Raw genomic sequence first — 144179 nt, 5'->3', positions numbered from 1 at the left:
TATCAGTGTGTCAGACATACTCAATTACGGGCTTCATTTGAAATAGTGCGGTACAAATAAAAGGGCTTAGGCAGCCTGACTGCGTCACCTTATCTGACTTCGTTCTTGCATATGTTAAAAGATATCGGTCATTACTTAGATAATTAATGACTGATATTAATTAACTGCAATCCTTCTTTTATTCATTCATTACAGTAATATTTCCATGTTGAGTTTGAAGGAGCTATTTGTATAGTTTTGTATATTTCTGTTTTGCCACATCATTAGTTTTAGCATTATTTACCATCGCTCCGGACAGGAATTTACCGAAGAATCTGGAGTAAACATGATGAGTTCAGCATCAAAATTAATTCCTTTGCAATGACAACTCACTGCAGCCATTGTATAATTACTTCTCTCAATGGAAACTCACTCCAGGCAAGAAACCACATTTGACAGCAGAAAAAATGCATACTTTGGCCTTTAAGGGTTGCGTTATTTCTGGAAGCTTATCTAACATTAAAATTAAATTAACTTGGCCATTTCTATAGCTCATTTATGGTGCGGATTAGCTTTTTATTGATTTTCCTTTGTCAACCAGTTGAGAAAGGTTGTCATAGATAAAGCTGGATTTCAGCGGTTTTGCCATCTCTCAGTGTGCTGCCTACCCCTGTACTGGCCAAATTGGCTTGGGGATGGGCAAAGCTATGACTTAAGTTGTACTAAACCACAGTGATCCTTTGGTGTCTCACTCTGCCTTCAGCCGCTGCTGAGTCAACTACAAGTATTTCATACAGTTAATGGAGCATTACTATTCTCATGGTCCAATGATGTTTCGCAGGTTTTTCTGCTCTGAACAAATGATGAAGGAGCCACTGAAAATACTTTCTTTTGCTATCAGCAGTTTAAATCCAAAAATATCACTGTTGCCCTTGAAAACCCATAAAGGTCAAACCCTAGCAGAGTTAGATCCTGTAAAATCAGACATGCTGTTCAGCCATGCTGAGAGAGGAAAAGGGGAGCAATGCGAGGGAGGGAAGGAGGGAGGAGGAGGGTTTGGAAGGTGTTATGTTGCACTATGGTGCCAGGGGAACTGTGAGGCTTGGCAAAGAGGTGTGTGTTCACATCCCCAGCTTCCCTACTGCTGCTGGAGAAAGGGGAGGGAAGGAGTGTAAGGGGGAAGGTGCTTGAGATGAATGGAATGACAGTAGGCGGGGAGGCAACGGAGACATACGCCAGGAACAATTTACCCATCCATCACTCTCCAGCAGTAATCAGAAACTAAATGTGCGGTGTGGTTGCAGAAGAATCCCTAGCACTTTCGGTTCTTTGTGTCACGAGTACATCTATGAAATGACAGCCTCTAAAAACATTTTGCTCCCAGGTGTAAATAAACCACACCAATCTGTCCTGGCGGGTACACTGCAGCCGGACAGATACACCTGCAGGATATGAGTGTGTAAGATTTAGTTTTTGAATCTCTGCCCCAAATGGCAGACCTGCATATGCCTGAAAAGACATTAGCTTAGAACTACATGTACATGCACACTCCACTCATACAATAAAAGCACTTAAACCAACCCTGTATTCTCAGGATTGCAATTACACAGGTCATTCAACAGAGCTAATTCTAAATCATCTTGAAACTAGAAGAGCAGCATTAGAGTGCGTACCTCTGACAAGGCTGGGGAACCATATGTGTCCCTCAGAAACAGCTCTATATCTCTCTATCCATCTATATCTGACCCATTTGTACAAATACATCAATGTACACACCATTAATAACAATAAATTGAAATTCAAGGTCTTTAAATGATTTCCTTAGAAACTGTGACTAGTGGCTAAAAATAGAGGAAATGATATTTCGTTATTAGAATTTATAAATTATATTTAGCGTCAATAATAAAATGCCTTTCTTGGCCACTATTAATCGAAACGACACCAACATTTTATGGCAATTTAGTCCAGTTCTTCTTGTGTTGTGTAATGCTGTTGAAAAATAACCCATTTGAACATTATCAGAGAGACCTCAACCAAATTCTAATTCATAGTACATGAATGTCAACATTTAAATGGCCTTTGCCTGACCTATGTCCCATCCACTCATCAACACAAGACAAACACCTGGCAGTAAATATCTCAAAAGAATACATAACAGTGGTGAGATTTCAGATTACACTTCACTGAAGAGCGATGGCATTGTTTGGATCTTCAACAGAGTGCAAGTAAGAATAAAAACATCTTATACTGTCGACTGCTTCAGAATAACTTTCAGTTTCTTTCTTTTCTTTTTTTTTTCAATTATTTTTGGTACTTCACTGGGTCCTACAGCCCCGTTCGTATTCTCAGTTTCCTTGCCCCAGATATTTCTGGTGGTGCCATTTGTCTTTCTACCTGCATCGGTTGAAAATAGCATTTTCAACAAAAAACAGCGATAGAAACAATGCTAGTCTGAGCCTGACTAGACCTGCTTTTTTTTTTTTTTAATTACTGTGACAGTTTCCTCGCAGATTGTCTTTTCTGTATATTTTCACTCTTTAGTGACATTAATACAACATGCTGTCATGGAGGAGCAGTCTGTAATTTAATCGAACACTTTGGAGTGGACCTTGTGGTTGCATCGCTGCAGTTGTGAGTGTACTGTGGGGGCAAAAACACAAAACACGATGACCTCCATCTTTATAGACTACCATTATCAAGTTAAATGTAGATGTTTGCGACTGTCAGCCATTAAATGGACAGACCGGATTGATGAAATTTCCATAGTCTATCACATGCAAGGGCAAAATCAGTATGGTTAATTACATAACCTAAGCGTGAGATGAAATGCATGATTCAAGGTCTCTCTCAAATGGCTCCTTTACGGATGGCATGAAACATTCAATGACCCTGTTACCATTGTTCTTTCTTTATTATTTAGATTTTATAGATACACCAGGTGTCAAAACCTTTGGTTATATTTGATGTTTCCATGCAAATGAAAATGCAACTGAACTGACCTGTTTCTGGGCACAACAGAAGCAAACTGTAAATACAACACCCACATTTCCCATCAAGTCCCATCAAATGCCAAATGACTGGGCCCCTTTGTGCACCTATAGCCCTATTGCTGGTGAAATGATGTGTGGTCAGGCGCATTGCTATCTTGAGTGATTGGAAAGTGATTGCCTGTTTTACCAGCGAAAACTTGGTTGTAACCCAGTAGTCCAGTATTTCATTGGTATTTTAAGGACAAGTTATGAAGACTGTGATATGCATCTACATGGGTGGGTGGGGGGGGGGGGGGGTGTGTTCCTGTTACGCTCAAGTCACTTGTCGTAACACATGAGTGTTATGAAAATGCTCCAGAAATTAGGATAAGTCACTGGGAACATTAGGATACAGTCCGCAGACAATCTTTCGGGGCATTTCTTTTTGTGTGGCACAACACTGAATTACCCTGCTGCGTGCGTGTGCCAGGACTGGGCCCACCGGTCAGTCACAATAACGATACAACGCCGCACAGTCTAATTTTGTGTGAAGCATTGCTCTATTGTAATCTGCCATCCACTAGGGTGCAATTGCAGGCCTGGATTTTCGACAGAATGGGAGCTGATTGGTTTATTGTAACATTCCCACGAGAGGTGACATGTGTCTGCTGTTGCTCCTGCCCCATTAAAACAGCAAAGTGATACGGACCCACGGCGAATCCTTTACCGTTCCGTTTGAAATATTAAATTAAACAGCTTTAAGTTGAAAGGATGAAATTTTTTATTTACTTATTTACAGAGCAGGAAAGCATTCATGTAGAGACATCTTTCCGTCCACTTGCGGAATGTGAGTCCCATATGTAATATTCACTAATTTGAGCTCTGGTCTTAGGTCTTCAACAGCTCCTGTGGGAAATATCTGGCACTATAGTCATGTTCACCTGCCAGCGGCTAACTACGACTTTCTGTTATTTGGTGCTGAGCTGGTAGGGCACCATGGGCTTTTTGGCTGAAAGTAGCAACTGACTAGAGTTGAAAAAAACAAATAAATAAAAACACCATGAGAGAGCAGTGAGAGTGATCCGCAGTATAACCTAAACCATTAGCTTAAAGATGTAAGGCTTCATAAAGCTGAGGGGAAATGCGGTCTGCTCATAATTGTCTGTGGTTTCATCAACAAGTGTCACCTTTCACATTATACACAGCCATGTTATCTATTGTTAATGTGAAAATGCAGCTCTGAGTGCTGTTGTTGTGCCTGCAAGTAAATAGGCTGTTGTATTGCACTTGTGGGTATTGTTATGTTGTCAGTGGATGCTTTCTAACTTTGTAGATTTACTTTAACTTTAAACTCTCTGGTATATTGCTCATGCTTAAATGGACTGCACTTTTTCTTGTCTTATCCACCACTCAAACTGTTTTAAACTACGAGCCACATTCGCCCACTGATTCAACGTGAGCCGTGCTAAGGATATGGTCAGCTACCACACACACCAATAATGCTTTGGGGGCAATTTGGGATTCAGTGTTCTGCTCAGTGACATTTTGACACGCAGGCAGGGTGAGCCAGGAAGCGATTTACAGACCTTCCAATTAGTGGAAGAGCCATATTACCTGCTTAGCCCCAGTAGCTCACAGTCACCCCACTACGGATGTCCTCATATAACTGCAGTGCTAGCAAGTAATATTCAGCCAATACTCAATACAGATTCTGAAGCCTTACAAGTCTCAAGGTAACATGATGAGAAATGACAACAGATAAAATGTAATCCTTGTTTTGGAAGGGCATGTGGAAGCTTGTTTTTCTGAATCTACCATCACAACTGCCCCCCCCCCACCCCCCCAAAAAAAAAAAAAAAGAAAAAACGTTCAGCCTGACAAAGTGTGATACTACCAGGCATATGCTGTTGATTTGATGTGTGAAATGGTGGAGAATGTGTCACCTTCACCGCACTGGCTCTGGGTGAACTTGTTTTATCGGCACTGTCAAACAGGCGCAACCAAACAAGGTGACAAACATTTTGGCTTTTGTGTTTAAGATTATGACACTATACATATGAATAAATTAACTTTATGTAATAAACATGGACTTATTATGAGAACAGATGTCAGGAAAACAAGGCACGCAAGTTTATTTATATGGCACATTTCATAGACATAGGCAATTCAACGTGCTTTACATACAGTAGATACAGAGAAAAGTAAGAAGAATGACATGCATAAAATCATATTCAGTCCATGGAAGTAAGAGTCCTGCTAGGCTTATATTCTCTAAACATATCAAAGATGTATTCTGGTCCCAAACCGTTCTGTGATTTGTGAACTAGTAGCAGGGTTTTAAAATCAAAATCAAAACAGGTGTAATGTGCTCTGATCTCTTTGCTCTGGTTAAAATTCTAGCAGCAGCATTCTGAATGAGCAGCAGCTGTTTAATGCTCCTTTTGGGGAGTCCGGTCAGAAGATTGTTACAGTAATTGAGTCTACTGGAGATGAATCTGTGGATGAGCTCTTCCTGGTCTTTATGGGTGACAAAATTTAATTCTATTGATGTTTTTGAGTTGGTTACAAGCTGTCTTGATGACAGTTTTTGATGTGGCTGTTAAAAGTCAGATCTGAGTCTATCAATATAACAAGGTTACAAACTTGGTCTGTGATTTTTAAAAATCTGTCCGTCTTCTCTTTGTTGCCAAATAGAATAATATTGGTTTGATCCCTATTTAATTGAAGAAAATCCTGCCTCATCCGGTTGTTCATTAGCTCCAGACAGTGACAGAGTGAGTTTAACTGTGATAATTGATATTAAATTTCTATAACATCTGACCCAGAGGGAAAATATACAGATTGGACAGAAGGGGTCCGAGAACTGAGCCCTGGGGGATTCCACAATACATAGCCACCAATAGCCACTCATGGCTTCTGTTAACCGTACTGTATTTCTGTCAGAAAACGAAAATTGAAAGTGTGGGAAATCACTAAGTCATGAACTAGTAGAGATTTGTTGGAGAGAGATCTAAAATGAAATAAAGCTAGCTTTGTAGAGATAACAGAAGCTTCTGTGGCATTCTGAGCTTTACATGGTACAGTTAACAGATTAAACAAGGCAGAGCAATACAGCAGAGACAAAAAATCCTTCTGTTGCAATAGAAAATGATGAATGAAAATGATTTTTGGAACAGTGGTGAGATGAATATTTGTTACAGTACTTTTCTATATGAACGCTTGCAGTATTCTGCAAACAAAGAGTGAAGCATAAGATAAACCTGATACCCAGAGACTCCTGCTACTGCAGTGTGAAGTCAGTTGAGGCCATTAGGATGATTTTATGAATACAAACTATTTCAGATGAAGTATTCATGACAAGAGACCACAGTTTGAACAGTGATTCGTCCAAGATCTCTTCTTTGGAAAGCTTAATTGGTCTTCCACCCAGCATGAGCACCTAATGCTGCTTTACAACACAAAAGAAGTAAAAAGCATTGATCATGACTGATCAATAGAATCTCACCCCAGAAATCTTGGCAGTTGAACATCCACGAACATTTGAACTATGTTGTTGTGAAGTGCAGCTCTTCCTGAACACTCGTCTTGCCCCCCCCAACCCACCTACCCTACACACACACACACACACACATCCCACACCCCCTCTTCTCATGTGCTTTGTGCCAGAGTTGGGAGGGTATAGTGCAAGAGAGGGCGAGGGGTGAGTTTAGGTGAGGCTGGGAGGGGAAAGCAGGGTGATGACACCACAGTGAAACTGAAGGTGTTGCTGAGAGGACTGGTGCGCTGTGGTTTGGGATTGCTGCTGAAAAGTGTGATCTTTCTGTCACTTTGCATCACTGTCAACAGTCTTTGCCCCCATTAGATGCCACACCTGCTGCTGAAATCTGGCCTGTAGTGTGGTAAGAAGAGGCACAGACAGTTTGGTGCCACGCTGTCCGGGGGCTCGCCTTATTGGCTCTCAGCAGCACGGGCATGGAAACTGTTAGATCCATGCTGGAAACGCTGGAATGACTCTACTGGTTGCCAGTAGGTGTGCGTGCACATTGCATTTATCCCCCCTCATTCTGTGCTGCCCAGCTGGCCTGGTGCAAATGAAGGCATGTTGTCCAATTTAAATGCTAATTTCCTCATGGCAGGAGTCAGTATCCGGCCAAGCTTTACAATGTAGATTAATATACAGTTGGTTCAATAACACACTTTGATATAGAAGATGTTGTTTTTAGTGGATGACATAACACAAGAATTAGACTTCTACAGAGCCTGAATATATCAGGCTTGTTTTCTTTGGTGCACAGATTTCTAATTCAACTTAAAACAATTTATGCATTTATTCTCCATCTCGCGACATGACTTTTTTTTTTTTTTTTAACCAGACTTGTCCTAAATATCTCTCTTAAACAATAACTGACTGATATTAAAACCAAGTGTCTCATTTATAATCCTTTGTCAGTGGGGGAAGCTCTGCAGGAATAATTTTAAAAAGAAGGAACCAGGGTGTAACTTTAGTTCCTCATTCACAGTCCCTGGCCTTCTGCCCTGGCATAGTACTTTCTGATAACCCAGGAACATTTAGAAAACATCTGCTGATTTATATTGTCATTGAACTAACTCCCGTAACATTATTAGATTAGCAGTCGAAAAATATCTGCAGTATGAAATCTCTGTAAATTGACATTATTAATGCTGGACTAGTACGCTGCATAAATAGTTTAGGTAAATTATGTAACAACAGCATAAGTTGTTGTGAAGTGTTACGGCCTTACTTACAAAGTGCAGATTGCACATCCAGCAATAGGACTTTTCTCGGCAAGCGTTGGCAGGCATCTTGAGCTCGAACGTAACTTTCCAGTTTAACACCTGTCTTTCAGCAAAATTTGACTTCCGTTCACCTCAGTAAATATTTATCTGATGTCTGCTTGTAAAAGAAATATTGCCAGCAACTGGCTACTTCCTGAAGATATGATTAACACAAAAAGTAAATACATAAATACAAAAATAAATAAATAAATAAATAAGAGAGTGACCTAGTTATGATGAAATAGTTTTCTGCATCTGCTATAGTTACTTTCTATCTGTATTCAGCTAAATGAAAGACCCCTGGAGTCTTGGTTGCCTGGTTTCTTATGTCTGTATCTATGTTTCTGGCTCAAATTAGCTCAGTGTCTCCCATTATATATATCCATCTTCATCAGGGAGCCCCAGACTTTTCTTTTCCTCAACCACATCCACCAGCTCTGACTGGGGGATCCCGAGGCATTCCCAGGCCAGAGTGGAGATACAATCTCTCCACGTGGTCGTCCGCCTGCCCGGGGCCTCCTCCCAGCTGGACATGCCTAGAACACCTCCCAAGGGAGGCGCCCAGGAGTCATCCTCACCAGATACCCGAACCACCTCAACTGGCTCCTCTTGGATGACCGAGCTCCTCACCCTGTTTCTAAGGAGAAAGCCAGCCACCCTTCGGAGGAAGCTCATTTTGGTTGTACCCATGATCGTGTTTTTTGTTCCTGACCCTTTTCTCATGACCATAGGTGAGGGTGGGAACGAAGATTGACCTGAAGATCAGCTCTCTTTTTGTTACAGCGGTGTGATACAGCGACTGCAGTACCGCTCCTACTGCTCTGATTCTCTGGCTAATCTCACACTCCATAGTCCCCCCACTCGTGAACAAGACCCCGAGGTACTTAAACTCCTTCACTTGGGGCAACCCAGAGCAGACAGGCTGTTTCCTGCTGACAACCATGGCCTCTGATTTAGAGGTGCCGATCCTCATCCCAGCCACTTCACACTCAGCTGTGAACCTGTGCAGTGAGAGCTGAAGGTCACAGACCGATGGTGACCACAGCACCACGTCATCCGCAAAAAATATCTGATACATCCCCTTTTTGTAATTATCTGTGGAAAAGGGAAAGAGTATAATGAAAAGAAGAAGGATCTTGTTGCTTTAATGAATTTAATGAATCTGTTCATTTGCAGTATACTTCTTCTGTAACTTCTCTATTCAAAATTAAATTATAGCCATTCAGACACCACAGTTGTGCAACAAAATATACAAATACAAAAAACTCAGCAAAGGCAGCACAGTGGCATAGCTGTTCTCCCACAATAAGAAGGTCGTGGGTTCGGTTCCCGGGTCTGGGGCCTTTCTGTGTTGAGTTAAATGTTCTCCCCATGCCTTCGTGGGTTTCCTCCCTCCGTCCAAAGACATCATGTTTGGGTTAACTGCTGACTCTAAACTGTATGTAGGGCTGAGTGTGAGTGTGAGTGGTTGTTGGTCTCTGTCTGTCTCTGTGTGTTGGTACCAGTGATGGACTGGTGACCTGTCCAGGGTGTACCCCGCCATCAGAGTGAGCTGGGATTGGCTCCAGCTCTCCCCACAACCAAGAATAAGCAATTAAAGATGAACCAATGAATGAATGAATGAACTCAGCAGAACTTAAAAGTGGAAACAAAAGGGACATTTTACGTTTTGTTTTAGTTTGGTTTTGTTCATTCTTGGAAGTAACAAATTACCTTTGTGATGGTCATTGACATCTTTCTATCTTATTTTCCATTTCTCCAGGCTTCACAGTGGCAGACAGTGAGTGTGTGCAGCTCTTTGGCAGCAGCCCAACCTGGTCAGTCTTGTTGCAGCAATGTTCAAAGTAGCATCAGAGCTATAAAAAGAGAGCACTGAGGAAACAAGGAATGATATAAAGATATATATTGTGATAGCCCGACACATCAGCATGAAAATGGTCCTGAGGCTCAGATAATGTACCTCAGTATGCAAGTTGGTTGAAGTAAACACTTTGGGATCAAGATTATTACATTTATTTTCTGAGCTTGGTGAATTTTTACAAAAATATCACAGCTGAACTCTGACCGCTGTCTCCTTCCTGCATGGAAAGCATCCAAAGAGGGGGGAGCCAAGTGCAGTCCAGGTGCTGGCTGTGCTCAGCTGCTGCTTTAGTAAATAAGTTAGATAAACCCACACACACTGTGGCTACAACTTCTACAAAAACCACAGCTCACACTTCCCGCTATATCATTTGCAGCCTTTTAACCTAGTGCAGCAGTAGTGTAGTGACTTGTCATTAATATGTGCAAAAAAATAATGAATCTAACCGTGCAGATTACAAATTTATGAGCGAGGGTTAAAAAAAGAAATGAGTCCCGCTCCCTGCTGAGTCCGAGGCCCTCCTGACTGAAGTTTTTTCTTGTTCTCTGCTGCTGATTTGGCTGATTTTGATTTCCTAATGATGATGTTTTACAGTTTGCACTGAAAACTGTGTGAATGTTTTCCCTCGTCTTGGCAACTATTCCTCCTTGGCAAAGCACACTATGTTTAGAGGGAGCCCTTGGCCAAATCAACATTTTTGATAGACTATCCCAGATGGGATCTTACAGATGGTCGCATGATCGGGACTCTACTGGGACAGTTTCAGGCACACCCAAACAGTGTGAAATATAAGTTGTGAAAAATATGAATCTGTCCCTGCAATAATGTGTTTTATATTGTTTTAACCGTCTCTGCAATCAGAAGAATCAATATGAGTTTCTTAACAAGTTTAGACATTTTCTTGAGAAAAAAGTCCTTAAACATCCTCTGACACTTCCTCTCTGCATCATCTTCATGCAACATAATCACACACACACACACAAACACACACAGACAAAATCATTCATATCCGTTCAGACGTTTACTGCAGCTGTTATGTTTGTGGCGCAGCCTAACTGCAGCGTTAATCATTTCTGCATGGTGAAGAAATCCGCCCATCTCTCTCACCCATCTCACAATTAATCCACATCCTCCACGCTTGGAAGGGTTAACACCGCGAGACGAAAAATTATTCCCTGCCGTCCAGGAACCCGTGTAAGTGCCTCTCCAGCTACACGTGGATTGATCGATTGCTTTGTTTATCAGTCATAAAACTATTAACAATCAATCTCTTACCCCCACGTTTTTTATTCCTCTCCCTTCCTAGAGCAGTTTTGTATATGGATGATTATACATTCATTAATGCATGGGTAGTTGTGCGTTAGTCAAATGATCCATGTGCGACTGAAATGCAGAGAACACAGATTACTGCACAGATGCCCACTGAGGAATCTTTTAATTAACAGCATGGTTTACGTCTCAGGGAAGACCTCTTTATGTTGGGGGGAGGCTGAAGTGAAGGATGAGGAAGAAGATGGAGAGGAGGAAAGAGAGGGAGGGTAGGACCCACATCTCAAGGTAACTGACTGAACATGACAGCAGTAAAAACCAAATGTTGTTGGGACCTTATGCGTGAGCTGCAACAGGATCTGTTGAGCAGAACTTCAGTGTGACCCTTGAGGGGTCAGACACAATTTTTCACAATTGTTCTTTCAGCTTCAGGACATGGTTGCAGATTGACTCCAGTTTTGAATCTGTTGCGTAATGTCTCAACACGTTGAGGAAGCAACAATGCACAGTTGCTGTTTTTGTCCATGTGCATCTTTGAAGGACAGTACTGGCCTGTTTGTCTGTGATTCTAAGTCCATCCTCCTGCTGGCATTGAATTATACATCCAGACATGTTGTCAGAGAACGGCTGACCCTGAAACTATTGGATTTCACATTAAAAGCCCCAACGTGCTGCAGATAAGTGCAGAGTTCTGCAGACAGTTTTGCTAATCTATGCTCAGACCTTGCCTGAGGGTTCACAGCGGTGAGGTAAACGTGGCTTGAGTTATGGTGCATATGTTCATCCAATTAACTTCAGTGTTTTGACCGTGCAAATGAAAGATGAGCGAGCCTAGCAAAAAAACAAAAAAACAAAAACAACAACAACAACAACACACGCAAAAAAAAAACCAACAGCACACAGTCACTGCTCAAGGGCAGCTTTTTGTAAACTTCTTCTTCTTCTTCTCTATCTTAAAGATGAAGCCAATGGATCGCAACAGACGAGCTCTAATGCGAGGCTGGCCTTTCGCGCTGGGTTTACAGTTTACATTTACAATTTTGTAACTCAAGCATCAGCCGACACAGTGTGCACAAGCAGCTGATCACTTTAAGCTGGGTAACCCCCTCTGTCCCGGCTGGAAGCCCTAACAGTCACAGCCATGTTGGAGACTGTGTTTCCCTGGATAACATCAATTATTGACACTAATTCTTGAGTCTTCGCCTCAGCCGGATTGTCATAATCACTGGGTGCTGATAGAAATAAAAGATTCATTAGTATAGTGTTGTACCGGTGGAGAGTGTTCTTACTCACGGTACCTTTCCAAGGCTGCGTTCAGCGTAAGACAGAGGGATGGAGAGCGAGACAGTGCTAATGTGTGTGTATTCCGGTAGGTATTAGATAACATGAGTTCATCAGGTTTACTGTTATATTTTCTCCCTAAGGCGGATGTGCTGGCGTTACTGTCTGCAAAGGACTCTCTCTCTCTCTCCCTGTCACATGCAAACACACAAACACACACTCCCTCACTTCTCTTAACTATCTTCTCCCTCTCTCTTTCGCTGTCTTCTTGATGGTAGAGGCACAACAAATAACATTTAGGGTCATATATGATCTATCCGCCTTCTTTAACGCTGCCTCTTCCTCTTCTTTGTAAGTTGAGGCAAATATAATCTGGAAGCTCATGTGCTGCTGCTGCTGCTGATGCTACTGTTGTGGGTTGTTGATGTTGTTACTCATGAAACAATCTTTGTTTGCCGCACACTCAGACTGCCTTCACAGCTTTTTTTTGTTTGCTTGTTTTTTAACAATTTTTGGCAATTTGTGCCATCACCTCAAGAAGAACGACAAAAGGAGGCTGACATAAATGATAATGATGAAAAAATAATAAAAATAAATAAATAAATAAGGAAAAATAAGTTTGGGAGGCAAAGGTCTGCAGCAACTGAGAATTTGCAGGGAATCAGAAAGCATGTGTCATGTCTTGACAGTGAAAGCCAGAGTAGCGCGGGTGCAATGCTCATCTGGCTGAAAAGCTGGTGATTAAAGCTGTGAGAAACCTTTGTGAGACATACGTGCAAAGATGAATTCAGAAACAAGGATCTACAAATGTTATTGGACCATATGCATTATGTACCTTGCACTGGTGCTTCTTCTTCTTCTTCTTCTTCTTCTTCTTCTTTTTTTTCACTTTCACTCTTCTAATTTTTGAGACTTTGTGATTTATCTGAAGCTAATGGCTGAAGGTGATACCGCTTTTTGTTCTTTTTATTCCCTTTCCTTTTGAGAAAAAAAAAAAAAAAGACCTTAAAAGATCACACAAGCCCTTTCCTCCCCTCACACTTAACTCTGAAACTGTCATTTGGCCATCCCAACTCCTGACTTGCGTGCGGCTGACGTGTGCCTGAATAAGGGAATGCTGCAGTGAATGGTGGTGTCTAAAGAGGCACAGGGCTTAGCCGGTGAGAAAGACACAAACTCCTCACACCAGCGAGATTTCAGCCCCAGCTTAAAGGCTTCGGGGGAATGGATTTGGACAAACATCACATGAAATTGCTTCTTCAAAGTCTCCTTATCTAGGCATGGGGAAAATCTCAAAATGGTTTTGCAAGTGGTTTTACTGTAAAAAAACATGCAATCACGTTTCACACTTTTAAATTACATACTTAGCTATTTTCTTTAGCAGGGCAGAGGGTCAAGTGCTTAAAGATTTGTCCCCCTTTCAGCCTCTTTCAAAAAGGTGCAATATTTTTGTTATCTTACTTTTACAGCCAGACGACTGCCCATTCTAAAAATGCATATTTCTAGCAGATGAATACTGATGAGCATTATAGACGTACGTGAACACACACACACAGAGGCAAACACGCATATATGATACTAGAGTTCCTGGTATGATTGGACACCAAAACAAACCCTGAAAGGGATGATTGGACTCAGTTCCCATCTGAGAGACTTAAACTTGACTAATCTGATAAGTACTGAGCTGAAACCAGCACTTTAAGCTGACTGTTGTTTGTTCACCTGAAATATGGGACATCAGCAGTATTTATAGTTGAAGCCATGATTTCTGCATGCCTGACAGTCCCATTTCCCAAATGATGCTGAACATGCTCAGATGTTGAGAAATGTGAAGTCACACAGACACAGACACACACACACACACACACGCACACACGCACACACAAACACGGTTCAAGTGATAAAATTCAGAAATGAAGTCATGCATCATTATTACAGCGAGAACCACAAGGGATTTCTTTACTCTGATTACAGGTGTGATGGTGATCTGGCTCCATATGTAGTGCTGGCATCATCACATTCACTATAGTTATGATGTGTTTGGTCTCTTGGGCAACAGTGACTTTTAAATATACACATCCCAACAAGTGAGCACTTTGAACAGTGAACCTGTTAGAATGGCTAAAAGATTCGATTTGTTGAGCAAAAAGAATATAATAAGCAGCTTTCCACATTACTTTCACGCTTTCATAGCTGTCCTGTGACCTTCATGACACACATCCAAACTGTCGTCTGACAAGGAATGGCCCATGATCTTGATCCATGGTTCGAACTCAATCTTTCACTCCGCATTCAGTCCTATCAGCATTAAACGCACAGGTTTGAAGAAATGTGTATAACAATATACGATGTACAACCACATATATTGCCATTTTTATTACAGACATTCTTCATCTCTCTCAGCCCTTTGTGGTGTTACCCACAGTAAAACTCGACTGTAACGTCCAGCTGCTCTCTGTCTGAACGCATGCATAGAACAGTGAGGAGCGTGGAAGTGGTAAACTGTTAATCAAAGTGTCCCTTTGAGCTCTTAGTACATGTATAGTATACTGCGTTCTGCATATATGTGATTTATAAGCTCAGGGCCCTCTTACGCAGCAGGCTTTGAATGCAGGTGTAACGTTGCAGTACTTGGCAGGCGATGATGCCTGGTCATTTGGACTCATACTTGCATATTCCCAAGCTCTCATATTGATCCAGGCTAACAGGGCCAATGCCAGTGGACCTCTGAGTCAATAGAGTCTACAGCTGTTGGTTTTCACAGACACTGGATACACAGGCAGAGAGTCCAGTCGTCTGGATAGTCTGTGCTGGGGAAGAAATCAGGCAGCTGATCCAAGTTAGGCCATAACTACAGGGCACCCTGATTAGCTCCCCTTCATTTCCTTCCTAATCAAGTATGTTTTAAAATACTTACTCCCTCCTAGTCTGAATTCTTTCTGGTTTTGCTCTTTAATTTTTCTGTTGCTGCTTGGGCTCAGTAATAACTTCCAGGCCACCAAAATACGCTCTTTCTCCTTTAGGACACTTGACTTTTCCACAGAAAAGACCCACTAGATGCAGAGTTCACACTTTAGCAAATGGACACGCTTTAAAGATGAGATGAAACCCGATCTAAAAAGGAGATGTAATCTGAATATGATGAGGTTGTAAAATTCTTGCATCATGTCTCGGATACAATTTCGTCTGAGCTTTGGTCTGACTGGGCAGAGCGCTGAAGTTATTATGGAGAGAAAGAGGCTATAATCCACAGAGGATCTGGTTACTATCACATCACTCTTTCAGTCTAACAGCAGGACTCGCTCTCTCTCTCTCTGTTTCAGTGGTTATATATGTATCACAGATTTAGATGTAGTACATGACTCACCACTCCTCCGCTGTCCTCAGCTTTTGATCCCGAACCGGAAACATTTAAATGATTCTTAAAAAGAGAACAGCGACACAGGGAAGAGTGCTTTTACATTTTTATGAACATACATGACTAATGAAAAAAACACACACACACACACACACACACTGTAGGGTGTGACCCTCTTCATTGGCCTAGCATGTTGAATAACCTGTGTTGCATAACTGAGGTCAGATATAAAAAGAAGCATCATCCCCTAAGACAGACAGACAGACACACACACACACACACGCACGCACATATTCATGCTCTATCTGGGTCACAGAGTACAAGAGAAATAATAACACAGAAGCCATTTCAGATTACATAGCTGAGATCAATAGCCCTCACTGTTTGAGCATGAAAGCTTCAGTTTGCCATAGTGGTCCCGTGAAAAGGGCTGATTGTAGCTGGGATTGGCAGATTTATGGCATGATGATGGTGATGATGTGTGTGCGTGTGTATATGTGTGTGTGTGTGTGTGGGGGGGGGTACATAGACAATGAATCACGCAGTCTACCTTATATAGAGACAATGTCATCAAATTGTACTAAGAAGAACCGAAGATGTGAACACTGTTTTATATGATGCAGACACACTTCACTAAGACAATCATACAGACACATTGAAAATGTATTTACACTGACATGACTGTGGCGTTATCAGAGTTATCCGATAATATGTTTTGTTGGATCATTTGAGAAAGATTTTTACAGCTATAACAATCTTAAAAAGCCAGTCCTGCAAAGTGATAAAGGGTAACTTTTTTGGGAAGCAGAGCTGTTTTCTTTCTTCTCCCCAATGAGATGAGCAGTCAAACCACCACAAGTGCCAGCCTTTATGACTTCTCAGACCCTTTTAGCAATTAAAAAAAAGCACCTACCACCTTTTTGGACACCCTTCGAGCTAGTTGCTTTAGCAGTGTTGAGCTGCAGGTTGGAAATGGCTTGGAGGTAGCTGCTGGTTAAATTAATCAGCACATAATCTTGAAAGGGCCGGATATCTGTCGCTTAGTCCGGCTAAGAAACCGACAAACATGTAAAAAGGAGAAAAGATTTATTGGCAAGTCCAGCTGTATTAAAATATTGTGTACATGTAGGCAAAGAGATTAGTAGCGAAGCAAACAAATGACAGGCTGAAACTGGGTGGGCACCAGATGATGTTATGAATATGTCAACTATTACATTATGTCATCTGTCAACACTTTTTAAGGACTGGTTACTAAATGTCACTTTTGTACTCTTCATGGAGGTCTGAGTTATTTCCATTTAAAGTAGCTGACCTTGACAACAGATTGTTTTCACTCTCTGGTTTTTGTGTGATTGTACACAAGAGATGTTTGTCATATTGCGTGCTGGTTACACTTATTGTCTTGCTTCATGTAAGAGGGGTGGCCATCTCATCATCTCATTCTCAGCAAGAAACCTGTTGAATGAGTTATTATTATAATTATTTTGCCACTTGAAATCACTCGATAAAGCAGATGGCTAATGTTGGCTCATTGGTTATTAACTGAAACATTTAGTAGACATAGAAACCCCCATCTTAGCTGTTGCACGCAAGCATTTCAAATTCAAGGTGCTCAGAAACTCCATATAGCTGAGCATCTACTGAATCTGAGATTCTGAAATTATCATAATGTTCTTATTTTCTTCACTCTCTCAGGATTTAGTCTGTACCAATGTTGTTCTGTTTTCAATCTGTTGTTTAGTTTGAGTTTGTTTTTTTGTTTTTTTTTTTATTTTAATTTTATTTTGTTTTATTAGATTTGACCACATTTTGAGGCCAGACAGTTAGAATTTGAGCCAACGAACAAGTGATTCAATTTAAGAGATTTCCACTATTAGTCAAATCTGGTCTTTGTAACCATAACCATCAAACAAATAGAGATGGATGTATGTCACAAAAATCACAAGATTAGAATTGCCATGAACACAAATTGCAAGCAAAAAGAAGGATGCCTTTGAGTCTAAAAACTAGTTTAGATGTGAGGGACTCTTTCCATTTCCAGGTTAGAAAACCGCTGGCAGTCCTCATACCCTCACGTCATCACCTCTCATCTAATGCCTCTATGCCAGCAAGCAGACACACATACACACGCAAACATTCCTGCTTTGATACAAATCCCTACGGTGAGCTTCTATCATCTCCAGCAATAACGAGCTGTCATTGGTCCTCAGTGATCTATCTGTCTGAATGTGTCAGCGAGCAGGCAGACTGACTGAAACATTGGGCTAAAGCAGTTCTCCACTTCCAAGGCCTGCCAGTCAGTGCTGGGGGCACCTGAGACAGCCCCCGTATCGGTTAGGGATCATTTCTGAAGGCTGACACTGGATAACAGACAGGGGGAAGAAAAAAAAGAAATACAGCCACGTCCACGTTTGACCTCACCCTCACATGCAGAAAATAAAAAGACGTCGGGGGGGGGCAATAGAGTAAGGTGATGAGGTACTGATAGCTAAATGCCAAATAGGTTGTCACAGGAGGATTTGATATCTGACCAGCTCCCATTTTACAGATAAGAGTGAGGCATCAGAATTATTAAAGTTTTAGTGCTGGTATATAAGCATATGCATTTACGTGTTGAAATGAGTTTAAATAAGTCAGCGGGCACCTTGGATATCCACAATTTCAATGTCACTGTGATACAAGACCAAGACCTGAACCTAAATAACCCCCCGAGATAACAAAAAGATGTAGCCATCACAACACAACCATGTAATATATTCCCTCCCCATTACATGAGATATATTATCTAGCCTTCCTTATTGTGTCGGTGATAAATGCAGCACACATTAACTTCACCAAATGTGTTTCTCCTATTTCCACAATAAAGAGGCCGTACTTTCCTCTGACCTTCAGTGGGCTGCAAAGCCAGCACAAAATATGCATTTAGAAGAAGCAGCAGGAGTAGCTGTGAGGGCTGCAGGAGATTGCTTTCTTTTGTACGGCATCATGCAGGAACATGCATCACTGTCCGCCTCCAACAAACAGCCAGTAATATGCAGAAATATTAAGTAGAATCAGCAAATAAATATATGGAGTGGAGCTGGTGCTGTGACAGATGTTGGCTATTTGCATGGAGCTCCTCTGTCATGTCATTAACCAACTCTCTCAGCCAAGCAGGCAAAATGAATGAACTGGCTGTTCGGAGCGGTCGGGGAGAGTTGAGGTGCTTTGTGCGATCTGGGAGCTTGTGGCTGAATCAGACCTGTGAAGTATCTACTGCCTACTGCAGCCAGGTGTTTGCCATCGTGTCAGCGTATCGCAGTGAAAGTGTGTGTGTGTGTGTTTCTGTAATTCTCCTGTCTTGGCTGCTTTAAGTTAAACTTTCTTTGGTGCGTTGAGGAGGATGGGTCACGTTCAATCTGCTATTAAAAATAACCCATCGTTTAACATTTATTTGAAATGTGTGTTGTACAAGCACACGTTCTCACATGTGGGCACTCACACACACACACTGTACATGCATGTGCCACATGGTCAAACAGTTTTTGCATTTCTTAGAAGGCAGCAGCACGCTGTATTACAGATTGATTTGCTCAGTGAAGCAGAGAATGTGTATTCACAATGCTCTCTGTGTTTCCTGGTCAAGGCCACTCAGTTTCATCCTGCTGAAAACATACATGGCTTCAGGGACAGTACATCTGACCTGCACCTAGCCGAACATAAATGAGTAAAGAGAAAATACAACACAGAACAATCGCCTTTATTAACCCCCCCAGGAGCCTACCGGCTCTTACAATCAGCCCAAGCATTGTTCATGCCACTCAGCGTGTTGAGCACGTTGCCGACGCGCCTCCCAGTCTGCTCTAATGGCGTGGGTCATCAAGCACTGCTCAAGATGGAAAAAAAAAAAAGGAGAAACAAGTATTGATTTGAAAAACGTCTTGTTCTGTTATTTTCAAAAAGCTTTCATCTGTATTTTTTTCTCTGAGCCGGCGTAGCGCCTCAGGTCACGGTTGTAGAGATTTTATAGAATGTTCTGTGATCAGTATTTTTTACCTGTGTGTGCTTGTGTGTGTGTGTGTGTGTGTGTTTGTGTGTGCTCATGTATGTATCAAATGTTGTCAGCTGCAGAATACATTCGAGGAGGCAGGAGAGTCATATATCTGACGAAGTGCAGCCAATAAAGTATAATTCATGACTGTTACAGTGCCCATGGATAGTAGTCATTACTCTTGTGTTGGTGTGCGTGTAGTATATCACGCCTCAAAACAACAGCCCTCATCACTATATTGATTGCCTGACACCTTTTGAAACATGTTTTTTTTTTTTTTCTTTTTCTTGAAAGTGCAACAGAGTGCAAGATAGAGAGAAAAGAGGGAAAGAAAAGAAAGTGAGGTGGAACAACAACTGTCTGTCTTAATAGTGCTGCAGCTCTGCTGTTGGCTGTGCCTGTGTGGGTGGTCTCGTGCCATCAGTAACGATACTGCTGCATACACACTCATTGCATCACAGGCTAATTCCAGGCCTGCTCCCATCAACTGAGATACGCACTGTGGGTTGTCCAGTGTCAGTTTTTTTTTTTTGTTTGTTTGTTTTTTTTTTGTTTAGAGAGCACAATTTGTTCAGTTAACATGTGACAACGTTTTCCGACAGCAAGAATTTCCTGTTCGGGCCACATTTGCTTCTTCTGTGGATTGTGATGCTATTGTGCTAATGTGAACATTTCCATGTGCTCATCATCTATCTCTCCCTGTTCCGACGCTGGACCCCATAAATAAAAAACAAAAAAATCAAAGTTGCATTCTTGTTAAGTGATCACAGCGTTAGCCTGACGTGTTTGTGCTGGTGCTGGTGAAGACCAGCCTCTTGGCCATAGGTTTTATTTGTTATGGAAGTTCAGCTATAGCTCCGGTGACCATAACATATTCAGTTTAGAGACATGCTGCTGCTAAGAATCGATATTAACGTGCCAGTTCATGCAAATGAATAGAAAAAAAACAGAAAAGTCTGGAAGTCTGTAGTCATGAAAACATCCTGGGGAGGGATGATAGTGTTTCTGGACAGATTAAGTTAAGGATGTAGATTTATGTAGTTAGCACCTCAAACATAATTCCATTAGTCTCTGTGATATTGGAAGAGGTGTAAAGGCTTAGTAATGACTTCCTCTTTTGATTCTTCTGTATGATTTATCTGGATGTGGTGTGATTTCATATGAAAAATATATTAAACTTGGCTGGCAGTTAAGAGGAAAATCACTGCCTGACAAAAAGAGGAAATACGAACCTCTTCCTGTCTGTCTGAAAGGTCTAACTGCAATAACTGGGAGAAATGTTCCAGGCTGTGTGAGGATAATGAGACCAAAGTACAATTAAATACTAAAATGGAGTTTACAGGCAGAATATTTTTTGTGTTCCTCTGAAAGAAAAGGTGATGAATGAAAGAGAATTGGACACAGCATTTAGAGACAGCATCTCATTCAGTGGCCTGAAAGCTGCTCGGTGGGTTTGGTGCTTTTAAACCTACAGAGCAAGTAAGAGCTAGACTGAGCTTCTGTTTTTTTCCTTGCAGACAAATAATATGATTGAATGAATAATATGGATTTTTTTTTTTTTTTATCGGAGATAATGGATCTGATTGGATTTTGACTCTGATTGCATGAAAACATTTCATGGCTATTTCACCGTATTGTTACCTTTTTATTTCCAGCGACAGTATCCAGTCCGCTACGATTCTCATGCGAACTTAATTTCTTCCAATCTCAGTCCTGGACTGGGATATAGAGAGCATGTATATTTAATCATCTGGGTGAACTGACTTAAGTGCCATATTCCCATCCTGATCTTATGAAATTACACTCACACCGCTATGGATCGTAGCTGATGTCATCCATTTTGGCTCCACATTTCACAGAGACACTTTTCCAGGTATATTTCTTTCAGTAAAGGCTGTCATATCAATTTGTTTTCACTGTCACAATATTTGCTGGGCGTTCGACCACGTTCAGTCTCTGATCAATGGCGTATTTTCATTTTTATCTCATTCTGTCTTTCTTCATTTAATCAACCCCTTCGTGGACTGCTCATGGACTTGATGGAACCTCGGATTTTTATGCGGCCGCTGATATACGGCCGTATTAAAGACGGGTGCTTTCTATTTGACGAGCATGGTTTAATCTAAATCAAGATACGGGTCCCTGGAGGCTGGTGTTGTAATCATGTCAAACTGGCGATACCCTTCACTGTCACTCTCTCTCCATCTCACTTGATCATCATCTGCATTGCAATTATTGAGCAGATTTAGATGTTATCTCGTTCTTAGGTAATCAGGAGGAAAATGGGATTAGATATAATGTTATATGGTTCTGTTGTTAATCTCAGTGAGGTTGCATCACAGAGTTCATCTGCCTGTGGGACATATGACATCTGGATTTGGGGTTTTGTGTGTGGTTCAAGGTTAAACTGTGGATCATCGAAAACATTTGTGCGTTCGAAAAGGCGTGACTGAAGTGGATGTGGTGGCTTGGTGGTTGCGGTGAAGGTAATCACTCACACAATGAATGAGCTTTAATGTGAGAGGATACACACACGCATGCACAGAGATATTATTAAATCTCTTTATATTACTTAATCAAGCAGTCATGTTAATTGTGTAATAGGCTTGTATATTTCCATGCTGTCTCATCTCATTTTCATATATATGCCTGTGTTAATGAGGAAGGCAAGATTAAAGTGAGGGAGGAGGGGCACGCAAGAGGCTCCTCCCTTAATATCACTGATTTATTTATACTCATTAAGCTGCAATGCATAGATCTAAATGCCTTTCTGCGTTGAGGACAGGACTGCTTTAGGTTTCATAAACAAATTACTTTAAAATTACTTTAAACTGTTGCTCTACAAGTGGAGTGAGTCAGCTTTTGCGCGTTTTTTAAAATGAATAAGCTGTCAAGATGGATGCAAAATCCTGATGCGATAACATTGTGATGTGTGATGGAGGACTACTTTATCAGGACATCGCTGCCGCAGGGACACAAGCAGTAGTGAGCCTGTTCGCTCTGGGCTGCATCAACGATGCAGAATAATGAAAATAAGTGTGTCTATTAGACCAGTTAATCTTATTTGGCCTCGAACATTGGTCTATGTTTTTATCCCAGACTAAAGGTCCCTTGTTCTCTGCTCTTTTTATACGCACATGTACTGTAGAGGGTCACACACCACGCACGCATGCACACACATACGCACGAAGCACAATCCCAGCCTTCACGCAGACACAGAGATTTAGCGGTCACACAGACAGTGGCTTCACTCCTCTGTTCTCATGCGTCTTCACTCCTCCCTTCTCCTCCTCTTCCCTTTCACAAAACAACACAGGGCCCTTCTGAGCCCTGAGGAGAAAGAGCAAAATTTACAAGAGGAGCACAGGGGATCAGTGGTTCTGTTGTGTGCTGGTGAACAGCACCCCTTTCACTGGGAACCAGAGGTCAAGGCATGGCTCCCAAAGCCTGCTGGGTTCTTTGGTGCCTGTGTGTGAGTGTGTGCGCGTGTGCAAGTGTTTGTGCATGCATGCATTTGTGTTCTTTGAATGTGTGTGTTGGCATTTGTATGTGTGTTAGCCTTGGGGTGCATGACACCCTGCCTCCTAATGTTACGGGAAAGTCACAAACTGTTTTTTGTGGCAAACTAAAGTCACATGACAGCACAGCATGTGCAAAATCTTTTTATACACGCTGTAAACTATAGCATTTGGTTTGTGCTGGTGTGTGGTGTGCTCGCATGGCATGGGGTGGGGGGTAAGTTTCCTTTCACGGTGAGTGACATTGGGAGATACTCTCACAATTCAGTTTCACTTTATTCCCCACCATTCCTTAAGTAGCTTAACACCAGTAAATAGAGGCAACACTCAGAGTTTAATAAGATTAGACGCATAATTTTCACCAAAGTGCCCCCTGAAGACAGGCTATTTTTGGGTCTTTTTTTTTTTCACCATCCCAAACAATTATTTTCACACTAAGGATTAGTCTTTTTTTTTTTTTTTTGGAGAACATCTGCAGCCTTGAGTGGTACAATGCGTGATGACGGCCATGTGCAATCAAAGACTTCTGCGTCTGGTCTTTGGTTCCAAAAAACTGCAGTTTTCCTTTGTTTGGTGACAGTTGCAACATGTAGAGCAAAAGATGTAGAGCGCACGGTATTTCTGTTACAGCTGTTGGCGCTGACTCAGGAATGTGATGTAGACCAGGAAGGTCCTGACAATGGATAACTACATACAGATAGTGGGAATGGGAGTCTGCAACATGCACAGAGCCAAAGGAACCGCACTGACACTTAAACAAACGATCTGGCCGCTGCCTGGGTAAACAGGGCTGGAATAAATATGAAGGAACGAGCGAGGGAAATGAGGAACGGGTGTGTAGTTGGGTGGGGGATGTCCCTGTGACTGGAAAATGAATAACAGGTGAGCAGGTGGACATGGCAACAGGAAGTCAGTCTGGGGACATCTAGTGGCCAACAAGAGTATGACGAGGCTCAGTCAGAAATCAAGACACTGGATGAGCGCTGTCAGGTAGTGGAATGTAGGACGTTGCACAGCAAAGTATTATATACAGACAGTTTGGGGATAGAGAATGAAATGAGCAGTGGAGACATGAGACATCTGATGCAGGATTTAGGACACAGACCTGTCCAGGATGTTCCCTGGTGCTGGCTGCTATTAGCTCCAGTGACTGCAGACCTGCAAGGATAAGCAGTATGGATAATGGATGGATGGATGAATGGGTTTACAACACAGGGTGTACAAAGCTGAATGCAGGATGTGAGCTGATAAAGAGGTGGATTATAACATGATATCATGTAGGTTGCGCTGGATGGAGAGCACAGATGCTGGTATAAACGTGAGATACACACGGTATCTGAGGAAAGAGACAGACCAAAAAGGTGCGATATACAAAGACAAACACAGGATGGTCATAACAGCACAGAGCACAATACACTGATTTTAGATGTAGAGTGAGGGGATGAGATGCGGGATGAAATAGTCTTATTTTGTAGGGTTTCAGTGGATCTGTCAATGTCCATATAAAATGATAAGCATAGAGCAGCATTCGTTTATGTTTCAATTTTTGGAATCTATATAAGGAACAGCGCAGAAAACAAGACTTCAGAAGAATTCATGATATAAGGTACAGGAGACCTCCTGGAGAAGAGAAGGATTTAGAGGGTAGGGCTCAACTGGTGTTGTTGGAGTTGGGATTTAGAAGCAAACAATCTAGAGTTTCTAATACTTTTATTCATACATTTTATTCTTGTGTACTGACCTGTGCTGTAGCTTCACTGTACACTCTGCATACAACAACCTTGATGGCCGTGTTCGTCCCTCATTCCTCCATCATTATGTCCCAATAAGTTCTTTAAAGGCAGCATGTTTCCAAATAGACATTTTAACGCAGCCAATATAAACATGAATATTCCTGTGCAGGTTTTTATGCCTTCGTATGTTTCTGGGTTGGCTGCCTGTACGTCCATTGACCCATTCTCCTGGACACGATATCTCAGTGATGCCTTGAGGAAAGTTCTCCACATTTGGCATAAATATTCACTTGGTTTCAAGTATGGTCTCAGTAGATTTTTGTGGTCAAAGGTCAAGGCCATGGTGACCTCACAAAAGGCTCTTTTGGCTCAGTGAATGGGATGTCTTAAGAATTGCTCAAGGGAATCTCTTCCAATTTGGTCCAAATGATGCCCATTTGCACTCAAGGATCAACTGATTAGTTTCTTATGGCCAAAGGTCAAGAGTCAAGGTCACTGTGACCTCACAAAAATTGTTTTGGCTTCTTGAATGCGATACCTCATGACTGCCTTGAGGGAATTCAGTAAGGGTAGATTGTGTCTTTATATCCTGCAACTTGGCTGGTCTGAGGAAGCAGTCAATCAGTCAACATTATTATATAATATTACATATTGTATGTATTGTAGGTATAGTGGTTTGGAGTTGGAAAGGTAAGTTCTGTAATGTAGATGACGGCCAGAGACTGTGGAACTGAAAATATGTTTTATAATGATAAAGTCTATAGACGCTGTGTGATGATTGCTTCCCATATTGGATTTTTGCTTCAAAATCAGTCAAGAAATACCGCTGGCCAATGGGTTTATTTAATTTAAAGCATGACATTGAGACTGACAACAAATACATATCCTTATTCACCACAAAGATCGGTGGAGACCGCTCAATATGGGGTACCGAAGCAACATGAAAACATCATTTACAGCGGGAGGGGGCGCATTCATAATGGCTGAGTGGATGAACATATGAATGGAGCGAGTAGCTGCAGGGCAAGGAAGTGTTTCATCTTAGCTCTGTACTCCAAAAGGTGTAAGTAAGTAATGGGTGCTAGCTGTCTTCTAACATCGCCATCATCATTGCAGTCAACACCTGCACTTGAGATTGCACAACATACACACTCATATCTGCACAAACACAACCTGAGAGCGCTTTAACAACACAAGGAAGCAAAGTGTTAAAGGCGAGAGCCTTCAGGGTCAGAAGTCATCAGCTAAGGGGCTGGAAATCGTGTCAGAAAGCACTTATCTCATCCTGAGCCTTTCACATCACATATCTCAAACAGATGTGAAGTCTCTTTTTGTTGTTGTTGTTGTTGTTGTTGTTGTTGTTTTTGACTGCTGGATCGCTCTAAAAAATTTAATTCAGGGAACTCTCAATAATATTTCCCAGTGGCAAGGTGGTAGTCCCTGTCCCTCCCTAATTCAGTCCCTCCCTCCATCCAGGCTGCCTGAGTGCTACCAGTGGAACAGTGATAGATGATGCAAGCCTCATTAGGATAAGACAACAAAATCAATAGACCGAGTGTGGAGGTGTCAGTGCCTCAGACAACACCAGTAAAAACCACACTGATAGTCTATTTGCTGGCAGCGAGGTGTGTCTGAGCTTGTGTGCGACTGTGGATGGGGAGCAGTTATGGGGTGAGTGATTGATGCTGATGGATGTGGATAATGGATAAACTCAAATATAAGAGCTTTCAACAGCGGGTTTCTGTCTCAGTGTTTGTGTATAAGATGAAAAGGTAGACAGTGTTACATTTTGTGAGGGGGGGGGGGTACTGTTGGCCACACAGACAATATCTTCTCCTCTTTCTTCTTCTTTTTTTTTTAAACCATGATATTAAAAAGTTAGTGAAGTGATTGTTTCTCTTCTGAACACAGCACCATAAACAGCCCATCGTCTCTGATCTACATCAGCTCTTATCTGTGACAGAAAATGTATGCTCCCCTGTCTGGGAACTTCCTGTATGCTCCACGGTGTATTACCATACTGCATACTGCAAAACATACCCACCAAAATAAATCACTGAGTCCATGCATTACTCTTTATTCCTCATTTTCCACACTAAATGGGATAACCTTTCACTTTCTTCTACCTGATTCTACTTTCTTTCAAAACAACTGACACTTGAAATATGAAATTGAATGGCAAACGATTTCCCCCATGGAGATAAGTTCTGTCTTTTTCTTTCTTTCTTTTTTTTTTTTTTTCCTTTTGGTTACACACGCTCTAATAATTTCTATGTATGAAGTTTTTATATAATTTGCTAGTAATTGCAAATCAAATGTAATCAGTTCATTCATTTCCAATTAACTGATTCCATTTAATTTCCAGTGTAACCCAGAAAGTTGGTGCGCTCGCAAATGTGAAATTTGCATGTTTCCAATAATACGTGAAGAATTAGTGGGTGTTTACTTGGATGAAGTTCTGTGTGGGCAAATCTCTGGAAATCATCAATGGCTGACGCTCTCATGTCTTTCTTTGTTTCCCTTTAATTGATACGAAATTCGAACGTTTTTTAAAGTAATAATGAGGAAATTATTCATACAGTAACTACTAGTTTCATCTATTTACAATTATATAAAAGCAAAAACTGTTTGTTCTGTTTTTTTTTTTTTTTTTTTTAAGCATCCACATTTTTTCAGCGGGGGTTTCAGCGATTCAGCCTCTTATCTTCAGGAGGTAGTAATTTATAGTTGCAGGCACTGCCACTGAGATGTGTGAGTGCATATCTCTTGTTCTTGCAGTCAGAGTGCTGCACAAACATGTACAGATCTGCACACACACACCGAGGAAGGTTGGTGGGGTGTGTGTGTATGGGGCGGGGGTGATTGTTGTTGACAGTTTGCTGTTTGTGGTCTCACATGTAGCAGATGTCTTCCTGTGTGAGGCTCTGCAGTTTTCTGTTTAACCAGAGCCTCAATGATTTCCCTGTTTGACAAGAAGCACCACAGTGGCAGACTGCAGACCGTAATCAGTTACTGCTCCACTTCATTCCAAGGGGAAATCGTAAGGGTTAATATCAGCCCTTCTCCCCTCAACTACCCTCTTCTCATCCAGATTATGGACTCGAATGACTTTTTCAGTAGTAATGGAATTCCCAAGTAAAGTTCATTCAGCGGATCTTCACTCCGCTCCCCTAACAGTCCAGTAATTGAACTGAAATCAAACCTAATTGGATTGCTGCAGGAATGTCACTGAACAGTGTGTCTCTTCCTGGGAAGGAAGGGACATACAGCACAAGACACTTTGTGTTCCTGTGTGTGTGTGTGTGTGTGTGTGTGCATGAATGAGGATGGAGATGGAGCTGGAGATGAGGCGACACTTAGCGATGAATTAGATTAGACTAATCATTTCACTGTGAGAGCTCAGATTTTGCGGTGTGGTTGGGAGGCTGGTTCCCAGCGTGCTGGTAACATGCTGACAGTCAGCAGAAGCCAGAGCTCACTCCACCCTGCCGTCACTTCGCACAGACAAATGAACTGAACATCCTGTACGAGTACGAGACACAGTGTGTACAGCAGCCTGCACACAGCATGTTTACACGGAGCAGTGTGAAAGCACAGACGCTGCTGAACGACACCTTACTGTAATATACATCTCCATACTCTGTCTTCTCTGCCCTACAATACTCTGCTCCCCCTCCTCCCCGCTCTTTAGCACGACTTACTCTACTCCTTTGTACCTGTCTATGTCCCCTTCAGTCTATTGCACTTCCCTGCTTTGATTGTGTTTTGTGCTTTTCTTTACTATATTTAACTGATATTCTTCTGATTTCTGCTTCTTTCTACTCTGCTCCATTTGACCCAACTGCTTTCATCTGTACTCAATAGTTTCCATATTGTGTTTTGCACATGATTTTAATTTGCCCCGCTCCGTATTTCTGTGCCTGCTCCACTGCTCTGTCTTCTACCCCTCTCAGTGACTTTGCACTCACTTCTACGATACTCCTCCCTATTTTAATCAATTCAAATCTTTCTTCCACACACTCCTTCTGCTCAGCAAAACTCTCCCCTACTTCTTCTGACCTCTTTGTTTCTAACTTTACTTGAATATTCCTGCCTCTCCTTCACACAGTCTCCTTGTTTATGTGACTGCGCTTGTTTTTCTTGTTCAGCACAGTTTCCTTTAATTTGTGGTCTGGGTTTTTGGTTTTAATCACAGCCATAATGAAAGACAAAGACTTCATGCACTGATGCCATTATAACCAGAGTCGCCTGTGATGCCACATTTGTTATGACTGGGACGTTGGGGTGGTGCTCTGACATGAATTCAGGGAAATCGAATTAACCCAGAATGCTTTTTTGGTTTGCTTTACCTTTATCTTGTAAATCCCACTGCAAGGATTCATCTTGAATCGCAATACAGACTGTGGACAAATCCTCTAAGGAAGGTCAAAGTGTCGGATGCAGAACAACGCAGAAACTGCATAATTTTCTTGCTTAAGGACACTTCAGCCCAGTTGAAGCAGCAAGTAAGTATTTGAGAAAAAGAAAGTATGTTAAATAGAATTTTCCCTGCTGAAGTGTGCAACCTTTATTTTCTGCTCAGAGACCTTCGCTGAAAATCACAGTGCGATGGTAAATTTCTGACGTAAATATCTTCGCAATCTCTGCTTCGCTACATCAGTTTGTCAGACTGCAAAGTTCAGGTATTCAGCTAGTCTCATTAATTCTGAATGAATACCGTACAATTTTAATCAGGGTCCGACCGAGAGACTTGGGGACATCCCAAGGGTTTGTATTGTACATGAAGTCCCGATTTCGCCCCAAGGTTGTTCCCTAGATATGACTACCTCCAACTTTTTCCCCGTTGCGTCTTTCTTTTTTTTTTCTCATTAGAACTCGTTTCGGACTTCATTTTAGCTGTAGGGTCCAACAAGGCTCCAATTAGATGGACGACAGAATTAATGAAGTCTGTCTCTCTTTCACTCTTTTCCTCTCTCTCCTCCTCCTCCTCTTCTTCCCTTGCTCTATTTATCCCAGTGCTCAGGGGGACACTCGGTCTGGATTCAGTCAGCGTGGCAGCGTTTCTTCTCTTACTAAATTAAATATGTGTAATTGATGGTTTCATAAACAGAGCTAACCTTGCCAGCAGCAATCGAGAGCTACCACTGAGGAGGTCCATGTGAATATGTATTGTGTTAGTGAAGAGTCCACAACTACATCCACAAGTCCTCAGGTTCCTCACCTACAGTGAGAGCTCGAGAAAGAGAGCAAGATGTACGCGCCAAGATATTGACTACAACAGTTTCTCGCCTTTACAGGCACAATACATGACATAATGTCTGTTGCAGACAGCCTCAACTGAAAGCAGACAGCATTGTTCTTGAGTAAACTCTCACTTACAGGATGTTCTCTCTCTTGCTCTCTTTTTTTTTTTTTTTCCACAGTGTCTGTCTCTCGCTCATTGTTCTTTCTTTATCTTTCCTTTTTGCCATTATGAAACTGGAGCGATGAAAGCAGTCTGAACTATACAGACAGAGAGATAAAGGCTGTTCAACATAAATGTCAGGTACAGCGAAGCGCTGTGAACAGCCTGCATTTACAGGAGTCATGTGGGAAAACAAACAGTCTGATAACAGGAACAAGAAGAAATCTTTCACTGAAATGCTTATTACTTTCAGACCCAGCTTCTGCCTTGAACAGTAAACACATTGCTTTAATATAGTTTTCTTACCATTTTGCCATGTGAAGTCAGGAAAGCAAATTTAATCCCATTGCCCAACAAATTATAAAACAGAAAAACACCTATGTTTTCTAAAAGTTTGCCTTCTGGGTCTGACGAAACAGCACATAAATATAACACAGTTCTGGAAGTCCAAAGAAATGTGACCATCCACCAGGACAGAAACACGACACAAGAGCTGTAGATTTCTGATAAATGTTTATGCAGTGGAGTTTCCCAACAAGGACTTAAACACACCAAAGGGCCTGTAGATTTCTGCTAAATGTTTATGTCATTTGATCCAAACTGCAAAACTGTTGTCGCTGCCTTTGCATGGGCATAATTAAATCTGACTTTGGTAAACCTGAACGCACATTCATTGGTTTTTAACAGCCACATTTAGGCACCACATCAGTCTACAAACACACCATTGATCCGAGCAAGCCGATGTAGCTGACACATTCGCTAACTGTTGTTAATCAGACATCTAGCATTGAGCAGCGTTAGCTTTCACCTGGAGAGCGGAGAGAGCGGCGGGACATGACAGGCTGAAATGAGCTGTTATAAATATCAGCTGACGAAAACTTTAAATCAGCCTTTTTTAGTGACTGTTTGGGTTCGCACATAGAAACTGATGCTCTGATACCTGGCAAGCAATTTCCTGCATGTGTGCTTGAACACTGAAAATACAGCTTTGTCTTAAAAGGGGGTGTGAAACTCTACAGTTATGTAGCTCTCCTTTCTGTTTGAGGCTGGTTTAATGGGTTCACTTTTCAAAAATATCTAACTTACGGCTCCAATACAAAGATCTCACCCACAAGGGCAATGAGACGTCACCCCACATGGATACAATATAATGAATGCATAAAAAAGCTTATACACATCTTTTCCTGCAGTCCCACTATCAATAACACAGACATATCCATTAGTGCGAGAGGGGCTAGTATGGGGCAAACACTCCCTCTAGCATTTAAACAAACCTCCACTGGGACTCATTCTCCCAGACTCCCCTGGGGCGGGGACACACCAGTGCCAGACCATACTGTACTGCTGGGATCTGTCTCCTTCACGCCTGCAGTGTTTATGGCAGCAGAGAATGGAGGGAGACTCACAAAGACAGAGGAGAAAAGAAGGAAACAACACACATCAGGGAGCACGCTCGTTTCCGCCGCCACTATAGTGTTTGCCAAGAACCGCTCAGTTGGGGCTGGGATATTCAAATTAATGAATGAGAGTGAGGAAAGTGAAAGATGAAAAATGTCCTAGGAGAGGCTCTGACTTTGAGTAATGCTGGTAATTGGAGGGAAACATATAGAAATGCAGTGGGCTTGTATTAGCAAATGAATGTGCAGGGGGAAAAAGAAAGGAGAAACCCTTCCTTGTGCAGGTTTTATTACTTATTGAATCTTTGTAATCCAGATAGAAAAAGTTGCAATGCAAACACAAAATTCTACTCACAATTCAATGTTTCGGAATTGGGAAAGGAGCCAGCTTCTTATAGCTCGTTGCTGTATTGTCAATTTATCAAGTGTGTTAAAGCTGCAGTGCAGCTGATATCTTCTGTTAGTGTGTTACGATCTTATAGCCTGGTCTGATTTATCTGCTGTCTGGCTTCAGCACTCTCCTGTGTGTTTAGGTACTAATTAGAGAACAACACACTACACACACACACACACAGGCCCTCTCAGTTGCACACATACTCAGAGAGAGACCACAGGCTCATGAGTGATATAGACTGTGTTTTATCACAAGAGAAAAGTGGGTGTTGCACCAAAAGAGGGCCTTAAATTACTGATGACATCTCAAATAAGGCTCACCCACACGCACACACGTAACCACACACAAAGGGGTGTCTATACACTGTACACTGACACGCACACATACACATATGTTCACTATTCTCGATGTAACAAATAAAATGTTACAATTTTCTCCCAAATCAATCTGGACTCTTCTCTTGTCGTTTTTCTCTCCTTTCTTTGGAAACCACTCCACCCCACGCATCATATCCTCAATTTGTCTTTTCATCCCTGCCTTTTAGATACCCTTTTCCCTCTCTCCAACCAACCAACCAGCCCACCCCCCCCGCCCCTCACGCCCTCCACACCCCAAAACCCCTCTGCTCACCACAGCTCAGTACGTGCAGTAACCCTGGATGCCTTGGAGGGTGAGCTGCACCAAATCACTCCATAAATGTATGAGTGTCCAAAATGAAAAGGAGCTGAGAAATGTGTGGGCAGAGGGCTAGGAAGCATGTCCAAGCTTACTAACAGGATGGGAGAAGTGTGTGTGTCGGGGGTGGGGGGGGCACGGCGTAGGCGAGGTCGAGCTGTAAGTGTGTGAGTGGGTGGTTGGGGGTGTTTTAGGGAGAAAGAGGAGGAAGGGAGGCTCATGTGATATGTCTGCCTTGACAGAGGGGAAGGCTTTATCTTTTATTATTTTTTTTTTTTTTTTTTTGCAGGATTTATTTTGAGATGTGATTAAAATTTTGGCCTTCGTCTGTGTTTTTTTAATTTCATTTAATTTGATTTTATTTTATTAATCCATTCGCAGCACCATATTGTCTCAAGTACGTCAGTCAGTGCAGCAGTTAAGGCAACCTCCTCATATTTAAAGGTCCCTCTTTGTGTTTTGTTTATTGTTACTTCCCTTGGATGTTTGACCTTTGCTGTGCAGAGTGATGTGCCATATGTGAAGAGTTTGACACTAGAGGGCTGTTTTCATATTCATCTGCTCAAGAGAGAAACTTTCTCTGCACTCAACTTGAATTTGACATGTATTGCAGCAAGCTTTTGTTACATCACATGGGACAATTGTGATCCAGTGTGTGACTTACACATGTGTGATGTTGAAACCTGAAACCTCCAGCCCACCAACGCTGAAAAGGTGACCAACCAGCAGCAAAACTAGCAACTTGATTGAATTGATTACAAGTTCATTGATTCTTTGAAACACTACCTCCGGCATTCATTCAAACACATATTCTAAGTAGAATTAAACGGAATCTTTTGTTTATTTATTTATTTTTTTTTATTTCAACTTAGTGCAGTCAACTTCAAGTTGCACCCATCCACTTCTTGACATATCTTAAATAAATTCATAATTTACAGTATTTAATGATGATGTCTCGCAAAACAGTTTTGGTCTCTTCAGTGTGACATGTAAGACCACCCCGATAATTCTCCCATCAACACTCACTTGAATACGCAGTCATGGGAATCTGCTGGTCAAAGGTCAAAGTTGCTGTGAATTGATAAATTGTGTTATTAGCCATAATTTACAAATTCATACACTAATTACAATACACACTCCAAATCTAACATGATTGTCCATAACAATGAAATGATCAAATTATAATTACACATTTTATAATTAAGCAGTAATGGGTCAATTTCATTGTGACCCCATAACCTTTCCTTAAAAAGCTGCAAGAGGAAATTCAACAACTATGGCATACACCTGTGAGGAAGTAATTCAAGTTTTTGTCTTTCTATATTTCTATTATTATCCTTTTAGCTTATTGCAACATTGTTCTCGTTTTGTCTGTTGGTAAGGGAACTGGAAAAGCAACAACACTGTCAAAGAGTTCAATTTAATCAGGTAACCAAGAACATGTCTCCCAGTTAGAAAGACCTCTATGGAAAAGAATCCATCCAAATCACCACAAATACTATCCAACAGTTGGCCTCAGTGATAGCTTGATTTAACTTTAATCTACAGCACTTTCTGGGGGAGCACGCAAATGTTGACTAGAAATTTGCTTCATGTCGAAGTTTTTAAAATTCTTGTAAAATAAATGATGAGACCATGGGAAATATGTTCTAATTAAGATAGTAAAACATTATTGTGGCAATTAAACTTTAGCGAACATAAAATTATGGTTAGGCAACCGAAATACTTGGTTAGGGTTAGGGAAAGATCATGGTGAAATTTGTTTCCAACTTCAGCTGGGTGCAACATCGATCTGAAAACCAGCAGCTTTCACATCGTTACCATCTTGCTTCAGAGACACCAGATTTCTTAGTGCATTGGTAATGAAGCTCAGCTTTAGGCAGAATTGATTGTGAAGATAATTCTTATCAACTCTACGCTCACTAATATCCATCTGTTTCAAATCCCATTGATTACTTTAGTGAGTCCAAAGTTGTAAAAACAGAGAGTATTGGTAGCCAACTCTCTCGCTCTGCCAATTATGTTGATAGACGGCTTGATTTATTTACGTCCAACAACAACCCCTTCCCCTACCTGTCCAGGGATTTGATCTTGACAACCTTTCAGCCCGAACCCGAATTTCTTTCTTGCCTCCCTCCAATTTCTTCCTTCATTTTCTTCTTAAGACAGATAGTTAAGGGTCACAGGTGAAGTCATTTACTTGTGTTCAATTATTCATATTGAATTGGCCTAAATCAATACATATTAATAATAACAGTGCAAGAGGGAAATCATATGAGCGCATGTAGAAATTCATGAGTTAGATAGCAGAGATCGATATAGTAGAGTATATGCGGTGGAGAAGTGGAGACTTGTTAAGTTGCACTTTAATGCCAAAGTCTTGAATTACAGAAGGCCAGCCGGGCTAGAAAGAGAGCCTGAGGAGTATTTTATGGAAGACTTGTCTACTTCTTCCTCCCTTGGCATCCCTTTCTCTCTCTTATATTTCCTTACCTCGTTCTCGTCTTCTGCTCGTCCTAACCTATGTCCCTAAGTCCTTTTGGAATGATGCACATTCATTCACCTTGTCACTTCTTCTCCACTCTTCCCTCATCTATTCTCTGAGTTGTCTCCCTTTCTCAGCCCCCCGAACTCCCTCCCTCTCACGTCTTCCCACTCCCTGGATGACTTTAAATGACTACAGGGAAAGTTATTTGGAGTTCAGGTAGAGTTCAGGCACAGACCTGGTAGCCTCTCTCTATTCTCTCCACCTAAGCCGACACGGGAAAGTCTCCCATGGCGTCTTCTTGACATGGGATCAGCCTGCAAGCTCAAAGCCCCCGGAATGGCAATCGTAATTCAGTCCCCTGTGGCTCGGACTGTTTGATCAAATGCACTGCAGCATCTGCCTTTGACATCGGGCACACTTTTGTTTAATGCCATTTTCTTTCGCTTTTTATAAGACCATAGGTCCCTGTGCAACATGTGTGCAACACAACTACACAGTCATATCGTATCTGTCTTTGTAGCCACTTTGTCTCTTTGTACATGCTTTTAATCTCTCAGTGGTCACTTTGAATCTCTTTGTAATAACGTGTCTATGTGGTCATCTGCAAGTAATCGTTTTTTTGGCTCTTTTTATCTGTCTTGCTTCTCTTTTTTGTATTTTGTATTCATGTATTTTTGTACTTCTCTTTGTAGTTGTTTTGTGACTCTGCTTGTGGTCACCTCAAATGAATTTGAGATGATTTTGTGTATCTTTGTAGTCCTTTTGCGCTTGTCAGTGGCACTCTGCAGGTGGAGCAGTAGTCTCAGGTGCTGCTGATGTTTGAAGATTTGCAGCTGCACTTCATTATTTAGTTCACACTGGAGACCAAGAGTCCCATCCAAAGCTTGCTGCTTCAGCATATTCCCACTGCCACCCTATCAGTACAGATAACATCATAAGCACTACAGAAAACTATATGTACTATCATAGAACAGCATCAAAAGCCTTCCATGAAAGTTCTGCGTTCAATAAAGTGTCAAGAACAGCTCTGTTCTTCATTAAAACACTGATCGGGCTCACTGGCAAAACAAATCCACAATCAGCACTCCCTTGTTGTTGACTGAGCTCTGGGACTTTCTAACAAGGCCTGTTTATAGTCACTTTAAACAGCAGCTCCAGCCCAGGAACCTCCTGACCCCTTTAGCTCCTGGTCCTGATGTAGACCATGTTTAGTAAACCATCCTTCTAAAGGACAGAACATAATCAGGAATTCGCATTAACAAGTCAGTAATGAATCTTTATTTGAGCAATGTAGGGCTAATATACAGTAAGTATGCATAACGTGATCTGTTGCTCAGTAGAACAACATGGCAATGGGAGAAGTCATGTGTGTAATTGAAGATCCCGCATTTCAGCTTGTTATGAAGAGCATCAGTGACTTTTTGTCTCTCCGTTTGGCAAAGCTCACCCTTGCCTCCTAGTGGTCAGGGAGGTAGTTGCATCTCTTGAAGCAGGCTTCACCAGAGGGCGAGTGTTTAGTGTGTTTGCATGTGACAGAGCGGGTGTCCCTCCGTCAAGGGCCCGTCCATCTAGTCCACAGGCTTCCTATAATCTGCCTGACACGTGCAAGGCCCCCAGTGACTCGGTTACTAGGCCCATTAGACATCCTGGATGAGGCAGAATTTTCATTAGCTCAAGCAAACGCATGCGCATGCATGTGCACTTGGACGCATGTGTTTGATGAGTGTGTAATCTGTTTGACACCAGAGGGCTCAGAGGGAAACACAATTGAGGGGTGACGAATAATAAGTCGGCATTCGTGGGACAGGTAGAACAACTACGAGTGATTAGACGGCAGCGGAGCTTAATTCATTTCACTCTTTCTTGTTGGTAAATTGCAGAAGTGATGGTTAATGTGTGGCTTTCAGATATCCGTTTGATCTCTGAGGTACCTGAAGAAATTCAATACCGAAGGTGCAAGTCAACTTTATTTGGCACATTTCCTATTCGTGTCAGGCCTCTAATTCCACGGCATTCTTTTCTCTCTCAGCCATATCGTCCCATTCCATACTCATTTGTTGCCCCTCTATCATATCACAGTGCATTTCCCAACCAATAAACGGAGGCACTCTTCTGTAGAAATGTATTTATCTTTCACATAAACTCCATTCCAGCTCCACTGGTCTCTCTCCAGTAGCTCTCGCTGGCACTTAATTTCTATTAATGGTTTTGCAACTGGCGCTCGAATCCAATCCACTGCTAGTCAGGGAGAGCAGGGAGCACACATGAGGAAATATGCATAGGCAATTATCCTCTGTAATGTGCATGGCCCCAGCCACTAAAGCATCTGTGCTCATTGTGTGTTGCAGGAAACATTGTGAATCAGTGGCTGCGTACGTGCATATATTAACTGTAATGCAGAAGCTGAAGTGGAGGGTGAGAAGTATCTACATGAGTATGATATTAGTCAGGTCACATTATTGGTACCAGTGTAGTAGCTCTCTGGACAAGCAAACAAGACAGATTGGTTGCGCACTAGCGCAGACACACACACACACACACACACACACACACACACCTGGTATCTATCAGCGCAGCGCAGCAGCAAACCGACTCGTGATAATAATCATCATCAGCATTGTCCGCTGAGTAGCTTATAAAGCCCTGTCTTTTTTCCAAGTGATAGCAACAGTGTTTCTCTCGCTGCACCATTGTTCCTGAAGAGTCCTCCAATATCTGCTCAGCTGTCAGCTGGTTATAGATTTAACACAGCTCACTGGGACAGTGACAGGAGGCCAATAACAGGCTCCTGGGCTTGTAAAGCCTCCATCTGCAGAGGAAACACATAGCAAATAAACCCAGAGGAGCCAACAACACACACAACCCTATTAGAGCTTCTGTAATGACACTGTGGAGTGTGTTCACGCACACCAAGGTGTGTTAAAGTTTTATAGTGTGAGGTCAGTGATGAGGTGGGCTCAGATATGATGGGATGAGGCCTAATAGGGTGTTTTATAGATGCCGTGTGCGTGATTGTGTCTGTATATGTGTGTGTGTGTGTGTCCTGAGCAGTACAGTTATATTTTGCCATGCCATGCTGTCATGCTTATCATCCACCTTCAGATCTATGCAGTTCACTTAAATGTTAAATGTTATGGATGTGAACCAACCCTCCGCATTCCACCCTCTTTCTTCTTAATATGCTGAGATATGACACAACAACCACACACACACACACGCACTCGCATACACATGTACCAAACGTCCTGACCCTGCCTGATATGTGGATTTACCAGCCGTCTCTCTCTCCGGTGGAACTCATCTACCTTGAAACTGCTCTGCTTTCTCCCCTGACCGTCTTCACTTCTTTTTACTAGACATCCATCGAGCCCTGTAAAAACGTCTGAACACTTATCTCTTGTTTGTTTGTTTGTTTGTTTTTTTATTATTATTACTATTTTCTTTGGTTTGCTCGCAAGAAAGCTGGATGGAGTTGCAACTGTCAGCTGCAGCAGAGGCAGCAGAGGCAGCACAGGCGGGTGGCCTTCGCCACAGCAAACACAAGGGACGCCAACAATGGGCCTATCAGTCAGACTCTGACAGGCAGAGGAGAAGGAAAGAGGCGCCTTTGCTTTGTTTGAGTGCAACAATAACCAATAAGAAGTGTAAATAAACGTGTGACCAAAGAGATGGCTCGGTCGAACAAGCCTTGAGAAGATAAGTGTAAAACAAATAGTAAATGATTTCCAATATTTAGCTTTTGCAATGTATGTACAGTATCCTGCACTTTGTGGGGATCTGTGTTAAACGCAGGCCGAAGGGGAATGAAATTCTAGCCAGTGAACTCCATCTCAGAGCTAAATTACACAAGCCAGCCATGATTTCATGCTTCACTACATTACTGCTCCTTTTTCCTCTGCTCTTTGCACTCGCTCGCCTCCCCTCTCTGTCTCATTTACCTCTGCTTTAACCCAGCGTGGATCTTATTTGGTTAAAGAGCAGAAAGAGGTCAACCACATAGCTGTGCTGCATGAATATTTCATCTGTGTTTGGATTACCATTTTCTCCAAAGATTCACTGTTCTAGCTATTATACATGCGGCGTTACACCTTGGCACCTAGATCATAACCCCTGCCCTCGTAATCACAGGTGAGGCACGTCTTCACCTAGGCATCGCTGCCAACGTGTGTGTGTGTTTCATGTGTATGTAAAAACATGTCCATATGTGAACCAGGAGGATGTTTTGTGTAGGTGGATGCCAAGTGCACATCTCCTTACAAACCTGTATTTGTATTTTTTATATGTGTGCACTTTTGAGTGTGTGTGTAGGGAGTAAGGGGTTAGAGCGAGGCTAAGACCGGCTCATCTTTCACACACACTCCTCTACCCGCAGGCCGGATTAGATGATGAGGTGGGAGAGTGAGTGAGATTGGAGAGGAAAGAAAAAAATGTGTTGGTAGGAGGGAGGAAGAGAGTGAGTAACAGATTAAGAGTGAAATTCAAGTCTTTTCGCTGCTGGCTAGGCTCCAGATTAAAGTTGCAGCTGTGATATTCTTTCAAATGATCTATTTTGGATTTTGCCGGCCCACACCATTTGAGTGTGTTATGACTCGCTTTTCCCTTCATCTCCTCCCAATCTTTCTATCACTAAATGAGCGCTGAATAGAGAAAGCAGGCGAGGCTGTATAGATTTGAATGGCTCACTCAGTGGGTGTTTGATGGAGAAAATGGGTGCACGAGCCACTCTGACCTAAACCGCCCGTATCTCTTCACAGCCATAGAAATAGGCTCTTTTAAATGTATAGTTTCTCCAAAATTACCATACAAGTAATTCAAAATGCCGAGCCACAGGCAGGCAGTGAATACATCGAGAGCATTTGACCTGAATGTATCAGAAAAAAATCCCACTGCATTTACATTTGGCATGTGTGTGTGCTTGTGCGTATGTATGTGTGTGCGCGCCCAACAATTATGTCATCTTACTATCTTGCAGACGCCTGACAGACTTAGGTAAAAGCTCATCAAATAGAAAATTATTCTCATTTACTCCATATCCGGGAATAATCAGAGTTGTCGTAGTGCTAAAGTCACACGCACGCACACGCACACACACACAGACTCAAACACTTTCTCTCTCTTGGGTGCGATGAGAGTTGTTATCCCACATCTCATATTCGCATAGCTCTATCACATTTCTATGAATTCTGCAGAGATTCTGAGATATCCATACTTGATTGCACGTATCAGTCACACATATGGATTTAAACGCAATGTCTCTCATGTGTTTCGCTGTATCTTGTCACACATATCAAGCTGCAGCCTCTGAGACATCACATTTCAATTCATCAAGCAGAACTTTTTTAGTTTTTTAAAACAAATTGCAAGTTTTTTTCCACCCATCCTCAATTAGTACAATTTATCCCTTATGTCAAAGCAGACAAAAAAAAAAAAAGTCATTGTTAAACAGAGAACTTTTCTGGCATTAAAACCAAAGCGTTTACCTTCTTTCTCATCAGAAGCTCATAAAGCTGCCTGAAGAAAGTTAATATCTTGTTTTTACTTTGAATAAGACTCCTTCTTTGAACCGATCCTTGTTTGTTTGTGATGGTGAGGCGCTTTTGCAGAATTTGTAATCAAACCCCTCGGGACTGCCTGTCTGTGTTTGGCTCTTCAAACTGCTGTATGCATCTCATTGTCGTTCTACTTTGTTCTTCTTCTTTCCTTTGTACACATCACGAAGCATCTCGGGCTGGGCTTTGACTCCTGTGTTCAATATCCTCTTGGTGTGTGCGAATAAAATGCACTTTTTTCTTTTTCTTTTTCTTTATTTCTTTATTTTTTTTTTTAACCTGCTCCACGCTGTGAGCTGTAGTTGTGCAGTTGAAACTAAGTCATAAAAGACAAGCAATCCACATGGGAAATATCCATTTAAAGCGGAAGAGTTGTGGTCCTCTGGTGGCCTTGAGCACACCTTCAAGTTTTGTTGATCTTCTTCTCTCTTTGCTGCAGTCATCTCAAATGTCAGCGCTGTGGAATCAATAAAAAGAAAGGGACATTTATGAGGGAAAATATCCTTTATTTGGATTGTTCACACAGCACAGAGAAGGATTATTATTTTTAACTACATCATACAAAACTCATGGTTTGAAGTGGCAGCACTGGCAGTAAAACAGCCATGAAAATCCCTGTGAGCGATCGCAGAGGCTAAGTCCTCTTTCTGTCTCCATCGTCTTCGTATCAGACCGAAAAGTTCCTATTTTTCCTCTCCAGTTGCATTTGGACGGGCTCGTGCTCCAGGTGCTTGTGCTTCCTTTTCTTTTTCTTCTTCTTCTTCTTCTTCTTCTTTTTTTGTCCAAGCATAACAGCCTAAGAGTCTTTGTTCTCATCCTTCATCCTGTGCTTTGTTTTTGATGTGGAGGTCTTCCTAGCTCTGCTCTTTTTCCCTGAACCCATTTGATTGTCTGCTGTGTGAATCTGAACACGGCTCAGCTGTTAAGAAATTGAGTCAAGACTAATATTCAATGTAAGACGAAAAGGACTTCAAGGAGAATATAAACGGTGTGTGTTTTTTGGCTGGTCAAAGATCACAACCAACATTAAAACCATGGCAACATCTGCTCTTGGTTTTCCTCTGCCACACAACAAGAGGTTCAAAGATGGCTGTCAGTCTTGTGCTCAAAAAACGCGCTGGGATAAAATTCTTACATGTGATTGTAAGAGTAATCAGCCGGTAGGAAACAGCGTGGAATCATACAGTAGGTACATATATTTATGTATCCTCAGGCCGACTTACTTCCAGCTCCAGGGTTCGTTTTATACTTACATTTATTGCGCTCTGATCGGCACACTCATGACAATTTGTTATTATGTGTTGATTTGCGTGGCAGACTGATTCACTCAATCAGTCTGCATTGATGCTGCGGTCGTTCCTGCCGCATCATTATATGGCAAGTTACTTTGCAACACCAACTTTCCAAACAAATACTTAGATCGTATACACACCAATTATCGCGATATCTTGATAACGCCGCCTAAAGATTTCACTGAGGGTCTGCGTGGGAAAGCATTTACTCCAAACACATCCCTAATTAGGCTCTGTGTGATGTATCACTTCACTCCGGGGTGCCCAAAAATAGCAGGTTGTAGTAAGATAATGACAGAGGTAATATCACGGCTGCGACTGAGGAGCTACTCTGTGCTCTATAAGCCAAAAAATGCTGGATGTTGGTGAGGCAATCACAAAAAGACATATAAAATAAAATGTTAAAATTTCAACCTAAATCATTAGTAACTGTGTGACCTTTTACAATGAAGGAAACCATACATACAAGCTCATTATCATCGTGTCTTATTTAATATTCCAGAGAAAGAATTCTCAGTCTCAGAGAGATCGTGTATCTCTCTGACATAGAGCACAGCCTGACCTGTTTCTCACCACCCAACACACTCAGTCTGGCTTGCAAGCTGACTTTAAATGACGGCCGGAATATTTCATATCCAGGGATCATTACATCGTCTATCATTTCAAACAGATACCACCTTTGTTGAAGTGGTAGATCTCAATGTGGACTGTCGCTTTTTAATCAAAACTTCGTTTGAATGTTCGAAGTCTGGATCAGGAATCAGATTGACCTCTTGCAATCCTGATTCATCGCTCAGTAAATTCAGCTAAAAGGAAGAGGAAAATAGTCCATTGGGGGGGGGGGCGGGGTTGTGTTTCACTATGGGCTGCATTCAAATTGATACAAAGACGTCACATCTCTCCATCAAATCTGACAGTTGAGTGACTTAAAGTGTTCCCAGTTTACTTGGTTGTCTTGTTTTATTTTTGTCATGTTGCAGCCTCACCGAACGCCAAAAACATTTAAAACAGCCTCATCTCATATGGGTATCTTATTCTGACGTATGCAGAAAGGAACGGATGAAGCTTCAGGGTAAAAGTAAAGGTCTCCTCTAATGGGTTTTACTCTAAGCCTGTTTTGAACCCGGTCTTATATGATCTATTCACAACTAAGAGATCACTCTCTAGCACAGTCAGCCGTATATCCACTTATGCCATTAGACACATGGAAGGATTAGATGCTAATTACAATTTTATATACATACCTTCATTATTCGACTAAGTGAACAGTATGGGCTGCTTTACATTCATCATTCAGCCTAAGCTTGCATCATAAAGTGATTTACCTCCCTGATAATTGATGTACTGTAATACACATCCACCCTGCCATTACACACACACACACACACACACACACACTCGTGCGCACATTCCTGTGCACAGCTTCAAACACTCAATGGTTCACCCTGTCTGCCACAACTGGTGCTGTCTATCAATCAGGGTAAGCTGACAGCTATGGCTAATGCTCTCCTTTTATTTAGCGCTGTTTCATCATGTACCATTAGATTACTGGGTTTAGATCACACAGTGCATATTTGGGCTATTTGCAGTGCTCCTTGATTCTGAGCCACACTAACTGTCATTTTATGGCATTCTGGGGCATTTACACACAACAACTATGTTGTGCATGTTTGACATATACAGTGTCTAGATTATATGCCGGTCCATGAAAATGCGCAATGAGGGATCTAATTATGTAGCTGTTTTTAAAGGTTGTGATGTAAAGCTAAATGTTACATGAAAGCCAAATGAAATAGTCGTTTAGATTTACTCCATATCAATATAAGTGATTTGCCACAACATCTGCGTATAGACGTTTTAACAACTTTGACAATCACGCTACATAATTGGCAGGCCAGAGCTTGCTTAGTTATTCAGCGATAATGAGAATAGCTGCCTCTCTCTTTTTTCCCTCTCTTACTTACAGACACACACACACACACACTTCTAGAGAAACAGTGATGTGAGCCCTGCGTGCCAACTGGATGTGAGCCCTTCAGTGCGACTTGAGTAAACATCAGAGGAGTCGTCTTCGTTGTCATTAGCAGAATGTCTGACTTGAGGGAAAGCAAAACACAAGTTTTTAACTCTGGAGCCATGAACTTGAAGTGACCTCTTTGTGAGCTTGGATCTATCATCTTAACTGAAGAGCTCTGGCAATGACAGCCCTGCATATCCATCAAGAGAACTGCTCGAGCCTGACACACATAAAACCAGAAACAGCACAGAGTCAGACTCAATAGAACAGCAAAGGAATTCAAATTCGATAAGTCTAACTTTTCCAGTCTTTCAGGACATCAGTCGAACCTTTATGACTTTGCTTCGACTTTCATCGTCACACGCATTTAAAACATATGTATGGAAATATGCCTCTCCTTTGAATGGCCCTCTCTTAGACTTCTTTAGACTTTCCATTTTCGTACTCTCCATTCTATCAGGTTTATTTCTTTGTTAAATCCCCTCTGCTCTGCCTGCTGTATCCCTCCATATAGAAAGGTTAAACACACCTAAGCAGAGGCAGTGTGACTGATGCCGGGGCTGTTTCTAAATGTTAATGACACCCCGCGGGCAGAGTGCTGTACACCGCAGTATCCTACTGTAGAGTTATAGCGCGGCGGTTATGCTATAGTGGCTTCACCGGCACACGCACGTCACAATGCGTGTGCTACCGGAGACCCACACACATGCACACACACTAGGGACAACCCACTGTACAGCTGGCACGCAGCCTGGAGTCCTTCCACTGAGTGGTCAGGGAGAGAAATCAATCAAACGTGGCTTGTCAAACCTCTGAATCCATTATGGCAGAGAGAGTGTTGAGGCTTGAGTAAACAGGGATGACAAGGAGAGACAATTAGCAAAAATTCAGGCTGTTGTTAGAGGCAAGCTCTGGGATTTGGGAGTCCTGCATGGCCTAGTTTGGCCCATCCCGGCTTAGTTCTGTCAACAGGCTTGGCTCGCTGCTTTATTGCTGGTAATTCACTAGCCCTCAGTGTTTTATGCCCTCTCTCTTTACAGCCTAAGCAGGCCAAATCCATTTAAATAAACACCAGCGCTGGAGAATGATGGCTGAGGTGTTTAAAAGCACTGATGCAGGACTAGCACATACACTGCATCACAGCTGGGGCCATTACTGCATTTCAAGCCAATATAGTGTACAAGTATTAGATCGGACACTGGAGATCTCACTGAAACTGAGAGGCTCATTGAATTTATATACCGCAGAGTAGTGGCGTACATGACTGCACCACATTAATTGTATGGATGGAAGGCATAGATTCCATCTGTGGGACACACTAATTTTCATGCAGAAGTTGTTTGCTCAAAATTATTCTCCCAACCTGCAAAATTAGTCGCAAGATTTGCTTTACTGGGATCAGGAGAGGAACTGATTTAGAAACAATGTGCAAAAAGCTCTCGGTGTGAGTAAGTGTGCAGCCATTACTCATATGTAAACTCATTACACTGGTCTAATAGCGCTGTCTCATGACTCTGCCTGTGCCTGCCTATATGGAAAGAACATTAGTGCACCCTATGTATGGAACAGAGCACTGGAGTTCATTCATTCTTCTCTATGGTATGGATCAGACAGATAATTAACTGCAGAGACATGAAGTCATTGTTCAGTTAGAGATATGGACTTGGTCTAATGAGAGCTCACGCTGCGGAGTGGCGAGGAGAGAAAGAACGAAATAACAAGGAAGGGTCTGCTAATGTCTCGTGAATGACCTCAGCTGTCTCAGCATGCCATGTACCTACAGTCTCACTGTGCACTCAAGCTGATTTTTAAAGCACTTCTCCACTCAAAAATGTGTTTTTCCAATGCCTGACTTTTACTGTGCAGAATGATGAATGAGCAGTTTGGATTTTTTATTTGTGCTCAAGGCACAGGTGTAAATTGTAAAGTTTGGATGAGATAATAGAACTATTTTGCTAGAATAGCCAATCAACTTTTCTTTTTGTTTTTTTTAATGCCTTCACAATATGTGAATATCACTTTTAATTTTCATTTTTTTTATTTTATGTATTACTCAGTAGTCAGGACTCCATTGAAATAAAACTTAATAATTCACAACTCTTTTTTTTCCTGTGGTGAAATCAGCACAATTTATTATATATGGAGAGGTACATTAAAAAACACTGATTTAGATACACATCCTGACTTGAAGAGAGATGATGTGAGTGGTAAAACAAGTGAGTCAAAGAGAAGTATAAAAAAGAGGAATTAAAATGGGATCTCACCATGTTCTGCCTTAAATGGATATTTGGGTTTTTAGGGGCTGAGTGAGTTCCCCTCGTAAAGTCAAATTTATGTCCTCTGCTCGGGTGTTGTCTGGGACTCCCACACAAGGCCAGTCTGTATTTGGCCTGACTTATAAATCCCAACTCTTGAATCTTTGAATGGACCTCTGTGATGGTCCTGAGAGCACCCGTCTGCAGAGCCATGTAGGAGGCACCCAAATTAAAGAGGCTCCACAAGTGGTCCAGGAGGAAAACCACTGTGAAGTTTATCACGTAATTCCAAGGACTGGAGGGAATCCCTCGTATTATAGGACCATAGAGGAGCGGCCACTGGGTTTATTTATGAGATATTTATACGTATTTGGTAGATACGAAGCTGTGTAAAATCCACAGAACTTGCATGTCTCAGAGTGCATGCCTGCTGCATTTGATCTGTCCCTGTGGGATAGCATGCATGTGTGTGGGTCACGCTGGAATAGATAATGCATTGTGTATGTACATGTCTGTGTGTGTGTGCTGGAATATTTATCAAAGGACAACTGCCTGGACTAAAAGCATCAAAAAAGAAAAGCCTGCACACTTGCACACACATAGTGTACTTACATTGGTCCCACTGACTCTTCTCCGCGCTGGAGGCCAACGCAGAATACAGAGCCAGCACCAAGTGGGACATTATTCGAAATGACATGAATTTAGTTCTCTGTGGGAGTCCAAAGTAAATGAGTGACAGGATGAGAGCAAACTGTGATGAAATTGTGGCATCATCACCTCTATACTTGGTATCCTCCCCTCTCACATGTATGATTCATATAGATGCATACAGGATTTCTCCAAAGCTTTCACATGTTTATAAGTCCATAACATCTGACGCATTCGTGTTTACGCTCCCTAGCCACATTTGACATTTTCTGGATATGATGAATCATTAATGATGACCTCAATAGGCTTTCACATCTTTGGCCCACAGATCAATAAAGTGGTTAGGGGAGTAGGTCAGCAGCTCTCCAGAAGTGTCTGTCTGTCTGTCTGTGTGTGTGTGGGTGTGCATGCATGTGTGTGGCTATTTGAGCTTGCCTCAAAACAGTCACGCCCAGCGAACGACCGTAAAATGTTGGTGCTAATTGGCGGCCAAGTGTGGCCCAGTCTCAGCACAATGCTCCGGGACTGACAGAATTGCGGCTGGTTTTCCAAGTTTTTTTCTTTTTTTTTCCCAAGCAATCCCTGCCTGCAAGGCTGTGGGAGTTCCATCCATTATTGATCAGATCCAGGGATGAAAGCAGGAACTCTCAGTGGGGACCGAGCATCTTTGGCCCCATGCAGGAAAAAAAAAAAAAAAAAAAAAAAACAGCCTTGACTGCCAACTCTGTGTGAAAAGACACAAGGAAATATCTTTTTTAAATTCACACCAAACTCAGCCTGTGAATATTGGGAAAGAAAAAATAAATACAGTGAATTTATGTAAACTTGAATAAAACACGTCATCTCGTGCAAATCTTCATTCACCCCTGACAGTTACAAGCACAGTCCTCACCGAGATTTTTTTGTACCCAGATGATGACATAGTGTTATGCGCTGTGTTGCCAGGCTTGGCAGCAGCTCAGCACAGTGCTGTTCAATGATTCAGCTGTGTAGAATTGACCTCCACCTCACCTTGGCAATGCTCCCCAACCAAATGGACGTTTGGCAGCCGGAACACACACTGGATATACAAGCATGTGTGCGCACCAGTGATAACGTGCACACACACACACACACACCACGACTTGCGGAAACGCACGGACACACGCACTCTGGGAAAGGTTACAATGCTGCTTGAAACAAAGGGGCAGATGGTTGACAATGATACACTGCCAACACTGGCAAGGTAGCTAAAATATGCATTTGTGTTTGTGCTAATGCGCATCAGTATGCCACTATACGTCTCTCTCAGGTTGTTTTTACTGCGGTAATATTCTCTGAACATCAGTCTTCAACTTCTCCCGACAGAATGCAGCTGTGTGTTTGTTTCTGCTGGTTTGGGGTCTCTCCAGCCCCACAGCAAAGGAAGATGCTGTGCCAGTGTATGCTTTGAAATTTTATATCAAGCTATAAACTTGGCCACCAATGGTTTCAAATCAGCATTTAAGAAAATAAGAGCTAATTTGCTCATTTGAAATGGTGTAAGGGAAAAGAGAACACAAATAGACATTCTCTGTTGTATTTCAGTATAACTACTTCCTGTTGAGACATCACTTTGGATACTAAGCCCAAAATAAATAAATAAATAAATAAATAAATAAATAAATAAATAAATAAATAGCGTGTCAATAATGGGGCCTTGCCCATTTCCTGCCATGAACTGGACTCATCTGAGATTTATAACAGCTCACTGAAGCTCCTCTGTCTTCTCCAATCGCTCCCTCATTACAACTCGAACTGATCCACAAGAAAAACATTCAGAATGACTCTGCTCTGTTGTGCAAATGCATTTTCGATTAACAATCAGCATCCGGTCCAACAGCAGTGACAAATACACAAAATGTCCTGCGAAGAAACATAAATGCTTAAAGTGAAGCCACAACAGCAGCAGCGGTAAAGTGTGTTAGGTTAGTGTGAGCAGGGAATACAGCTGTTTTTGTGTTCCAAGAGGAAATAACTCATCGTGGCCGGGATCTCACTGTGGTCTGTTATAGGAAAATCAACAAAACGCAATCATGAATGATCAGTGTTGTTCCAGAGTGTTGTAAGACTTGACTAGGCTTTGCTTTCCCCTCTTGCAATATTCTATGCAAATGCAGCTGGCTTGATACAAATTGTGAAATGTAAATTACTGTGAATAATGGTAGATATGTATTTGGGTAAAGGTGCATCTCGCCAAATTACAATATCATGGAAAATTGCGGGAAATCTTTTTTTTTTTTTGTTTAGATACATGACCTTCTGTCATGGCTTAACGAATTCACAAAAAGTGGACTGGAAGGGAAAAGGTTAGTAGGAAAAGCAAGATGATGAAGACTGTCAAGCGAAGCTGTATAAACAAGTAGGGAGAGCTTGACGAGGAGTGAACAGGAGTCTGAGTCAGCGCAGAAGAGTCATCACACACAGATGTTGTCAAGAACGCATGTCAACTGTCATAGTCCGGGTACCAAGACACTCCTGAACCAGAGACAACATCAATTGGAAATCAAGCTCCCTGAGTCTGGAGGAAGGAATCCAAACTGCTTGTATTCCAGTGTGACGTTTCCTCAGTCTGGCATGACTATCTTCTACACAAGCATATCTGTTTCCGAGTCACGGCGGTGGGGGGGTGCTGGAGCCAAGCAGCCAAGTAATAGCACTAACCACAACGCTCCCAACTTCTGCCAAAACATTTTAGAGGATATCATGCTTTCAACCCATGATAGATGCCCATTTCCTTTTCTAGCAGGTCCGCAGTGCCCCAACTATTACTAAGTGTTCTGACCGTGATATTACTGCTCTTGATTTGACAACCGGCTCGCCTGACCTGAACCCTGGAGGGAATCCGTCGGATATTGTCAGGAGGGAGATAAGAATCGCTCAACCCAACAATAAAGAAGAGTCGAATGCTGCTATCAAAGCAAACTGCACTTCAATAAGGTCTCAGCAGAGCCTCAGGCTAATCACCTCCATGCCATAATGATGCAACAATTTCCACCAAAAACACCCCAAACCAAGTATTAAGTCCACAAATGAAGATACTCTTCAGAACCTGAACATTTCTCTGTTGATTGGTCCTCTTAAATATTCTAATATTGTGAGATACAGGATTTTTGATTTTTATGAACTACAAACCGTCCAAACAACAAACATAAAAGCCTTGAAATATTTCACTCCACTAATGAATGTAGAATATTTTAAAATGTCACTTTTTGAATTAATAAAAAAAAGAACTATGTTGATTTTTACCTGGATTTGCGCAGCATGTGAATGCCGGATATTTAGGACGTTTCAAGAGGAAATAGCTGAATCTAAAGAGAAAAGAAAATAAAAACTCAATTAATGGAATGAAATAGAGGGTTAGGGTTAGGATGAAAATCTAGTCTAACTTTTAACGTTTCATTTTCATGCTCAAGGCCTTTATCCAGCCTCCACGTCTGATTTTCTTTTTTTCCCTTTACATGAATGAAACTCTCCACTTCATGTCATCCACAGATTCGTTGGCCATCCACTCTAATCCATCACAGGTCATTAGGCCCGTCTGCGAGGCTAATCATCATCTCCTTTGGCTCAAGTTAGCCAAAGAGAGAGCTTCACCAGAATGAGACAGTTAAATATTCATGTCTCACCGCAGTGTAATATCCTCCTCAATGATGTTTGAACCTTTTGACCTGAGGTAATCAGCGGCAATCACACAGTCACGCCAAATAGTGATAAATTTGATCTGTAGATGGTTGACTCTGATGAGCGTCTGACACTTCTGAGCACCGCGCATCAGGGGCAGGGATCAAACTACAATTGCCACTTCCAGCACACACGCCCAACACACAAGCTCACAGGCATCGTTTCTCGTGACAGACAGTTCATTTCACCCGCAGGCATGTAGGTATGACATCACTCCATTAATAATGGAGCAATTAATTATGACCTATTAGACTGATGAATTAGATTAGATAGAGAAGAGGAATGCTGCCATGTGATAATATTACACTAGGATACATTAATGACTTCTTGGAGAGCGATCTGTGAGGGAGGGGGAAATTTATATGTGTCGGTTTGGAATGACATACAGTAGCTATCTAATTATATCAATGAAAAATGGTGTCATTGATATGATAAGGATTCCTAACCCCAGCATCATAATATTCTACTGCTATGATGTGATTACACTGAAACTTGTGGATCTGTGTTGTGAGATTTCGATGTTCTGCAGTGTGACAGCAGACACCATCTGAAAATGAAAGTTTCATATTGATGGCACACTTTGCCTTATGGAATCCACTGGTGCGTGGAAGGTGTGTTTGCAGCAGCTGTATGGGGGGCATCTGATGCATAAAGACATTAAATGAATATGTGTGCAGGAGCGGTATGGCAACACGCAAACAAAGTTGTCACATGTAATCATCTGATTTGCTGAACCTTTGACCATTTTCAAATTGCAGCGCAATTCCCTTTAAAATATTACAGACTAAATATGAAATTGCATGCAAAAAATGTGGACTCATCTGTCAACACAATCCTCAGGCGCTTGTTTGGTTTTCTGGCATTAGAGCTAACCTCATCACTGGCACGCTCAAGTTGTAAGTGAAGCAGCTGCATGGAAGGTTTGTAGAAGATAAACACATTATGTGCCTTCAAATATGTATGCTGTTGTGTGAAGACTGAGGAGACAAAGGAAGTTGAATTAATAAACTCCAGCACCCGCAGCGCATTGCTGCATTCCACTGACATCTAGTGTTAGATTCAGGAACTGAGATAACAAACTGTGTCTGACCCTGTGCAGGTGTGTGTCTGTGTAACCCCGACCACTCAAACCCCCTTAGATACACACACATACACACACACACACGTTATCCATTTCCTCATACATCACTGTAGTCTTATTGATCTGCTCTGTATGACCTTGAATGATCAGACAAGTGGAAGCACCGCATTGGAATGAAAGCCATCCATTCCCTCTGTCTGCTATCTGCCGCTGTAATGACTTGAGGGAAGACGGGGAGGCAAAAGGAGCCCATTGAGATGAACCCCTGAACCAGTCAGCTCTGCAGTGGCCTTATGTCGTGGCCAGCTCCCCCTCCAGGCACAGTCTGTTCCAGGGTAAAGGAAGACAAGTGGGTCAGTCTGTCTGAGGTGAGACTAGATGAGACGTGAGCTGAGTAATATTATAGACAGAGACAGAGGCAGAGACAGACAGACAGATAGAACTCAGTCTTTAGTCTGGATTATATAAGTGGATTTGTTCCCATGATAGCATAACATCTGCATATGGAATATAGTACATTAAAATGATAATCAGTAGAAAAATGATGAAATTTTTCCTCTTGAGGGCGAAAGATGAGGAGGAATATTGCTTCAGGGTCTGTGAAAGGGGGTCTTTGTTGGGTGTGTTTCATCCTCAAACATGCAGAATCTTACAGGATATGTAAAACATTTTTCCTTGCAGCTGATACAGGAGTCGAACAGTTAATAATGAAGATTTGGCCCCAGTTTCAGATCATTAATTCTTCATTCATCCTCTACCACTTTAGAGTCACAAATTAACCCAAACATGATGTCTTTGCATCGTAGGAGGAGAACATGCAAACTCACCCCTTCACAGAAGGGTCCCAGGCCGGGAATCGAACCACTGTGCTGCCATGCTGTCCCAGTTTCCGATCATTTTGATGGAATCAGTATAAAGTGTAGAAAATGTCAATTTTAACCAACTCTCTGGTTTTAAAGAGTTGTAAAGAGTTGAAAAGTAATATGCTATTTATAGTGACTGAACTATAACAAAATACATCGTTTACATCCATTTAAAAAACTTTAGTTCATTTTGAAGTTTGAGATTCCGCAGCAAAAACTTGAGTCAACTTCGATAAAACAATGTACTGTGGTAGTCAAGCATTGCATCATATATAAAACTTATCCCTCTGTGTCTCATGAGCCTAATTGTCAGACTTAAATCTCTCTCATCATGAAGGATGGACAGAGAATAAAATCCCTAAATGTGTATTAATGCACAGCTGAAAATAGGCCTGAAATATTGACTATTTGTTTGTGTGTCAGTGAAAAATAAAAAATGTGTCTGCAGCAGTGACAACTGGATTTATGACTGAGTGCTATGGAAAAGGTACAGAAGGCAGGAAGTAGTGTGAAATAGCCAGACATCATCAATAATATCTCTCCGACATTATAATAAACGAGCATTCCGCTTAAAACGATAACTCTGTGAAGGACTCAAGTTTCATCGGGAGAGTCTGAGCAGCATATAATAAAGTAAAGTTTAACCGGGGCCTCAGTCACCGCAATGTCCAGACCCCAGCCATGACGGAAACCGACTGTGTTTGTGGAGGGCTCAGCCTCCTTCAGGATGAAACACACAGCGGAAGCTTCCGTAACATCAGGCTTTGAGGGCAACACAAGCAGCACGCGCTGCAGTGTGATCCAGAGGTAGCCCACTTTCTCTGAAACCAAAGAAGTTCCCACCTAGCGTGCACAGCTTCGACACCTGATGAGAGGAAACTTCAGTCAGGTCAAAACAACTGTCAGCTAACTCATGCCTCAAAGATTTCAGGAGCTCACGGGTCTTCTGGGGAAATTTCAGACGAAGGCAGCTGTGCTGCCTGGCAAGGGGCAGCCACAACCAACAACAAGAACAGCCAAGCAAAGATGTGTATGTCTATGTCTAGACATATGGAACTGCTACATTCAAAGACTGCAAGACACTGGGCTGTTTTTTTTTTTTTTGTTTGTTTGTTGGTTTGTTTGTTTTTTCCTTAACTGAAATTATCTTTTATGGTTGCCATTGAGCAGTTTTTCTATTAAAGACCCAATAAAAACCAAGTGTTTCATTTTGGTAAAACTTCCATATAATGTAATAGGAACCATTCCTTTGGTGAACCGATAAATATACTTCAGATGTTTGGATAAGTCAGGTGGAACGTTAGACTACAGCTCATTAGAGGTCGGAGCTTAGATATGAGCAACACAACATTCAGAGACATTAATGACACGTGAGGCTCAGGAGAAAATCATTCGATGCCAAATCTACCACAGTTTCCCACTCATTGCTAACATTTATCATCAGCCACCGCCAGTTGTGAGACATCAATATAAGTGAAATATACTGTCTATGCTGGCTGTGCCTCCTCATTTCTGTTCAGGTGAAGAGTCATCCTTCACTTTCCTCACTCTGCTCCTCAGATGCTGTCAAAGTTTGGGGTCAGGTTTCTGTTGCTTTCTGAATTCAGCCTGCTTTGCCTTTTTTTTTTTTTTTTTAATTAATGCCATTTAATAATTCATATTGTCAGTGAGTCAAATATCACTCATCACTCATCTTCTACCGCTAATCTGTTTCCAGGTCATTGGACTGAGTCAAATATTCATATTTATTTCCATCTGTCTGCAGGGGGAGCTGACACAGGTGCGGCAATGGCTAGCTGATGTTTGGATGCCGACATCAACTTCAGTGGGCTGCTGTTAGAAATCGGGCCTGCTGCAAAGGGAAATCATCATTCACGGCGCCGATCGGTCGGCTTCTGAAGAGAGGTGACCAGGAGTTTTTCCGGAGCGCACGATTCATCACACCATCGACAGGCAACAGCTGCAGGTGCTGATATGCAAGATGCAACTTCCACGAGCTGGTTGAGTTTCTCAAGAAGAGAAAGGCTTTATCCAGAATCTGGTGGAGGATACAAGAAGCTGTTGGTGCTCCGCAGGAGATGGTGTCAGGGAGCAGCGGGGTAGTCTTCTGCTAAATCTGAGGGTCCTGACTATGTGGATGAACCTGCTGCACTGAACGCACTGAAGCAACAAATCACTGAATTGCTCGGAGAGCGAAAGTCATGACGGTAACAATGCCCCCTCAGCTCCTGCTGCTCAACCTACAACTGAGGAGGAAACAACATGTAGCCTATCCTGCAGTACCTGAATGGTCTCCAGGTCCCAGGGTTTCAGAGGATAACAAGGCAGATCTTACTTAAATTTGTTTGCAGCCGACAGAAATAATGACCCCATGATAGAGGAGGGAGGCGTCGCCATGAAGGAGGTCTTCGGCTTTGTGAAGACCCTTTAACCTTGCGAGATGTCCTGTTGGCAAACACCATAAGCTTCTCTGGCCTGCTGACCATGCCAACTGGGAAAATTAAACAAAAAAACAAAAATTAAGAACACGGTAATTGTTCTCCAGAACAGTGTACAGATTTTTACTTTTATTAAAATGGCCCTGGTGGGAGTAAAAGCCCAAATAAGTCCTCGACCACTAACCACTGTAAACAGATGATGTGTGGAAAGACTCTGACAGTTTTGTTTTTGGCTTACAGTGCAGATTTCCACCGGCTGAAAATGCAATCAGTGAATACTGTATATGCACTTTACGTTTACAGTATTTTCATATATTTCCCTTCTGACAAGCACACACGAGGAGCACAAAGCCCAGAGTGAGAATACATTTAAAAAAGGGTTTTGTTTATTTATTTCTTTTTTGAAAAAAGGTTTTATAGCTCATATTGCACAATAACGAGCAGGCAGACTGCCACACATCCACACAAACAGACATTTACACACATTAGTGTACCTCTTCATCACAACATGTGACACCTGACGGCCCATTACTTCCCAAAGTGCTATTCTATTCTATGAATTCTTCTCCTTATAGAATATTTAGACTGTGTGTGTTACCCTACACTTGTCAACATGGGATGCATTATTCATGTTACCGTGCCATTATCTGACGCGCTCTGCGTGATGTAACGCAGCCATTCCCCGACCCAGCACCCACGAACACATCAAGTGACCTTCTGAACTGTGCTCTGCCGCCTGCAGCGCTGCAGCCGCTCTGGCTCATGCAAAACACTGAGGGAGAGCAAGTTTGTGCTTAACAGAGGCTTTGCTGTGCAATTAAAATGTGTGCTTGCTACAAGCACTGGCGATAATAAAATATTTGAGGTTTTAACACAGCTTGAGTGCATCTGTAACGGTGTGCTTCCAATAGCTGCATTTGAGGACAGCGATAGAGTGGAAGAGTGAGTTTAACCAACATTTAACTATGCAATTATGAAGGTATGCCTGTATTTGAGATTAAGTGAGATGTATGCTGACTGTCTGCTTGAATTTAAGAGAGATATGACACAAGGGAGAAAAGAGAGCAAATTTGCGTTAACAAGCCTTTCGTGCAATTAAAAGATAAGTCAAAGCCTGCTTTCATCTTACATAGAATGAGAGAGTGATTTGGAGTTTTAGCATGCCTTTTGTGAATCCATAAGGTATGCCAGTGTTTCGGAAAGGGAGAAAAAAGGAAAACAGGACACTTCAACAACGTGTAAAACTGTAAGCTTGAAAGAAAAACTATGTTTAAAATGGGGAGATTGAAAGAGACAGTGGCAGACCACAGATGTTTAATCTTCTGACACCAGCAATGTGCTATTTTACATTAGCCTAGTTTAGCTTAGCATAATTTAATGTAAGATGGAGCTGTGCAGGGCAGCACAACGCTGTTGCCCCACAATAAGAAGGTTCGGTTCTCGGCCTGGGGCCTTTCTGTGTGGAGTTTGTATGTTCTCACCGTGCCTGCATGGGTTTCCTCCGGGTACTCCGGTTTCCTCCCACCGTCCAAAGACATCATGTTTTGGTTAACTGTCCGTAGGTCTGAGTGTGAGTTTGAGTGGTTGTTGGTCTCTGTCTGTCTCTGCGTGTTGGCCCTGTGATGGACGGGTAACCTGTCCAGGGCGTACGCTGCCCCTCACCCAGTGTGAGCTGGGATTGGGTGCAGCACCAGCACCCCCACAACCCTGAAATGAAAAAAGCGGTAAAGGATGGGTGGATGGCTGGAGCTGTGCACGTTCACACTGAGCTATTGTTGGAAATTCCCTTCACGTAGATTTAAATGAGCTAGTTCACTTCCAAACTTTACAATTTTGAATACTAACATAACTTCACGGGACTTCTCAAAAGTGAGCCAGTGCACATCCACGTCTTTCATTGTTTTCATTTGCTCCAAGCTTTTCCTTTTAAGTCAAACCCCCTCAATCATAGACAGAGACAAAAGTGGAGAATGGTGTTATGCTGTTGTGCAATTATGGTGAGTGCTTGCATCAGACATAATGCATGAATCAATGCATTGCCTATGCTGTTCCCAGGCTGCACCGCAATTAAAGATGTTCAAATCCAGTTGATAAAGTTGTTACAGAAGTAAGTTTAAGTAAGTTAAGTAAGTTAGTAAGTTGCCAAGTTGAAAAAAAAAACAAAAAATAAAACCTGAAAATGAAGAACAGGTGAAGTTAATGCCGATGATTCCAACAGGTGCACCAACTTTTTGCTGAGAACTAACAAAGGCAGAGTTGGAGCAGACTGTCTTACAGCATTATTAGAGCCGATCCGTACTGCAGGATGTAGTACATTTTTATCAGAAGGGGGGGGGGCGCAGTGAAACAAAGAGACAGGCTGGTTGTACAGCGGTTCACCCTACAGCAAAATAATGATCCGAAACATTAGAAGAAAAGAACCAGACAGTAGCCTCAAATGATGGAAGACCCACACAGATTTATGATGAATGGTAGAGAAGGTGAGATCAAAGCAACCTGCAAGTTGCGGGAATTTCTGTTTTGAAAACTTTTTATCACAAATTTTATCACTATTTCTGTCATTCCAGAGAGACATTGAACCACATAGGTTTAACCCATGGAAAAACCTTTTGCACCCTGGCCGCCGAGCAAATGCAACAAAATGTGACACTCACTAATGAAGTGCTGCAGTGCTAACACTACAAAGCCTGAGGAACAGCTGTTAACTTCCCAGCTGAGAAGATACCTCACGAGCTCAATATCAATATGAATTCCCTTCCATGACTTGATATCACGTCCTATTCTGGATGCACCAGCTGGTTAGCGTGTTCACTTCTTCAGACATAACAAAACGTATTTTTTCACATCTTGGTGACGGTTAGAGTTCATTCTTTAAACTGAAATATTTACATATGGCAGCTTTAATCATTGCAGAAAGTATAAAAACAACAATTAGCTAACAATAAAGCAGGTATGTGCCAAGTTATGTATGGTGGCAGTTAACATTAAACATATTAAACATTTGGTGTCAATTATACAGCCTTGAAGATGTTAGTAGGCAGATTTCTCTAAACCTTTGGAGTGAGATAGGCTAACTTTATGCTAACATGAGCTAACTGCCAGCAATGAGGGTGCTCTTGTAATATTTGGGAAGCTAAACACATTTGCCAAAAAACTAAGTTATTACTTTAAGTTATAGCAGTAGCAATAGCAGCCATTTTGCACATTCAATATGAAATAAAAAGAGAAGCAGAGGTATGAAAGCATGAGGCAGTCTAGAAACTCTCATAAGTGTGAACATCTCCATTTGTCACTTATCACTTGACTGAATTACCAACTTGTCAAATATTAAATTCATTCTGGGAAATCTGCCACCATCTCCACCAGGCTGAAAAGGATTACACAGGTGGAGCAGATGAAAGTCTTCCCAGTCAACAAACCTAAATATTGTAGCTTTGGAAAATTCTTTACCATTTCTGTTTGATGAGACAATAAATGAAGGGCTTTTCGCAAGTAATTACCACGATGGCACGGCTGTTCCACCACACCGTGAGTGGATTTTCGGGTTTCAGGGCTGGTGCGGGTTGATTCACAGGTTATTTTTGAGGTATCAGACAAGCACAATGCATAATTTATCACACCAAAGGATAAATCTCCCAAGCTGGTGAAAAAGGAAGCAATAAGGGCAGCAAGGCATGCAGCTGAAATGACTGATAATGCTTTACAACAGCTTCTAAACAGAGTACATGAAAAAAAAAAAAAAACCCTGCTTGCACATCATCTTTAAGGGAAGTGTAATTATCTATCAGCCAATCAACACCTAGCGCTTACTTCCTGAGTCTGACCTTGTTGGACTCGTCACCATGGAAATATTTTCTCTTCCTGGTATAATGTCACTTGGTTATACAAAAAACTCTGTGTGTGTGTGTGTGTGTGTGTGTGTGTGTGTTTGAGAGAGAGAGAGTCTTTTATGGTTTATAAAACACTTCTCACAGAGGCAAAAATACGAAGCTCAAAGGTAATATCAGTCACTGTCAGACAAAAGGACTCAATTGTGAAACTGTAAGAAATTTGCAAATGTACCTTACAAATGAAATCTTACTTTCTGCAATATCCCTTGAACATGTTTTTTTCTTTTCTTCTTAATAACACCCGGCGCAAAGGTTGTTAAAATAACACTGTGTTAGGCTGGTTTATCATTACCTTGCATGGAAAACTAAACTTCTCTGCTCAAAAAAACATTTTCACATCTGTTCCCCAAAGAGGCAGAGTTTCTCTGTACTCACCTTTAATCTCAGTTTAACACGTGTCTACAGAAATATGATGTTGGGACATCACAACTATTTTGGAGGCCAAAAATGGTCCAATAAGCAGCTTACACAAATGTGTAATCAGAGAGCTTGAAATAAATAAAAACGTGTGATGAAATACGGGCTTCTGAATTTATGTCAACATCTGAACATTATACCAACGTGTGATTTCTGAACATTTCAAGCCGGGGCACTTCCATGAAGCCACAGGCCCTCACAAGAGACCTTGTGTCATAATTAAAGGAATGCAATGTTTAAAATTCAACCTTTTAATTTTCAGCCCCCAAAACACTGACTGTGCCTGCCCGTAACCCTGGTGACATCATCGGAAACACTGTCTCGTGGATGGATTTGCACTTTGATAGCTTCTGTTTTGTTTTTTTTTTTCGTTTTTTTTGTGTGTGTGTGCGTGCGTGTGAAAGGGCCTTCACGACTTTACAGCCATGCTAAGCTAAACAGCTAATTGACTTTGGACTGATATTGGCTGTAACTCAGTGGCACCGTTCAGGACACAGGCTCAAATATGAGGTCACTTCATAAAAGCTTTGGTCAACTTCAACAACCAAGCATCTCTGGCCAAATACTGCAAACCCTTTCAGACTAATTCATATCTAGACAGGTGCAGAATGTGCCGGGGGGGGGGGGGTTTCAAAAGGCTCATCGCTTCTGAATAACTGAAAGCAGCGCTGCACACAGACTATATGAATAAATATATAGGGATTCTTAATCTGGCTTTCATATAATACCACTAAACATTCCTTTAGGCAGCTCGTGAATCCATTGTACCCAATAGTGAGTTGAGAGTGGCTGATTCCGTAATCTGTTGCAGCATATAGACACACATTTCAGGTTTTATAGCTTCTCCTTTTCCCTGTAGGTTTTTAAGTTTTTCATGTGGCTTCTATATTTTGTAGAGGGTAAAAGATAATGAAGTAAGGAATATGTTTCCAGTACTTTGGACCTGACAGATGCAACGCTTATGAGGATGCTGTTATTTTTTGTTTGGCAACAAAAAGTTCAAGAGAAACTTCTTAGTAACAATTTATGACTGTTTTGATTGAGTCTGTTTTTTTTTTTTTTTTTGAGGGGGGGTTGCTATTTTGTTTGTTGTTGTTGTTGTTTGTTATTTTTTTTTTAACCGCTATCCACGCGCATGCTCAGTGTCTCCTATCAGCTGATTCTCATCAGCAGCAGCGGCTGAGGACATCCACTGGTCCGACAGCACATGGATGCCCAGTGAGAAGAGCGCACACTCCGGCCTCAGAGGGGTAAGACTGACCGCTCGTCCCGTCGTGAAGTCTGTTAGTGAGGAGAGAGGACAGAAAGTGAGAAACCCGGCGGCTTGCAAAGGGCTGAAACAAAGTGTGAGACGGACAGAGAGGCTTGTGTGGCCGCGATGACTCACTCACTTCATGTGTGTGCCGGGCTGAGACGGTATGACCACCACTGTCTGTCTGTCCGTTTCAAAAAGACCTTTCAACCAGTCCAGTTCAAGTCCGACCTTTTTGCGTCCAGTTTTGGGGGGCTTTAGCATAAGAAGGGAAAAGCAGAAATCTTGAACATTGGCGTTACAGGAAATAGAGCCTGTTGCATTTTCGGACTGTTCCAAGATCCCGCCAGACAAATCCGTGCTGAACAGCCCATTAACCCGGGTTAAACCTGGACTGAGGAAAGTAGGTGGGAACTTCTCAGCACCACGGACAGCGCTCTGGCTAATGTCTGGATATGTCTCAGACTACTTTGATGCGTTGACATTACAGAGATGTTACCCTCATGAACAAAATATCACATTGGCAGCAGCAATTTTTTACAGCTGAATGTTGTGATGATCCATTTCGCGTTCAGACAGGTCGAAATGCAGCTAGTTTTATTTCGAGTTAGGGATGTTTGAGATGGGCCCTTTCAAAAAAAAACTAAAGGCTCAGATAATAAGCCGGTGGGTTCATGAGGAAAAAACAGAGGGCTCAACTACTCTGTCTTTGGTTTTTGGACCCTCTTTGTAGATAATTGTACATCTTTAGGTCTCCAACAGCTATTTACTGAAACCTCTTTGATGGAACCACAGGCAACTTGTGCAAAGCAAGTCAAGGAGCCACGACTTGAAAGTTCATTTGTAAAAGGTTGTTGGTTTAATCCTTGAAAACACAAATAGAGAGAAATCAAAGGTGTCTTACTTAAGTGTTGTTGAATTGTGTTTTTTTATGATCATATTGTAGCAACCAAATGATCATCAATATAATCTTGTTCATCAATCTTATTTCAAAAGATTGTAACAAGAGAAAACATTTTGGTGACAAGAAAAATGCTCTTTTTTTTTATTATTATTATTCACATCATGTACCAATATAATAATGTTATTTAAATAGCCAGTGTCCAATAATTACATTTTAGCACTCATACAGTCTGACCCCTTATTGATCATTTCATTTAATGCAGTTATTTCTAACATGATTGCATGGTAGTAATGCAGTATATGGTAAATAAGAGGTAGCAGTAAAATACACTGTAGTATGTTATATCCACAATTGTAATGTTAGATATAAATACTCGATTCATGTACAAAGTTTCAGTGATAATCGGATTTTGTACTCCATATATATACTTTTCTATAAAATCAATACAACGTTTTCCTTTGTTATGGACCTTCATACCTCATTTTCTTTCGAATTCAAACTTCCAACTGTGCAAACATTTGCCAAAGAGGTCAGATCATTCTCTTTACGAGGAAAATAAATGGGCTGTTAATACAATAAAATGAGTTTCTTTTAGTTGATGAAGTCATGGCTATATTCAGTTCTTCATTCGCAGAGCGATGCAATCGTTTTGAAATGCTCTTTCTAAAAGCTTCCCCCAGGAAGGTAAATGCACAAACAGCAGCTGCTAATTTCAAACAGGCAATTATAACAGCAGAGTTTAGATGTTCTGTTTATTTTTTCGACTAGTCTTTTCTCAACGTTCTCTTTTTTAATTGACGTCACAAGTTTAATTTCTTGTGTTTTCCTGATTTCACCTTCAGCCAGAATTCTGTCTGAAGCTGTGCTGTGAGTCCTCTTCCGCTGATTACTGATCTGGTTTTCACTATTATGTTGTTTCAGCTGTATTCGGGTCGATCTTACTGTACAGCGCAGACGAACATCAGGCAAGTGTGCCCGCTCAGAGAAAACAGTTTGAAGGCGAAGAATGGAAGAAATCAATCTGACTGCCTCGGGAGAATAACAACAGAGGGACATTTGTGCATATGAGGAGGAATAGAGTGTGCATGTACTTGCTTACGTGTGATTCATCCGTGGGTGGTAATAGAGCCACCTCAGGGCCACAACAGCCGTCAATTGTTCACATTGAGCGCAGTAACAATAACTGGGCCAACCTGACGACATAGGCCAAGATTTATGACGGGTCTCTGAAGGGAGGGAGGCTTTTATTGGATGAAATCCATATTCAGTAGACAAACTGTGTTTTTGTTACAACGGCCAAGCAGCCGACATGAATACATATCAATCACCTCAAGATTCTGAAGTATCTGCATCTGGGTCTTTACCACAGGTCCAAAAGGTGCGTGAGGTGTGATGGTGCTGTGCTCCGAGGCCTGTGCCTCTGTCTCAGGAGGAGAATCCTCTGGGAGTGAGGTGAGCTTTGAATTCAGGGTTTTGTTTGATTTTAATCTTACGATAAGCAGCAGGAACATTTAATATAGTGTGGTAGGGCTGTAGATAAGTGCTCACACATCACAGTGTAAGTGGAAACAGCACTGTACTCTGGCTGCTGTTTTCTGCAGCCTCTTAATGTGCCCAATAATGAGGCAGCTTTCACATATAATTGCCCACATAATAAAGTTATATTATTGTCAATTCAGTATCAAAATATATCAATATAATATTCATTAAAGCACATTTTATCAAATACTCAAGTTTATTAAAAAGCCCGTAGCTTGGAGGTTGTGTACTTTCTTCGAACAATACTGTAAAGTCGTCCATTTTTCTGCACCAGGCAGGCTCTAGCTGTCTTCAGTTTGGGGTTCGTTCCTATCTGCACCACTTCTATGAGGAGTGCTCATCCTCCATGTGGGAAAGAGACCCAGAGGACCAGGGGTTCGTCCAGAGCCAGAGGTCAGCCTTGTGGTGGAACTCAGCCGTCTGGAAGGTAAATGCCACAAAACATCTCATCTCTGCTCCTGCATGTAAAACTTCACCAACAGCCTTTGTCAGTTTCATATATATATACATATAATGGAAATACAACAATAAAGAACTTATTACAACTCTATGAAATGTGTCGAGGAAATTGACAGCAGACTCATTCTGTCATTCTCAATCAGCACTACTCTGACATTTCATTTACATAAATATAAATTACTGATTTATGTGAGTAAATGGTAAGTGATTCAACCCACAAATGGCGTCAGTGTCACACAGGAAATAATGTATCCAACATGTAATGACTCTTTAGGGAGACACGGGGTCATACCCTGACTGGTCAGAGCATTATAGTCAGTAGCTAATGTCCCATAACTGTACCATGTTGGGTATCATCCTGTTTTGTAGTTCTCACATTTGCAATTTATCAAATTCCTCAACAGAGGTCAACAAGTCTCTTAAAAACATCTTATAAACCTTTGTCTGAGTTCAGGATATTTCAGCTTTTTCCATAGTTTTTCTTTCCAAAAAGAATTCTCATCTAAATCCGAGTGGTGGGACAGGCTGCTGGGACTGATCTCCTTTTGTGTGTGCTTCATTGTGTGTTTTATTTAGACTGGATCTGCAGCTCAGGGTTTGAAAATGGTCTCATTGAACATACGCAGAATTTGTTCACTCATAAATTTGAGACAAGGTTTTCACATGAGTGTCTCCTTGTACACACTAGCCTTGTAAAACTGGCCTTTATTTTATCTTTAGTAATTTGTTCAGTAACGTTACAATGACTTACTCGCATGAACTGGATCCATTATTAGTCCTCCTTTTGGTGACTGCATCCATTAACTTAGTGAAGCCCTCTTTTCAGGCTTACTGTCAATGCAAATCCTTGGGCGGTGCCACTTCAAGCAATTCATGGCCACTGAGCTGTAGCAAAGGTGTATTTTTATTCTTTTTTTCTCTCAAGGTTGTTGATTTTTTTTTTCTTCTTCTCTCCCTATTTTTCCTTAATTTGGACTCCCAAAATTCCCCGTTCTTTGTGGTACTTGTCACAGCCGACCCCAGTGTTGGCCTGGGGAAGGAATCAGCCTGATGATTGCTTTCCTTGGCCCGCGACGAGCATCAGCACTGAAAAGAGCATAAAAAATCTCCCACTGATATATTTGTGTATTATGGTGCACAAAGTTCATTTTAAACCATGATGAACTGCAGGCAGTGCTGTAGTGGTATTTGTAAAGGTGAAGCATTACATGCAAACTCCGTGCCCGTTTGGCAATTTGGATATTTCTGCATCACAAACAACAAAATGACCTTTCCTAACAAGGAGAGTAGAACAGTGAGGAAGGATCCCAGTGGACCGCACAAATTACAGCATCTGGTTTCGCTCTCCTCCCTCCAGGTGTTCTTGGCTCTGGGTCTCCTGATCCTGACCGCAGGCATTGCCAGCCTGTCAGTCGGTTACTCCACTCCCCAGAAAATTGAATCTTTTGGGGAGGGGGACCTGTTCTTTGTGGACACCCAGGCCGTCAGCTACAACAGAGGGCTGCACATGAGCGCTGCGGCCGGGATCGGGCTCTCCTGCATGGGCTCGGCCCTGGCAGTGATGGGGTTTGTCATGTGGATCCTTCCCAGGGCCAACCTGAAGGAGAGGCTGTTCCGCAGCGCAGGAGAGTGGGAGCAGGGAGCAGAGTTGCCGTCAAAGGGCTGGAGGGGATTTAGGGATCTGGGAGATGTGGTCACTAAGTCACCAGGTATCGAAGAGGGGAAGGTACCTGTCACTCTGGCAAAAGTGGAAAATGCGCAGCTCAGTTCTTAAAAAGATCCCAGCTGTGCTACATGATGGAAAGGCTTTTGTTGTGGTCCAGGGGCCTCATCTACAAGGTCAGACCTTTGTTTGAAAATGAAAAATGTTTCATTTGAGCATGCAAATTGGAGTTCATTTCATGAACTGGATATTTCAGTAAAAAAAGATGTAGACGGAGATTTTAAACTCCTTTCAGGTCAGAGATTTTTTACTTTTTTGAAAAATACAATCAAATTAAAATATATGAAGGCCCCAGGACTTCAAACAAAAACCTCAGAGAACACCTTGTAGTATAAAACAGGGATATAACTGTTGACCATAGACTGTGTTTGTGCAAGTCTTATATTTTAAACATATAGACAATAATTTCTCCCCTGACACTCAGAGCTGAATCCCAATGAGTAATGGTAGAAAATTATATTTTTACCCAGCACTTGAATAGTTGTTTTTTTTTTTTTTTACTCAGTGCTTTTGTTATTTTTTTAATTGGTAATTGTATCATCTATGTGTCGCATAAAAAGCTTGTATTTCCCTCCCAGCACATGTCCTCAAAGGACATTTAGAGATGTGCTCACGTAAAAAGAATCATTAACAGTTCAGTGTCTACATGTTCGTATATCCACACATACACATGTTCAGCCGGCTTTGTTCGGTACATATACAGTCACCTGCTCACCCACACGCCCACTCACACGCACGCAAATTTGTGCTTCATTGACAACATCGCCTATTTTCTCCCCACCATAATCTGGCTCTGTAATTGCCTGCAATCTGTGTCTCCAGGCAACAGTTGGGATTCAAGTGCTCTATTTTCAACTCTGAACAAAGACTCATTTCTGATTGGTCCCTCGTATCACCTCTCTCCATTTTCGCACCAATCAGATTTTTTGTTTACATGCATACACAGTAGCAGTGAGTAAATGGTGAACTGCTGAGGTGAGGGGATTTCGCACCGGCACCTTAGAGGCCATCTGTTTGATTGGGTCCTCCAGTTTAGTTAAATTGGTTTGAATAAAAGAGTAGACATTAAGAAAAAGAGAAACGTAACGACCTGTTTTATCTGCACTAATTCCACTGGATGCTGTTTTGCATTTTTGTACTGAGTTATTGGCTATAATGAAGACTATGGTCTGAAATGTGGGTGTCTGGGCCAAATCAAAATAAACTTGTGATCTGACTGACTGAACTGAAGGCCGTGGTTCCCTTTGTTGCAGTGTAATAAATATGTAATAAATATTAATATATGTGTATATATATATATCTATATATGCTGCTTCAGATGCCAATCCTGACACTCCTAACGTTGTTTTCATCTGCCATTTTCAGGCACTGTGGCAGGCTCCTTCAATTGCAAACCACAACTGGTTCAACAAGTGTGACATGACAATGGCATGTGAACATGGTAGCATTCATCAGGCTACTTCCCATGAAGGTGTGATAAGTGCAAAAAAAGGGAGAAAGGCAAGAATAAGCTGACAATAAGCTGACAAAGCGCAGCAACAGGCACAAAGAACCTGATTGAGTCTCACAATTTACAGCCCCATTATATAAAACTACAGTCATTCAGCACTTGTAAGCCAAAAGGCACAGACAAGTTGAGGGTATGACTTCAACCCAAACTGGGAAGAGGCACTTTAGGGGAGTTGGTTATGTGTAATGTTTCTAAAAGCTAAAATATTTTTTCTCACTACTTGCTAGATAAAAACAGTCTCAAAGTGAGACATTTTATACATTTGCATATATAATATTATATGGAGCCAAAGCAACACTAAACATAAACTGTTATTAAAACACCAGAAACTTAGCAGGGAACACTGAGGTGTCTGCAGTCTCTGGGCTGTTTAAAAATGCCAGGTTTGTTCAGAACATCCTATCTCACAAAAATGACCAATACCGTGCATCTTGTCACCTACTTGTGCCACCATTGCTACTACCAATCGTACCGAGATCCAGTTCGGATCAACAACTTTTGCCCGACAGAAAAACAAAGGTGAGTAGAGTTGTGTCGACTTGCTAGTCAAGAGTTTGTGAAATCTGTAGTATGACCCGTGTTCAAGTCAGAGTCGTCAAATGAGAGCTCAGTTCATATTACCCGAGTCAAAGTCCAAGTCCAAGATGAGGTGAGTCAAGTTCCAAGATCAACTTGGCACAGTCACCATCTTCAGTAAACAGCCACAGAGTGGCCATTGATTTAAAGATTAGTAAGGAATTTAAAGACCTCGTTGTATTGTATGTTTTACCACACCAATGAGCATGTTGTTTTGAATTAGTGAGTACATTGTGGAAAGTTGTGGAAAGCCAATCCATGTCCAAGTTTTGTTAAAAGTCCCAACAACCAGACAAACACTTCTCTGACTAGAAAAACTGAACATAGCCTATAGGATATGTGCAGAATGGTTAGTAACACACAACAAATTCAATAATAATTTACAAAAAATGTCAAATGTCACTGAGGAAGAATAACAAGACGCAGAATAGTAAATAATAGCAGCATATGCTTGCAAGAGTGAGTACTAGTATGTATAGTTTTGTATACATGTATGGTTGAAAATATATTCATAGAATTTGTTTGTGAAATGTAGAGTGTTAGCTGTGGGCATGTGTACAAGCGTGTGTGTGTGTGTATCTTTGTGTGAGAGAGAAAGAAGTATTAATGTGTGAATGAGTACATCTTGTTGCTTTAGTGAGATGAGTCACAGCTACAAGTGTGACTCATATTTTCTTCCATCTCACACGCTAACAGGAGGGATACCTAACTCTGGCCAATCGAAACAGTACATGTAAAACCACAATCGCATATATTCCAGGTCCCAGCTTGTGCTCAGAAAAATATTTTGTTTTGCTTTAGTTAAGGGTAAATATCTAACTGCCGGACTGATGCTGTCCTTTTTCAATGTGATTAAGAGCTTTTATAAAATATGCCCTGTTACGATTACCATCAAATCACAGCTGTACCAAAAAATTCACAATTAATATCATAATTTTATTCATTTTCAACCATATATATATATATTATTACATCATGTTGAGATCCTTCCTTCTTTATTCCTGGGCCAAAATTATCAGCACATTATATCTGTGGCATCATGGGAATTTCCTTGTTGTCAACTTGGCCCCTCCACACTCTGAGTGCATGTTTGCCCATCTGATTTGGCCATGCTCGGTTTATTAGCAAGTGTATGTAAGTGCATAATGAGATAGAAAAGTGGAATCGGTGGAAGTGTTTCCTGTGAAGATGGAGGCTGATACGCTCCGCTGCGCTGAGTGAAAAAGCTCCAAGTGTGAGTCACCCTGTTGTGGGAGAGAACCGCACAGCCGTGGATTGGACTGGAGTCTGCTCATCTGATTGGCAGACCCATCCATCCCAGTGTGTGTTTCGGTGTGTGTGTGTGTGCTTGTGTGCGCGCGTTGTATCTCTGGTCGCCTGCTGCAGTGATATGATACTGTAACTTCTCATCTGCTGTGGAAAACAGAAAGCGGTAGTGTTTCTCAGCTTGTGTGTGCTATCGGGTACCAAAGTATGTCTTTAGACAGTCATCTGCAAAAAAAAAAAAATTGCCAGTTACAGGGTTCACAATCTGAAGCGTTTGGATCAATGATTATTTCAGCTGGAAAGCTTGATTAAGATATTTGTTGGCAGGATTTTGCTGCAGGACTTCTATGCCTAGAAAATACAAAGTAAGCATCAGGGTGGGGGAGCAATAGCTTATGTGTATTTAAAGTAAGTAGCTGACAGTAAAGGTCATAGAGAAAATGTGCTAAGTGGAGTTTTCAAAGGTAAACAAAAGCTGTAAATGCTGTGTAAACAACATCTGTATCGGCTTCATTTGATTATGGATGAGTTCATATTTCAACAAATGTAATACAAAGCAGAACATGTGACAGCACAATGACATATTTACTGCTTTGGAAGTTGAAAACAGAAGACCTGGTGACGGTGGGGGTAATATGCCGGACCATGAATCTAAACTTCATTATTCTTTGAGCACTGGAGGGAAAGTTAATAGTTTGTGAGTTTGTCATTTTCCAAATTGTGTTTCTTGCTGGAAGCAGATGGCGGTGATTGTCGCTTAGCAAGAGCATCAGTCATTGTTTTTTGCTTCGTTTTTAAATTATTTTTTGGCAGTTTATATGCTTTTATTTGATAGGATGGGAGACGGGACACAGAGAGAGACTCAGGCGGAGACATGTAGTCAAACGTTGCTGTTGCTGAATAAGGGAATAAAGTTTGATGCTGAACTTGCAATTGCTTCTTCAATTCACAGCTGTTTGCTTACCAGTCCGGGTAAGCAAACAGCTGTGAATTGAAATCAAGTAGCGATAGTGAAACTTATAAAAACTGATGATATAGGACTATGATAAGAAGCTACGGTGGGGGACACAGTATCACCAGACAATGTCAATGAAAACATATATATGTATATATATATAAAAAATAAAAAAAAAAAGTAAAAATTATAAGACTGAATAAGATGAGAGAGAGTCTGGGTTAAAACAAGCTGTGTATTCTTCCCCAGAATTGAATTTGGCGAGAAAGACTTGCTGTAAAGCGATCACAAAGTCATTACTATACACCCTGAGGGGAGAGTGAATGTCTGTATCAGATATCATGGAAAGAATTTTGCCATCTTCACTGCCACATTGCCAGCAGGTCAAGTCATTCGCAAAGTGGAGGAATGTTATTTTATCTGACAGATATATTGGTAACACAAAGGGTTGGAAACGGTGGGTTTCCTCCGGGTACTCCGGTTTCCTCCCGCCGTCCAAAGACATCATGTTTGGGTTAACTGCTGACTCTAAAGTGTCCGTAGGTCTGAGTGTGAGTGTGAGTGGTTGTTGGTCTCTGTCTGTCTCAGTGTGTTGGCCCTGTGATGGGCTGGTGACCTGTCCAGGGAGACCCCGCCCCTCACCCAGTGTGAGCTGGGATTGGCTCCAGCACTACCTGTGACCCGGAAACAGATGGATGGAATGGAATTTCGTAGATTTGCCCATTCTAGAATCATACACTGAAATAGTGAAGAAAATAATAGACAATACTGGGTTTAGTTTCTTTATTACCAGTCACAACTTCTCCGTCTCTAAGTGACATATCACACATAGCATTTTTGGAAATCGCTGTTGCTGTGCAAACGAAGCATAAATGTAATTAATTGCAGATTGAAACAATCACCAATCACATTCCAGTCAGCGAGGTAATGTTTATCATCTGGCAGTCATTCATACCGCTGCTGCTGTTTCTGTTTCTACCAGCTCCGCTCCTGCTCCCCCCCTTTCTGCTGACTTCTCACCCCATCGCCCACCGTCCTCCTCCCCCTTTTCTAGTTTCTTATTGCCATACTTTGAATGGCATCTGTTGCCTTGTGAATTTATGTGCTTCCAGTATCTCAGTCATCTGTATCTGCTCAAGTGTGTTCATCGCACCTCTTGGGAGGATTTAATCTGCTTTCTTCAGATTTTTGCACAGCTTGGATTCATTTGGGGAACTGCCAAGGAGTTATTATCCACATTTGGTCCAATAAATGGTCTTAAACCCTTTGACTTTAAGTGTGACAGAAAAAAAAAAAATGCATAGAATATTGAGATGTCTCTGGATTCAGGAAAGATGGAGGATTTTCTTTTTTTCTTTAGATGCCATTGTCAAACATATGTGACCATTGTGAAGTCTCATGCTGCAGGAAGAGAAGCCAGCCAAAGAGACTCACTCTGTCACTTCCATTTGTCATTGGATGCCTTCACGCTGAAATTAACATTTTCTTTTACACAAACTAAAAGTGAGCATAGCTCCATTACAAGTGAAGCAGCAGCAGGTGTTCACATTGCCTCATCAAAATGCGAGAAATGGTTATGGCTGACCACGCTGATGTTTCACACATCTTAACATGAAGTAATGCTATTTGCCTCCACAACCACAGCTCAATCTAAGCATTTGCAACGGGCAAATTCTTATCTGAGCAGCATAATGCACTATACCGTCCATCACCAGGAAATACTCAGCTGCAGGCCACATGCTGTACAGTGTATGTGCAGGGAGTTAATAGTATATACGGCAATATGGAGAAAGTCATGTCAGTTAGTGAATATCATAAAAATAAATCAGCTTTTATTTTACTGTAAAAGTCCTGTTTGGTTCTCTAGCATTAAAGCACAACAGATTATGTGAGGCAGAAAGTCTTATTATGAGCGCAAGTTGACGCCTTGGAAATGAGAAGAAAAGCAGTTTTTCACAAATGTAGAGTAAAAAGTTAATTTGAAATGAATTGAGAAAAGGATGGCAACCATAAAATGACTGTTATTGACCTTGTTAAATCGACTAAATTAGCATTAAGCTCCCTTAATTAAGAAACCTGACCAAATCAATGAAAAAAGTATTCCCTTAATTTAGTCTAAATTAATTTTGATTACTTCTGAGCCTATTTTCTGTTACTCTGAGCACTGGTGTGCTTTTTTAAGTGATGCTAATCCAGTTGCAGGACGCGTTCCGACGCGAATGGTCATTTTGAAAATGTTTCATGGATGTGTTGTAAGTGATCGGCACGCTAACAGTCTAGACAAATATGATTCATATAGGAAACATTTTATATGCAAAATGTCAACTTTGTATTGGTGCAACAAATCCTGAAAAGACAAACATACAGTCCTCCTAAAGCTTAGCTTTACTGATGTGTTTGCCTAACTCATGCTCAGCCAATCAATCAGTTAATCGTTCAATCTACAGTGACAGTCTCTCCATTTCAAAAGACTTTCTGTTTTTGTATATTTCAGAATAACGATGCTGCCTGTCATTGATAAGCATTGCAGGATATTCTGTTTTGTTTTGTAGCAATATAATCATTCATTTTAAAATACCTCTAAGGTTTTCACTGATGTGCTCAAAGCCCGACAGCCCACTGGGTTTATTTTGAGATTCTGGCCCCTGGGCCTGACTACTGGAGAATTTGAGGTGGCTTAAAATCTCCAAAATTCACCAGTAATAAAAGGTTAGAATCCTTTTAATGGATGAAATGCAGTGAAAGTCGTGTCGTCTGCAACACTCAGTCCTAATGGTCATCAGACAAACCCTGACGAATTCACGTCGCAAGACATCCATACAGGTTTTTCTGGCCCTGTCGGTGTGTCTCAAACAGTGTTGCGCCGCAGGAAGAGCCCCTGACATGGGGAGGGAAGGGAAAATTCCAGCAATGGCGGAATAGCATTGCATATGCCACAACATAATCCTGATGCGAAGCGGGAGAGGGGGCAGAGCAGTAGCCAAAGAAGAGAGGGCCAGAACAAGCAAAAGCGCAATGATCAAGGAAGTGTCATTAACGTGACTGAGGACTTCCGATGGTGGAAACTGCATGATGTGGATATGGAAAAGAAAGTAGCACAAAATGATTGCACCTATCAGCATAACATATCACAGAGCTGGCTGCATATTTGCCAGGCAATGTTAACTTACACAGTGCTCTCTTCTGTTACTTTTGTAAGCAAACATCTAAGTTACTAACTCTCTCATTCTGTGCACTTGGATGCTGTGTTTGTGTTATTTGATGGAGATGACTCTGGGCATCCATGAATTTTGGGGGAAACTGACATTTGAGTAGCCTACTAACAACAGGGCTAGTTGTTTTGCTGTTTAAATATCGATGGTATCACTCTGGAATGGATCATTTTCATCTTAAAAGAGACATTCACTGCAGGGGCTTCCCAGATGGTGCTGTGTAGCAAACCATCTGGGAAGGCTTTTGTAGGAAAATGTTTAGAAGAAGGCAGTTGCTTTCAAAAAAATTTGGCAGGTAATTGGATGAATCATCTATCTATCACTGTCTGCTACGGGCTAACTTCAACCATTTGGATTCTGAATCACTCTGACTTATTTGTTCACTACCAGTGAATCCAGTAAATCAAACCCAGAACCAGTCATGTGAAGAGCAAAAATATCTCCCCACCTGGCAAAGCCTTTGTGTTTTTTCTTTTTCTTTTTTGCTCTTCCAAATATAGAAACGCTCCTAAGCAGCATCCATGTTACTTCTTGTTGTCCTCACATCAAAGAAACACCCATTGCTGCCAAGTGTCCCTTCATCAGAGGAAACCGATAGGTCCAAACTACTGTGTCTCAGCCCCAAGCCAGAAGAAGAGCTTGATAAGCGAGTGGGATTCTCACTCACAAGAAAAAGAGCTCATTTCCAATGTCATTCTCCGCTGCTGGAATCTTAAATCATATTGCATGCTGCAGACTGCTAGTCTCAACAGAGGTGGAGGAGCTTTACCTTGAAAGGAACGTGGAAAAACTTTCATCAAGATGCTAAAAAGTCAAACTTTCCCGACAAAATGTACCAATGGGCTGATTGTTTACCCCACAATACTGAACCCACTGAGGGTCACAACCACATCACATATGCAACCCCAAATGATAAGTAAATGCTGGCAAGGCCCCAAACAAATGGTGCAGTGTTGGGGTGTAAGAACAAAAGGCTCTCTGTGAAGAACACTTCAGCGGATATTGTGTAGTGATGGAGGAGAGGCTGCGACAACAGCAGGTCATCTTGGCAGCTGAAGTGGGAAACACTGGAGATGAGAGTCTGCTGAGTTTTGACTATATCACAGAGGACCTGACCGTGCTGGTCTGTCTGTGTGACCCGAGGAGCCACGAAGCGATGGAGACAGCCTGTGTCTGTTGATGATGAACTAATGAACAGATAAGTCTGCTCCAGCCGCATTGTTTCTGGACTAAGACAGCATGGTGGTAGAGAAAAGCAGATTTATTGAAGGATAAAGGGTAATCGTCACAGTGGTGAAGACGGGAGGGAGGTGAAGGCAGACGTTACACAGATAAGTGAGGAAGCAGACAGGAAAACTGAAGCAACACGGGCTGACAGGGAGACACAACGGGGAAGAGGACGCAGCTAATCCCGAGCACAGCATCTAGTAAAGGAAACAAACACGGGAAATAACTCAGGTATGCTAGATTTGCAGAGCAGCTGAGAGAGGGACTGCCATGGAGTTTGGCAGATCAACTACGATTGAAGACGCGTGGAAGTGAAGAAACGCACACACACAATTCTGGAGTCATGGCTGGAGCCAGTAGCTGGATGAAAGCTTAATTTTACAGTCTTGTGATATAATTATGACCACACACCCACTGTGATTGAAACAACAACTCAACCGCTTTTCCACTGGTTGTCAAAAGTCATCCACACAAGAGCAGGAAATAAGAAAACTGCTGTAGATGAGTTAGGTCTAATAGAAATAATAGGGAAAAAAAGGAAATTAAAACACTCCATCACAAAATAACTTCAGTAATACATTAAACATGAGATATTGATGATATATAACAATGTAGACGATCTAAGGTGGATTTTAATTCCTGTTTTAATAACTTAATTTTAATAACTAGCCTTTTTTTTTCTGTCTGCCTTTTTTATCCTCAGCAGTTTTATCCACTGTGTTGATCCATCTTTTTTAAGTATTTATGAGAGGAAGATAATAATAAGGTAGCTAAATTCAAGGCTGCAGGTACGCAAAGGCAGATCTTAATAAAGTGCTAAGTAGTGTTTTGAGTTATTGCTTTGAATTAGAAAAATGTGATGTACGTAGTAAATGGAGGATCTAAACATCAATTTCAGTTGCATTAAGCTAATGTTTTTCTTTTTATTTAGACTTTGAGGTCATAAAAGTGTATCTGCATGATCAGTATTTTCCTAGCGCTAATTTACAGACAATGAATGTAAATGTATGTGATATTAAAGTGTGTAGTGTATAAGATTAGCCCACTTAGTGTGACAACAGCAGGCATCCCTGTCATCCCCGATAAGAGTGATGAATGTAAAATAAGGATTTTTGTGTTTATATGGAGTATTAGCAGTTTGACAGTGTTTCCTCTCCTGCAATATATTTAAAGATTATCATTTTCTCTGCAATGTCAATTTAAAGTCAACTGATGGGAGAGCCCAAACGCAGCACTCACCTAATCAAAAGTTTGCATTGTGCAAGTTATTTTTCCTTCTCCTTTGTCTGAAACCCATCAGGAGATTTGGCACAGTCAAACACCTCTGCATATTTGCAGTCACCATTGGTTTGTTGAGCATTAAAAATGTTAATTGGAATTTTTAAAAAGGAAAGAAAATATCGCATTACCATCCCACCTCCTCCAGTCACAGGCTGTCAAAATGCAATATTCCAAATTAGATTGTATTTGGATAATCTTTTGAACTGTAATAGGTTTCCAGCCAGCAGGCATATTACTATTGGCACATCATTATTAAACAAAAGTGACACCGAACCATCACTTTGCAGGCAGCGCCAGATAAACGTTCAACACCGTGCAAATAATATTAGTTCTGCTTCCAGAGTCACTGGCTTATCTCTGGGATGCTATATTGGGTTCATATCCCTGTCGGCTGGCGAGGGCCTTCTGACGGAAGTGTCTAAATTTATGAGTAGCCCATATGTGTGAGGTGCATGTATGAATAGACTGCTGTGTGTGTGTACTATGTAATGTCTGTATAGTACATTAACGCTTTTATATGTAAATACTGTGTTTGTGTGTGTGTGTGTGCGTGTGGGCGGGTGGATAGATGAGTGTGTGCCTGCTTGTGGGCGTCTGTGCAAAACTGGATACATTCATATGTAAATAAGCAGTGTATGTGTGCCTGTATATACAGACGCGACCCATATCATGGCATAATGAGATCCGCCACTGTTGGTTACCCTCAGACAGTGGTAATTATGGCTGCAGTGAAAAGGACTGATGATGAAGGCAGGATGGACGCTCACACACTAACATATTCAACCACACACAGGCCTCACTCCCACTGACAGGCTGCTGCAGGCAAAATGACGTCCTGTCCATTCAGAAACGGGATGGGAATGCGAATCCGGTAACTGGATATGATAAATTAGGCCCGCATCTGCTTTCTAATCAGCTTTACAAAACCGGCATACTTGTTATAATATTTCATACCACAAAGGTACAAGACATTCACAGTGATGTCATGTCATTAAAAACGAGGGGTAAAGCACCTTCCTATAGGAAAGCATGATGCAAGGAGCGGCCAATAAAACATGAAATATGAAGGAAAGAAGAGATTTTTGTCACTTGAATCACCCGTTTCATGTTACTCAGTGGGTCTGTTCCTGCGTCATGCATGATCGAAAGGTGCACTTTGTTCACAACTAAGAGTCTATGGGTTGTGTGACATGGACCAAAAGGCTTGTTCAGTGTATTATAAAGGAGACATTTTAGATTGTGTGATGTATTTTCCCAACACCAGCATCTCAGCTCATGTGGATGAATGGAGATCTGAACTCTAGTCAAATACAATTAAACAAACAGGCCTTTTAATTTCATATTGGATCTATTTCCAATAAAGCCCTTGGAAAGACCAAAACCAATTATGAACCAATTATGATTGTCTTTGGAGGCTGAGACTTTGACTTTGCTTATATGGAACTCCATTGTGGTCCAAATAGTGTTTGACACATCAGCATACACTGCCTGGAACATTTTCCTTTGTTGTCTTTGTTGTCCATAAGCATTCGAGGTGATCTTGTCTCAGCCCCTCACACTGTTCTGCTGCTGTAAACACTCAAGAAAGCACCAAAGGTTCATTAGTTCACAACTGAGAATAATCCCCCACAAATGCCACATTTGGGCCTTAACTTCAACTCCTAGCAGTTTTTGTTTAATTATTATTATTATTATTATTATTTTATATATATAAATTGATGTAACCCTTTATTTTCTGAGAAGTGATCCTAAAGCTTGGAGTGGGTGTCGCCATCTCTGCGATACCTAGCTCTGTCAGACTCCCAGCTAATCCGTAAATGGGCAAAGAGCTGAGATTTTGATGCTTGCCGGTTTGTGGCACTATACACTCACACACCTCCCACGTCTGCAGAATCTTAAGTCCAGTTGAGGAAAAATTCACCTGCCATATAGAGACGTCAAGAACTCGGGGGACTGACTCTCTTTTAGAATCAGGCACCATTCAAGAAACTTTAAGCACTTCCTGCTTAATTTTTCATCCACAGAGGCTGCCAACTTGTCACTTGGTTTATACCGTCATTCAAAAAGTTATAATAGCATTGGTTGTTTACTGAAAAATGAGACAACCCAGGAGGAAAAAAAAAATCTATAACACGAGAGCCTGATTTTCAACATTGTCAGCAGCAGATGAAAAAGATTTATGATTTGTTGGAAATGGGGTGAAAGAGTAAAAATCACTGGAATTATGTTTTATCAACCTCCCACAAAATGTTTTTACATGGGCCTATAGCGCTCTTTCCATTTTTAACATTTGTCATCGCTGTGATTGTCCTTGTCTTGCTATTTGCTGACAGGCTGATCTACCTGGTAGACTCCGCATCCTCTACGAACACCAACAATCGCATCAGCCGGGTACTGATTTATTTCCTTGGCACTCGCCTTGAACCTTTCAGCCACAATCTCACTCTTTATCATCTCTCCATCACTGAGTGCAAGTGTTGCCTCTCTGCTTGTCTCAGTGGCTAATGGACTCCATTCAGCACAGTTCGTCTTTTATAGTGAGGGTCCCTTGATTGAGTATATGTTTCTCCACTACATATATGCAACATAGTGGAAAACATAAAGGATGAATTATACTTATATGGTGTTCTATGAGCTCAACCTATTGACCAGCAATATGCAGCACTCAGAGAGCAGGCACCTGCGCGTATTCATTTTCAACAGCTTCTTCTTTGGACCTCCTTTTTACATCGCTGTGAGTTAAAAGGGTTTACAGCTGCTCGTCAAAGCAGACCTTCTTTTAAAATTCCAAGCCCACTCATGTCAGCATGTCAGTACTTGTAATGCTAGCTTAGTGTGTTCTGAATCAACATCATATTTGAGCGCCATAACATAAATGGGAACGAACAACAGCGGCTCTCTAAAAGCAGCATTGCCTTTGGTGTGATTTTGATATTGGAGAATCATTGTGGCTCAAACAGCAGTGCCTGTCCCTTTTTTCATATAAATTACTGTTTAGTGCCTTGCTTGATATTAAAAAGGAGGGGAGAGATGTTCAGAAGTGAGTGAGGTGGACCATAAAAACATGGGAAGTGATTCAGATTGGAAACATTTATTCCCCTGTCAACACCTACATTGCTGTGTTTTTTTGAGGAGGAAGTGTACAAAGCCCGCGCGAGGGAAAAGAGGAGTGCTGTCTGTGGTGTGAGGGCAATATCCCAAACAAAATTATAGTGAGAGAACAAAACCTCCACAGGCAGCCCACAGATGTCATGTTGCTTTTTCCGCCCAACCAGAACGAAGTGGGCTGAACCGACAGCCAATCAAAGGAAAGCTGTAATGTTGATGTTGATTAAATGTACAGCATACCAGAGATGGAGGCAAATATAAACAGATGAGGAGTGGCATCCTTCCTCTTAAATAACAGCTATAGACAGCTCCGATTCTGAGTGAAAGGCTCAGCGGAAGTTGAGAACAGGAAACAGTTTTCCCAGTGAATCAAAGAAAATAAAATGAACACATCAAAAAACTCTTCAGAAGTGTCTAAGCTGCGGGCATGCGCTTTTTTCCTTGACTGACTTAACAGGCTGTCAATTGTAGGTGCTGTCATCTGGGGGGGGGGGCGGGGGGGGGGGGGGGGAGAGAGACTCAGACTGGTGGTGATTTGATGTACTATTTTTATCAATGAAGTCAGATGATGAAACCACAAAGTTGAGGTTGAGTGGTAGGAGAAGCTGACATGCTTCCTTAGATGTGGCATCAATCACTCCCACAGAAATATATTTCACAGTAGCAATGAATAGTAATGGATAATCAGGTCACAACTAAAACTGAGACAGTGTAATTAAATAATGGTAGCTGAACAGGAACTCAACGGTGAAATCAAAGCCCAAACATACCTACAGTTAAGGTGGAAAAGATGGATTCCTGAGAGCAAAGATGAGATTATCTCATAATTGGACCTGGAGAATAATTTTTCAGATACATTAGATCAATAGTTTCCTACTTTTCTGTCTGATATACTCCCACAACTCGAATAAACTCCAGAACTCAATTACGCCTTTCTTCTACTTATATAAAAATGTATATAAATGATGTTAAATGATGTTAAATGCAGTCATTGACAGGTAGTAAAAATTAACTAAAAATTTTTGGTCCAGCGTCTTCTGGCTATGCACACGCCTGGTTTAAAAGCCCTGATCTTAACCTTTTAGAGAGTAAATTTGTCTGATGCTACCTTCACCTCTGGACGTATTCAGGCAGTGGGCAGAAAAAAATTGCTGCTGTCAGTATACAGGAGAATAACAGCTGGAATTTGTCTGGATAAGGAAATATACGGGCCAGGTGTAGGCAATGGATTTTTATTTTGCTACCTGGGAAACTGTGTGAAGACAAGAGAGGGTAAGTATAGTTAATATACTTTCAGCTAAAGAACATATATAAACATATAGGTTAATACACAGCCCTGGTGTACATAACTGCATCAATACCCAGGAGTAAATGACAAAATGGTCCCCAATGGAAAACCATTTAATTCCAATATCCTGTATTATATATAACTTTGATTCAAAATATTGTAACTGTAAGTGCAGACATCCTGGTCAGGGATAAACAAACGGCATCAGTTCTCGGTATAGGCCGTCAAGAGGCTCATCCACTTGACCTGTGCAAGAAAAAAAAACAAAAAACTGTTGAGCTGGATCTTTGACCCCGCACTGCAGTTGTAGCTGGGATTAGATCCAGGTTTGTGTTTACTGCAGGAGGGATTTTGCTTGGCCAGGATGATGGCTGAATATGGATCCCTGAAACAGTGTGAAGAGATTCCTGCCTGCGTGGTGGGCTGTGGGCTGCTGCTGCTGCTGCTGTCTTTCATTGCAAATTCCTTTGAGGCAGAGGTATCTGAGGAAGACTGTATAGAAGCATTGCCCAATGAGCAATTTATATGTTCTCAACAAAGCTTCTTCTTTAGACCCCAAAGGCAGGTCTTAATTGTTAGACGTGATATCTCCACTCGCCCCTCTCCCCTTTCTTTGACTGTTTTCTTCTCCCTCCTCCCACCCACCCTCCCTCCAGCTATTAGGAATTGGATTTGGAGCAGAACGATCCATTTAGTCTCTCTCCTCCATCTCGATCCCTCTCTCTCTGCTTCCACACCTCCTCTGTAGGTTTCTCTCATCAAAGCCCAGGCTTAATCTGTCTATTTTTACCTGAAGGAATGAAAGGAGGGGATGAGGTAATGCTTTTCCTGTCCATCAGGTGGGCAGTGGTGCATGGGGTCTCTGGCGTGTATAGTTTAGGGAGCTGGCACCACCATGTGGACTCAGAAGAGATGAACCAATATGAAAGCAATAGCAGGTATGTAGTGTAAGAGGAGATGGGATCCAAGAAAAACGAGAGAGAGAGAGAGAGAGAAGAACGTGAGCATAAACAGGACCAAAATGTACAGATGAGTAAGTAAACAAAACAGACAATAGTCCAACAAGAAAATATGAGCTTTGCCGATTTGTTTTGTATACAGTGAGTCAGTTTAAGGCAGTCATATCAGTCAGTCTGACACCATGAGGTGAAAGTGTGACAGAAGAGCGCCACCTAGTGGGGCAAAAACATTATGTGACAACAACACAAAAGTGGAAGCACTTTATTTGTAAAATAAAAGCAAAGAACTTTGATTTCTGGATTTAAGAGTCATATAATATATAATGTTACAAGGACAATGTAGTCATATGGTACAAAATGTGTCAGTCTGTGTAAACCGTCAGAGGCCAATGTTTCAACCAGCAGAGAAATGCACAGTAGTTCGGAAAAAAATGAAGGCATGTGTGGATTATTTGTTGATCCAGGAATAATCAAAATAACTATTTTCTAAAATGCCCCTGAAAATGTGGCTGGAACTGCGCGATGAATAGCCATAAATGATAACAAACAAGTTATCGTTGGTTCTATTGTTAACACTAAAAACATTTCAATAATGATATCAACTTTGGAGATGACTCGATTCCACTGAGCCAATATTCATGATGGCTCCTCAGGTGGGTTTACTCCCCAAAAAAGCAGCAATCAAATGGCAGCTTCGACAGAGAAATGAAATTTTTAAATTAAGCAATCTAATGCAAATAGAATGTTGCGAAACATACTCAATATTTTATGATTTAAGCATTTTATTTATCATTATATGTTAACACCATAGTTTTTTCTCTACTATTTACCCATATATATTCAAATATTATCTAATATATTTTTATTATCTAATAACTACAGCTGAGTGGCAAACCAACCGTGTCACATTTGCTTTTTATTTCCCCTTGTTGACTGTCAGCATGGGAAGATTGATAAATAACTCTAGGCTTCTGACGCAGAGGTGACTTTACTTCTAGGTTAACTTCCCGGCAACTCCTGGGAGACATTCTGAGATGCTTGAGAAACAGAGGGCATGATCCTCATCAATTGTCTTTGTCAGAACTTATTCCTTCTCAAGGTTTCTTGAGATGTATTTCTATGGCAGTGGAACAGCAGCTTAAAGTAAGCTTCTCTGGGTTCAGTGGCCAATTTTGCCTCCAGATTTAACGAGCTCCAAACGTTATCACTGAATGGCTGAATTTCGTTTTGTATATCCTTTATACATGCAAAACTTCCCATGTTTTTGTGTGCCTAGTGAGGCGCAGCAGAAAAGGGAAATATGTGCCATTTGACAATATTCATTTTCCTGAGAACAGAGCTAACCTTCAACACAAAGTCAAGATCAGGGCTAAAATCGACCCCCAGTTTCATTTACTTATTTCTTAAATATCTGCACTTCATCATAAGGAAAGCCAATAAAAATAAATAACATATTGACAAAAAATAAAAAATATTTTCTTTGTGTGATAATAGAGACAGACGAAATAATGCATGAAAAAATTCAGTGGAGAAATTAAATAAGTGATGGTGATTCGGGCCACATCGTATGTGTTACACGGATTTACATTTAACACTTGTGTTACTCTCCTTCTATTCTTTCACTACCTGCACATGAAGGCACAGAGGCGGGAGGCAGGCTGCAGCATTTGCAGATGCTGTTAGTCACACAGAGAGGGTAAAATGGTGTGATGTCTCAAGTCCATCATTCAGTCATCTTTGCTGTGGCTCTGGCCGTTGGAGCTTTTAAGTTGGCTGTCGCAGAAATTTCGAGGATGGTCTTTAAAGTTGAGGGATTGCTGGACAAAGTATGGATGTTTGTCAATGAAGTTACTAAGTTCATCTGGAAAAAAAGGGGAAAACAACAAAAAGTTATTGCTGTTATGAAGCATCGCCAAAAGGAGACTGGAAATTTTATGTGATTCAAGGAACATTTCAATATCATTGTCCTATTAGTTTTTTCATATTTTATATTAAGAGGAGTTAGTATAATTACCATGAGGATCCCACAGTATTACAGAGAGGATAAACAACTACCATTCATCTAAATAATCTATTCCACACATTATGTGCAGATGGGCAATCTGCTGGATTGTTTCATGGTAAAAGTAGAAATCCCTTTAAAGGAGAATATAAAAAGATAAAGTACACAGACAAGCTTTGACAATATCTAGAAAAGACAGATGGTGGATGTAAAAGGGAAAAAAAAAACAAAACAAATCAACAACAGACGGTACTTATCCTCTTCAGTAAAGCCAAGGAGAAATCAAATGTGATAGTGACAGCACACAGGAAATGGGAACACAGACAGATGCTGTCAGTCATCTGCACAATAGGCTCATATGTTCCATTGTGCTGCAATTAATCTGACGATTTTTGTACTGACGTTATCGTAAGAATTCTTTATTTCCAAACTATGGGTCTTACCATATGTGATCTTTGCTTTGCCAGGTACGCCAAGAACTAAAAACAGGGATGAAAGCTCCACCTCTTTCACACCAAGCATTATTTCGAGGATCCTGGTGAGGTCCTCCTCTAAGACTTCCCCTGTCTCCTCGCTCTCATACATCTGTACAGCAAAATACACTGTCAGAGTGATCATTTAAAAATCTACATCAAATGTGCAGGTAAATGCACTCACCTTGAAGGCCAGTCTGAGGGTCTCCATAGATTGTGATGGCCGAAGAACAGTCGACAACGCAATGACATAGTGTCGTACGTCTATCAAGCCATCTCCATGCTGGGAACCAAACAGACAGAAGTAGTAAAGAAACAAACCTGATCCCATGTGAAAATGCCATTTTCTGCAAATGTGTAATCATCTCCAGTTGAGATGGAATTATCTGAGCTCAAAATGCGGTAGAAAAAAGACCACACAAAAGAATCATGACCACTGAACCGCAATTCACTTTCAAGAGTTTTATTTTCTCAACTGGTTTTACTGCTGATGGTCTGATTTTGGAACTGGTCAATGTTCTCACAATTTCAAATTTGAAGGAGCTACATTAAAGGTTCGGCATCTCAAAAAAGTCACTCTTGTGCATATTTATTGTATAAGCTTGGGATTTAGAATTTCTAAAAACTGTTATTTTTATTCTCACTTGTAAGAAACAGTTCTAACCATTGTCCACTGACCTAATTGAAAAATTAAAACTAAACAAAACTTAAACTTTGAATCACTCAGTGTTTACCTGGTCAAAGAGGCTGTGGACTTGTGTGAGCATGTCAGTTATTGGCAGATTGAGGAATTGGGCGAAATCCTCTAAAGCCAGCCTGTCTTCATGCAGCTTCCTGGCTCTCTTGGCCTGCTCCTTGAGCACCTGGTCTGTGGTTCCCGCTTTCAGTCTGGGATGGCCAAGCAGAAAAGCAAACCAACGACAACAACAAAAAAAAGATGATTTCATAAAAACATAAAAATAAAAACATATGGGATTACCTCTTTATTTACTGTAACTGTCTCTAATTAACCAAATAATCAGATGATATGATCACAGGTATGATAATTTGATGCATTTCCTAAACATAAATCCCGACTGTAGAGGACTAATATCTGTGGCAGTTCTTTTAACACATATTCAGTCTTGGCAGAACAGTGCTGCTGTTTAATGCCAAACCTTTTCAGCTTTAATTTCATGTGACTGATTAAAAGCGCTGAAACACAACTCCATGTCTGTGATTCTACACTCTCACCATTGGGTGCCAGTGTTTCTTTATCTTAAATTCCCTGAAGTCTTGAATGACAAGTGGCCCCGTACCCCGTCAGACCAGTCCATCAAGATTGTCCCACTCACCCTAAGCGGCACACCAGCCGGTTAAACTCCAGCAGGCTGCTGCAATCATAAATGCTCAGCGGGCCCTGTGACAGGCTGATGTCACGGTCATCAAAGGACAGGTCTGTGAGTGGCAGCTCCAACGCCCTGTCAAGAGTGAGAGGGTGGTTGGTGAAGACCCCAATAACATGTGCAATGCTGATAAGACACTTATGTAAAAACACTAACTCACACTTACTTGGCCATGACTTTTCTGACATTACTGGCAAACAGGGCAGGGTTTTCCTTTTCCTCTTCTGATGGTGTGTAAATAGGCAAGTACTGAGACAGAAAAAAAAATACAAATTGAAGTCTGTCAGTAAGTTGTGAACAGGTCCACGGTATAATATGTGTAACTGAGAGTCATATTTAATCACAATAATTCTCTAAATCTAGGAAGAAGTAAAAAAAAAAAAAAAAAAAAAGTTTTCCTGATGTCTCTCACCCACCTCAATCTCCATTGGATTATGAGGCTGGCAGAGGGTGAGCCATAGGATCTTAAACCTGGAAGACAGGAGAGTTGACTTTGTCTTCATATGATGGGAAATGATAAGGAGGACACCATAAATATGATGGATGGAAACTGAAGACTGAACAGATGGTACTAAAGATAATGGAGCTTCCCCTACAGCATCATAGTGTGTTCCTCTTTAATGGAAAACAGGTCACTGGTACTGTTCACCATATACTTTGAGCAGTTGGCAGTGGAAATTGTATGTTTGTGCGTATGTGCGGAAATGTGTGTGGAATATGGTGTATTTAAGTGTGTAGGTATATGAACAAACAACAAAAGCACTCACGCTCTAGGTCCTCGCCACGTCCACGTAACAGTATCCTATGGAGAGGAAGGAGGAGGAGGAAATGGCTTAAGGCAAACACACAAATGCCTCTATTGTCAGTTTAACACAGCTCCACTAACTCTCTGGCCTCATGTTTGTGTCTGTGTGAACTTACAGCCACATCATCTATGTACTAATTACTGCTGACAAAGGTCTAAATACTGTGAATCTGATACTTTTATAGCCTGGTTACTCTGAGCAGCTACCTACATCTTAGAATAGATCTTTATTGTCATTGTAACATGTACAACGAAATTAAAATGCAAACCCGTCAGTGCATCATTCATACAGTAGCTCTATCAGGAGCATATAGAAGTAAAACAACAGCGAAAATAAATAACACACCAAAACACACCATGCTGTTGGATAGAAACTGTTTTTGAATCTGTTTGTCCTTGTCATAATTAACCTGGACTGTCTGCCTGACAGCAGCAGTTCAAACGGGGTCTGTTTAGGTTGGGAAGTGTCCTTTATAATGTTCTGGGCTTTTTTTAAGGTCCTCCAATGTGGAGAGAGGGAGAGAGCCAAGAAAGCCAGAAAGCTGCACGAGATGAAAATTCATAGCGAAACATTACTGCAATTAAAGCTTCCTAACTAACTAAAAGAATGGGTTAAGTTGAAGTATAGAGCATAGATATTCAAAAATGCTGATGAGTTTCTTGAAAACCATTTGCTGTTAAATTTCGGATTTACCACAGTAGGTGCATGACAAAAGCGAGCAAACCTATGTGCCTTTGTACATACTTTTATCTATTTGTTCAAATGTAATAAGGTAAAGCAATGGGATCATTAGATTGCCCTAAGATTATATCCAACGATGTATCTCTGGTCTGCTCTGGACTGAGGAAACCACACAACATGTGTGAACACAGCTCAGATGTGATCCAAGTAGGATACAGATGAATCCAAAAAAATGCAGGTAACATCACATTTACAGCAGGTCCATGCAAGACATGTGGGCGCTGCTAAATGATGCTATCAGCTTCTCTTGTTCACTAGCCCTGTACTAGTCCATTCTCGCAGCTCTCTGGCTTTGTGTAAAAAGATGGAATAGCAGCAGAAAAGAAAAGTACAAAATGAGGACACATCACACTGTTGTCTGATGTTGTTTGAAGTTTATTCCTTTTTTCTTAGCCTGACTTAGCTGCCTTGTAGTGCCACGTTGTCACTAAAGTCATCCCAGTGACTAAATTTGGGACAGGGGGAAACAGACAAAGCTTTCTCGGGAAACAAAGAAAAACTAGGTAACAAGAACTGCATAATTCATGAAAATGCAAGGATAGGTGCTGAGAGAGATACACGACACCTTTATGTGTGTGTGCGTGCGAGGGGGAGACAGAAAGAGGGGAATGAAATATCATCCCACTAGAACATAGAGTCATTCAACACAAGAGACACACATATCAACAAGAGGGAGGGAAACCATTACATCACAGATGTGCGTCAGGGAGTATAGGTGTGTGCACAGTGAATGTGTATGTGGAGTCAGGATAAAGTTGAACTGTGGTCAAGGTCATTGGTGTCAAAAGAATGAAAGGGGTGTACAATAGAAAGAGAAGGGCTGAATGCAGGCTGTTTACCAGTTTGTTTGGGTAGCGCAGCACCACTGGTTGTACTGGGAGTCCTGGGATGAAAGCACCTGAGAAAGACAAGAGAGGAGGGAGGTGGTGAGAAGACAGTATCATAGGGGACAAAAACAATTCAGACAATTGAGACAAAAAAAAAAAAAAAAAAAAGAGGAGCAAATTAAAGCGCAAATTTACTGACTACTTACTAATACTATTATCATTGTATGTATGTTAATAGCATGAATAATTAACTAAAAGACTCCACTATCTACCACAAGCCGCAGAAGTTTATACAGATTTTAACTGACTTGAATGTAGCAGAAAAAAAAAAAAAGGAAAAAAAAACGCTGATCAGAGCTGAGTTGTGTGTACCTCATAAGTGAAAAGCCCCACAACCTCAGGATAACCTGTAGCCCCAGCAGACAGCATCTCTGCTCAAAGTCTATAATGTACTTATGGTGACAGACAGGCCAACTGAAGTTACATACACTATTTATGACTGGACAAAGACCTATTCAAGCTACTGTGTGAGTGCTGAATAGATTAAAATAGGATATGTTGATATCACTCATGAGAAAAAGGTTTACCGCTTAAAGGTTTAATAGATTTCTTGGCAATTGGCATTTCTTGGTGGAAGCGAGAGCTTTATATGCAAAGGTATTAATGTGCTTGTAGATAATTGCCTCTCTACACATCCAGAAGACACAAAACCATTTTAGCTTTGACTGACAACTCTGAAAAGTCTTGGTTGTTTTGGGCATGAAAGTCAAATATTTACACTTCTTCTATCTTTGTTTGTCTCAGCCAACTCCTGAGCAAAGCATGAGGCTCTTTAGATGCTGAGTTTTCCACTTTGCTCATGAGTGGGTTTCTCAGTGTGTCTGTCTACCTTTTTTTTTTTTTTTTTTTCCTGGGAAGAGTGTACAAAGGGTTTATCAATGCTTATTTGTTGAGGGTGACTGCCTGTAGCTGCTGGAGACAGGGCTGATGAAAGCAGTGAACAAAAACAGTGAAGCTGTGGACCGCAAGACCAGAACAATGAGCTGAAAGATGCTATGATATTCAATAGAGTAGAGGGGAACTGCAGGGGCGGGTAATAATATCTGCAGTTTTTTTAGTAGAAAGCATTCCTTTCTGCTCGACTCATCTTGATAAAAATATTCTTTCAGGTCATCTTAAATTTTTAATACACTGTATTTTAACTATTTATTTATTTATATAGATGTAATCTACTCAAGTGCATTGGCCAATTAAAGCTAAATTAAGTGATAGGCTGTATACAATTTTAAAACATAAAAAAAAAAAAAAAAAACACCAGAAAACTGCTCAAAATAGAGCTCAATATTCAACACACTGCTTATACAAGTATAAATATATAAATTTGTATAATTAAGGAAGAGGGTTTAATTACTTTATTCCGCTTTATGGCACCAATAAAGGTGGTGAAAAAAAAAAGTTAAAAAGTTAAAAGTTCCAACAAGTTCCAAACTTCCGTTTGTTAAATTAGAACAAAATTAAGCAATGTAAAATAGAGCATGTCTATCAAATCTGACCTTCATTCAACAAGGAGCCAGGGGAGAAAATAGGACTGGCTGCACTTAGTGGTCACTAACACTACAGAAGAAATATGAGTAAGCATTTAAAAAGCCTTTTCAAAAGAGAAACAGACTGGAGGCATCTGTAGAGCATGACATACAAAGGTGGCACAACCGATTTTGCACGCACATACGCTGTTGTGCTGGCAGGCAGAGAAAAAACAGAACTAGAGGAGACACATCCAGAGAGCACTGGCACCACATAACAGACCGAATAAGATGGACAGACATATAAACATGTAAGCAAAGCAGTCCCATGTGTGACCAACAGGGCTTACTGGGAATGACAGAATTACAGACTGGAAGAAAGGGGATTAGACAGGCCAGGCAGGGAACAATGCCAGGCAACGCACACACACAGTGGGCAGAAAAACAAGCCAAAAAAAAAAGGGGGGGGTCAACACCAAGGTGTTGTGTTGTGTTGAGATGTCCTTTAGCAAGATACTGAACCTCCAAACCTGTTGGGCCAAGTTTGAAACGAATTTGCCCTGACATCTACACTTTCAGTTGGCAACTATGCAGCCAACTTCATGCATTAATAATCATTTACAAGTCTGGGCACACTAAATGAAATGAATACTGAACACAGTGATCACACAGACACACCCCTGGCCAAAAACCACACAATGCCATTGTGAGCTATGGCTTGCTCTGAAGGGTAATAGCTCTCATTGGGATTTTAGGCAGCTGATACAGTTTGAACTTCACCAGCAGCAGTAGCAACACATTATTATGGTGCTACAGCCTAAAGAGCATGAGACGTAGACTAAAGGTTTCACAAATAGTATCATGTAGTAATGGAATACCACAATTATGTGATAATCTACATAAGAAACAACTCAAATGTAGTATCAGTCAACATAGGTTGAATCACACTAACATCATACCTGCACACGAGCCATCATGAGCAACAGCAGCAATAGCTTCATTGCTACAAAGTTTGTCTCTCAATGTGATGAACTCTGAGATAGCATGCACAGCACTTCAAGCTCTAAATACAGTGGCTATAGTTTTGAAGGGCTGTGCAGCTTGTTTAGATGCTATTGATAAGCTTATGTTGAGCAGATAAGAGGTTCATGATGCTTACCACCTTATTTTAGCATGTTAGATTGCTAAAATGACAAGCGCTACACACAGAGCAGTTGAGGTCTGGTCTGGCCACAAACAGAAGCATTGGGTGCATTAGTGTGAGATTAGAAGTCAAGGGACTGTTGCATTGGATCACTGTGTTGAAGACAGAGCTGAAGTGTAAAAAGTTTTCCCAACTTAGATTTGGGTGCTGACTGAAAAGATGAAATCACAAATATTAGCAGGTTCATTCATAAGGATGGCCGGGTTTGTTTTTATTGAAAGGGTACAGACCCCAAGAGCTGGGTGAATGTTTTTGTCTGAAGTACTCAAGACAATATATACAGGGACTGTGTCATGATAAATCTATATGGATAAGTGTAGAGAAAATCATTCATTTCTGGCAGCAACTAGAACTCAAATAAAAGTGGTGAGTTGTTCAACACTTGATCAATATTTTCACAATAGCAAAGTATCTTTTGAAAGAACCAATACATCATAGGTTTCTTGTTGGGATTCACCTCCCCTAAAACTGAAGGACTTTACAGCAAACTGCAGCTCATTATCAGCTGTCAACCCCACAACCCCAGATAAAAGCTGATGATGCTCCCTAACAGCTGGATTTATATATAAGTGATACGATGTCAACTTTGTGTGGACAACTTATTTCCACTGTTCCCCAGTGACCAAATATCAAAGCAATTTTTCTATCATTTCTAAAATCATGATCATGTTAGCGCACGAGTGCTTGAGAGGATCTGAAAAAGATTTCACTCCACTAAGGCCACTGAAAATGTGCAAGGACACACACACTATCACTCCTTTCAACCTGGTTTGAAGATCAGCCTAAAGGAGGAAGGGGGCTGAACACATACCAGCCTTGAATAAGATGAGACCCGACCTGTTGGTGCATGTCCCCTCTGGAAATATCATGATCTGAAAAAAACAAAACAAAACAAATCTCCCCATTAAAATCCAATTGACTTTAATCCATGTAAACTGTGACTCGCAGCATTTGTGCTGCCACCTTTAAATTCTTGTGTCGTGTGAACTGAGCTTGTGTCCTTGTGTCTGTATATTTAGCTGTACGCACTGCGTATGTGTAGGTCCATATTCACATACCTGAGGCCACTCTCCTCCAGATTGTGCTCTTCGCTTTATTTCCTCTACAGTTTTTCTTCTGGAGTCCTGGTCCGACCGAAACACAAACACTGGCCGGATATAGCTTATCAGAGCTAAGAGGAGGATGAGGAGGCCAATTTGGGATATATGCCAAATAAAAAAAAAAGAAAATAGTCAATAGTTATGGTCATCTTCAGAACAACAACAAAGGAAAAAAAATTAATTAAAATTGAATTAGAGGAATAGAAACGCACATGAAGTAGTCAGGAAGTGAGAGAGGTAAAATTTTGAATGAAAGCTCGCTCTCTCCAATAATTTTTACCAATATAAGCCCATATTTATGTGCCCCAGTGGATCCGTCAGCAGTGTTTACTGTAAACAACTGCTCAAATGATTTCAGTGATAGTAACAGTAAGGTAGCATTTAATTGATTTCATTATCAATTTAATGGTGATTTTTCTGTTGTATGTTGTAAATTTCCTAACATTCAAAATAATATCTCACTTACAACTCACTTATTATTCGCAGTAATCTCTCATTACTATAATACTGCATCAAAATTAGAGGGACAACACTGACTTTTTATGCAGAATATCATACAATGATCATTTCTGACACTGTCCTGCAATCATAGCCACAGCTTTACCGTAATCCTTACTGTCACAGTGAGTTCAAAATATGTATTTGAATATGAACGATGGGATTTGATGATGGACAATTCAGCATTTAATTAGATAGAAAAAAATTCTAAATATTTTAAGCCAAGCCAAATATTGAGTAAAACTTGAATATCTGAATAAATTCACTTTACATTGTAGAGTAATTGAGGTTCAATATGATCATGAAAATGTCACTACAACGCTCATGTTGGTCAGTCATGTTTTTGACTCACTGCCCCAAATGGGAATGCTCCGGCTCTCCAATTTTGTGACTATGGAGCACATGGTCATGGTGACTGGGATGGCATCAAAGTAGGAGGAGTGTGGAGCCACAGTGAGGATGGGAACTTCAGAGGGTGCTGCCTGCTCTCCTTTCACCTTGATCCAGTGGAAACCTCCGCAAAACCACATGGCTCTCATGATCACTCGTAAACACAGGTCTATAAACCTGGGACACGCACACAAGTGATGGCATAGCTCAGCAGCAGAATAACTGAATTTAAAAAAAATTATAATAATAAAATGGTGCACACTAACAAAAGCAGATAAATTGGCAAAGGGATTGCTGGTTATAATAGTATCTACAGGATGCAGTAGTTTTCTGAATTTTCTGTCTATAATTCTTAGTACCACACACACACACACCTCCTCCCCCATGACTGTGGCTCAATGACACACTCAGAACGTCCCAGGGAGGCTGTGAAGGCGAAGGGCCAGGCCAGCAGCATGAAAAAGGACACCAGTAGCAGCCGCACGGGAAACACTGTCACTGACATTAGTCCTATCTGAAAAAGAGAAAGTTAGAAAGAAAAAGGCAAAAAAATTAGGCATACAGTCATACTGTGACCATTTTGATACATTTCCATAAGCCTTTATTCACTGTACAACTGTTAAACATTCCTGCTTATGACCCAAGTGTCAAACAACATGCTGTTCATTCCAATACAGCAAGAAGACGCTCACACATCCTTCAGGGTCAGGAGGACGAGGCACACATTCCAACAGTTCCCACTGGAAGGAACAAACATCCATCTATCAATTACACACAAACGTGTAAACACACACACACACTCTGCCTCATCACTCTTCATTTTATCCAGGAGGTTATAATCTCTGGAACTGAGAAGCTTAAACATCCAATATCTGCTTGTTTATATAATCAATACTCGTTTCATACACTAGAAAATATTTCTTTCACCAAAAACTACTCGCTCTTGTTTGTTAAGTATAATATTACAACAGCTTTTGTCTCCTATGTATCCTATTTTGTTGTTCGGTGTAAGTGTTTGTATGCACGAAAATCTGTCTACACTGTCGCACATTTAAAGCAGAAGTATATCTGATCAGAGTCTTGCTTTTGCATTCCACCATTGAAAGTTTACTGTGTCAATAGTTGTGTAGGAAATAAGTTGATTCTAAAAACAGATTGTGAAGCAGAGTTCTACCACACTGCAAGAGAGTTTATTGAAGCAAGAGTTTAAAATGAGAAGTCAGCTGACTGGAACGATCACACCTTTTCACTTACTGTGTAATCAGAGAGATGTGGTGTGTGTGCGCATGTGTGTGGACAAACAGGGTCAAAATGTCACCACCCACAGTGTAAATTCAGATTGTGTGACATTTTAAGATCCTTCCTCATCTTGTCTGACCCCACCCTCCCATTTATCTCTTCACTCTAACCCCCCACATTTTTCTATCTCCTGTCCTATCAGCCTCCCAGTGTACTTTACCATACTCTCCAATCCCAGAGGAACTCCTCTCCTCAGCTTTCCATCCATCAATCTCTCACTTCCTACGTCGATTTGCTCAGCTTCATTTATCATGCCAACTGCTTTCCTCCTACTTTGCATTGATGGGCTTTTTGTTGTTACTCTAGGGAATCATGTCTAACCTCTTCCCTTCATGTCCAATTCCAAATCCCCTTTCTTCTCTGTGAATTTCTCTCCCTGGATGAGCCCAGGTGCACACTGCAGGACTGTATTAATAAATAAACAGTAATGGGGATTTATGATGCTCTAACGCCTCTCCGCCCCTCCCCGCCCTCACGCCAGACGCACAGTGCACTCATCATCAGAGCTTAACGAATCCATCTGGGAGGATCTTCTGACATTTTCTCAGGAGGTGGCATGAGAATGAGATGAGGTAGGATAGAGCGGGGTGATTCATAGTATTTTATGTACAACCATAAAACACTGCTGGCCATTTGAAATTTGCAATAAAAATACTCTTGTTCTTTGTATGCTTGTACTTTGGCATCACATTCATTTGAAAGCAATTTAGATATTTTGCTCTCCTTTGTTTCTGCTACATATCGAAGTATAGCAAAAGGCACACACGAAGACCATTGTAACTCAGTCCAGAGCGTCATTTCAGGTATTTATACTTTTGATCAATGAAGCTCTAATGGACCTCATAGGCATTTAGTTTGGTGCTGGCTATATTTCCATGCTGTTAACAGCCATATTAAATCACATTTTTAAAGGCCTATGTTTTTAAAAATTATAAATATATATATATATTACTAAGAGTTCTTTTTAATGTTAGTGCAATTGCATAACCCTAACCCTGTTAGAATGGTCTTAATCTGAAACTGCTGAATGTCATGATCCATTCATCATGAGTCTCTATGTCTGGAGAATCAGATTTGTGGGCCAAGATATCTCTGTGGCATTACAATGCTTCATTTATGTTGTGACACAGTTTGTGCAATTTTTATTATATTCCAATTCATTGTTAGCACCAATTTCTATTTATTTTTAATCACTCATTTTCATGCACTTATCCATCAGGGTTGCAGGGAATAATGGAACCAGGCCCAGCTAACGACCTGTTCTAAGGGGTAAACCCTGGACAGGTCATCCCAGCCTATCGCAGGGTGAACATACAGGGACACATGGTGGCAAACAAACATTCACACTCACACCAATTTAGGATTCCCAATCAGCCCAGACATGCATGCATGAAAGCGAAAGAGGCGGCAGTATGTAACATTAACGATAGAGGCCCTGGAAAGAATCAACACAGCCACAGGGAGAGCCTGCTACCTACACGCATATTCAAACCAAGTGCTAAACACTGACACACTTCAGAGTGGTCATTTTCTAATTCATCAATTATATGATGCTGAAGATGATACTAAAAAGTCACCTAACTTTCACCTGATATGAGTAATCACTGTATTTATTACAGTGAGATTTTGACCGCACTGCTACATAATATCAGAAAAAGCTTAAGGGCAAAAATAAATGTCCGAATGTCTGCTGCTGATGGTATTGTGTAGAATAGAGGGGCAAATGTGTTTTGACCTGAGGGCAAAGACTTAATGACTTAGCCATTCGCTTGTTTGTTAAATATTCAGAAGTCTCTGGGAAACAATAATGGTACTATTATCTCCTAACACTAAGGAGCACAAACCTTCTGTTTGTATGTATGGCACCATTAAAGCTGTCAGGGGGCATTAAGTCATGAAGCTATTTAGCTCATCCTACAACATTTTTGCTTTCTCAACACATACAAACACAGCAGACATGTCAGTCAAGTGACCTCAAATGCAAACACAGACATAAGCACGCATAACATGAACAGACAAACATGTGACACGTCACATTAAATATACACACAGACACACAATGGTGGTGGGAATATCGAGGAGAGGCAGGAAGAACTTAGTCTCATTTCAGTTATTAGGATGCTATGAAAAGCAAAAATGAGCTGGTTTCCGTGGTCTGATATGAAAGCCAATTCAACAAATTGTGGTTTTGGACACTTTGTGGAAACCCACAAGAGCTTTACTTATGTCACCATGGATTCTGGGATATTGTGGACATTTTTCACAATTTCTTTATGCCTTATACAAAACTATTAAATTAGAGATTGTATAAATGTATTAAAAAAAATCTTAATGCCAACCCTACATGATCAAAATAAATATTTTTTCAGCAAATATTACCAGATGAACACTGACACAGTACTTCCCACTTTTCTACAGTCATGCCACATAACAGTCACCTCCCCAGAGCAATGTGGCCCAGCACACTTTTAACTGCTCTATATAGTGTAGTGAGGTCTAATTGCTCTTGGCTAATTGTTTTCAATGAGCCAAGGGGCAGAGTGCTCTGATTTCAACCTGGAGTCAAAAGAATGAAAAACTCAACATGTCGCTGGTGTGTGGACCAAGGTCAAAGCCTAGGCAGCAGAACCCGATAACTTGTAGCAGTTAATTACAAATTTGTCTCGCCTCTTAAAGTAAAATGTGTACAAGAATGTTTGAAAGTAAGGCCCTCTAATGGACTGGCAACCTGTCCAGGATAAGCCCCACCATTGCTTGGAACATTGGTTGGGATTTGCTCCAGCACTCCCCACAACCCAGACAGTGGTAGAAAATGAGTGAGTGAGAGTGCAAATTTTTGAAAAGGCTGTGGTAGAAATTAACTGTCAACACCAAAATAGCCCAATATTTCAACTCCCTGATTAAGTCATTGATATTTTTAGCAGTTCAGCCAATCAGTTTGGGGAAAGTGCACCTCTCTGCTTGATTTTTGTCTGCGTGCTGATAAGTTGGCAGCCATGTCTGTATGATGTTCACTGTTCAGCAATGTGTGACTCAGCTGGAATTGGTGCCATTGTCTGTCTGTCTGTCTGTTTCACTTGCTGGACTAATTGGTCTATAGTGCTGTTGATGCTGTTAAATGCAAAACAAAACGTACATACAGATAAACAGACACGCACACATACTTTTCCAGTAAAACCAAGAGCCAGGAGGAGTGATGCACTTGCAACCAGCAGCAATTCTCATCTCTGCATCACAAACAGATTCAAAAGCAAGCACATGCCTGTCACTCAGTCATCAGATCATATGTGTTTGTTCACATGTGACTGCTTGCATGTCTGCAACTGAGTCCATGCACATTAGAATAGGAACAGGCAGTGGGAAGTGTGAAACACACACAGACACACACATGTCCTGGCTACAGTTCACTTGACCGCTGCCATCAACTGACAGACACACTCGTGTTTACAAACTACTATTAACTACTATGGAAAAACTGACAGACTACTAATAAAAGTGCGCAACAACAATAACTACACAATGCAGAAAGCCAAACTGGAATAGTTGGAAGGTCTTCAGAAAGCCAAACTTTTAGAGCATGGTAAGAGGAAAGGCAAAGAGTCTGGCTTTACCACTTGTCTCTGACTGACTGAACAGTATAAAGGCCTTCCTGTGCCTTGTGCATTGTATGTTTTGCTGTGAATGAAAGCACACATCTCTCAGCCCTGGGGCTATGGGGAAACAGATAAACTTGATGGCTGCAGAACCAAGGGAGTGCTCTTCCTTCTCCTGTCTGAAAACACACACACACACACAAAAAACAACAACCCCAAAACAATAGGCTTTGACAGAGTAGAAATGAATTGCTATCTGCTTCCACTGCAGTTTACCTAGTAGTGTAGCTTAATAAACAAATTTCTCTAGGAAAAAATAAAGAACCCAGCTGAATGATATTATCTCATTACCCAGACTACATGAGCTATGTATATCAAGGGCATCCATGCTGTCAGCAGACCCCACCAATCACTAAGGATGAGACCCCATTGATCCAGCTGATTGATGAAGAGGCATTTCAGTCTGATTCTTGGCCTGCAGCAGTGATTCCATCGATCGTGATGGTTGATTTAGTATGTAGCCACAGCTGTCCAATTGTAGCAGTTTCTCACCTTCTTCCTGCATGTTCATGTTTGGTCTACTGACTTTGACTTTGGAAACATATGCATTCTAGTGAGAACTACTTTGAGAACTGCCAGTAATTATTTAAGTGTAATGACTACAAATGAAAGTCGGCAAGCTGTCAGCTAGTGCTAACCACATGAAAACACAGCGTGCTGTATGTTTCACATATGTGCACACTCAGCTGGGTTACAAGAAGCAGCTAGAAATGTGAGAATGCGGGCAGAAGTCAAGCGCTTTTCACCACAGACTAGCAGGAGTCAGTACAACAATGCACCCAAATTAAGAATAGAGCTTGCGTTTGTTTGGATTATACTTAGTAAAACTACTTCCTATTGTCGACAGGAGTTTGGGTCAAAATCTGATGCAAATGTGCAACATGCAAATCTGGTCAATCAAGATTTAACTCTGGCTTGAGACATCCATCCAGGAAAATATGGGCTAGTGGTCAGTCGCGTAATAACGCCACAGGGATTTACATGGCAGTTAAATGAAATAGGTGGCCATGTTGCACAGATGCTGCACTGCTTTTACTTCGGTAAAACGCATTTTCCAGTAGAGCTGCCTTATGCCAAAGACACGACTTAAGCTATTTACCTTGCATCTATGAAGTAGTTTATTCTTGTCAATGCAGACTAAAAAGGAGACTTAACTCCTGCCAAGTCTGAGAGAAAGACTGAGGGACATCGAACATCGAACTTACCTGAATTAGGGAGGCCTAATAAATAGTTTGTAAAAGTGTTCAGGAGGAGTTTGCTTTGTCTGTTTTGGCTGTTTGTTGTCATATGTTCCACTTCAGGTGAATCTTGCGCTCACCTTGTGAGTGACAGCTCTGCTCTTCACTTTAAATGCGTTTCCCCCAGTGTTGCGTCTTTCTTTCTAATTATTCATGACATGGCAACACATGTTACATCTCATTGTGTAAACTGGGCCACAACAAAGCCAGTCTCGGCTCTGACAAAGCGCTTAACGGGCAAAAGTGTTGGATGCACAACATAGATAAAGTACTTCAGAGGGGCTTAGTGTGGCAAAATGGTGTCGAAGTGCAGAAAACTATCTTTCCATCGCGCTTGTCTTACCTTTATCTTCTCCGCCGTGGTGAACTTCAGCTTGTGGACGAAGGGGTTTCGACCCAGCCTGAGGGGACGACTGCTTGACCGCTTCATAGCTCACGACCGGACAGCCACAGAGGAAAAGGAAAACGCGTCTGTCCCCGGTCCTCCGCGTACCTTCCGCCGGCTGCTGACGGACTGACTGCTGAGCTCACTGCAAGCCGCAAGCTGGCCGGGACACACCAGGTGACATCCGCCCAGGAGGCGCCAAAATAAGACCCGGCCTCAAGCACCGTTCAATGGGTTCGACCAAGCAAACAAACATACAAATAAATAAGTGCGCCCTCCACTTGGGTATGCCTCAAGTCTACACTATGCGTGTTGGGATAAAAAAAAAAAAAAAAAAAAAAAGTCGAATCTTTATGTGTAGCTTCTTCGTTTTTTAATCTTATGTTCCCTAAATCTCCGATGGGAAGCGACACAGCATGCAGTGTGTGAAAAACATTTCCTTATCCCAGCTTTTATTTTGAAGGTGAATAAACACGTTTTTGAACCAATGAAGTGCACTTACAAGCATGTGCACGTCAAGGATAGTCAGAATATTAGGTGCACAGCTGGAGACTGCGCCGGCTCTGCAAACACCGAACACTCTGCGATGTTTTGTCAGCCTCGCTTGTGCCTCTCAGCGTAGTGCAAATAGTTAAAAACACTGTCTTAACATGAGAGGAAATGTCCAATCTTGTGATATCAACAACGCGAGCTACTATATGAATACAAGTATACACATATTGGCAGACTTTGCATGGTAGATGTAAGAAAGGTGTCTGTGTAAGTCCTGCACAGAGAGGCTTTATTAAGAAAGTGCTACAGTGTATTACTTAATGAGCAATCCTGAAATCAGTCTTTTGTAGACAAGTGCGCGCGCGCGCGCACACACACACACACACACACATACACTAACAGGCAGCTGGTAAGATGGATGTCTGTGGAATTTGGGCTTGAGATGTTTGGAGTGATTGACCTTTGGCATCCAGTTTGTATTTGAAGCTGAGCTTCCTCCTGCATTTGATCCACCCATCAATTTCTTTTATTTTCTAGATGGTAGTAACTGCTGCTTTAAACAGACTTTGATGTGACTCAAAACCATAGATAACTGATGTATCTGTAAATTATACCCTGCAGCTTGGATTATCTCTTCCACATCAAAAATTTATGTTTTTATTGTAAACTACCACACTGCACACTGTGCCACAGATGTAATTGCTTGTTATTATCGCAGGGTCTTCCTCTTTCCTGTGGACAAACTTCTTAGTATTCCACTCTAGTTTACAATATTTCAATACCTACAATTGGACGCTTTATGTGTTTGTGTATAGCCATGTGATTCTGTGAGATGTTGTGCCCCGAAACCTAACTGTACAAACACATAGTTGAATAAATGAACACAAGAGTTTATTGTTACTTGTACCTCCATCGGTAAATATTAACTTAAACTCTAAAGGCGGAGTGGCATTTGAAGCTCAGTATTTGTTGTCAAACACATTTCAAACCAGACAGGTTGCCTTGTCTGCCAAGTATACATATTGCAGTCCGTCAGTGTCGTTGTGTTCACTGTGCTTATTCTGTGCTTCAGTAGTAATACAATGATACAAATGATAGCCATAGACTTTTAAGATCAACAGTTAGTTTCTCACGTTTGAAATAAATGACAGGCAACACAACAGTCTCCGCAGTCTTTTGGGACTAAATTGATGAACACTGACATGTAGGAATCAAACGATGATAAGGACAGTTTGTACTGGAACACTGCTTAGAAAAAGGGTCTCAAAGAGACCATGTGTAAAGCAGGCTGGAATATGTATGTCTGTAGCAAAGACTTTGGCTCCCCCATGTGGACAAATCATGGAAATTAAAGTAGGCTGAGAGTCTCACTTTTATGTGATCAAATATTAGACCTGAGAAAACAACTTTTATCCAATGGGGGAGTAAAAGAAAGTTTCTCGTTTAATACGTTTAGGTAAATGAAGACCTAATTTAAGTAACATTTTTTTTCATCCTATAACGTGTATGTGCTTTGCGGAGACAGCTCTATTTTTATGTAAACTGCCTTCATAAAAATGTAAAATACTATGACTGGTAACAGTGCTGTGCAATAAATTTTGTCTTAATAATTCACATTTTTTTAAAGGGCTCCTGACCTTACAGTCCCTTATAGTGCTTTAGTTTAAATTATATGTGGTTTTATACATGTCATAATTCCTTTAGGAGAAACAAAACAGCTGTTGATGTAAAATCTGAGGACTGTTGTGTAAAGGTCACTGTGAATGAAAAGAAAGGTCATCTCAAATTAATAGATAAAATATTTGCATTTACACCTGTAATTTATAATTCCAGAGCATTGATAAAAATCAGTCTTGAGTTACTTACTAAAGGAAAATTAATTTGCTATTCCTTGAAATTAATTTCCCAGTAATGGGAAATTTATTTTTATTCACTGCAATAAATCTGTGCATTTTTGTACACTGCTGTTGAAATGGAAACAGGAGGAGTGAAAAGGGCTGTAAAAGCTCTTTACCAAACAATTTATTTTTGCAGCACAGTTCTTGTCAATATTCATTATAACAAAGCCATTTTCTCTAAACCAACATGCACCATTTTAACCTTGCCTCTGTTTGTGTCTTGGATTTGTCTTGCAGTACACAAACAGACGTCCCCTCCGGCGAACAAAGAAACAGTCTTTGCAGCGCCTCTTCAATGCACTTCTGGTCTTCATCCCTGCACAGGGCTGGATGCAGCGAAGATGCTGGCACTGTCCCAACAGAGATGGTCCACATTGAGAAGAGGAGCCAGACAAGGAGGGTTGTATGGGTCTGACTGTGGCTGATGACAGGATCAATGTGCAGGGAGCTGTGCTCAGCATGTATAGGCATCTGTAAGCACTCGCTGCCGATGAGGACAATGTCAGATTTAATCGGCTCATCTGGGCCAGTTGGTGAGTCAGGGAGGCAGCCAGGTGTTTTAACAGGAGGGGTGCCATGGTGTCAGAAACTGCAAAGAGAAGTCAACATATAATTCACATTCAACTCCAAGAAAATTACTCAAAAAAAAAAAAAAGAAAACAAATTCCAAAATCTTTCTTCATTACATAGAAGGCATTGAGAACATAAGTGATCAATGTAAATCAAAATTGTCCCATGGAGGTGTGATTTGGAATCATAATCAAAATAACATTTACAGGATGATTCAACTTCAGTGGAAATTCCTCAAGACAAGTCAAACATGAGGCTCCATAGTGTGTGTGGCCTCCACATGCCTGTATGACTGTATGACCTCCCTACAACACCTGATTCCCTCCCCTCACAGACCTGGATTAAAGGAACAGTCAACCCCTGGACAGTCTGTGGTGCAACATGGCATTGGTTGATGGAACAAGATATGATGTCCCAGATGTGCTTGATTGGATTCAGGTCCGGGGAACGGGCAGGCCAGACACACGCTGCAGCCACATGAGGCCTAGCATTGTCATGGATAAAGAACCCAGGGCCCACTGCACCATCATATGGTCTCACAATGGGTCTGAGGATCTCATCCCAGTATCTAATGGCAGTCAGGGTACCTCTGGCCGGCACATAGAAGGCTGTGCAGCCCTAAAAAAAAAAAAAAAAAAAAAAACCCTCCCCACATAATGAAACCAGTTATGCTGGAGACATTGCAGACATTAGAATGTTCTCCACGGCGTCTCCAGACTCTGTCCCATCCATCAAATGTTCTCAGTGTGAACCTGCTCTCATCCATGAAGAGCACAGGGCGCCAATCTTGGTTTTATCTGGCACATGCCAATTGCCCTGCACAGTGTTGGGCCATCCACAAGCCCCACTTGAGGACGTCGGGCCTTCATACCACCACTCATGGAGCCGGTTTCTGACAGTTTGAGCAGAAACATGCATATTAGTGGCCTGCTGGAGGTCCTTTTGCAGGGCTCTAGCAGTGCTCCTCATGTTTCTCCTTACACAAAGGAGGAGGTAGCGGCCCTGCTGCTGGGTTGTTGCCCTCCTACGGCCCCCCTCCACGTCTCCTGGCATCTCTTTCATGCTCTGGACACTGTGGTGAGAGACACAGCAAACCTCCTTGCCACAGCTCGCATTGATGTGCCATCCTGGAGGAGCTGCACTACCTGAGCAACTTCTATGGGTTGCAGACACCACCTCATGCTACCTCTAGGGGTGTGAGCACTGACAAAATGCAAATGTGACCAAAACACCAGCCAGAACCACTCCTTTATAGGGGTTGTCTTGCTAATTGCGTCTCATTTCCACCTCCTGCCTGCCCATTTGCACAACAGCAGGTGAAATGGATCTGTTAATGAAATTTCATTGACTGACCACTCCATTAATCAGCCCCACTGTGATGTAACTTGAGTCTGAGTTTCCTTAACTGCTTTCCAACAATGCTCTCTCTTGCTGTCAAAAGCATTGTGCAGTATTAGTTGTGCAGCATTACTAACACAAATATACATTAATGCCCTCGGTGTGCAAAATGCATTGGCCACCCAGGTACACCGCGAACCACTATGAAAATGTCAGTCATACGAACCATTTAACTAACCCCATATTACAAAGTAAGATTGATCCTTCGAGATGTAATTTAGAACATGTGATATGCCCAATTGATTTTATCCCGTAGCGAAATAAACACACACAAATACTGTCATATTGTCAACTCCCTGAAAAATAAGTAAGAGACCGGCCGGTGTGTCAACCGATTTGGTTCCCCCCAAATTCCGGTTCCCCTTTACGCTGATTTACTGCTGAGTCGTGCGTAGTTGCTAAGTTACCGTGCGTACTTAAAGAAGAAACCCAAATAGAAACACAGCTGGATGTACGGAAAGCGACATGGAACAAGCCAATGTGTAGGTTACTGGTATGGTATTTATTATCTAACAAAATAAATTGAGAATGCATTTGTTCGGCCATTCTTTGTCAATCTTTGTGTAAATGGATGCCAGCTAGCATATCTGTGCGAGAGTAGCCTACGTTAAGTAAACCTCACTGCCGGATCACTGACACTAGTTAGTCGCTTCGAAATGGACTGCTAGCTAACTGGTTAGCTAACTGGTTAGGATGCTTGGCTGACGAACTGATGACATTATTTTTGACGTATAACGTAACTATAGCTTACCATTTATTTGGAAACGGACAGAGCGCCTCCGAATGACATATTTCTGCTCCTCGGAAACACCCACCGGATAGTGTCCGTATGTTTCAGAATTCACGAACTGTTGAACACGAGTTTACCATTTTAAGAACACTCACATGACAAACGCTCATCCTGGCCGCGCTTTGGGAAACTGGGTTGGGAATTAGTTTATGTCCTGGGTTAGTTCCAAGTAAGTGCATGATTTATAGGAAAGTCAATGATCCATTCACTGAACACTTCAAACATTTTTACACATTATCTGTTATCTCTTGCACGACATGCCCATAAAATAGGCTATAGGTCTACATAATTATCATTGATCGATCAACCTCGATTCCTGGCTAGGGTAGGTGATGTAGATGTACAATATAATGTTCTTCTGTATAATGTAATGTAAGCCGTACTCTGTACGTCCCGGTCCCGGTGCGCCCCTTCTAAGTTCAATGCGGGACGATTCCGTTTTTCAAATGTCGATTAGCGACCCTACAGCCCGGTGTTGGTGTGTGATGGCTGCGCAGCACGCCGATGAGACCTGCTTGTCACAGCTGACCTGCTAGCGCCAAAGCGGGACGTTTAAAAGCCCAATGCATTGCTCTCTGACATGAGGGATTTTTTTCCTAAAAAAACAATGGATGTAAACAAACCTGTCAATGCTGCGGCGCGGGTTTAAAACAGGGAGTATGCCCTTGAATGTTATCTTTCAGACGCCACCGCACGACTGCGGTGCGAGTTTAGCTGTCGATGACACAACTGCTTCCGGTTCGCGTTGGTCCCTTTAATATTAATCCCGCGGTAGGGACTGTCAGACAGTTTCCTTGTTTTACTTTGGGCGAACCGAGCCTTTACCGCCACTAGCAGAGCCCAGATCCAACATTACCCGTAGCCTAACCTATTTTATTCTAAAAAATGTTAGCTTAATGCAATGACTTAAGTACTGTGAGGAAAGATACACAGTTTTCAACTACTTAAAACCTGGAAGACAAAACTGGGGGTCAAAATCCATCTTACAACTCAGGATGCAGCTTGGGAAGTAAAGACTGTTTTCAACATGGCGGCCGCTGTGGGCAGAGCTCTGTCCTTCAGTAAAAATGCTAAGGTGCTCGTTTCACCTTTGAGGCTTTCTGCTGTCCCTGCTCACCGCTACAGTGTGGGGGTCTCCAGCACCGGGGAGCCCATTACGCACACTGGTCAGGTAAGTTTAAAGCTTTCTGTTACTGGGTGACCCGACGCTACAGCTACAGCTAACTTTAGCCACCGTGAGGCTAATAAGTCCATTACCGGACAGCCATCTATTCTACTTAAACAGCTATACATTCATTACAACGACATCAATATGAAAAAAACAACAATATACTTTCGGTTTAAAGTACAATGCATGTATGTGGTGCTTGTCACTATTAGTTTCCATCTCCTGGAGAACGGGCTCTAAGTAGCTAAGTGGGTTTCATGCGCAGCTGTAACCTTTTTCCTCAAGCTCACGAATTCAATGTTTTTCTTGCAGGTGTTTGATGAGCAGGATCACAGAAGAGCTAGATTCGTTGGCAGACAGAAAGAGGTAAGAAGTAGCCGCCAACTAAACTTAGTAACGACCAGGTGGCAGCTAGATTAACAGGACTGTTAGAACAAATGACGCGACTGCCGTTGTGCAGCACTGGTGTTGCACACATGCTGTTAGTCCTGTGCATTCCAATATAGTAGAATACATGGTGTAAAACTCTGATTACGGTTTTCTGTTCCTCATTCACAGCATAAACAAACTAAAAACGTGTATCTCTCATAATTGTCACAAAGGAAAAAGCACTTAGTGAGGGCAAACATCAGGATCAATACTGTTATGTTCTCAGTTTGTCTGCTGTCTCTGTTGCTTACTGACTTCTCATAAAAATCAAGCTTTACTAAACAGATAATGATAGAAATTTGGTTTTATGATAGGTGAATAAGAACTTTGCCATCAAGTTGGTGGCAGAGGAGCCAGTGACTGACATCGAGGCCAGAATTGTGTCCTGTGATGGAGGCGGAGGAGCTCTGGGCCACCCCAAAGTCTACATCAACCTGGTGAGTCTGCACACACTCGTCAAATAAATGGTCTGAATGTCTATATTGACCATTCCTGGAGGTAAGTTGCTTCTTTGCTTCTTTTTAGTTAGCAGGCCAACCAGCAACATGACTAATTCAATATTCACAATAATACTACAGGGAGAGCCAACTGTTACTATCCAAATAAATACTGTCTAAGCAAAAGGTGTGGGGAAAAAGAAGGAAGGGCTTTATTGGTGGAAAATAATAGCCAACGACAAATATCCATAAGAAACCACAGATTCCAACTTGAGGTCCGGAGTTGCAGAGTAAAATCAGAGATTTGCATGCAACCGCATACACAATTAGTCATGCAATCAGAAGTTCAAATAAATTTGCAGGGGGATGAGTGGTTATTGCGCATGTCACATTATCACAGCATCATGGGTTCAACTCTGACTTTCTGACCTATGCTGCATGTCATACCCACTCTCTCTGCCACTTACTGTCCGAAGGCTTGAAAAGCTTGAAAACTGAATGGGGGGAGCCACAATTTGGATTGTGATTGTATGCAACATCTATAAATTGTTTGGGAAGAGGCCAGGATCTGCACACAACTCTTATTGGAACCTGAGACAGCTGTTTGAACAACATTATATTCCTGCTGGATATGACTTGGTGAGGGACAGTGGATATCCCTAATTATATCTTAGTTTGGTGGCTCATGCAAGGTGAGTTTTTATTTTTTTTTTGTTTTGTTTTGTTTATTTTCAATGCATGCATTTGTTGCCAGTTTTTAATGTAAAATTGTAGAAAATGTATGCATTTTGACGAAAACAGTACTTTTGTAAACAGAACCTAATTGGGTCTTATATTGAATATGTTAATTTCCCTGTATTTTATTTATTTCCGTGGGATGTTGTACGAATGGTTTCACTGATATGCACCGGTCTTTCATCAACTAATCTGTGGTGGTGAGATTTAAAGTCAGCCGTAGCAACAGAGTCGTACTCTTGGTTTAGGAGATTTCATCTGTTGGTGTTAGAAGCTCTGTGAATCAGATTTAGAGACCTTCTAATTAAACGATTTAAGCGTGACCAAGTTACTGCAGAAAATGTCTTTGTAATCTATTTTCTGATGATCCACTGTTTACATGGGGAAATGGAACGAGAAATGTTTTTGCTGTAACTGTTCTATTTGTATTGGAAAGGCCCCGCATCGTAAATACTAACTTTTTTTTTTTTTTTTAGGATAAAGACACAAAAGTGGGCACATGTGGCTACTGTGGGCTACAGTTCAAGCAGAAGCATCATCACTGAAACTTTTCCTCTGTCATTGCTTCTCTGTATAAATTGCCATATTGGTTAATAAATTATATCTGAACTGTACAAGTGCATTCCTCTTTACAGTGCTTGTTAAAATCAGTGTTAGAATATTAAGATCTGCAATATTGTTCTATAATGTACAAAATTACCCATAATTACATACAAAAATACTTATAATAAGGATTCTTTGTGTGATAAAAGTTAACAGCAAAAAATAAATTTTTCACTAATTAGTTGGGAGTTTAATTCTTGGAACGCTGTGTTGTGTCAGTTATCCAGCATGACTGGTTAGATGCAGTCCCCACAGTAACAGCCAGAGGTCAGCAGCACCTTGCAGATTTGTACTTAGTTGGGAGGGCAGACAAAGAGTGAAATGCTCCTTGTTGCAGAAATTAAAGTGAAGTTCCAGACTTTGTTTTCCAATGAATAGAACAAAGGCAGTTGTTTAAAACCTGACACCAAAGGGACTGCATATAGTAGTACCGGAAATTTATAAGAACCCTAAAAAGACGGAATGTAAATGTTAAACATAAATGCAGATGCTGTCTGCTGCATTGTTGTCTGCACACCCAGGATTTATTTATTTCCTCCTCAGGAACTGATTCCCTCTGATTGTGACGCTCTCATCAATGACTAGGGTTAGATGAGTCTTTCTGTCCCAGCTGTTTACTGTAAGGAGAACTAAAAGAACCTTAGCCTTCCTTGTGCAACCCCCCTCCCACATCCCCTCCCACATCCCCTCCCACCACCAGTCTGTGCTGTAGTGTCTCGCTCTACCAAGCCAAGAAGACATCAGGAGGGAGTCAGCCTGATAAGACACAGCAGCGCGGAACAATACATGTTTGAAGAAGATCATATATATATTTCATCAGGCTTATTCTCCGTAGACCTCTGCATGCCAAATTGGCCTGCGCTTGGCTCAGGCACCAGACAGCACTAGCCTGTTCTGTCCCCAGTGATGCAGCCAGTGGAACTGCATTTTCCACACCATGGAGCTCAGGTTGGGAGGAGTAGTCAGGCTGATATAATTGGCCCTGGTGACTCCTGAAAGTGAGGCCTATGCTGTAGTTAACCTCATCTATAGTCAGACCACTTTGGATGATTGAAGGGGAGAGAGGTGCATTGTTAAAATGAGGCAGGCGAGTCAGGTCAGTGTCAGAGAGCTGACTGGTTGGTCTTGCGGTTGGTAAGTCTGAGTGGTTCAGATGTGGTGGTTGATCGAGTTGGAGGCACTGCCAGGGGCAAAGTCTTCAGATGAAACTGAGCATATGAACTGTACTGAATTAAACAGCACAGTGTTTTCATACTGGGTTTAACTGCCCTCTTTAATTATTCACTGCGCTTAAATGCATCAGCCGGCATAATACAGTATTTTCTATATCATATACGTCAAGTAATTCAACATTATAAAGGTGGACTAAACCAATTTGCAGATGGACACATTCATGGATTCAACTTTAAACTGTCAAATCACCACAGGTGTCTAAGGCTACATCCAGTTATCCACTTTTTTCCTGCATAAGATTAAATACTAATTGCAAATAGGTGCACTCTGAGGTCAGGCCATCCCGACAAAGATAAGCCCATATGACATTGTAATCATATTAAAAATCTCACCACTGAGCCACGCAATAGATAATGGCGTTAAATGCCATTGAATTCCTTAACACAATGACCCTCCACAACAATCACTCACTCGACAAAAAACATCCTCTTCATCTCTGTAATTGCCCTATTAAAATATCCCTACTTTAAGACATGTCACAGTATGGAGCCCAAGGCTCATTACAGAGCTCCCTACAGCCAATTATCTGAACCTCTGTCTGGAAGCCACTTTGACCAAAAAGGGCTCATAGGCAGATCTGGGAGCAGCCTGTACTCTTCAAATCCATACTTCCTGTATGAGAGGCAAAACAGAAAACTGACCTTTGGTCATTGTCTTGGGGCGACTCCTCTCTGCTCCACTTTGGAATCAGGTGACAGAGCTTCTGACCTTTACCATGGAAATAATGACTTGTTCTTGTGCCAGGAACTCGGAGGGTTACCACAGGGAGCGAGACACCTCTGGTGACATGTGACAGATTTTGGAGGGGAGAGTTTGCACTCAGCACTTTGATAGCCCTGGAAAACCAAAGTGTGTGTGACAAGACGCAAGAGACTTCAAGCAGTGTGTATTAGTATGCCACTGCATGTGTGGCTGTGTGTTTGAGTACGCAACAGAGACGCAGACAGTGTTGAAAGGAAATAGGTGTCAGACAGAAGGTGTCGAGAGGAGCAATTTGAAGTCGTCAATACTTCCTGTGTAGACATTCCAGCTGAAATTTAAAAAGTTAAAAGTGGTAAAGAAAGCAGATCACACAGAATAGAATTAGTAAAATCAAACAAAATAATAATAAAAAAAAAACATTGACAGGTTTCTTTCCTGCATAGAAAAAGTTCTTTGCCTATCAGGTGTGCGGTCTTTCTTCCATATGCTACAAAGGGGCATATACTCCTGATGGTGTGAGCTAGGCAAGTAAACAGTGGGTCTAACATTCCCTGACCTGTACGGCAACACACTGTGGCTTAATCACAGTATATGGCCCAGGGAGCAGGCCTTCATGTCAGGCTGGCTGTTGAGTGGCTCACTTGCATATCGAGAGCAGGTAGAGGTGAAGTGAAACAAGTGGAGGGAGAGGGGGAATATGGAGGATGGAGAATGAGAGAGGGGGAGGTAAGCAGGGTGATGGTTGCAGTGGTAACGGGAGAAAGGTGTAAGTTACAGTAAATAACTGTGAAAACTGACTGTAGGTAAATCTCACAAGGCAAAAAAAAATGCATTTTACCATTCAAAAATCTGTTGAAATTGTCCCTGTTAAAACTGGCTATAAATTCACACATTGTACTTTTTACACCCTCTCCCAGGGTAATCATTCCAGAATATAATTATGAGTTAGCCAAAACTAGGTTTTTGAAGCTAAGGTCGACTACACTTGGACTTTTAAGTACCAGTTTTGAAATTTTTACACGAAAGAATCATCTGCCAACAGAGCAGATAAACATCTTGTGGTGCAGAACAATTTTAAAAGGTCCAGGGATTTTCTTAAAGTGTGTGTATTCAATATTTTTACGGCAGAAACTAATCGAATTGCAACATTGATGAATCTGCAGTGAATTATCATCAGTGTAGCAGTATAGTATATAGTAGTGTATAGTAGTGTAGTACATGTTTCAGCCGGGTTGTTTTGGGTGTGCAGTGCCCACTCTTGTTTTTAGACTGATGGCTATCATTGTGTCATTTCCAGGTGTATCAGGCAGCAGTTTTGGACATAAACACTTAAATCTACAAATGAAATCAAAACAGCAAACAGGAGACTGAATGAAGTTAGCCACCAGCTGGTGACCATATTGTAACATTTAGTAGCTATACAGTCTAACCTTTATTATTTCTCTCAGGAGTCAAAAAGAAAAACAAATGTTAACAAAAAGTGTTAATATTGTACTTGCATTACCAAAAATGAATGCTACTATTGCTTCATGCCTGGTGGATGTGTGATGCAGCTGTTTGCTGGAAAGTTACTGTTTACAGAGTTTAAGTAATCTTTAACAGTAGATGCTAGCTTTGTGGTCATAACGTAGCTGCTGCCCAAAAATAAAACTCTGCTGTGCCTGCTTTGATTTATACATATAAATCTGAGAAATGGATTATGCAGGTTTTAAGGATTCAATAGCAACATATTCTAGTAATTTGAAAGACAAGAAAAGGGATAGAAATTTCTAATTATTTAAAAAATTAAAAACAAGTAAACATGTTTTTTTTTAATTATTGTTTAAATTAAAACTGTTATAATGTTCAACACAAAATTTAAGTGGATGTACTTTTTCTTCAGGCTTCGTGCTCAAGAGACAAGTCATGTCTCAAACGCCTAAGGGGTGAGGACAAGTATAACCCTATATCTCTTAGCCCCACTCAGCACTTAGCCAAAATCTTATCTGCCTGCTATTCTTTATCCTTCTAAACACCCCAACTTCCTCAACACTCCGAGTTTTTCAAAAATGCATTGAAATTGTATGAGTTTTAGCACATAAAATTTAGCAAAAGCAAATAAAAGAGCAGAAATATAACACAATATATATCTGTGGCTTGTCTGAATGAGAAAGAAAACTTTTCAGAAATAAGAAGTCAGATGTCATTATTTATCATCTTAGATCTTACTTATTTATGAGGCAGAAACAGAATGAAATTCTCGGTTGAATTCTTTCTGAATTATTTAATCTGAAATGGTTAATTCCATACAAAGCCCAGGCAGATCCCTCCTCTGTTCTGATAAATACTTTATTGCTGTTCCTAAATCGAAAACAGCAGGAAGAAAAGGATGGGGAGGCAAAAAAAAAAAAAAAAAAACTAATGAAAAAAATACTTCTATCTTTTGTTGTGCTTTGTTTTGGAAGAGTGTTGGTTTAAAAGCTTTGTATTCTAAATTTCTGAAATGTTCTTGAACAATTGAGCCCGATTTTAGAAAACAATCACCCTAAATGATGCTAACCTTATTTTTCTGTTTGCTCAGTTTGATATTTTGTAATATAGCTCATATGGAACAATTTCAGAGAGGTGAATACAGATGTGACACTTACTTAAATTCACTTTAAGAGTTTTTATGAGGCATCTTGCGCGCAGTGGATTCTCTTGGAGTCCCAGGTTGACAAAGTCAAAAGCTGCCTAATGAAAAGGGACGCATCGCTGATTGCAGCTATATCTGGAGCCGAGGTGGAAGTGGCATCGATTTAACAATTTAGCAGCACCCTCCTCTGTGTGTTTCCATTAGTCACGGCTGAATACCATCCACTTCCCCCCTTTCACTCCCTGAACACACGTATGCAGACAAACACTCACACCCACACACACATCCAAAGCTGTGAAGGTATATTCCACTGTTCCTGAACAGGATTTACATCAAGAAACAGTTAACACTAGTGGTTCCAAAACAGTAGACACCTAATGTAAGGGCACACTCAGAAAACTTTGCCATGCTACAGAACACAGGTTTTATTTTTGTGACTCAGTGCATGTGCAGGCTATAGTGCAAGTGTACAATTGTGTATTTTTCTACTGTGTAAACCATATAACCTTGCTGGAGGGAAGTGTGTGGTGACATTTGTTCACTCACATTTGACCGTTGATAGAGCCAGTCAGAGTCTAAAGTTGTCAGACAGAAACGGCCTTTCTTGACCGTACGCTCAATCCAGTCGTCAAGCAACAGTTTCCTTGTCATTGTTTAAGTTGTAAACATTACTTGGCAAAGCGGGAATTTCAAGATTTGGATTTCTCCACATGTTGGCTGTTTTGGGAACAATGTTGGCAATTTAACAAGCCTGGAGGTTGTTGTAATTTTTAAAAAAGATTTCCTAACTAATACAGAAACCAATAGCAAAAATGCAAGGAATGGATTAAATGTTAGCTTCAAACGTTAGCATGCCTAGCTAACTAGATTACTGCCAACAGTAACCAAGCGTTACCTCCAAAGCCAAGAAACACATGCTTAACTAGCACCAACTACATTACATGTGGGCTAAAATTGTCAAAAAAAATAAGAAGCAGCTTTCACAACAAGCAAACTCAGTGTAACATTTTCTCGATGTGGGGAAATCCGCCCGGGATGCAATCAGGGTCTGCACTTTTGTTTCCAGCACTGTGCTGCTCTTCATTGAATTTCAGCTGATTTTTTGACACTCCATCAACCAGAGCGAATGTTAATTAAGAAAGCATTTGCAAAACACATGGGTTAATCCTCACTGTAAAAAAAATAAAAATAAAAAAATTGCATTTGAGGTTGCTGACATTTTGCTCCAGTCTTCTTTCCCCGCAAGACGTAGCCATCAAGTGCGTATTCAAATCATGTTTTACAAGACTCTTGTTTTAAAATGAATCAATGAGAAACATTAAAAAGTGGTGTTTTTAAGAAGCTGCTGGAAGATGCATTAGAACCCCACTTTTGTCTACCTCTAAAACCAGTTGTTTAAAAAATGACAGATTAGAGTGGTACTTCAGCCACTGATGTCAGCTGTAGCCTATATGGACTGTGGGAGAACGAAAAGACTGACAGGCATAGCAACAGTGACTCCAAGTGTGGAGATTTAGCGAACGATCAACTGGTCACATGAACAAAATATGGACTTTTTGATTTAAGTTCGGCAGTCTTTGAAACATCCTTTTGATGCTGTGTTGGCTGGACTACAACGATGATGTAGACCTAAGAAGTTCAAAGGACTCTCCTGGTATTCTACTGTCTATCATGGCATCATTCAAACCTTTCCACGCCTCAGCTGGTTTGGGCTGTAGGAAAGGGGGACCATGGAAAACTCCATCCACCCATTCTCTTAGTGTGGCAACTGGAGATTCCTGCTGCCTGTCTTCTTTAGTGAGGCCCATACTTGATGGATACACAGGAGAAGACCCGCTCGAAGACAACATACAGGGGGGGTATTCTGGCTGCAAGCTGGCATCCAAAGACACAGCAGTGTGAGCGATGGACCAAATTTTCGGCTTGGTGCCTGAATTTTGGAGGTCTTCATTAGGATAGAAGGAGGTGCTTTGCTGTTGCACTGGTGTGAGTTTGGGGCAGTCTGGGGACAATCGCTCCTTCGCATTGTGTGTGAGGTGCCCATGAGGGAGATCTGTGTTTGCATTTGCCTCACTGTCTTCGGGTAAGAACTGGGGCTTTGGTTCACAGTCAGAAGCATCAGACTCCAGCAGGTCAAAGTCCTCAAGGTCGCTCTGCAGGTCTGCACACTGTTGCTCTGCAACAACGAATGATGTAGACAACAATAAGTCTACATTGGATAATCCAAAGTGGAATTAAATAAATGATATTTTTTCCCCCCATACTTACCAGGAAGGTCTTCGTCACTTTTCGGTGGCTTGTCCACTTCATCGCTGTCATCATCACAGCCTCGATCATCAGAGTTTTTACATGCCCGCGGTGACCACGTTACCTTGTTCTCCTTCTTCAGCCTCCTTCGTGCGTTGGCAAACCACGTAGACACCTGAGGGAAGGATGGAAGGTCATTAAAATAAGATAAAATAAGATCATAAGGATAGTAGACGGGAGGAAGTTATGTGGTGCCGAGGATCAGAAAGAAACAAGGGAAGTGAAAAGCAATTAATATTGAAATTGAAGAGGATGTAAGCGATGGAATGAAGAGGAAAACCTTTCACAGTACAGGGGAAAAAGCTGAGAAAAGAAGACAAGGACTTATTATTGGGGAATTACACTTAAATCCTGTTACTTACCTGTGTGAGAGTCATTCTTGTGATGATAGCAAGCATTATTTTCTCTCCCTTCGTAGGGTAGGGGTTCTTCTGGTGCTCTTGCAGCCAAGCTTTCAGGGTGCTGGTGGTCTCTCGGGTGGCATTTTTACGACGTGAAGCCCCGTCGGAGCAGGAATACCTGAAGAAGGCAGTGACATTCACTGGTCTGTTTTAACAGATGTAAAGGAGTGAAATTAACTATATAAAGTATTTGCTTGAAGGATATCGAAGGATATGATGGGTAAAGCATCGTGCTTGCATAATGATGCCAGAAACAATAAGTCAAGGATAAATATTTTAACTGGTAAGTCACCAGTCCTAAATATGTCTGATATAAAGATAAATCAATCTAATAAATAATAAATAAAAGATGTTGCAGACTCTCACTTACCCATATCTGTCATAAGGATATTGTCCAAATGTATATTCATAAGGATAGTAGGCAGGAGTGTGCGATGTCCCCAAATGAACAGATGCAGCTCCTTCTTTTGGATCTAGCGGTCCCTGAAAACATGGGAAACAAACATTTTCTTTGTCAGAATCCTTCAAACATATATGGGTCAAATGTTATATTTACATGAATCCACTCTATGCACTCTGTTTCCATCCCATCTTAAAGTATTTCTATTTCACCCTCAAAGGTGAAGTCTACAAAATTGACATGGTAATAAGGTCTTTTTTTTCCATCTTTCGTCCATCCATTGCTGAAGATTTTTTGAGTTGAGTAGCGTGTAGCTAAAAAGCTGAAAATGTTGATGAACTAAAAGTGAAACTCACTCTGGGATAGAGAGAAGTAGCGTCGCCGGTGCAGGCGTTATAGTAACCTTGGCTCTTCGGATAAGGGCCGCTGTAGACGCCGATGCCGGTGCCAGGGGTGAGCTGGTGGCCCGAAGTGCGCAGCACCGGGTGAGACTGAGGAGTTCCCGACTCCAGACAACCGGCCAGAGAGCCGGAGGTCATCAGAAACTTTGGCAAAGAAAATGTGAAAATCTGCTTAATTTCTACAAAAGGATCGAGAATTCTCTACACAACTAAGACACAAAAAGAAAAAAAAATCCTTTAGATTTAGCTTTTGTTTACGTTATTCTTGTCTGCTCTGTGGGATTTTCTCGTGTTATAACTGAAATAATGGGTCAAATGTTAGAGTTCAAGTCTGCCCGTAAAGTTCAAGTCTTCAACTGTAACTTAAATGCGGATGAACATGCTTCGGTTGTTCGGTGTACCTGCGGTGTGGTGGAGTAGGAGTATCCCAGCTGAGAGTAAGCCATGGCTCAGGCAAGATCACACAGGCAGCAGGAGCGCAGACCAACACCATCCGTCAAAAATGTTGACTCTCTTTTTTCCCCCCTTTGACACGAGTTCCAAGCGAGTTTGGCCTCTAAACTTTTCACTTTTTAAAAATTTCGGATATCGTCTACCACGTTATCCAAACGGGCGAAGACGGATATTTACGCATCGCTTTCATTTTACGCACCAAGACGCGCGGCGTGTAAAAGTAAATTCGCTGCTGGGCTCGCAGTCCCGCCTCATCCGCCTTGCTGCCGTAGCCGCTACAGTGTCCCAAGTCCCAAATCCAAGTCGAGTGTGTGTGTGTAAGTTTGTGAGTTTGCGTGAGCGTGTGTATGATCAAACTCATTCATCTCACTGTGATGCGCTCTTTGGTTTTAAGTCGCGTCTCCCTGACGTCAGCCCGGACACTGTGTGTGTGTGTGTGTGTGTGTGTGTATCAGGATGAAGAAACTCACCTAATTAATTCCCTCCCATTTTTCCTCCAGCTTTGATCCGGGAGAGCAGTCCCCCCCCCCCCCCCCCCGCCCCAAAGGAGAAAAAAATCGTCCCCAGGCGTAATGAGAAAGTGATCAATTCTCCTTCCCAAATAAACACAGCACGGCAGCGCCTACGCACACAAACACCGCTGGGCACGTACGCGCTTTGGCCAGTGTGTGTGTGTGTGGCTGGGGGGGGGGGGGGGGGGGATCAGGAACGTGACGCGTTGACACCACATTGACACCAGATGATTGATGACTACAACCTGATATTAGCATAATCGTTTTGCCCTGTAGTTTAGATAAGTTGTCACCGCGGAGAAATCTCCCTGTCATCCACATATTCATGAGTGGGGAAATTTCAGGTCTTCTCCAAGCGAATTAATCAAAGAATAAACACCCTCTGCATTCCCTTGAGTAAGCATCTTTACCAGCTGAATGGCTTGTCATGTTTTTAATAACAAAGTCTTAAGCCACCCCGGTGATGTGAAAGCGTTTCTCTCGACCCACCTTTAGATTTGTATCCCCCTTTCATAGGTAGGGGGAGGACGGAGATTAGTTTAGAAGGAACTCGGGAAATGTCAGGATGTTTGCGGTGTTAAAGTTTACAGATACATTTAAGCTAAAATGGCAAAAGTTATAGATTTTAGTTAGAGGAATGAATTGTAGTGACACTGGCAGTTAGGGGCTGTATAAAAGTTAATAAGAGGTGGAGGAGGCTGTTGCAAAAGTGATATTTTAAAGGTTTTCCCTTTTGTTATTCGTTAAAATATTATAGAGGATCTATAAGCTGCCTCACAAATGGCTCTTTGATATTGACCATGCGCTCTGGAGTCTGCTTTTCCACATCCAGTGACGTGGTTCAGCTATCATGTCACTGATTTAACCAACAATGCGCGACAGCTCACAACAAAGCCATATAGGTTAGTTTCACTTTTGTGGTCCATAGTTTGTGTTACAAAACAGCTCAGTAAATGATGTTAAAATACCTAATTATTTTAATTAGGTATTCTTACGGGCAAGGTATTGGGATTTATTATCTAGGTCAGGGGCAGGAACCAAAGAAAATACAGATACTGCTTTTAATAATAATAAAAAAAAATAGAAATAGAGACATTTACTATCTTCCCCAACCCAATCATTTTCATACAGTTCCTTATCTTAGATTAGGAAATGAGAGGAGAATCAAAAGTGGGGATTCCATGAAAACCAAGGGAGAGAAGGAAGACATAAGACACAAGGAAGTCTTGCGTGAGAACTTTTATGTGCAAGAAATCCAAAATGAAAAAAAAAAATGGAGGAGGGAAAACCTAAAGAGGTAAACTTTGGGAACTAGCGAAATCGTTAATAGTCAGGGGATCTGAAATGGAGCGAGGGGATGTGGAGGGGTAAAAGGACAAAATATTCCCAGTGCACCCAGAGTAAGGTCGGAACAACAGAGCTGCATCACTAGAAAGCATCTCAGGCCCCACCAGGGACGAGGCATCTGTGTACTGGCGCTTGATTGACATTCCATTTGTCCCATGAAAGGTGCTCATATACTGAACATGGACTAACTGTCTCCCCCTCTTCTGTGCTCAAAGCTAGGAAATGAAGTTATCTCCCCGTGCTGGCTTTGCATGTCTTCACACAAAACATACGCCACTCAAATAGAGTGGCATTTTGTTTAGCCAGTGACAATGAACATGGCTTTGCTTAATCTTGGTTTTATATAGTTTACAGGGAAAATAACTTGTGAGGTACAGATGAATGAGCAGACTATTGAGAGACCGGATTGCACTTTCAATGTGTTTGTTACCTTTTTCCTGGGTAAAATGAGTGAATATAAAGCGTGCATTGCACATGGAGGTGCACAGATTGTCTTATTTCCCTCTTTTTGAATGTTCAATCAACTACTTATATATTAATATGTGATGTGTTTATAAATTTATGGAATTCCTCCAGTATATATTTCTTAAAGCCTTGCGCTCATTAGACCGTGATTATATCTTTCTAATCTAAGTCCCCTCACATCAATCATTCATTCAAAATGCTTCGCTAGGAGAAAAAGAAGAAAGGAAACACATTCTGTGCTTCCTGCATTCAGCTTTAGTTATTATGCAGTAGGTGGGGCACGGGGGTTAATGATAGAAGCATGTTAATGTGAGAGGAGGAGGAGGGCTATGAACTGCAGAGAGTGTTTGGAAGAGAGGCCCAAACAACTCCAATCACAACTTCTTTCAATCACAGTGCATTGCATTTGAATATTTTCTACCCTAAAGTCTGAAATCTATGCAATTTTAATCACTGCTCAACATGTAGATGCTTTTTGAGCCTTCATCTCGGGTTCCCTACTATTTTACTTACAGTAGCTTGGTGGGTTAAATTAGAATGCTTCTAACAACTTTAGTGAAAACATAACTTTATTCTTTTTTGATGAGGATTTACATGGAGAGGAAGTGATTCTACAGAGAGACAGTGTCCCAGCTAAATATTAAGAAATGCCTTTCATTGGTCTGGTTGAAAAAACAGGCATGTTTGTCAAGTTCGCCTTCCTTCTGCTATAGTCTGCTTTCATTTGTGACATCAATTACTAAGTGAGGAAAGGTGGGGAAAAAAAAAAAAACACATCATTACGGCGTAGGTAACAATCTGGCTTCATACATATCAGTGAAATTCATCTTCCTGTACCTTCCAATCTAATCTTCTATTCTTTGCCGTCTAAAACAATACACTTTGGAAAACTGGTTTTACTTGTGCTTCCAATTGTCGTGGTCATTCCAACTCATTCATTAAATTCAGTTCATTTCAATAAAATTTTATTTGTGTTGTGCCAAATCACAGCATAGGCATACATTATATTGAGACACTTCTCAGGGTAAGATCACAACCTGAGAGAAACTTAGAGAAACCCAGCAGTTCCCACAGCGAGTCAGCCCTTAGTGGCAGAGGGGAAGAAAACCTAGCCTAGCCTCTAACCTTAGCTCGACCCTTGTTTATATGGCAACTAAAACTCTAAATTGATGTTTCCAACATGGCCTCTTCTGCTCAACACAGGTAAATGATACGATTCAGCATGTATCTCCAGACGCTTTACAGGGTAAGGTCACGACCCAAGAGAAACCTAGAGAAACCCAACAGTTGCCACAATTAGTAAGCCCTTGGTGAACGTAGAGAAGAAAACCTCCCTCTTGCCAGCAAGAAACTTCCAACAAAACCAGACTCATGGTGGGTGGCCCTTTGCCACAGCCAGTTGGATTCAAAAAATAGATTCTTTGATTTAAAATCTTATTCACCACCATAAATTGATATCAGCTGATAAAATCCAGAGATTAATCTTTGAATGTATGTGTTTTACTTCAAGTACTTTTGTACATTCACCTGCTGCTTAACTCTCATTACAACCTAATACATCCATGGTCTGATCTGATGTCACTGGGCTGGATGTTTGTCTGATGTTATTTCCTAACATGATCAAACTGGTAGTGAAGTCAGTCTAACGTCTGATCATGTGATGGTGAGACCAAAAACATCTCAGACGCAGCTCAGTTGAAGGGACGAACGAGACTAGAGGCAGATGTGTAGGCAAGGGACAAGGAGGACAAGCAATAAATGGATCATGGGGAAGGGAAAATTCCACTCTTTTCACCACAAGACATGGTGTACAGCAGCTGTGTCTTGTTAAGCACACTAGCACCAACCAAGTACAAGTGCAAACCGGGCGAGATCTGATCCACAAACAAGGCTGCCAACACCAAGTATCTGTCTGACCACTGAGCAGCAGCCATGCCAGCTCCTGCTTTCTCTGCTCCCATCTAATAAGAGCCTCATGGTGGATCTGGAGCTGTTGAACTCTGAGTGGGATACTATAAATGCCCTGGTCCTCCTCATCAATGATGTAAGACGCAGGAACAGAGACAAGCTAACCCTCTTAGCCGCTGTGCACTGTGTGTGAAAGTGTGTGTGCGTAAGAGGAGGACGGAGACAGGCTCAGGCAGAGAGGCAGACAGGTTTAGTCTACAGGCAGCTCTTAAGAGTGTGTACAGTTTGCGTTGAGCCCTGAGAGGCCAGTCATATTCCTCCCTATCACTTCCACTTCATTACTCCAGGAGCGGACATACATTATTCAGCTCTTCAAGCCTCAGTCCACAGGGACCGATAGAGCCTTTAACAAATACTTTGACCCACCTTATCTCACCTACTGATCCTCTATCGGTTATTCTATCTATTTATTTTTCAAAATATCTCATTTGGTCTCACTTGACTTCTGTATGCCCACTTCTTTATTGAAATATTATATGTATAAAAGGTGAAAAACTACAAGAGTGCCATAAAATATTGTTAATACTTTATGTTTTTTATGTTGACCACAAAATACGCCATAAGGATTACTCATAAACAAAGAAATTACAGTAATGTTTGTTAGGGATACATTACATCATCAGTGTTACACAGTTTTATAGAAAGTAATGAAAGCACGCAAAATAAAATGTGTCCCCTGCTTTACATGCAATAATTAGAATCCTATAACACCAATTATGAGTATAACACATTACTCAGAATTAAGCCATTATAGGCAGTTCTTATTACATTATTGGAAATCTTTTTGTTGTTGTTGTTGTTCCTTGGGTAGGAGATCAGATTATTATTATTTATTGTATTTATTTTTTTGCCTAAAATCATGTTGTTGTTGAGCGACTGTCATAAATGGGGAAAAGTTATGTGTCAGTGTCGGTAGCTGTTTCTAAAAGGCTGTGGTGTGCAGATTATAAGCTTTAAGTCCAATCTTTGTGGCATTTCTTTGAAAAAGACCAGAGGTAATTTCCTCACAAAAGTAAACAAAGAGAATAATCCTACAAAGTTCTAAAATCACAAGAAGCTGGAGATGACAATTACCAGACATTGTCCACTTCACACTTCAGTCCAAAAACACAATCAGAAGTACATTTCCGCCCAAGTGCTGCACGACTGTTGAATGTGAAGCTTAGACCTCAGGCGCCATCCTCTGTTGGTTTCAAGAACTACAGTCTCATTGTTGCAGAGTCTTTGTGCCTGTGCGTGTGTGTGTGTGTGTGTGTGTGTGTGCTGTTAGCCTCAGAGTGTAGGGGTCTCAACTTGCAGCTATCATTGACCAGGGTGAAAAGGTCACCCACAGTTTTGCGAGCCACTAAAGACGACACAGTAGGTCTGCTTGTCTGTGGTCCTGCAGATTTCATGTTACATCTCTAACCGGACCCCCCAGGACTTCTGGCCACCAGCAGTGTCCCGCTGAACATCATACGCTCCTGACTTGCACCTTTTGTTCCACCCTTTTTCCTACATCTTATTTTTCTATTCGCATTCTCGCAATATTTGCATCAGGACCAATAGATAGAATGAAATACAGCGATGATGCTAATAAATTAGAGGTTGACTTACTTCTTGCGACGCACAGAGAGTTAAATACAGACAAAAGAGCTTGACTATTGTATCAGTCTTCATTCTCCAGTGATAATTCATTTGTCACTTTCCCATTAAACACTGCTTAGTGTCTGATCTCTTGATTCCACATCTACAGAGCCCTGCAGCTCCTGCCAGCCTCTCACTGTTTGCCATGACTGATCACATATCATCAAACACTATTCCACGTGGTATTAATGCTCACCAAATGCTCAAAAACTCATGCTACGCGGCTGACAGAGAATCGCATGTGATAGCAGTCGATTAAGTGCTTCTTTCTGAAATGATGACATTCCCCGAAGAGGAGCAGGGCAATAATTTCCTCAGATTGCCCCTGTGGGAACGTGGCTGCTGGTTTTCTATGTCCACTCCAATCACATCACTAATGGAGAGGCGGGTAAGCATCTGTGACAGTGGGAAACCAGATCTGTGCTCCCCTAGTGTGTCTGTGTGTGTCCCTTGCAGATAAACAGTTGGCAGGTTTCCCCTTTCTCTGTGCACGTGCACGAACACACACACACACACACACACACACACACACACACATACATCCGAGGGGAGGGTGGATGGAAGCTGGACAGGGTTAATATACTCCATTAAGCTCTATTACCCTAAATGACTTGAACAGATGAATGAGGACTCATATTACTCTACAACTGTCTCTCTCTCTCTCTCTCTTTCTGTGTGTGTGTAATTACACAGTGAAGCTATGTGACCCATGAGTCATCTGTCATTAACCACAGAGTGAGACAGAGCCTGAAGGGGTTTACCACTCTGTACTGTACTCTTCCAAAATCCTTGTGATATGTATATATATGTGTGTGTGTGTGTTGCCATCTATTGATCTGAAAAGAGCTGATATGAAAAAATATGTTTGTTGAGCAAATTTCAACCAGTTCAAAAAGCAAACCAGTTTATTTTACATTTCTGTTAATTTTTTTTAGGATTTCATAATCTCACTACATTGTCCTGCTTTAAGTTATGTCCCATCAGGGCATCAGCACTAATTTTGAAAAGAAAAATCTTCATTTTAGTCAGTGTGACTTGGAAGAAGGTTGTGTGGACGCCTATTGATGATATGTCCGTGTAGATGTTGAGTTGCTCATTGACTGCACGTCCACCAAAGGTGGAAGGAAATTGCACGTGTGTTGCTGAACTTGTTATTTTTGCCAGCAGCTGTCATGCAGTTAAATTCTGCATTTTAATGCTACAGCTGCCTTTGCTGTTTCTCACTTGTTTTTCTCACATGGCGCGGAAATCGTTTTCTGGATACAGATGCTTTTCACTGTTTTATTTTGTGTGCATGTAGCCTAAGAGTTTGTCGTCACGACAGCAACTCTAACTTTAAGATAAATAAACAGTAGCACGCCGGCATGCTATCATGATGCTATTTAGCAGGCTCCGATGTTTAGGATTTTCGGTTTGCATGCTAGCATCACAGCTCAACATGTTGGCATGCCAGCGTTTTTAATAGGAATAACAATCATATAACCTTTTATTTATTTTTTCGTATCTCTGAGACATTTCTAAAGTAGAAGATATAGTTACCAATGTTCCACATGAGCATCTAGAAAAGTCACCAACGTAAAAAGGAGACATCATTCGGGAAACATGAGTGTTGATATAAATTTGGAACCGACAAATGCTTGATACATGGAGGGGTTGCCAGTGTCAATAGGATTCATCCAATGGAGAACATGAATGCCCGCAGCATGCAAGATGCATTTACAGGCTAAATAATAAACAAAACATTTGATTGAGAAATATTAAAAAAACAGCAGAAATCACTGTCAGACCAAATATGATCTGATTTTGTGCAGCCTCCCCGTATCCGACCATAATACATCAGGGTGTCTCAATGGATCCTGGACAAAGACGCAGTGAGTCCTCAGCCCCCTCAGGACGCTCACAGCAGTTCACTAAGCCAAGTTGCTATGCTATAACAAACCAGTGGATAAACATTGTTTCAAAATGGTTGAAAGGAGCCAGCGATGCGGACACTCAACCATGAACCCTCCCTCTGTCCTAATCTGCTTCTTCCTGCAGATTATTGCCATGAATGGGCAAACAAGAGAAAAGACTTATCACTCCCACCCTTTCATAGTATTTGTTGTGTGTATTTTCCCTGTATATTAAATTTGTCTCCTTTTAAAGGCAGTGGCGATGTTTGCTATTTGTCTGTACGGTACTCACAGCTGCAACACGACAATAAACGCAGCACTCGGTAAACTCAGTATTGTGGAGCTTGTTGAATTACCCATGAGTTTTGATACTTTGCTTTTGTGTACATGCTTAATTCCACTAATCCCTATGGAGGAACAGTGAATGGCGTAAATTCCCTATGATATCTTGTCTAGGCTAAACATTTGCTCACTTACGTATACATTGGGTACAGAAAATTATTCTTTTGACGACATTACAACAGATTTAACCCGGTGCCCTGCTTATCCTGCAATGACATGTATTAGCTTCATTGCGTTGGGAGGTACATTTCCATTTCAAATTACAGCTCAGCAGCTAGCATGTGCTCGCACACACACACACACACACACACACACACATATCAAACGTCTTTTTTCTTTTTGGCAGCTTTATACTTGAGCTTTGGTTGTATAGAATTAATTGTAGTCTGTCGTTTTTTTTTTTGTCGAATAAATGTTTTTTTCACGCATTTTACAAGTGCAGACATGTATATTAATATTCCTAGAAATATTAACTTGCATGTTCACTATTTCTTTAACTGCGTGTCAGGCTTTTTCTTTTCCAAGCCCCTCGAGGTCAAGCTCTGTAAAGCCTATTTGGCAATCAAACACTGTCCCTCCCTAACCCTCTTTTTACTCCTTTCTCTACATACACCTCTCTTGCCCTCTTTCTCTTGCGATGGCCCTTTCTCTGTCCATCGCCCTCCCTTGTCTATTTCTGTCCAGTTGGCCCTCAGCAGGGGCCATACAGCCCTAACTTGTCTACACTTACCCCCTGTGTTGGCTGACCAATAGGGCCATCGCACACAGAATCCCTCCTTTAGCGCTCCGCCATTCTCCACGAGTCAGTTCATACACTCTGTTTTTATGACCTTTGACCTCAGGCCATGGCAACAGTGGCAGGAATGTCAGGAGTGATTGGCAGGATAAAGAGCATAGCCCCTCTCTCTTGCACAAGCGGATTTGAGGCACTTTGAGGGGCGAACAATGGCGGATTTGGGCTTGATTGGATCACTGATGAGCTGATGACTGTCAAAAGAGCGCGTCGTCTTTACATAAGCCTGATTATCTCTGCGTGGTGGAGGAGTGGAGAGGAGTAGGAGGGGTAACCGCTGTAGGAGGGAACGGGCGAGGGGGGTGATTGGTTAGGGTTAGGGTTAGCCCCATGCTGAGTCTCAATGTGCACATGAGGGCCAGGCTACGAGTCCTGGACCGCTCTCATCCACTGGGGGCCTTTAACAAATCTATTCAGGCAACCAGGGGCCCTCATACATGTGGTCATAATCACAGGAGGATGGCTAAAGGGTGGGAGTGTGAGGGGGATGACACACGGAGGTAATCATTGTTCAATCCCTGACCATCCCATCAAGACGACAGAGCAGCAGAGTGAAAAAGAACGAGGGAATGATATATATAGAGGGTGAGATGGTGAGAGAAAGGAGCAGTGGGACAGGCAAATCAAAGACAAATCCCCTCCATAATCTGCCTCTTTAATAGGGATTAGACCTCACCAAAGAGTCTATATCAGAATACCAAAGCACCACTGAAGACTGTTCACACTGAGTGTTTGAGGGGCTGCTAGAACTCTGAAAACTCCAGAGAGTTTTATTCAGGAGTAATAGCTGTTTTTCTGCACTTCTGGCTTTTTAAAGTATGTACCAGCTCCATTTTTGAAAAGTTTTCGAAGCAGGTTGGGTGAAAAACTACCAACATGAAGCCTAAACTCAAAACTCTGAAGAAGTTCTAGCTGCAGCCGCCAGAAAACACTAATCATATTTTGGATCTGCTCACTTTTTCCACTCTTTTCATAACAAAGCATGTTTTGGGCACGCTGTGTAACTGATTAAAGGGCTATTTGATGTCATTTTCAGCCCCATCATGCTAAGCTCACTGATTTCCAACTTTGAAAGAATAACATATTGTTTGGGTACTTGGAAGAACAGTAGCACAGTCTGGCTGGGATGAAGCGTAGAAAAAGTGAAGAGCGTATGAGAGAAAGAGCGGCTGATATTCTCCTCCGCAGAGCTGATGGCAGTCTGTCAGAGTTGGCAGAGGAAATGAAAATGGCCTCAAGTGTCTGGCTTCCTTCCATGCTGTTCTCACATCAATGACAGCTCTCACTGCATCATCTCCCTCTCTCTCTCTCTCTCTCTCTCTCTCTCTCTCTCATTTGCTCTCTTTTGACTCAAGTTTTTTCTCTCTTGTTTTCTGACTCTTTCTAGCTCTCTGTGAAAGCTTGTGTGGGTGAATGGATTGAGATATCCAGACTTTTTCCGAAGAAAATCCACCTATGTCCCCACTTACTTTTTCCCACCTCTCATATATACACGTCTCATGGTTTGAAGTCATAATTTGGCATTTTAGGAAATTATGACAGATTCTAACCCTAAAGCTAACACCAGCAGTCAGTTATACTAGTTTGATATAGACAGGAGTAAAAGCTAGTGACCCATCAGCAGCTCTAAAGCTCAATACTGACGGATTTAATGTTGTGTATTTAACCCATACAAACACAGAAATATTAAGAAGTTTTATGAGTTTGTTAACTCCCAGAGAGTAATAGAAGCTTGCAAATTATCAACAGCCCATGATCCTATTTTGACAACTAAGTACTGAATTGCATTTGATTTAAGCTGCATTCTGCGTTGTTCACAATAAGACAGCAGAGAGCACGGTAATGGTATTCAAAATGAGAATTGGATCATCTTAAGCCTGTCCACTGTCTGTAATTTAGAGACGGAGTTAGAAAACATGCATATTTTGTCCTTCTCTTTAGCTCCTCTTAATAGTCACTCTTTCCTTTAATCCAGTATGAAGATACAAATTTGATTGTGGCCTAATGAAGTGTAAGTTTGGTCTTGTTGAGATTAAACTGGATATGTAATTACACTAATATGTGAAGACAGACTTACAGATACTTGGCAGTGCATTATATCTTGAAGTCATAATAAATTGTCAGTTTGTATTGTGAGTCCTGTTTGTCAATATAGTGTTAAAAAAAATAAAACAAATTTGAAGATATGTGCTTCCCATGAAGCAGCAACAACATGCAAACTGAGAAAGCTGTGTATTTGTAATGTATTTGTTGACATTAGTACCTGAAAGGCATAAATAACTGGATTTGTAGGTGGTATTATACCTGTGCAGGAAACAGACAGTGACATTTCCACTCATCATGTCTTCTTACTGCTCTACTGTTTCTGAGAGTGAGGTGGCAGCATTGAGTCACAGCTACAGGTCCATAAATCTGGTAGCTCTGAGTCTGTCAGCGACTGTCTGACGCCTGCTCAAATCACAAAATCCACTCTGTCCTTTACCAGATACTGTTCATCTGTCAAATCCTCATCAATAACGCTCTCCATTTTATCCACCATTTGGCAGATGACATCATAGTAAATAGTAAAACAAGTACCTCTTCAGCTCAGTTGTCAACAGTTGATATTGAGCTGTTAAACAAGACTAAAGCTTTTCAGCACAATGACTTGCAATTATTTTTCTGTGTGCTGAGCATGTAACTTAATACGGCCATCCCATCTTTTCTGGGCATCATGAGTTTTTTAACACCTCAATAAGCACTTCACAGAAAGGCCATCCACCTGACAAAAACGTTGATCGACTTTGGGCTGTCAAAATAAAATGTGACTTTAAAGAAGCTGCTAAATAGAAAACTTAAAATCGTCAGAAGAAGCTGAATTTGAAATTACATTTTAACTTTGTCAGCATATGAATCTGGAGCTTCTTGGGAGCCCTTTGAGAAGAGGGAGGACCCCAGAGCATGTGCCATGCAGGACTTAAGCACACTTAAGCACAGGACCCCCCCCCCACCACCACCATTCTCCCTTTCCCTCTTTTCACCCTCTGTCTCTGGGCCTGTGAACGTCAAGGATGGCTCGGAGTAACACACACCCCCCCCCCCTCCATCCTCCTCCTCTCTCACCTCCCATCCACCTCCCCCTGAGCTGCCGCCCCCATACTGGCTGCTGGCCTTTCCTGCCGTCTGATCCATATTTCAGAGGCGGCAGTGGTGGTTCTGAGGGGGTATAATCCAACATTAAAGCAAGGAGGCCTGGGCTGAAAGCACAGGCACAGGTTCATAAGGTCCTGGAAATCTTCAATTTCAATTTCCGCAGCATTTGCAGTGGCTTCCAAGGTGTTGGCGTTAGTCTCAGAGTTTTGGCGAGAGCACAGGTTTCAATGAGGGCAAGACTTTCTTACAGAAAAAAAAAAGGGTGGGGTGACATTGCATGGTTTAGTTGGCAAGAACGGCGTGAAAGTAACTAGACAGGGAGGAAAGGGTTCATTAAAAGGTGGAAACACTGTGATCACTATTAAGAGATCAGAATTATTTAGTAATACTATAATTTTTTTCCCCTTTAAACACCCAATTTGCTCCAGCTTAAAACATTTCTTTGAAGAAATAAAAACCTCCGAGAATTTTTGTTACATTAACTCTGATGTTCACATTATAACAGATTGGAATATCTGCTAAAATAATATACTGTAAAATAAATTCTAAGAATACTGATCAACCTAAAAAAAAAAGATAAGCGTAAACAAAAATTTAAATCAGGAAGTTGAAGTCACTTTCATGTCTCCTTGTCATCACTTTTCCCCCTGACTTGGAACTCGAGCATGAACAATATCTGAGTAGTTACAATGAAAAATTCTCAAATAATAAATGACTATAATGACATTTATTTAGTTCCCAAAAAATATATTCTTTAAAGACAAATTCATATCCTGTATTTACAATTTTCAAGGTTTTCATTCACAACAGAGGGGATAAAAACAGAAAAGACAAAAAAGAGAGATACAAGCAAATCTGTGACAAAAACAACCAACTCTTTTGCATGTAGAAGCTAAACAGTAATACTATGACAGGTGGCCCTGCCGAGAGAAGAAAAAATAGCCTTCATTAAACAGTTCTCCATTAAATAAAATTACTCCTTTCTTTTTTTCTTTGTCTTTTCATAATGTTGTTGTCATAACTCGCTGTGATGTTGTCCCGTGATGAGGTCTGAGGAGAGAGGACAAATATAAAAGGTGAAATAAGTTTAAACATACATAGGAATAGGACTTTTACTCTGAAATATAACACATATAAGGATGGGAGTTTTCTTCCTTAAAAATAAAAAAAAAAAAAAAGTAAAAAGTAAAAAACAACAACAACACATATCCATGTATTGTAGTTTTAACACTAATGGTTTTATATTTTTTAAGATCCTCTAACACAATGTTAATCCTGATTTATGCAGATTAAAAAACACCAGAGGAAAATTGTTTTATGTCTTTTCACCCTCCACTTCATTCATGATGTTGCTATCAGCGTTTCCTTTGACATACATTAGCTGCATTCACTGAGGGGGCGTGAATAAATGGCGGTAGATTATTTAAATGGAATAGGTGGCGATAACTCGGTGTTGTTTAAGGGGGGGGGCAGTCGTTTGGGTGGTGGGTGGGATATTTCAGACTGCTGCCTGACGAGGCGTTAAAGTGGGGGACTCAATCACATGATTTATGTGCTTAGGTTTGCCTCTGCCGCCCAGTCAGGTGTGACAGTGTTTACCTCCCCTTGAAGGTTCATTTAGCAAAAGACATGTGGAAAGAAATGGAGGTTGATAATGTCGTGATGCCAAATTGATTTCGAATGCATGAGGTTACCTGTCAGTGATCAGCTGGAACGGGGACTTCAGGGAATCGGGCCTGTGGTCGCTCTCCTCCTCTATAAAAAGAAATAAAAATCAATGTAGCAATTTACTGTGATTTTTTTTCTTTCCAAAATTCAATTTGGGAATGACGGCCTTTCACGCTGTGTGTGTGTGTGTGTGTGTGTGTGTGTGTATATATATTATTATTATTATTATTATTATTATTATTATTATTATTATTATTATTATTTTATCAGTTCTTGTTACCATTCGCATTACTGTACTGAGGCCTGTTCGGTAAACGCATCCATGACAGAGAGGTGTGCAGTTAGACTGAATCCATACCATCTCTTTTTGGACTGAAGCTTCCTGACGACTCGACATCGCTGTCATCCTCAGTCCCAGAAGTGCCGGGGCCCGTCGCCGCCACCGCTGGCCGTGCGTCATGACGCACAGCAGGCACCGCTCCGTGGAGAGGCAGGTGTCCGGCCGGCGCCCCGCCGAGGAGCGACCTCATGTTTAAAAGAGAGTTGGCGTTCAGAAAAGCCGCATTTGCCCAGTTGTGCAGCTTGCCAATCTGGCATGTATATATCCCATGGCCCGGGAGTAAGGCCGGGTGGCCGGCGGAGGCCAAAGCCGGGTGATGCGCGTGGGCCGCGGGGGAAGATTTGTGTGAGTTGTCGGGGGCCGTGGCGGTCTCAGCCAAGGACCAGATTTTGGGTTTGCTCTGTGGCGGCCTCTGGCACTCCTGTCCGCTGGGAGAATGATCCACTGCGAGTTTGACAACGGGCGGTTTATTGAGAGAAATAGCCGCGTCCACTCCTCTCAGGCCCTCCACTGAAAGCGTCCTGCTGCTCTCCGAGCTCTTCGGCTCCGAGGCCTGCTCCCTGGCGGACAGGCCCGCCTCTGCCTCCCCTTTCCCGGAGCTCGGCTCCTCCGCTCGCTGCTCCTCGGGTCTCTCGATATCCACAGTCTCCAGATCGATCTCCTCCTCTTCGTCTTCGTCGTCGCTGCCGTTCTTGCCGTGCTCGTCCTCGTTGTCGCTGCTGAAGATGCGGCCGTCCCGGTCCTCGGCGCTGCGGCCCCAGGTTACCTTGTTCTCCTTCTTCAGGCGCCTGCGGGCGTTTGCGAACCACGTCGACACCTGGGAAATGATATTTTATACACATTATAAATCAGACACACTTATTTGTGGGCGTGAAACGATTAGACATGCAAACAGCCAGATTCTCCCTCACCCCCCTCCCATTTTTTTTTAACTAATTCCTTAATTATAACTGATGAGATAATGGGCCCAGACGTCTGCAGGATGGGAGTGTGTGTCAGCTGGTTGTCACAACATAAGTTGTTGAATGGAAAGTTGCTCTTGTAAGAGGTGATGACATGCGATGGCGTGTGATCACGGCCTTTACGAACAGCACAGTAACATCCTGGTGCCCTGTTGTTTATGGACACATTATCCACCTGTGTGAGTGTCATCCGGGTGATGATGGCCAGCATGATCTTCTCTCCTTTGGTGGGGTAGGGATTCTTCTGGTGCTCCTGCAGCCAGGCCTTCAGTGTGCTCGTGGTCTCCCTCGTGGCGGTCTTGGCCCTGGACGGGTCCCCATACGGGTACTGGCCGTACGGGTAGAAGCCCTGAGCGGCGTGGACAGGCAAGGAGGCTGGGTGGGAGCCAGGGCCCTCCTTCAGCTCGTACTGGGAGCCCTGAAATGTTATTGGAGAGAAAGGTGGCAACTTGTTGAGCGATTCATCCTCAATTTATTCCCTCTGAAAGCCAAAAGCAGGACGCTTGATTTATTATCTACGCAGCAAATAAAGTTTTTAAAGGTGTCCACGCTACCTAGATTTCACAGCAAATAGACAATTTATCAGGAAAGCAGGAATTAATTATACATTGATAAAACTGTTTATTTCTGTTTATCTTTTCCAAAGTTGCAGCATTTAAAATTTACATTAAAATGTAATATTTTTGTTTAGATTTATCGAATTAAATTTAGCAAAACTGTTACTATCCAAATTCTATCAATCAGTCAATAATGATGTGCCTCATTAATAAAAGGTGGGCGGTTTTTTTTAAGACTATTTCTTTAAACTATATAAAAGTTTAAGTGTCGGTTATTTATTCCAAATAATGATTTTCCATAATTTGCGGAGAAGAAAACAAGCACGAGCCGGATATTGTGAAGTTTAAGGATGGTACATTTCTGTGTATAATGTCTCAGTAATTTTGACACACACACACACACACACACACACACACACGAAGTGAAGTGTTAAACAGACAATGGGCGGACTGGATTTAATAAACTACCAGCCCGTGTAGTAACGAGGCTGCAGAAACCCAGAGGGCTGATATCTCCGTCGCTTCCAGCCGCAGGATATTGGCGCATTATTCGAAGAGAGAGGACAGATCGGGACTCTGTCACTGACGGCCAAACTGCCGCTTCTACCTTCAGTCAAACAAAGTATCAACTCTCACCATCTGGGAAATGAGGGCGAGGTCTGTGGCTCCGCTGTACGGCAGAAAGGCACTGTAGTTATGAGCCGCCCACGGGCTCCCGTACATCCCCAGCATGGAGCCGACAGCGGCGGCGGTCGCCGACGAGCTCACGCCGCCCTCTGTGCCTCCTTCCCGGGCAGAGGCCGGCCGCTCGCCGGCGTACACCTCGTGCGAGGCACCGAGGAACTGGGGATACCCCAGCTGAGGGAAAGACATGTCCGGAGAGCGCGTACAGTAAATCTGTCCCCAAAGTGGAAGTCACACAAGAGCGGGAGGAGGCTGCAAAAACAAAAAGTCGGAATCCCAGGGAAAAAAAAAAGAGGAGGGTGAAGGGGGTGTCTAAATCACCAAGTCCCCCTTTTTATTTTCCTTTTTTTTTTTTGTTGTTGTTGTTTTTTTTTTGTTTTTAGAAACTGTCAAGCTTCTCTCCGCTGACCCAGAGCTGTGTCAGAGCCGCAGTTTGGCACCTCGAGTGCGGAGTGATGTGTGTGTCTGGCCGCGGGAGCTTCTGGATGTGGAGCTGACTGACTGATTGGCAGCCTACTTAAGCACCAAGCTCCTCCTATGCCCGGGGCAGGCGATTAGTGCATTGGTTAGCCTAGGTCGTGTGTGTGTGTGTGTGTGTCTGTTAGTGTGTGTGTCTGTTAGTGTGAGTGATCTAATGTCTGCAGTCTTCATTACAGAAAGGGAAACGTGTTAAGTGTCTGCATGTGTGAATTTGCCTTAGTTTGGTCAGCGTGGTTTTATTTGCAAGAATACACAACCCAAACAATCGCGTTATTATTGTTGTGAAACTGATAACAACAAGAGCTACGCAAATGCTCACGTGAAAAATAAGAACCGCAATATTAACGACGATAAGATAAAGAGATGTCAAGATATTCACAACTGTTGCACTCTCAAGTATATTCTAGGTGGCTTTTTTTTTTTGTCTGACAGCTGATCCGCAGGGCATGCTGGGACATCCTGGCCAGCAGATGGGCCAGGAGGCATCGATATGGTCGGCCAGGTCTTCTTAGGAATATCGGTGATAATCGAAGGAAGTCAGTGGAGCATTTACTTTTTTTTTTTTTTTTTTCAGAGGAGAGATAAAAGGAGGCTGAGGGCAATGGCAGAGATTGATAAAGATAAGAGATGTGCAGCAAACAGGAGCTGTGGAGTGGAAAATGACAGATGTTTGCTGAGAAGAATGGACCACTGTACCAAGTCAAGCCAAGCCCAGGTATAAAGTCAATGATCTTTAAAAGCTGGGTTAGTCTTAAAAAAAAAAAAAAAAAAAAAAAAAAAAAATGTAGGTTAAAGTGTAAACCTGAGATATGAGGTGAAAAAAAAATCAAATATTTTTAATTTGATGTGGGGAGAACTGATGCTGATGGATGGAAGGGTGAGGACTGATACTTCCTCATTGACAGGCTTAACTATCAAAACAGCAGCTCTGCTTCAATCTTCAATCACACACACACACTCACTCACTCATACTCTGTCTCGCACCACACTCTGTCGCACATATACACACTCGGGCAGTGCTAATGAGGTTGAGCACCCTGCGCCCTGCTCAGTGGCCCTGTGGCCCTCCTGGGTTCCCTCAGAGGTTAGCTGTGTAATTACTCCATCCCCATAAATACAGATTCATCATTTCACACTGGAGCCCCTGATGAGCTTGGCTGAGCTGTGGTGGAGAGAGAGAGAGAGAGGAAGGGAGGAAGGGGTAGTGTTCTGGAGCGGTGAGGAGGGGGGGGGGGCTCTAATGATTTAATTACAGTGCTTAAAGCCCACTCGGGCTAAGTGATGGTCCTCTCTGTCTCCTTCTCCCTTCTCTTCCCTCCTCAGCGCTGGCACCTAGAGGGCTTTACTCATGAATCTCAAAGCTGTTTTCCTAAACACATATTATGACGAGCACACCACCACAGCCGCTGCTGCTGCTGTGTGTGTGTGTGTGAGAGAGAGAGGGGGGGGGGCAGAGAGAGGTAGAGAGAGGATGCTTAATCTCCATGGCATTTTAAATGGCCTTCATGGAGAGCGGCTCTATCCTCATTGCCAAGGTAAATGGAGCCAGGGGACTCTCCATTTCAGCTCGATAAAAGAGCAATGTTAAAGACCCTCAGCATTTCCCTCTCTCTCTCTCTCTCTCTCTCTCCATCCCTTTCTCTCTCCCTCCCTCTGTCTCGTTTCTCACTTAAAATTAATGTTTTTCTCATGACAGGGGAGGGAAACGAGACATATCCACCATCTAATAGGATAATATAGCCCCATTCACCACCACCACCACCGCCGCCTCCCCTCCCTCCTCCCTCCCTCTCTCTCTGCCTCTCTCTCTGCCTTTGTAGCTGCCTGATTTCCATAGTGTCTCTGTGGAGAGGCAGTTAATGAATTCCTCTGAGCTGGAGAAAGGGGGAGAATGGTTTGGCGGTTTAGAGAGAGAAAGAGGCAGGGATAGGGGGAGGAAGGCTTTGAGCTATGCCATTCAACTTCACAGCCCTGGCCTGCTTGTGCATTCACCGCGTGTGTGTGTGCGCTGTGCGTGCATGTGTGTGTCTTTTAACATGAACCTGCTAAGACTACCAAATATTTAGACTGGCCTCAGACCTCTTTTTATGGCAATGGTGGATTGAGGGATCTCAGGAGGCAGCTTGACTCTATTTGAATCCCATTCGCCGCTATTAGCTTGGCCCAGACAAAGGAATAACTTACCACAGGAAACATTCGAATAAAGTCCCGCAATCCACTTGCAATTGCCATTTCCTCCTGGGTAATTTGCAGCGAGGTAGGACACCTAATATCAGAAGAAATCAGATTTTTCTTTGCTGTTGTTGTTGTCGTTGCTAACACTTCAACAAAGGAGATGATAGTAATGGAATAATAATTGAATAATTGGCTTACTCTGGATTCATTGAGCCTATTGGCAAGAACTCTGCGCCGCGGTGCATACAATACTGAATTTGCAGCAGTGCTTAAAACATTAAGTAAAATAATATTTGAAATGTCTGTAGTAACACATCACACATAATGTCATCTCTTTTCAAGCAACATGCATTCCAAAGAATCACATTTCAGAAAAAGTAATTACTTTAACATTTTTGATTTTGACATTTAGGGGTCAGCCTGTTTACTTTGCACCTAAAAATTTGATGGAAGGTAGACATCCACTTTGTTTCCCCATTCAGTGGACCAACTGCTAGAAAACAATGCTTGCTTAAAACAGGGGCTTGAGGGGTGCAGCCAGCAGTTAGCCTCCCCAGCTTACTCAAAAGGACCTGCTAATGCTTGCAGGTAAGTCTAAACCCAGGGCACTTTCAGGAAGTTGAGAGGTGTGTTGACATGACAGCTTCATTCTGATGACAGGGCCTCTGAAGTGCAGCTCACACACTCACCAACGTCGCTAATGTTACATTGGTAGATAACTGTCAATGCATGGTCCCTAATCTTTCCAGCCCATTTTAAACAGTGGTCCTATTCTATAGTATTTCTATTAAGAAGACACAACATTATGCTTGTTTGCGCTGAATTAGATAAAGGAAACATAATTTCATATTAGATTTTATACCTCGTTTTATACCGCCCGTCCGAGGCTGCAGATGTCAGTCTGCTGCTGGCTTACTGACAGTACAACAGTACCCCCCGATCCATGTTTGTACCATTTATAAACAACTGCAAGGCAGAATAAAGGTGCTTTGCCTCCTTGCAGGCTGTGAACAAGGGACCTCTATATTTAATTTGTGTGTACATTCATTATTCCCAACTGTCACGAAGCGTTGCTGTAATATCGGAAACACAGGGGAGTTGAATGGCTCTAATATTGGACAGGGCTGCCCTGACATATGATGGCACAACTAGCATTCAACCAAACATGATCTGTTCAAACATACTCGGCCAAGGTAGGCCACTTTGCTACTCTCAAGAACACGAGACTTGATGAGAGTGGATAAGAAGCTAAATTATACCACTTCACTGTCACATTTTCCTTCTCCGATTACTGTTGCTGCGAGTTCTATTGTCCTTTGTGGCCTTTAAGATCAGTCTCCTGGAAGTGGCAATTGTGGAGAGACCAGAGGGAGGGAAGGAAGAACAAGCAGCAGAGAGATGAAGAAAAAAAAAACTGCCCTCACCTACTTGACAGCAGAGATAAGCACTGATAGATTCAGCTCTGACCTGATGTTAAAACAGATGGATCACTCTGACGCACAACAGATAAGACTGCCAGCCTGAGGTGATACATTCAGCTACCCTAAGTTTTGCAATCCATCACACTGAGCTTGCATTTATTTTTATCATGAGATAACCTTTTTTTTAATCACAATATTTGACATGTAGCATGGGAGATGTTATCAACAGTCTTAATGACTTATACCACCTATTATATCAGTGGAAGTGTGACCTGACAACCATTTGCCCGGAGATGGATCCTGTTGCTTGAACATTTTGACCCAGAGGGGAAACACTAGACAAAGAGCCTATCATTAGCAATTAACGGGTGTGCCAGCATTTGTTTGTTAATAGCTCCTTTAGAAGTCTGATGGGACTCATTTACAGTGGATGGGGCTGATAACAAACCCTGACCTCCGGCAAGGGTCACTTCCAATCGCTCAAAATGGTGGCCCATGTGTGAATCTCAACTGTGCTGTCTTTTTATTCACTGGCTGTGGCTGAGAGCTGCCATTAAATACAGTTCCATCATTCCCCATAGAGAGAACGATGAAAACGAGCGATGTTCAACAAGATTGCTGACTGAAAAAAAGGTGAATTCCCACCTCCTCCTCTTTACAGAAAGCCTCAGTGGGGAGCTTTTCTCATGGCCGGGGATCTGATTGTTTTCTAAACGGATTATTAACTCTTTTGTTACAGTAGGGGTCACTTTAATGCCTCTTAGGGTCCATTAGCATTGCTTTAAAGAGCACACACACATAGTTGCGCACACACATACACACAGATTGCTGTGTTCAAGGATTTGGCGTTTCTTGTCTTTGTTGTTCACAGTGGGAGCGGAATGATACCGTTATAATGCTGTTAAAGACAATACCTCATCTTAAAAGGAGGAGTGTGAGGGGTGCGGTGTGTGTGCATGGCTGTGTGTGTGGGTTGTGATGAAAAGGTGCCCTTAGGAAGACCAGTAAGCTTAATGCAATAGTGCTGACTTCAATGGATACCTCAAAGAGAGGTGGCATTACATAGTCCTCTCCACTGAAAATCCCCTACAAATCCTTGACTGAGAGAAGGATCAGCTCAGTCTTCACTTAAGGACTGGCAGAGAGCATCAAGCTGAAGAAGTTAGGATTGCATCCAAACTTGTCACATGTAACATATTTTGTGTAACTGTGCCTTCATACTCATTCATCCAGTAGGAGTATATTCAAAGAAGAAGTAAGTCCCCCTTGGGAAAATCGAAGATACTCAGCTCAGGTCAAAGCATCACAGGGGCCACAGAGCACCAAGGTGTTTGCTCTTTGGCTCATATTGACCATATGAATGTGATGCTGGTAGGGGGGGCCCTGGGGACCCACGGATCCTGGTTGGATGTCTCTCCCAGCTTTGAGCTCCTGTTCAGGGAGAGGGATAAAGAGGGTATCCCTTACATGCCTGACCTCCAGCCACCCCCCTCCATCAGAGCAAGGGGCCAAGGGTCAGATCAATTGGCTCCCTGTGGCCCACTGTCTGCAACAGAGCCTAATCACCTATTAACTACTAGTGAGAGGAGATCTTGAGGGAATGCGTCTCTTTCATACAGCTGAGATGGAAGCTTGTGGTTTCCAGAATTTTGTACAAGATTTTATTCCCTAATGCTAAATTCATATTTTGCGGATATTGCTGTGCATTTGACGAATTATGCTAGGCCTACATTATTAGAGTGCTATTTAATGAAACTGAATGAGCCATTAGTGATCTGCCAATACAATTGGGATAGCAGTGTTATCACTCAGTGATATGATGGCACCAAAGATCTGATTTTGACAAGCACACTCAGTAATGCCTTTCAGTAAAAGCCCTGTCATGACAGTTGTTCCATCCTCCAGTGATTTTTTTTTTATTGTCACATCATGGTCTAAATTGGCGATGCACAGATCGGCTCTGATGTCATCTGACTCTGCGTGTGTGGATAGACAATCCGCACACAAACAAACTCTTTTCCACAGTTGGGAGACCATTCACACTTTGCCCTTATTTCTCAGTAGGATCTTATAAGTGACGCGTTATGCAGAAGTAGAGAGGTTAAAAAATAATATATATTGTTTTGTTCAAGTTAAAGCGCATGTCTTTTGGGTCAAATTAAAATGGAAACAGGTATTTTCTCAACAGCCGGACCACAGGGTCACACTTTCTGTTATGTTACTGCTACTTCCTGAACATGGTTTAGGAAAATAAGTTCTGGCTGAGTTCGCCAGTCCAATCGCACACTCTCATTTGTGTGTGATGCAAACTGGAGCTCAAACTACAAATTACCAAGTAATTTGTATTCCACCCACCTGTTCGTGTTTACGATCCGCGGATCCGTGACCGTGATTAGACCTCTGATCTGCACATAACTAGTCTGAATGCTCATGTGCAGTGTTATTAAAAGTAATATGAAATAAAAACAGATTTACAGTGTGTATAAATGCAAAACCTTGAAGTTATCCGCATGTCTCGTCCTCTTTTCTACCTTTTTAATTAGAGGCTTATCATTGACACTTCTTAGAGATGATTGTGAGTTTGATGTCATTCTAACATTTCACGAGACCGAGCTGTAAAGGTCACAGCGGAAAATAATTACTGAACGCCAACTTGTAATATTGTTTAACCACTTGCTAGTGTAAAAAGAAATCATAATTCTAATTGTACTGTCTTGCAGGGAGTGGATGGTGGTGATAAAGCTTCAGCCCTTCATACGTTTACAGACAACAGGTTATAAAACCCCCTCTTAACAGCGTAGGGCGTTTAAGACAGAATGGAGGCTTCAGAGAGTTGTAATCAAAACTTGAAACAGGCTAGTTGGTAAGCGTGTTAACTTCAGTAGAAGAAGAGATGTTACGTAGAAAAGGGTTAACATTAACCCTTGTTGCTCTATTGTTGCTGTAGACAGCTCTTGGAGCTATGTAGCTATAGCTAAACTTAATATCCCCTTTGTTGTGTTAATGAATCACTGCCAAGCACCATCATCCGTCCAGTAATTGAATAGTAAAAGATTGCGAGTAAATTAAAGGCATCTTTAAAGGTCAACTTATCATAGATGGTCTGAACAGAAATCTAGAAAAATAGAAACAGATTTTTGGCACAAAAAGCATCTAACATTGAATACCAGCAAAAAATATCAGCCATAACCAAAAAGTATCAATGTCGTCAGTACTGAAATCGACCCTCCATATCCACATTACCCATATCCTTGTCACAGCTATTTGCATGCTCCCTGAATAAACCTAAGACACATTAAAGCAAACAGATGCGTGAACTTAAACTAACTGCAGAGATGTGCAGGCATTTTTCACTTTACTTTCAGGCTTGGACCACAAGCCATTTGGGTGTGTTTCCTGCTTTTAAGCTCTATCAACTTCCTCCTAAACCCTGCACTTACTCGAAACATCTCCACCCTGCCATGAGGCCAGTCTGACCCGGAGGGGAAATATCAACCTCTGAGGAAATTATATAGGTAGCGGATCTCTTGCTGCACAAGTAGCCATTGTTCTCTTAGTGGATATCATAATTTGTTCTAGTGTTTCACAGAGGTGCTTTAATATGTAGGTCCTATGCTTTATTAAACCTATTAATTGATATGTTTATTTTCAAAATGCATAAAACTCAAATCAAATCAAAATAAAATGAGATTATACTTTCATGATGTGTGCTGTGAAAATTGAGATGGAGCAGTCTTGAAAGCGATTGGATATAGCACAGGCAGAAATGAAGGAATAATCTGCAACATTTCATATAAATAAATGTTTGTTTGCAAATAATATAATTCAGCTTATACTCAGTTTATGAATCTTTGCATTTGCTAATCTAAGCACCTGGTGTCTGGTAGGGCTTTCCTGATCGAAATCCTCTGGCACACAGGAAGTGATAGGCTTTGTTTGTTCGGAATCAACAGAAGGAGAAGAGCTGGATGGTTAGCATTAGCAATAATAGCCACCACAACTAAGCAGATGAGGACTAGACACACTTTACACACACACACTTGTACTTTATTGTCCAAAATTTCCTGAGAAGGATATGACAGCTGCTTGCTGGGAAGTGTAGTGTTAATTGGAACCAATAATAGCAGTTACGTTTAAATACCCAATAAGAGACAGGAAGGTTAAAAAAAAAACAAATCCAAATTCTATTGGAAATACACTGGATGGCAAAGTGTCTAGGCGCATGTATGGATGTACATAGTAAGCCCAACGGAAGGCCAGACTGTCACATATCCGTGCAAAGACTCAATAACGGAGTCTGTTTTGCTGCTTGTCTGTCAAGCCTTTGAGAAGCAACAGTGGAGGTGGGGAGCACACATTCCTCACAGCGGCTCCATGCAGCTCTGCCAATTAGCAACTGAGTGGTTTGTTTAAGTCCAAGTGATGATGAGATGTTGTGCTGGGAGGCAGCCCAGTTCATTAAGCACACTGTTGTCTCTGGTTTACTCAGCTTGCCGGCTTTAACAGCCTCTCAGTGCTTGTTTACCAGCCGCAAATATGACAGACTGTATGTCTATTTGACCGTCTGTTTGTGTGAGTGTGCATTTGTGGAGGTGATGGAAGAGGTGACAAATTTCTGTGCATGTGGGGGTGCATGTGTGATTTAAGGTACTGTATGAACAGGGGGTGAACACAGTAACACCTGTACAACACATGCAATTCAACATAAAACTCAATAAAACTGTCCAATAAAAAATCCATGAAGTTAAATCAAGACCGTCTAACAAAAACTGAATATTTTCAACTTTGCTAATGTGCAATTCACTGTACTGCCGTTAAATAGGTTTTTGTTTGGATCAAAGGTGATTTGGAAACATCTTAGCTGAAACAGAAGCTTTAAATTATCCCCCATTGGCAGGAAATAATATTATCTGGGATTATGACAAATTGACACGTTTTTAAAATTATTTTGCTCTACAAAGATCTCTTCATTCTAACTGCAGTGTTGTTGAGATAAGGAAAAGAACAATGGGATGATGAATAATATGAGATTCAAGATTTAAAAAAAACAAAACATTTATTCTCCTTGTAACAGAAAAACAAATTGTTTCTTGACTTAATTCTAATATAGATTATATAGCTTTAAACTATACTGTTCCATCTGATGTGTGGATGGCGGAAGGCTATACAAGTCCCCTGCGAGATACTGTGAGCGATATAAATTCATCACTGCTATGGAGAAAAAAAACAGTCTTATTTAAAATCACCAAATACTCACATCACCCTAATGAAAACTACTCTTGTTCCTGCCGTCCTCTGGTAAGACTTGGCTTTGTACATCCCTCCCACTGAAGTGTGCTGAAGGTAATTGTTACTGCCAAGAAACGTAGAAGATGATTTTTCTCCACAGGCACAGGGATAGGAAGGTTCTGTTCTGTCTACACACACTAGTAAACAGTTCTTTTGCTTCTCTGCCATCGAAAAGAAGAATTGTTCTGGATGAAGCAATTAGCACCAGCCAACAAAGCTGCTCTACCCTCTGTCATTGTGACAAAGCTTAATTATGTAGTGTGAACTGCAAACTTCAGTAGACGTTTGTGATGTAAAGGCATTTGTGTGAAACCTGTACAAAATAATTACTTATGATAGCATTTGTTGCTATTCTTCATCTTTAAATATCCCACATTCTCCATGTAAGGTGACCCTGAAATTGATTGATTTATTTTTTTTTTTTCATTTTGTGTCACTCAATGCACGCAATGTTCGCCCAACGTGTGCAGCCGTTGAACCCAGCTCCACCATCCGACAGTCCAATAATGACTCCTAATCAATGTGACTAATGTCTCTTTTCAGCACATAGACAAATATTAGTCTGATAGCAGCACTTAAAGCGCAATTATACCTCCTTCCTCTGTTGTTTTCTCATTCAACACTGTGTATCAACCAAACTAAATAAACTACAAAATAAGACTAAAGGATGTTGACCTAAAGAGACCTTAGCCCACTCTACTCTTACTGATAAAACAGAGACCGAATCAGCCGCTTCACTCTCTGCAACACTCACACTCTTTCTCTGCAGAGACAAAGAGCGATTATGAGTGACGGAGGAAGGAAAGAGGCTCGCCATGTGTCTTTTTTTTCTTTTCTCTTTTTTTCCCCTCTGCTGAAATTTTTCGAGGGGCAGTTTATTCAAGATGTCACAGCTGCATGCATCTGAGTTGGAGCGTTCAAAAGGGTCACGGCTTTCTGACCGTGTGTGTGTGTGTGTGTGTGTGTGTGTCAGAGCAGTTCTTAAGGCAGTAATGCAGTGGGCGATGACAGATCACTTCATTCACGCAAGACGAGGGCAATTACTTCAACCATGACAGATTGCCTCAGCAGAACTGAGTTTAGGATAAAACCTCTCTCCCTCTCCCTCCCTCTCCCCTCCCTTTTCCTCCCTCTTCATATCTCCCTCTCCCCTCTTCTTCCCCCCGTTCAATAAGGAATCTTGTGGTTTTCCCAGCTAATGACTTCCTCTTCACTGTTACACTATTGTGTGTGTGAGTGTGTGTGTGTGTGTCTGTGTCTGTTTGTGTGTGTGAGCAGGGGGTGACAGTACCATCTGTCTGGCTGCTGAAGCCCTTGCCCCTGCCCAGCTGGTGGGCACTGAGTAATGGGAGAGGACTTCCTCATCTCGCCCCCCTGAGACACACACAGACATTAGTATGCAACACCTACTGTCAGATTGAGCGAGAGAATAAGAAACAGAAAGGGAGAGAGAGTTTTTTTTCTGTTTGAGCATTGAAACCTGAGCAACTGCGGGTGTCAAGTGATGAGAACTGAATGCTCTGGGTCTTGAAAAATTGGCATATACAGCAACAATTTCTCCGTGTGTGTCTGTTTCTGAGTGACAGTTTGAGGAATGTAAATGAGTGTGCACTAAACCGCTGGATTTCTGAATGGGAGGTGGGGGAAAGGGTGAGGGAAAAGGAGAAAGAGACCGTGTGTGATACAAGTTGGCCTCGCATATGCAACATAACAAAATACTCTGTTCAACTAGTCCTCCAAAGCCTAATGGCACTCTTTAAAATCGTAGAAGACAAAGTCAAAGAGAGCGTGCTCACTTTTGAGAGGCTGTTTGGCATTTTGATTTTAAAATGACTAATTAACACTTTAAATCAACAAAGATTAAAGGGAAACAACACTCTTGTATCACTCGGTGGACATCAACATGTCTTCAAGGGCTCCAATGTCATAGTGAGGTCATCAGGGTTATCACTGTTTTTTTTTTGTGTGTGTGTTTTTTGTTCACTTTTAAACAGAGCACTGAAAACATGATGAAAAGCCATCAAACTGAAGGATGGGAAATGTAGGATCCAATGCTGAAGCCTTACTATGGGCTAAAAGTCTTTCTGTGGCGCTTCTGGAGAATGAAGCAGTTCCTTGATGAATAATCAATCCATTTAAACAGCGTTAATAGCAATGTGGTTTAAAATACACGCAATTAGCCTTTGAATGCGCTGCTAATCATCAAACGTTTATTTGCTACCGTTACATTTTGGCCTGAAGTTGTAAATTAAATGAAAAAAACTCATATGTAATGCTCTCTGCTCAATGCAAAACAGTAGCTGCTTTGCTCCTGAGCAGAGCACAGAACATCCAGCTGTGGGACATGGCTGGGGTTGTTCTGAGTGTTTAAAAAAAAAAAAAGGTGATTTGACGCAGGATATTGCAGAACAAGACAACAGAAATAAAGGTGAAAAGAAAAGCTGGGGTTGGAATTAAATGAGTTCGTTTGGCATTTGACGGGAGCCATTCTGATTTCGACTCCTCCAACATGGCTGATTAATGATGTTTCTTTATCTCCGCGCTGGCTGCAGGCTCAGGGTTGGATCAGTGTGTGTTGGCCCATAGAGTGTGATACTATCCCACACTGTGGCAAAAAAAAAAACAAAAAAACTCTCCTTTCTTAATCTATTTCTCTCTCTGTTTCCCTTCCTCAGACTCTTCCAGCTCTCTCTCTCTCTCTCCTCCATTCTATGTCAGTATTGCTCGTCCTCCTCTCTCTGTCTGTTTCTTTCTCCTTTCAAGCGTGGAATCATTTAATTATCGCCTATAGCTCTTTTGGCAGGCTGTTGAATGCCCACCTCTCAAAGCCTGGAGGAAACAATTTACCCTGGGATAACACACACACACACACACACAGACACACACACACACACACACACACACTCTCTCTCTCACTTGCACACTTCAAGGACAGGATTTATTACAGGAGGTCCATCCGCAGTTCAATTTCAGATTGAGGAAATATTTTGAGGGAAAAAATATGACATTAGCCAGACTGAAAAATGTTTGGCCACTGCTTGGATCCTGGAATAGTTCTGCATAGGTCCTGAATGTATTTTTTCACAGATAAGGCTTGTGTTTGAGGCAACAGTTTGTCTGTGTGTGTGTGTGTGCGTGTGTGGGGGGGCCACAACCGCCCGCGTGAGGTAATGATTAAATGTCGTAAAGCATTTAGAGCGTTTAACTCCCCATTATAGGAACAGTAGGTGGTGATTCATTTAGCGCTCTTGCCTACTGGTGTGTGTGTGTGTGTTTGTGCGTGTCAGTTGGACTCCTATGGGATGAAGAAACAGCATTTACCCATCCCTATAAAACTGGAGAAGGTGAACAAAAAACGGCAAGTCAAAGAAAGGGGGGAAGACGGGAGAAGAAGGGAAAACAACCGG

At 41.6% G+C, this 144179-nt stretch overlaps 5 protein-coding genes across 5 annotated transcripts; 2 read left to right on the top strand and 3 right to left on the bottom strand.

Annotated features, from left to right (window-relative positions):
• The first annotated feature begins 62830 nt into the window (after window positions 1-62830).
• Window positions 62831-65500, top strand: nrsn1l (neurensin 1-like). The gene is made up of 3 exons (XM_029514883.1): window positions 62831-62913; window positions 63275-63427; window positions 64817-65500. Exons 1-3 carry the CDS (start codon window positions 62854-62856, stop codon window positions 65231-65233), a joined length of 630 nt encoding a protein of 209 aa, XP_029370743.1. The 5' UTR covers window positions 62831-62853; the 3' UTR covers window positions 65234-65500.
• A 15311-nt stretch (window positions 65501-80811) lies between these two features.
• Window positions 80812-98208, bottom strand: lpcat1 (lysophosphatidylcholine acyltransferase 1). The gene is made up of 14 exons (XM_029513873.1): window positions 98047-98208; window positions 91888-92027; window positions 91476-91690; window positions 90584-90696; window positions 90337-90397; window positions 86811-86869; window positions 85192-85226; window positions 84841-84895; window positions 84591-84673; window positions 84374-84499; window positions 83774-83927; window positions 83224-83322; window positions 83010-83151; window positions 80812-82425 (listed from the first exon to the last, which is right to left on the bottom strand). The coding sequence occupies exons 1-14, from the start codon at window positions 98131-98133 to the stop codon at window positions 82292-82294; spliced, it is 1503 nt and encodes a 500-aa protein (XP_029369733.1). The 5' UTR covers window positions 98134-98208; the 3' UTR covers window positions 80812-82291.
• A 6027-nt stretch (window positions 98209-104235) lies between these two features.
• ndufs6 (NADH:ubiquinone oxidoreductase subunit S6) lies at window positions 104236-106619 on the top strand. Its single transcript, XM_029514123.1, has 4 exons — window positions 104236-104407; window positions 104717-104770; window positions 105148-105270; window positions 106482-106619. Exons 1-4 carry the CDS (start codon window positions 104264-104266, stop codon window positions 106548-106550), a joined length of 390 nt encoding a protein of 129 aa, XP_029369983.1. The 5' UTR covers window positions 104236-104263; the 3' UTR covers window positions 106551-106619.
• Window positions 106620-112767: 6148 nt separating this feature from the next.
• Window positions 112768-115112, bottom strand: irx4b (iroquois homeobox 4b). The gene is made up of 6 exons (XM_029514673.1): window positions 115068-115112; window positions 114622-114810; window positions 114236-114348; window positions 113827-113983; window positions 113426-113579; window positions 112768-113333 (listed from the first exon to the last, which is right to left on the bottom strand). Exons 1-6 carry the CDS (start codon window positions 115110-115112, stop codon window positions 112768-112770), a joined length of 1224 nt encoding a protein of 407 aa, XP_029370533.1.
• Window positions 115113-128197: 13085 nt separating this feature from the next.
• On the bottom strand, window positions 128198-131596 carry irx1b (iroquois homeobox 1b). The gene is made up of 5 exons (XM_029514528.1): window positions 131360-131596; window positions 130342-130584; window positions 129223-130021; window positions 128891-128951; window positions 128198-128246 (listed from the first exon to the last, which is right to left on the bottom strand). The coding sequence occupies exons 1-5, from the start codon at window positions 131594-131596 to the stop codon at window positions 128198-128200; spliced, it is 1389 nt and encodes a 462-aa protein (XP_029370388.1).
• Between the last annotated feature and the right edge of the window lie 12583 nt (window positions 131597-144179).

Source organism: Echeneis naucrates, chromosome 11 (assembly GCF_900963305.1).
Source record: "Echeneis naucrates chromosome 11, fEcheNa1.1, whole genome shotgun sequence".
NCBI lineage: Eukaryota > Metazoa > Chordata > Actinopteri > Carangiformes > Echeneidae > Echeneis > Echeneis naucrates.
The sequence above is the reverse complement of the archived record's forward strand: the minus strand, read 5'-3'. Positions and strand labels throughout refer to the sequence as shown.

Excerpts from the sequence above, each read along its gene's own strand:
- nrsn1l (XM_029514883.1), top strand. The coding sequence starts at position 62,854 with ATGGTGCTGTGCTCCGAGGCCTGTGCCTCTGTCTCAGGAGGAGAATCC. Across the intron at positions 62,914-63,274 it reads GAGAATCCTCTGGGAGTGAG|GCAGGCTCTAGCTGTCTTCA; the intron begins GTGAGCTTTGAA and ends TTTCTGCACCAG. Across the intron at positions 63,428-64,816 it reads GGAACTCAGCCGTCTGGAAG|GTGTTCTTGGCTCTGGGTCT; the intron begins GTAAATGCCACA and ends TCCTCCCTCCAG.
- lpcat1 (XM_029513873.1), bottom strand. The coding sequence starts at position 98,133 with ATGAAGCGGTCAAGCAGTCGTCCCCTCAGGCTGGGTCGAAACCCCTTC. Across the intron at positions 86,870-90,336 it reads TCTCATCTTATTCAAGGCTG|GTGCTTTCATCCCAGGACTC; the intron begins GTATGTGTTCAG and ends TGTCTTTCTCAG. Across the intron at positions 83,152-83,223 it reads CCCTCAGACTGGCCTTCAAG|ATGTATGAGAGCGAGGAGAC; the intron begins GTGAGTGCATTT and ends TTTGCTGTACAG.
- ndufs6 (XM_029514123.1), top strand. The coding sequence starts at position 104,264 with ATGGCGGCCGCTGTGGGCAGAGCTCTGTCCTTCAGTAAAAATGCTAAG. Across the intron at positions 104,408-104,716 it reads CCATTACGCACACTGGTCAG|GTGTTTGATGAGCAGGATCA; the intron begins GTAAGTTTAAAG and ends TTTTTCTTGCAG. Across the intron at positions 105,271-106,481 it reads CCAAAGTCTACATCAACCTG|GATAAAGACACAAAAGTGGG; the intron begins GTGAGTCTGCAC and ends TTTTTTTTTTAG.
- irx4b (XM_029514673.1), bottom strand. The coding sequence starts at position 115,112 with ATGGCTTACTCTCAGCTGGGATACTCCTACTCCACCACACCGCAG. Across the intron at positions 114,811-115,067 it reads CCTACTCCACCACACCGCAG|TTTCTGATGACCTCCGGCTC; the intron begins GTACACCGAACA and ends TCTTTGCCAAAG. Across the intron at positions 114,349-114,621 it reads CTACTTCTCTCTATCCCAGA|GGACCGCTAGATCCAAAAGA; the intron begins GTGAGTTTCACT and ends CCATGTTTTCAG.
- irx1b (XM_029514528.1), bottom strand. The coding sequence starts at position 131,596 with ATGTCTTTCCCTCAGCTGGGGTATCCCCAGTTCCTCGGTGCCTCGCAC. Across the intron at positions 130,585-131,359 it reads TCGCCCTCATTTCCCAGATG|GGCTCCCAGTACGAGCTGAA; the intron begins GTGAGAGTTGAT and ends ATAACATTTCAG. Across the intron at positions 130,022-130,341 it reads CCCGGATGACACTCACACAG|GTGTCGACGTGGTTCGCAAA; the intron begins GTGGATAATGTG and ends ATCATTTCCCAG.